Below are 109,007 nucleotides of genomic sequence, written 5' to 3' on the forward strand. Positions count from 1 at the left end.
AAAAGATGTTGAGACTGTAGAGAGAGTGCAGTGGGTGGAAACTAATCAAGGAGAGAAGCAACTTAGAACTAAGGAGAAACTGCCTGACAGTTAAAACAATTAATTAGTGGAAAAAACTTGCCTCCACAAGTTGTAAATGCTCCAACACTCGAAGTTTTAAACAAGAGATTGGATAACCATTTGTCTGAAGTGGTGTAGAGCAGGGGGCTGGACTAGAAGACCTCCAAGGTCCCTTCCAACTCTGTTATTCTGTTCTATTCTGTTTATCCAGAAAATCTGTGAATTTAATGCCAAGTAACCCTTTTTTTTGATGGATTCAAACCATCTCTTTTTTACAGTTTTTCATTGGACCAGCTGCAGACACCATGACTAATATAAAGAATTCTGCAAAACATTGTTTATTGAAAAGTTGGGAGAATAATTAGTGAAGAGTTTTGCTTTTAAAGTAGTAGTCTTAAAAAAAATCCTAACAATATCCAACCAAAAGCAAAAGGAAAAATGGCAGAAGACAGTACAGATAGTCCTCAACTTACAACAGTTTTTTGTGATTTACAACTGCAGTGACAAAAATGACTTATGCCCGTTTTTCATACCAAAGACTGTTGCAACTCCATTGCCACATAATGAAAATTCAGATGCTTTGCAACTGACTCATATTTATGCCGGGTCCTGGGGTCATGTGATCACCTTTTGTAAGCCTCTGACAAGCAAAGTCACTAGGGAAGACAGATTCCCTTAACAACCATATTACTAACTTAACAACTGCAGTGATTCACTTAACATCTGTGGCAGAAAAGGTCGCAAAATGGGGCAAAGTTCACTTAACAAATGTGATGCTTAGTAACAAAAATGTTGGGCTCAATTGTGGTCGTAAGTCAAGGATTACCTATAATACGTAAAACAGCTGATTTCTTGAGGGAAAGGAAAAAATAGAAATCTAGTAAATCAAAGTTCTTTTCTTACTTGAGTTGGAGGTTTAATCTTGGTTTCTACTCCCCCAAAACAAAGAGCCAACTTCCTTTTATTCTTCCCTGTGAGGGAGACAGAATTTCAAAAAGCATGATTAATAAAATGGGAAAAGGACACGTAGAAGATGAGAAAGTTTAGGATTTATCAGAGGAGTGGAAAGACCTTATATTACCTCCTGAGGTGTCCTGTTTTGGATCTTCCTGAGAGATCCCCCTGAAAAACAGTTCTTGCAGGAGATTTGATGGATGCTTCTTTCTCTCAGGATCTCTGATCTCCATTGCAAAGGACTTGAAATACGATCCAGGAAAAAAGAATTAATGGATATTACACATCATGAAGTGGTGTGTACTTCTACTTAACACCTGGTAAACTGCCAAAGATTTTTCAAATTTCAAATATATGTTGAAAATGTAAACGTAAACAAGGAACTTTTTACCATCTCTTCTGGACTTGTGATAAAGCAGAGAAGTTTATTTTGGGGAATAGACAAAGAGGTTGAAAAACAATCTCGAACTTTGCTGTTTATATATGTTGAGAGCAGCAAGGATTCTCATTGCACAAAAATGGAAAGATACTTTAATTGCCACAATGAAGAAGCCGTTGGAAAAACTGATGGAACTAGCAGAGATGGCAAAATTAACTGCTTTAGTTAAAGAAAAGATGACACCCAATGTTGTTTCTGCTTTGGAACCACTCCTGGATATTGTATTTGAGATGGAAAAAAATGAAACTTTGATTGAGTTTTGCTGATTACATAAGTTTGTTGTTATAGAATTTACTAGTACATATTAAGAATGTAAAAGTAAAACATTGAACCTGTAATGTTAACATTTTATTTGACTCTGCTAAAGATTTTCAGTGAGTTTCTTTTCCCCGCTTTACCCTACACTTCTTTCGCTTCCCTTCCCCACTTTCCTACTATTTTCATTCTTTTTGTATTTTATATCTTAACAAGCCTACAAAAATTTGATACAAAAATTTGATCGTATTGTTTTTTAGAGTCAACTCTTCCTGGAGGCCCAAAAGGAAACCCTCCCACCTGCAACTCAACCTGCTCCTTCTTCTCCTCCGCCTGGCTCAGCAGGAAGCCTTCCACCAGGGCCACCGCCTGGGAGCTGGTCTCTGCTCCACACTCTCGCACCCAGCTCTGCATCTGCAGGGGCAGAAGGGTCAGGAACTGCTCCAGAACAACCAGGTCCAGCATCTGCGCTTTCGTGTGCTTTTCTGGTCTAAACCATCGATTACAAAAGTAATGGAGTCGGCTGCAAAGTCCTCGGGGACCTTCATCCTCCTGATATTGGATGCTCCTAAAATTCCAGGCATGAGGTTGTGAAGCGATGGTTAAATCTTCCAGCATCTTCTGCCCAGTTCTTGCCCAGATCTCCCCATGGATTCCAGACTGAGCACCAGAAGGGCTTTTTCCGGTTCCCCCACTTGCTAAAGGAAGGCTTGCCATTCTTTCTCTGTCCTGTAACACAATTCCAAATGGGTGCAATGAAACCTGTGTATCTCCAAATGCTTTTTCATTCATAGCAATGTTCACCTAGCCATGGGAATACCAGAACAAGCCATTAAGCCCTCTTTGCCAAAGAAATAATGTTGTCTCTAAAGAAGATGCACAAATGACCTCCATTTTGTGACTCTCTTATAGAAAAAAAGAATATATTCAAATAAGCAGAATGTAGTGGATTGGACCATCCATAACACTCAACTCCTCAGAAGAAATATTTTTTGAGCTGGTCATGTGATGATTTCCATCAAGAACGTTCAGTGTATTTGGCATTTGGATCATTTCAATTTCTTTTCACTCAGAAAGAAAGACTTGCTTTTTTTAAAAAATGTAGATCTATATTTACCTATAAACAGGGTTTACCTGACATACGAAAAACCAGAACAGGTTAACAAAGCATGAAACTTCAATTCCCATAAAATGAAATGCCAGTCAGTTGACCCTGGTTTAAGATGCTGGTTTCACTATCTTCCTAAAACAAAATGAACTGCAGGGGATCCAAACCTAGTTTAGTGTCATCCAGCACACAGTGAGAATGTAGGCATAATCTTTTGCCTTTCTACCTTGCAAACACACTTCTTATTTCTTGCTTGAGATCTGCCATGCAAGCTCTCCCCCCTCCCCCTCCCGAACCAGGAATTTCCCAGGAAATGGGGTGTGAAGGACTATCCAGATCACCCCCTCTCCCCTCTGTGGAAGTGGACTTAGTCCTGAGGGCAACATGCGTGTTCTGGAACTCTGCGTTTCCCTGTGCCTGCTACAATCATGGAAAAGGGCATTTTTAAAAATATAGATGTACATTTACCTATAAGCAAGGTTCATGCAACATACACCGTACAAAAACCCAGAACAAGTTAACAAACCATGAAAATTCAGTTCACAAAAAATGAAATGACAGTCATTTGACCCTGCTCTTTCTTTCTTCACCCAGGTGGGCAGGTTCACACAAGGTGTCCTAAGCACAAACAGGTCAATCAAATCCAGGGGCTCAGTTCACACAAAACATATAGGGTTAAAAGCATTACAGCTTAACAGAAGGACCTGGTTCAGTACCTTCCAAGCACAAATTGAGTTGCAAGAGGCTCCAAACCTAGTTTAGTTTCATCCAGCACAAGGTGAGAATGTAGGCATAATCTTTTGCATCTGTTCCTTTCAAAATTGTTTTTGTTTCCTGCTTGAGTTTTGCCATGCAAGCTCCCCGTCTCCCCTACCCTGGAGCTTTCCCCACAAAATGGGGCCTTAAGGACTATCCCTTTCCTTTGGGGGATCTGGAATACTTCCTGAGGGCAGCATGCATCTTCTGGAGTTTTGCTTTGATCCCTGCCTGTTACAATCCTAGAAAAAGGTGACAGGGCAACATGGGATCTGGGATCTCCCACTCCTAAGATTGACTTGGTATATATCTTTTCCTTCTCTAGTGCGAGAACCCTCTGCCTTTCATTGCATAGGACACACACATACACACATACATACCCTTGCCACCTTCTCTTTCCTTCAAGACTTCCTTTCAGCCTTTTTAACTGCCTGTGAAGCTTAAAGGGTTAAAGAGAGAGAGTCCAGCATCCTAGAAAGGCAAGACGTAGTGATGTCACTGCCTTCCCAGCTTGCAACAGTGGCCCAGCACAGAAATGGGTGGTGTTCCTTTCTCTTTGCAGAGGGAGCCCCCTAATGGATTTTCTGTGCGCGGAAGAGGCTCATGGAAAAAAAAGAGATGGTGCATTTCCCATGCAGGGCCAGGAGGGGACTCCCAGGTTTCCCTTGATCAGGTAAAATAAAGTAGGAAGTAAAGTAGGAAGAATTGCTCTATAGAATACAGAGATGAAATCACAGGTGGTATTCAGCAGGTTCTGACCAGTTCTGGAGAACCGGTAACAGAAATTTTGAGTAGTTTGGAGAACTGGCAAATACCACCCCTGACTGGAGATTTTACAGCATCCTTCCCCTGCCATGCCCACCAAGCCCCGCCCAGAGAACCGGTAGTAGAAAAATTTGAATCCCACCACTGGATGAAATGGTTGCGATCTCTATGGGGAATAGGAGGATCTTATATTGCCTTCTGAATTGTCCTTACCTGGATCTCCCTGAGAAATCCCATTCAAAAAAACAGTTCTTGGGGGAGATTTGATGGAAGCCTCTGTAGAAAGTTAGCACCCACCCCTCTCCTAGAAGAATGAAGTATTCTAGAAAATATTAAAAAGGCAGAATATTGTGCCTACCTGGATGAGAAAAGGAGAAACATGCTCTTGGAAAGCAGCCCCCAACTTTGCTTAATAGCCTCAGAAAAACTGAACCATATTATCTACAACACAAAAGATCTTCATCTCCACGCAGGGGTGAGATTCAAATTTTTTAACAACCAGTTCTGTGGGCGTGGCTTAGTTGGTGGGTGTGGCTTGGTGGTCATGTGACTGGGTGGGCGTGGCTTGGTGGTCATGTTATTGGCTGGGCATGGCCAGCTCAACATCACTCACATCAAGGCACGCATCTCCTCGCCTGGCCTCTCATGACTGTGGGGATACTGCAACAGTCGTAAGTGTGAAAAATGGTCATAAGTCACTTTTTTCAGTGCCATTGTAACTTTGGTCACTCCACACAAGCAAAGTACCAGCAAAGGAGGGGGAAAAAACTCAAGAGATGCTCCTGAGACAGGAAGTCTAGTCCTGCCAAGAATGTAATAAGGATTAACGGAGAGGCAGTTTCTGTAAGCAACACCAGAATGTTTCCTTCCTGCCTTCCTTACAGGATTAGGCCAGTAATTTCTTCTAACAACCGGTTCTCTGAACTGCTTAGAATGTTAACAACCAGATCTAATGAATAGGTGCGAACTGGTAGAATCCCACCCCTGGATGTGACTATAACTAGGCGGGCATGGGGGAGGTTGCTCAGTAGTCACAACAGAAAATTGTTAGCAAGACAGGATTTGGAGCATCATTTAAATGATGGAATCTAAGCTACTTCTATAAAGGAGAATATTTGTATTTCAGGGTTGACATGAGGGGTCCTTGGTGCCCTCTGAGCTTGGCTGTTTTCTTGTCAATGTTTCATTACCCAAACTAGATAACATTATCAGTGTTAGCCAGGACTAGCACTGATGTTGTTACCTAGTTTGGGTAATAAAACGTCTGCAAGAAAACAACCAAGTTCAGAGAGCATCAAGGACCCCTTACTTCTATTTCAATACTGTCCACGGTTTTAAAAGGTTAACATTCTATAATATGTTAATAATTGCTATTGAAGAAGGAATTTCAGCTGGCGTAAATTGCAGAAGTCTATCCAGAAAAAGGCATTTTTCTTTGAGCACTATCCCATTTTTAAGTAGAATGGGAAATTCAGCACTCTAGGATGGAACCATGAACAGGAGAGAAAAAAATGAACATCAAACACTGTATCTAAATCATATTGGCAACTATGAATTTGCTGGTCCATGGAGGAAGCTGACATATTTGAGTCAAAGGATTCATGTACTGTTTGTTCCTTTATAACTCAGACCATCATCTAGCAACAACAATAGCACTTAGACTTATATACCACTTTACAGTGATTTACAGCCTTAAGTGGTTTACAGAGTCAGCCTATTGCCCCCAACAATCTCGGTCCTCATTTTACTGACCTCAGAAGGATGGAAGACTGAGGTTTTTACCAGAACTGTGCCAATATGATATATCCAATAAAACTAAAGCTTCACCCCTTTGGTCCAGAGCTGCTATTCAGCAGGTTCTGACCAGTTCTGGAGAACCGGTAGCGGAAATTGTGAGTAGTTCGGAGAGCCAGCAAATGGATCATTGAACAAGTCAACTAGGAGTTCTCATTCCAAACACAATGATCAGGTTCAAATAATCATACTTTGGACACATTACAGGTGAAACTCTATTCTTGTGATAATCATCACAATTATGACAAATCATTGCTTGAACTATCTTGCTTTTCATGTACTGAGTCTATCTCATATATTAGTTTCACCTTTTAAGTTGCATTACTGAAATAAATGAATTTTTGCACGATATTCTAATATTTTAAGTTTCACCTGTATATGAAAACATTGCTCTCTACAGAAGTTCGAAAGTTGGGAAAAGTGGAAGAACAGAGAAGAGGACAATCAACAACCAGGTGGATAGGCCCTTGATGCTGAAAGATGCACTATTGGAAGATCTGAAATCTTAGGTTGGAGACAAATCGTCTAGAAAAAATCTCTATGCGTATCAGGTGTCGGGAACCAGGAGGACTCCGTGACCAGGTCAAAGTAGCTGCTTTATTGTTATTCTCCTTTTATAAGAATCTCATCAAATTAACTAGGGGTGACGTGATAGCAGTGTTCCAATATTTAAGGGGCTTCCAAAAAGAAAAGGGGAGTCAACCTATTTTCCAAAGCATCAGAAAGCAAGTCAAGAAACAATGGAAATTAATCAAGGAGAGAAGCAACCTGGAATTAAGGAGAAATTTTCTAACAATGAGAATAATTAACTAGTGGTCCTTTACAGAAGCACAAAGATACTGGCAGAAAATTAAAACATGGCTGGAGGAAATGACGACAGAACAGACTGAATTCAAACACGAGTTCTTCCTATTGGGGATCTTTAATAAACAATTTCCAAAAAAATGAAGTATATAATATTGCATATATTGACAGCAGCTAGATTGGCCTTTGCACAATGTTGGAAACATCCTCATACTCCACCAGAGGAAATGATTATTCAAAAAATACTAAATTGTACAGAAATGGATAAATCAACTCTAACATCAAAAGAGAAAGAAACATCAATGTACTATGAGAGCTGGAACTGCTGATATGAATGGTTAGGTAACAGATGAGCTACATAATATTGCAAAAGAGGATAAGCTATAATTGTAGTGGTAATTATATATTTGCATTAAGGATTACTTGTAAATATGGCATAAAATAAGGATAGAAATAATGACCCACAAACTGTCAAAGATGAAATTGTTTTTAATCACTTTTTGACTTTTCCTCTACTCTTCTTTTTTCTTTTTCTCTCTTTCCTCTCTTACTTCTCAATTCTGTTCCTTTTCTTCTTTTCTACATTTGTGTATGTGTTGTTTATTTTAATTATAAAATTAATAAAGTTTTTTTTTTAAAAAAAGGAGAAATTTTCTAACAGTGAGAATAATTAACTAGTGGAACCGCTTGCCTTCAGAAGTTATGGGTGCTCCGTCACTAGAGGTTTTTAAGAAGAGACTGGACGGCCACTTGTCTGAAATGCATAGGGTCTCCTGTTTGAGCAGAGGGTTGGACTATAAGACCTCCAAGGTCCCTTTCTAAGTCTGTTATTCTGTTAAAAAAACCTTTTTACTTTCCTCTCGACTCCACTCTAGATTCCATCACAGTGTGGATGCTAATGACTTGGCAGCACATATTCAATCCCTCTAGTAAGAGGATCCCAAGGAAATTGTAAGAAACTTACTGGCTGAGATCCAAGACTCAGAATTCTGCAGGTTATTGTCCTGGAAGGCATACGATATTTCTTCTGACTTCACCATTTACATTTCTTTCTCCTTGCTTTGGGATACGGTGAATACCTTCCCAACATTTGCTTTTGTCTGCAACCAAATAAGTTGGAATATTATCCATGAAACTTGTAGCACAAAAATGTAAAAAAAATTTCTGGTGGCACAAGATACATTTATGCCAAAATGAGACAGATGTAGGATGCTTCCAATTGTTTTTTAAAAAATTATGCTTATTCTGGAATTCAGATCGTATTTTGGATTGGAGGCACATTTTACAAATATTCCCACACCTTTATCTCACCTGATCTGTGGTAATTTACAGCGTAGGATCTATGAGTAATATGAAGTATTGCATTATGAGATAGTTGATTTCTTAGATCAAACGTGTCAATTGGTAGAACTGTCTGGTTTTTGATTTACAATAGTATGGCACAATTCTAGCTCAGTTTTTTTTTCTTTTTCTGGAAAAGAAAAGAACAGAAAAATAAGGAAAGGAGAATGGAATTCATTCAAAGTTTACTAAGTGCCTACTTTCCCAATATGCTGACATTTTGTATAATTTCTATCCAATTTCTAAGAACTAATAACAGACCTCTTTAAAAAATACATCACACTGTTTTCATTCGTTGACATGAACATTTCCTTTGCAAAGTATAATTTCTCTCTATGCATGCTCTTTTACCAAATTACTCTTTGCAGACTGGTCATCCTTAGTGAAGTGTGCAAACCAGCACCTGCATTTCCTGCATCAAACTCAGATGAGGAGATCACATCGTTCTCCTTCTGTCCTGGTCACTTTTTACAGAGGCACGATTGAGAGCATTTTAACAAACTGCATCACTGTTTGGTTCGGGGGCAACAGTGCCTCCGATAGAAAGTCCATACAGAGAGTGGTAATGACAGCCGAGAAGATTATAGAAAGCTCGCTCCCAGTCATTCAGGATATTGCTTATAAGCGCTATGTGCTTAGAGCTCAAAGCATTGACAGAGACCCCACACACCCACTTCACGGTCTGTTTCTGTTGCTCCCCTCTGGGAGGAGGTTTTGAAGTTTTTCTAGCAGGACTACCAGATTCTGTACCGGCTTTGCCATCCATCTGGTAAACCCGCAAGATTCGTTTTTCTCGCCATGTACATGCATACATCCGAACTATGTCCTTGTTAACAAAACTCACTGGCCCTTGTCCCTTACTCCTATTCTGGGAACAAACATGGGAATCAAAAGGAGACATCACAAAGCATATTAGCATCATGTCACAGAAATATCAGTAAAAATGCTGGAGAGGAATACAAACAAAGTGACTTTCTAGGTAAACAATATTTTCCCCCCAAACATTTCTGCTGAATCCTTTCTCCTTTTACCAACAGAAAGACCTTTGATATGATAGCTTGTTTAACTGATTTATTTCCTATATTGCTTCTCCTGTCTTTTTCTTTGATTGCTAATGATTCATTGTTTCATTTTAATAAAATATAGAACTGCAAATTTAGCTACAAAGATAGCTAATGAGAAAGATAATGCGGTTAGATCAAGGGTCTTCAAGCTTGACAGCTTTAAGACTTGTGGACTTCAACTCCCAGAATTCCTCTTCCAGTCATGTTAGCTCAGGAATTCTGGGAGTTGAAGTCCACAAGTCTTAAACTTGCCAAGTTGGAAGATCCTTGGATTAGATAATACAACAAGGCCTTTTTTGTTTTTTACAAAAATGCTGTTTATTTTCTATTGTTTTTCAGGTTTGTTATTTGTTGTTAGAGATGGAGCAGTATACAAGTCCAAGTGCTATTGTTATTATTGAATAGGAAATCTGAGATAAATTTAGCTTGGTTAAAGTTTGTTTAATGCCAAATTTCTATGAATTGCCTAGCATTTTTGGATTTAGCTTTGACCAAGAGATTAAACCACCCTCCTGAACTGGTAGACTGAGGAGAGAAATGGTAAAACTACTGCAAAACTTTCTATGCAGATTCTTCTTGTTCTACTGTTTTCCCTTTCCTCAAGCATTTGAATGGATGAAAGAGTAGTTATGAGAGATAGAAGTTTGTGTCCCAATTATCCAACATACTTATCAGACTTGCCTCAGCTTCATCTCCTAAGTCCAAATGATCCTGAAGTCCATTTGTTGAGAAAGGTATAGTTTACTAGAAGTCAAGTGAATTACAGTAGTCCAATGCCAGAACTGAAAACCATGCACCAAAATCAACCAAGCCAAACTGTGTGTTCCCTTAGGATTCTTCTTGGCCCTCATCTCCGAGGGAATTCAAAGATGATGTTTTTTTTAAATGAACATTACAAGTAGAGGTTGGTATGTGGCTTTTTTCCATTCCCAGATGTCAGACCTTGAAAGTTGTTAGAAATTTCGTTTCGCTATTGTAATACTGCTTCTTCTTTCTTCTAACAGCTTCCTGAAACTTTGTTAAGTTCCTGAGAACTTTCAACTTAAAACTTGATAAAGAACTTACTTCAAAGTATACCTGCTCATACAAATTGAGAGTACCATTTTGCGTTGTTTGCCAGTGGCGTGCATATGTATGTGTGTGATTTATTAGGCCAACGTAATCAAAAACTATTGGAGGGGTGGAATTAGAGTGCTTGACTTGCAGACTCTTAGGGTTTGGAAATGTTGGCAAATAAACTTTCAGAAGAAGAAGGATTTAGATTAATGACTCATTGCTGTTGGCTGTTTCTTGAGAGCAGCTGATTGCTCATTGTGTCTGAGTGCATAGAAATTTGGTAGGGAGAATGTTCAGCTGCAAACAACATGGGAAGCAAAGTCCCAAAGGTGTTTTTTTCAAGAGGCATCTGGACTTTCTGGTCCTTGTCTCTTGAAAAAAGCATCTTTGGGACAATCATGACCTGGATGATTGAGAATCTCCATAGACATGGGGAAGAAGGCATGTGTTTGCTCTCCTGCCTAAAATAACCCTCAACTACATCTGCTGGAAGCACAAGTTTGTATGCATATTGGAGGTGAAGGTAAAAGTATCTTAGGAAAAAGTTTTTATCCTGCAATACACCAGGGAAGAAGCTATTCAAAGAAAAATCAAATTCCCAAAAAGATGCAGAGAAGAGAGATGAATGAGAGCAAACATGTGTCAGAAGGATCAAAACTCCTTTTCCTACGGTTCATGCCAAGCAAGGAGTCCCATAAAACACACCAGATGATCGGTGGAGAATCAGAATAGGTTTCTTCTTCACCTGTCAAGTTGTTTTGAGTGGGCGGCCTAATCCTAACTCAGTCATACGTTGAGGGCTAAACTATACTGCAGCCAGTGATCCTGTGGAGGTGCTTCCATCTGAGGAGTGAAAAATATTTGTCTGACTAAATGGAAGGATGGACACAAAAGACCGCTTTACATACGTGTGAAGACCAAAATGGCAGGTGTAGCTGTTCAATCACATTTCGATTTTGATGAGCATTGCTGTGAGGGACTTCTTTTGAGAAATGGTTCAGACCACCAAGAAAGAAAGATGCTTTACCTCAGGAGTGTCAAACCGGCGGCGCGTGGGCCAGATATGTCATGTGCAGGCCACACACAGGCCAGCTCTGTGAATGGGAAAAACATCGTGAAACATCATGTGATGGCAACATGATGCAGCAAGTTTGACACTCCTGCTTTACCTGCTGTTGACTGGCTGTGGTATCTCTGCTGGAGTGGTGTAGCTGCTGGGCTATGTTTCTCCTTTCCGTTAGTCTGCTGCTGGTTTGGTGAAGTCCAAGCCTGCTTCTACTTCACCATCAGTTGTGTCTTCTTCAAAACACATTTAAACACCCACTCTCTGGTTTCCCCCCCAATATTTTTTTTTTATCATTGGAAACCAAGTCTAGTCTACTGCTCTTCAGGCTACCTTAAATCCCAGGGAAGACCACAAAAAGAAGGAAAAACCCACACTGTCCACTCCAAGACTTTCCTTCCATAATTGCACACATATAAAAATAAATGGAGCTTCTATGATGCCTTCACAAGCACCTGTTCAACTTTTTAAAAATCTCTCCTATTGAATCCCTTGGGCCAAAAAAACAAAAAATAGGAAAAAAAAATAAGGTGCATTTAGCATTAAAAACCCTCAGAATTTTAGGGAAATATATTGGAGAGAAACAGTAACAACTAGAAGGAAACACATTTAACATAAGCACAAGGGATATTTCTGAGCCTTTAAAATAGCTCTCCATTTCAAAATAAGTTTTGGAATAATTGAGCATCTCGAGCAATGTGGCAAAAGGCAAAGTTTAAATGTAGAAATAATTGGTCCCTATGTCTTTTACATTAAAATTACCAGTTGTGAGGGTCAAACTAAAAGAGAAATTTTCCTCATTCAGTTTATGTAAATAGAAAATGCATAGACTTAACCAACTAGACCTAGAATTTAAATGGCTTCTCACCCAAATAGATGTTACGGGAAATTGGGTCATGGCTCCTTCTGAAGCTTTCCAGAATCTATGTTTGTATGGTTTCTCTTTTGTGTGGATCCTTTCATGCCAAGTAAAGGAACCACCATGACTGAGGTTCTTTACACACTCCATACATTTATATGGCTTCTCTGCTGTGTGCATTTTACTAATTTATAACATAACTAAAGAGAAAGAAAATTTAGTATGTTGGAAAAGTAACCACACCATTGATATTTAATTTTTATTTAAATCCAATTTAAATTTTTCTTAACTCTTGTCACACCATAGAAAGGCAAAATATAAATGCTGAAAAAAGTTTTTGTACATGCATTTTGGGAGCTTCCTGTCACCCTGGCTCCTTTCGTAAGAAGAATTTTACATCCTTTCAGCTCCTTTCACATGGATAGGTTCCCTCTCATAATGAGACCTTTGACTGAATAACTTTCCATATTTCATCATTTGTATCAGTTAACTCAGGTCTCTGTAGATGAGTCCAATTATTTTTTTAGTAGTAGTATATGCTTATTGGCAATACTGACTTTAGCATAATTCTATAAAATTACAACAATCCATATCAGTTCAATACATCCCCTCTAATTTTAACAGCACTCTTTGTCAACATGCACTTTTGTATCATGCATTGTGATTGTTTTATTACATGTTCATCTATATCAGTCAATAGTAAAAAAAGATTCTTCTAAACTAGACTGATTCAGTTGGACAGAGGCATAATTGATCTAGTTCTAGGTTCCTGATGCAATTTGCAATGCAATAATGGATCAAATTTTCCACCTTTATTACAAGTTACCACTCCTTTTTCAAGTTAATACTATCAACATGAGTACAATGTTGTCTGCATGTAATAAAAGGCCTTTTCTACTTTCAGTTGATAAGGCATAAAAAGGATTAACATTGTTAATTATAAACATTGTTGTTTATATAAAAATTAAAGAGGAGGGGAACCAGTATAAAGCCGTGATGGACATCTTTTGTAGTTTTAATGTTTTGTTAGGGAGACATTTTGGTTTATCCGTATTTGCATGTAAGTATTTTCATCCATTTATATATAGGTAATCTAGATCAGTAGCTATCTCCCATCGTTTTCCTGTATTTATTGTATCAAAAGCAAATGATAAGTCATTAAATGTTACATAGAGGCATTTTAAGGAACCATTCATTGACCTGTGAATCAGAGTTGTAAACACTGATTTATAAGCATATATCATTTTCAGAAGCCTGCCTTTTGTTATGCTAAAATCTGCCCAACTTCTATCCAATCAGTCTGTTTAAAATGCTTTTGTTGTTGTTATTCTGTTGTTAAATTGTGTCCAGCTCTTTACCGCCCCATGGACCACAGCACGCCAGTCTCCCATTTTCAACTTACACTTTTTTATGGTTTTGATGATTTTCCTTGGCTTTCCCAGGCGACTTATCAGCTCATTTCTGATTTTGTCAACCCAGCTTATACATAACAGCCGCCTGCAAATTCACATTCCAAATGCTTCTAGTCTCTCTTCAAGTGGCTTTCTGTAGAGCAGGATAGAAAACATGTAATATCTGACAAGCCTGATTTTCAATCTCAGGCTTACGTCATGACTGCAGAAAACCTTTTTCATTTTGAAGAATACTGTTCGAGCTTTCTCTATCCTTGTTTTTACTTCAGTGGTCATGTTCCATCTTTCATGTAAATTAGAACCAAGGTACGTGAACCTTTCCACTTTTTCTAGTGGTATTCCTTTTGAAGTTCTTGGTGACAAATTATTGGGTTATTTGCTGATGACCATGATCTTGGTTTTTGAGTTGTTAAGCTTCAAGCTGTATTTTTCAGATATTTCTGTGATTCTGTTGAGTAACTGAAGGTCTTCATGCTTACTGGCAAACAGAACTGTATCATCAGCATATATCTTTCACATCTACAGACACTATACACTGATAATATTTAATGATTCTCTCATATTCAGGTAGTCCTCAACTTACAACAGTTCGCTTAGTGACTGTTTGAAGTTACAACAGCGCTGAAAAAAGTGACATGGCCATTTTTCACACTTATGACCATTGCAGCATCCCCATCATTGCAGTGATTCACTTAACAACTGTTAAGAAAGAAAGGTGCTAAAATGGGCAAAACTCGCTTAACAAATTTCTCCGCAACATAAATTTTGGCTTCCATTGTGGTTGTAACTTGAGGACTACCTGTAATGAGATCTTTGACTGAAAAAGATTACAGACTTCTTGCATTCCTGCTGATGGATTCTACACTGTAGATGTGAGCCTGGTCACACTGGACATTTTTTTTCAAAATGTTTGCTTCCTTAAAACCTTTTGGTTATGAGGACAGACCCCTTCAAATTAAACAGAGATTTCAAGGTAACTTCATAGTCTTGTATGCTGTAACACATTCATCAGCTGAATGTAGTTTGGTGCTCAGAAGTTGCCAAGAAAATTCTCAAGGACATCTCTGAATGATTTCCAGGTGATTTTCTCTGGCCCCACTGATCTTCAAATGTCATTGATGATATATATGATTTGTGGACCAAAAAAAATACCTTCCTTAATCTTGACATCAATTATTCTTGGAAATATCTGCCTCAAATAACAAAAACTTTCACCTTCCTTGTTCATTGCTTTGACAAAACATTTAATCACTCTGAGGTTTATGTGAGGCAGAAGCAAAAATTTATTCATTGGGTCAACAGTGGTTCATGTCCATGATTTCCTGGTCTGGAACCAAATTCTTTCAGAGTGACCAATTCTCTTTAAAGTAATGCAACTCTCTTGCATGGCTTTTCCATCTGCATATGTAATAACAGTACTTGATACATCTGAGCTGCATTCCAAGCAACAAAGTCACTGCTTTTAAATCTCCACAGATATTCTAGATATTTGCTTGATGTACTGCATGTGCTTCAACAACAGTTCCATGTTTTCGACTTCTGGTTTGAAGGACTTCAGCAACAGACAGGAATCCGCAATCATGCACGGTTTCTGCCTGGGCTCGCCGCTGGAACGCCCCAAGCCAGCTGGTTTCGGGGCTAAGCCACCCCGTAGAGGTGGTGAAGAGGGGGGAGACTGCCAGCAGGGTCGAGGAGAGCCGCATCTCTCCTCCTCAGCTGGCCATTACTCTTTTTCCCGAAGGCGGTTGCAGCGGTGGTCAGAAATGGCCACCTCAAAGAAGAACTCAACCGGAAAAGAACATGCAGGAGGAAGATAAGAAGGGAAAGTTTTGGCTGACCGGCCTAAGTTGAAAAGCAACAACTAAGGTACCCTGGAATTTAAATTTTACAAGAAATAACATTGCTCCCAAAGAAGAGTCGGAAGCAGCGAAAAAAAGTGAAAAGGGAAAGGTTTGGCTTTTTTTCCCTTCTCCCTCCTTCCTTATATTGACAACTAAGAATAAGAAATTGGAAAAATCCACTTTGGCATCAATAGGCAATTAAGCTGAAAATATAACTAAATGCCAAACGGACAATAAAGATTTCTGGATATTAAAAACTTTTTCTTCTATAAGCAGAAAGGGAGAGAAAAAGAATAAGGGCAGGATCTGGAAGAGGGAGGAGACTTCCTAGTCTTTAAAAGAATCTAAAGTAAAATTTCAATAAGACTTCTAAAAGATACATTTTAACTGAAACTTTGCAACAAAATAGTAACCCCAGGAAGAGAAAGTGGAAAAAAAAAGAAAGAGCAAAAAGAAACAGTTTGTGTGTATTTGGATTACTCGGTGACTTTTGGATATTTGGTTATTATATTTGAATGACTAAAATCAATCGGGAGGTTGTTTAAAAATTTCTACAATGGCATCACTTTTGGATGAATTGAAAATGGAATTTAAAAAGTACAAAGAAGATGCACAAGTAGGGAAGGGTTCTTTTGGCTTCATTTTTCAATTCTTAGAAATGGAGATTTGGAACTATGAGAAACAACAAGAAAAGACTGCAAAACAAGAAGACTGGGACAAAGAAGAAGCCATCTTTAATGAACAAGTAACTATGTGGTGAAGAAAAAGGAAAGGGGGGAAAGAAGATGGAGAATTTAAGATTTAAAAAAATAACCAAAGAAAACTAATTTGAAAAATAAGTATAATACTGGAAAACAACAGAAAAGGGAATACAGAAGAGGGAAATAGAGGTAGAGAGACAAAGGGGTAAAAAGGGGAGAGAGAAGAAGAGAGGGAAGAAGGAAAGGAAAAGAAGTTACAAAGGTCCGGAGCAAGATATAAAAAAACAGGACCTCTTTAGAGATAATGGGTGAAAATTTAACTGAAAAAGGGATTCTGTAAAGGTACGTAAGATTGTATTGTTATATTTGTAATAGAAATAACTTTAGAAAATTGGAAACAACATATGATTAGATTGAGGGATAAAATAGTTAGTGTAATTTAGTGAAATGTTTGTGAATAAAGTAAATGAAATAAAATAAATGATAAAATTGAATTAGGAAGGAGTGGGAACATTTTCATTAGTCAATGTTTTATAAAATATAAGTGAAGGGGGGGAAATTAACTATGGAAAGTTTATAATTGTTCCCATAGAAGTACGATATTTAATTGAAAAGTAATCTGAAAAATGCTAAGACTTTAATGAATATTAATATTAATGATAGAATTGAATGGGATTGGAATGTTGTTTTAATTATATACATTTATAATTTCTTTCTCTTTTTTTTTCAAGAATACTGTGTGTAGTTTAAGAATGTACCAAGCAGACTCCAAATGGAAGTTATGTATTATATTGAGTGTTATAACTTTAGGGGAAAGATATAAAGGTGTCATACTCCAATCAGTAACTACAGGAGAAATTCTGTTTAATGAGAAAAGATAATAGACAATAGAAACAGGACAGACAAAAAATATAAATATAATGATTTGAATTGAGATGAAATAAAAAAAATAAAATTGAGGAAATTAAAAGAGTGGAGAAGCCATGTAGAAAATGTAAAATAGTAATAAGATATGGAATAGAATATAAAAATGAGCATGAACCTGAATTTGTGTCTGTACGAAGAAATGTAACCCGGGATTAAGCTGCTTTCAAAAAAGATGTTTTAATTGTATTTCTTTTCTTTTTGTGAAAAAACAGAACAAAATTTACAAAAAAACCCAACAAAAAACAGTTCCATGTTTTCATGGTTTTCATGTGTGCAATACAGGCAATAGATACTGTAGGGTGTACGCTGCTATTGTGTAAAAAAAAAAAGCAGATTTCTATAAAGCAGTACACGGCATGTTAAATTGCAAGCTATTTTTGTGATTAGCAGCCAGAAATCTGTAAGATACATCAAAGGTATTACAGGATGCAAAATCTTTGTTGCCTAGTATTGTTTTCTGGTATTTTCACAACTCACAGGCAGTTCCCCCTTCTCATTTTTCTGTGTGTATGGTCAGGAGGAACAAGTGGTTTTTCACAATTTCACATTATTTTCTTTTGGTCCCCACTGGTTTCCAAAGATCTCTCTTCTTGCTTGATAGTTCGCAATGTCAACACACTGCAGTCACTTTCATCCTCATCCTCATCCTCCTGAATACCTTTAATTAGGTACAAAAAGAAAGAGAAAGTCATGAAAAATTCAAAGTGCAATTTCTCTTATTTGTAATTTTTAATACCTATTATTTAATAGAGCAATTCAATATCACATTCCATCTCACTCTGTAAATTCCAATGGAACTTGAATTCCCTTTGAATTATAATATTCATTCAAATCCAATAAATTTGCCATTTCCAAACTGCTGCAAGAACAAAGAAGTGTAAAATCCACTGAGAAATTGTGTGTGTATTAAGGAATGAAAAAGGAAGGGAAAACAACTGTTAAGATTAGGGAAAAGAATAAAAATTTAAACTTTGAAAAGTTACTGTGAATCAGTTGAATTTTTATCTATATATCAGCTACAGCGGAACTAATAGCAATAAACCTTGAAAAAAATGCATCAGGGAAATACAGCTCTTGCTGCTGCTTGGGGAAGCTGTGGCTGTTTGTTCATATTCCTCCAAAAACCATGATCAAATGGGAAGAACAACTAATTGGGAGCAAGAAGCTCACATGTACAGTAAAGACAACATCTTCATAAAATAACAGCCCAGCAAGAGAGATGCTTAAAATCACAAATTTCTTGAAATTGACCACCAACAGGAATCTGGAACAAATTTAAATTTAAAACAAAAACTATTTTATGTGCAATAGAATTTGCCACCTCCAGATGACAATATTTGAAAAATTCATAATTAAAACAGTACCTACCTATTATTTTTATTTTCATCAGTAAATTCATCTCTCTAGGACTGCCAATTGTGAAGGTCACATTCAAAAAAACCCTTCCCCACCTATACATAAATAGGAAATGCGTAAATTTAACCAACTAAATCTAGAATTAACAAAGATTCTCACCTTAATGTATCTCTTTTAGGTCATTGTTCCTCTTCCTCTTTCCACATGCCCCAGATTTATATGGCTTCGGCCCTGTGTGGATCCTTTGATGGGAAGTAAGATTATTACGTTGGCTGAAAACCTTTCCACACTCCATGCATTTAAATGGCTTCTCCCCTGTGTGGGTCCTTTGATGGGAAGTAAGATGACTGCTATAAGTGAAGGTCTTTCCACATTCCATGCATTTAAATGGTTTCTCTCCTCTGTGGATCCAACTATGGGAAGTAAGGTGACTGCTATAAGTAAAGCCCTTGCCACATTCCATACATTTAAATGGCTTCTCCCCTGTGTGGATCCTTTGATGGGCAGTAAGATTACTGCATTGGCTGAATCCCTTTCCACACTCCATGCATTTAAATGGCTTCTCCCCTGTGTGGATCCTTTGATGGGAAGTAAGATGACTGCTATAAGTAAAGGTCTTTCCACATTCCATGCATTTATATGGCTTCTCCCCTGTGTGGATCCTATGATGGGAAGTAAGGACACTGCTACAAGTAAAGCCCTTTCCACATTCCATACATTTAAATGGCTTCTCCCCTGTGTGGATTCTTTTATGGGAAGTAAGACTACTATGTTGGCTGAAGCTCTTTCCACACTCCACACATTTATATGGTTTCTCCCCGGTATGGATCCTTTTATGAACAGTAAGACACCAGTTTTCACAGAAGCCTTTTCCACACTCCAAGCATTTATATGGCTTCTCCCCTGTATGGATCCTTTTATGGGAAGTAAGATGACTACTATAAACAAACATCTTTCCGCACTCCAAGCATTTATATGGTTTCTCGCCTGTGTGGATTCTTTTATGAGAAGTAAGACTACTATGTTGGCTGAAGCCCTTTCCACACTCCATACATTTATATGGTTTCTCCCCAGTATGGATCCTTTTATGGGAACTAAGTTGAATGCTATGAGCAAAGGTTTTTCCACAGTCCATACATTTATATGGCTTCTCCCCGGTATGGATCCTTTTATGGGGAATAAGTTGACTGCTATGAGTAAATGTCTTTCCACATTCCATACATTTAAATGGTTTCTCCCCAGTATGGATCCTTTTATGAGAAGTAAGATTGCCATGTTGACTGAAGCCCTTTCCACACTCCATACATTTATATGGCTTCTCCCCTGTGTGGATCCTTTTGTGGGAAGTAAGCTGAATGTTATGAGTAAAGGTCTTTCCACATTCCATACATTTATATGGCTTCTCCCCTGTGTGGATCCTTTTATGGGAAGTAAGATGATTACTATAAACAAACATCTTTCCGCACTCCAAGCATTTATATGGTTTCTCCCCGGTGTGGATCCTTTTATGGGAAGTAAGATTACTATGTTGGCTGAAGCTCTTTCCACACTCCATACATTTATATGGTTTCTCTCCTGTGTGGATTCTTTTATGAACAGTAAGAGACCAGTTTTCACAGAAGCCTTTTCCACACTCCAAGCATTTATATGGCTTCTCCCCTGTGTGGATCCTTTTATGGGAAGTAAGTTGAATGTTACGACTAAAGGTCTTTCCACACTCCAGGCATTTATATGGTCTCTCCCCTGTGTGGATTGTTTTATGGCAAGTAAGCTGAACACTCTGAGTAAAGCCCTTTCCACACTCCATACATTTATATGGCTTCTCCCCTGTGTGGATCCTTTTATGAGCTGTAAGAATCCCATTTTCTTGGGAAAGAGTAAATGTCCCATTGTAATGTTTTCCATTGTCTCTGCATATATAATCTTCTCCTTTGGATGGAGTTGGATAGTGTTCATTTACATTGGATGTGTTTTTGAATAGTCTTACACTTTTCCCAATATGTTTTTTCTTGTGTTTTCCTTGTTGGCTATGAACGTCTTGAATCTGTACATCAATGGAAGATGAGCTTTCTTTATTGCAGTTATATGACTGGTTTCTACCACAATTTTCTCGATCCATTTGAACTGCATGTTTCTCAATTCCTTTTCCATGTCTGATCAATTGTTCAACTAAATCTTTATTCTTCTGCCCATAAGTACCTTCAAAGGAAAAGAGAAATGAAACTGGTAATAAAGTTAGGAAAAAAGATCCAACTGTCAAAATCATGTGAATTCCCTTCTGAAATGTTGCCAAATTCTATTATTTTGCAGTTTTACGTGCTTGCAGTAGCACAAAATAGAAACATTAATGAGCCATTAAAGCTTTAAAAATATTGAAAGCATCCTTTTTACTTAGAATTATCCTTATAACAAGGAGACATTAGGAGAAAATCTAACTTTTATTGGAGAGGACAATTCCAACAGACACCTGTAAGAACTAAAAATAATTTTTAAATGTTTCTTTTACTTCTATTAAGATATTTAAATTTAGCAGCTAGAACAGTGGGGCTGTAGGATGAGCCAGAACACACAGTTATAGTTGATTGATTGGAGAGTGTTGGCTCCTGCATGAGGCAGTCTGTGCTGTGATTGGTTGCTGTAGGTGTGGAGAGGGAGTTTCCTTTTTTCCCGCCTTTTTCTTATGTGTGCTCTGTAATTTATCTCGTGATGCTCCTATTTATATCTTGCCTGCTGTAAATATAGATGTAAAATATATTTATTTATATAAAGCCACAAGTTTGTGTCAGCAGCTCTGATTTCATTTGGATACTTGCTTTGCAATTCCCTGATATCTACCCACCCAAACTCTTCTTTTGCTTTTCATTTTTCTCTTGCCAAAATCACATAGTTGCAGAGAGAGAAAAAACTAGAGTTCTTCTAATAACCCTACATAGCGTATTTGCAATAGAACTGTTTGGAATCTGTCCACCAATTAGTTGGGTTGGCAATATATAAACCAACAATGTATGTTTGTAGCTTTAAGACAAAATCACTGTATTGATTTACACTATATTTCGACTGGTTGATTATATTGCAAATTACTATAAGAGGGAGCTAGAGATCATAGCTTGCTCTCTCTGACATTCTGTCTCTCTGACATTTTGTTGCTAAGGTTCTCGGTTGTATTTATGTTGTGCTTATTCTTTGGACTGTTATACGTCTATGACTTGGACCGTTTATTGGACTGTGCTATTTCTTAAAGTAAACTTTAACTCAATTTAGTGTATCTGTGTGTGGTTGAAAAATATTCTTAACTACTCTCATAAACGTTTCCATGTGCATATCCTTGTTACTCAAGGGTTATTCTGTACATATCATAGCAAGAACCATGACACATTTTGCCCCTTTTTCAAGGCTCAGGATAGGACAGAAAATTAAGAAAAGTTGTTAAGTAAAAAACATCAAGTAATCCTTCACAAGACTAATATGGAAGCATCTAGCTTCAAAAAGCTGAAATGCATGATGGAAGTTTAAGCATCTTTTCAAGCCAAGGAGTTAATTTGTCTCTAATTTGATATATTTAAATAGAAGTATTCATCAAATGATAAATAGCACAGGATGTATCTAATCAGAGAACCATTTGATCTATTTCATTTCTCAGAGAAGAAGGACAGACCTTTTCTCCCTCCTACCCCAAAAATGACCATGTCATTGGAGATTTTTTAAATAAGAAATAGCTAATAGTATCAAAAGGACCAAGACATTAACCCAAAACAACCAGCCAATATCATTTTTTGAACACGATTACAACGTTTTTACAATGATTCTGGCTGGAAGGATGCAACTAGCTTTGCAAGAATTTATTCATGAAGACCAATATTGATTTTATCTAATAGAGAGTTTAGAGATAATATTAGAAAAATATTGCAAATCTTGGAATAATAGAATAGAATAGAATAGAATAGAATAGAATGGCAGAATTGGAAGAGACCTTGAGAGTTCTTCTAGTCTAACCCCCTGCTCAGGCAGGAAACCCTATACCATTTCAGACAAATGGTTGTCCAATCTCTTCTAAAACAACTTCCAGTGTTAGAGGATTCACCACTTCTGGAGGCAAGTTGTTGCACTGATTAATTGTTCTAACCGAACAATTGTTCTAACTTAGAACAACATAATAAAAAGCTGCACTGATCTTAATGTGGAGAAGGCCTTTGACAATCAGAATTGGATTTTCTTGTTTAACATTTTGAAAGATATGGACTTCAGACAGAATTGTATTATTTAAGTGAAATCAATCTATGCTAAAAACACAAATTGCTAATGGAGAATTAACAAAACTGTGAGATAGAAAAAGGGATAAGGATGCCCTTTGCAACTAACGACATTTCTAGCTGTGGCATCTAATTACAAAACATCTTCCTGACACTCTGATTGGAGAATAGCAAACCCTTACCAAGAGCGATCACGTTCTTATAATTTTCCATCATGACTTCCCAATACAGTGCTTTTTGGTCAGGATCAAGCTCACTCCATTCCTCCTCGGAGAAATACACAGCCACCTCCACGAAGGAGACAAGGCCCTCCTGACAGGGAAAAGAGTACACAAAAGGTCCAGGAGGAATTGTAAAAGAACGGTCTTATTGTTTATAAATCCCCAAAGCAAAGCTATGCACTAAAATAAATGGTTGTGCTTGGTAGGATGGTTTAGGTGAGAAAATGGACAAAGCAAAAACTTTTGATTGAAGAAATATTCCAGGCAAGTTTCATCAACTTGATTGATACTGCAGGACTTTCAGTGCTATTCAGTGAAAAGTAACTCCACTGGATGAATTGATCTACCTTTCTCTATCTGTCCATCTATTCATCAATCAAAAGACTCTCAGTGTCTGGAAAGAATCAACTGGCAGGTGGGCTTTGGAAACCTCACCCGTCAATGACTCCAATTCTCCCTGTGTTTGAAGAAGGAGTCACAGTGGCACAGTGGTTAGAACGCAGTACTGCAAACTACTTCTGTTCACTGCCAGCTTCCTGCAATTTGGCAGTTCAAATCTCACCAGGCTCAAAGTTGACTTAGCCTTTCATCCTTCCAAGGTGGGTAATAAAATGAGGTTCCAGAATGTTCCAGATTCCAGGCAATAGGCTGACTCTGTAAACCACTTAGAGAGGGCTGTAAAACACTGTGAAGCGATATATAAATCTAAATGCTATTGCTAAGTGCTATAGTCTGCCTTATCTTCTAACCCGATCTGCTTAATTGGTTCATACAATTATTATTGGCTGCAAAAAAGATTTTTAAAACTGGCAACGTTCCTGTATGAGCAGTTAATGTCGACATTCTTGCACAATTCCTAATCAACGAATTACAAACAATTAGTCCCTTGAGGATTTTATAAAGAAATTAGTTACTGAAAACTAGAAAGAATAATTATCACCAAGAGATTCAATACTGGTCTTTAACAAAAAAATGTTTCCTAATCTTGAATCTTCTATATTGCTTAGGTCCACAAAAACCCCCCCTCCCCCCCCCCCCCAAAAAAAAAAGAGAGACTAAAATGTAAGGAAACAATTCTATGAATACCAATTTGACTTCATGAAAGAAAGACAGAATAAAAATCCAATAATTTCCTCTTCCTACCTGAGTTGGAGGTTCAATCACTGATTCAGATCCACCATAAGGAAGAGTCAACTTCTTTCTATTCTTTCCTGGGAGAGAGACAGAATTTTAAAAGTGCATAATTAAAAAAGTAGGAAGAGGTGTTCTATAGAAGAGAAGACAATGAGAAGATGAGAAAGCTAGGAGTGGAAGGACCTCTGTTTTACCTCCTGAGGTGTCCTGATTTAGAACTTCCTGACAGATCCTCCTGAAAAACAGTTCTTGAGGGAGATTTGATGGATGCCTCTTTATCTCAGGATCTCTGATCTTCACTGCAAAGGACTTGAAATAATAGGCAGGGGGGGAGGAATTAACAAACATCACACATCATGAAGAGGATTCTTGTTCTATGGTCACCAATTCAAAGCCCCCAATGTCCATCAGTGAGGCTGGAAAGAAGAAACGGCTGTCCCATATCTTTCTTGGTGAATGGAGAATGAAATAATGTCCCAAATAATTAATGAAATCTCTCCACATATTATGCCTGCTATAGAATGCTGGTAGGGAAGGATTAAGAATTCAAATACATTATCTATTTACTAAGTTTATATACCGCCCCTCTCATTGATAAAGCAACATGACATTTAAATCTCTTCTAATCTCCTATGATGATGGTCTCTTACCTGCAGCTCAATCTGCACCTTCTTCTCCTCCGCCTGGCTCAGGAGGAAGCCTTCCACCAGGGCCACCGCCTGGGAGCTGGTCTCTGCTCCACACTCCCGCACCCAGCTCTCCATCTGCAGGGGCAGAAGTGCCAGGAACTGCTCCAAAACAACCAGGTCCAGCATCTGCGCTTTTGTGTACTTTTTTGATCTCAACCATCGACTACAAAAGAAATGGAGTCGGCTGCAAAGTCCTCGGGGATCTTCATCCTCCTGATATTGGATGCTCCTGAATTTCCAGGGCTGAACATCTGAGAGGGTGGTTTTTTCCTCCTGGATCTTCTGCCCAGTTCTTGCCCAGATCTTCCCTTGGCTCCCAGGCTGAATCCCAGAAGGGCCTTTTCCAGTTCCCTCACTTCCTAAAGGTTCAGTTTCCATTTTTTTTCTGTCCTGTAATGCAACTCCAAATGGGTCCAAGGGAATCTTACAGATCTCCAAACACCTTTTCATTCACAGGACCATTCCTCTAGCCACAATAATGACTAGAACAAATCATTCTGTTGTCTTTGTCCAAGGGACATTTTTGCCTCAACAAGAGAATGTACAAATGGCATCCAATTTGTGTATCTGAGATGAATTAGAAAGTAGTGGATTTAATCCCAGAAGAACACTTATCCCAGTGGAAGAAATTATTTTTCTAAGCTACTTTAGGATTACAGTGGCAATGAGAAGTTACTGCCTGTGCATTAATATCTAATATTTATTTGTATCCCACTTTTATTACAACCATTTATAGAATGACCGTTCAAAGTTACAACGGCTCCAAAAAAAGTGACTTATGAATGTTTTTCAAATTTATGACCCTGGTACATTTGAAGACTTGGCAACTGGCATGTATTTATGAGGGCTTCAGGGCCCATATGATCAAGATAGGTCTTGCTTTATTAAAAAACCCATATCTGCATTTACCTACAAGCAGGGTTCATGCAACATGCTAACTGCTTAACAGGTTAACCAATCACGAAAGTTCAGTTCATGTAAAATGAAATGATCTGGTTTAGGATGTTGCATTTCCCTTTCTTCAGGGTTTGCTTTTTAAGAGCCAAATCGCACAATTACATACACTTCACACAGCATACTCTAAAGTCACAAACACATTTCTAGGGGTGTCCAGGGAAATTGAACAAATAAGACAGAGTAACAAACTGCAGGGGCTGAGTTTACACAAAACACAGGGGTTGGTGATGTCCTTCACTAAGACAAATGGAACTGCTGAAATACCAACCCTATTTTAGTGTCCTCCACCACATGAGAAGGCAGCTGCAATCTCCTGCAGCTCCTCCCTTGCAATTTTTTTCTTATTTCCTGCTCGAGATTTGCCATGGAAGCAATCTCCCCACGAAGATATGAAGTGTGAAGGATTCCCCCAGAGCATCTCCTCCCCTCCGAGGATCTGGATTGAATCCTGGGGCAACGTGGCTGGTCTGGAGCAGGACTTTCCCTCTACCAGCTTCGTGCCTGGAAACGAGCCGCAAGGTAATACAGGACCCGGCCACTCCCTCTTCCGGGATTTAGAGGATTGAACCTGCACGAGGATTTCGCATCTGTTCCTTCCTTCGTTAGCACGAGAACTCTGTCCCCGCCCACCTCTGGATCTCTTCATTTTAAGACGTTTCTGCAGCCTTTTAAAGCCCCTGAGAAACTCAAGGGGTTAAAAAGAAAGAGCATGCAGCATCCTAGAGGGGCACGACTCATTGATGTCACTTCCTTCCCAACTCTCCTATGGTAACCCCACCTGTTAATACCTCCAGTGGCCCAATGCTGAAGCGCATAGGATTGTCTTTCTCTTTGCAGAGAGAGACCTCTGGTGGATTCTGTGTGCAAGACAGTAGCAAACAGAGGAGAAAGGGTGCATTTTCCATTAATAGGAATAGCCCAAAGCCCCTTCATTGCATCACCCAGCAAGATTCAACCAAGCCTGGGACTCAAGACAACCTACGAAGTTACCCCTGCATGGCCCCATGGGAGTCTGACAACCAATCAGGATACAGGAAGCAACAGGTGAAGCTAGGCAGAATCACATCTGATACCTGCTGAGTCGTGTCGTTCCCCCCACCCCCACCCCAGGCGGTGTGCTATCTCTGCTTCTCTTCTCCCTATATACCAGTGACTGCATCTCAAAGGAACCATCTGTTAAAATACTGAAGTTTGCAGATGACTCAACAGTGATTGGTCTCATTCGAGACAACATTCAAGACAACTCATTTGAGACAACTAATCCACATACAAATGGGAGGCTGTACAACTTGCCTCCATCAAGTTTCCCTGATCTGATCACCTTTTAATTTTTTGTCAAAACACTTTTGAAAAAAAAATAAAGATGAGGGATCGTTGGAAGTTAGATTCTCCTCTCTTCTAGGAAAACAGCCCCCACCCTTTGTCAAGTAGGGCTATTAAAATAGATGAAGCCAACTTACTTTTCACAACAAAGGAAGGAGAAAATTACAGGCACGGGATACAGAGAAAAAACCCTACAAACTAGCTAAGATCCTTTCCCATAGAAATCAAATAGATGGCAAGCTATAAAAAATTTTTGAAAAGCAAATCAAAAGGCATAAGAGGAAACTTGGGATATTGCAACCTAATGCAACAAAGAGCTACTATAAAACAATTACCAAGATCCCAGGAAGAGATGCCAATATCAAAAGACAGGAACTCATCACACACACACAAATCAAAGACTTCAAAGGTTCACACTTAAAAAAACCCAAAGGATCTGAAGGGTATAAAAAAGGAGTATCTCTACTCACAAGATTAGATTACTCCTAGGAACGCTGTGAGATTTCTTTTCACCTGCCTTCCTATTAATAAACTGATTCTGACTTTCAACGCAGCTGACCAAATCATTTTGCATTTCTCCCAGCTGGGAAAAATGAATCTACCACCTCTTACAATACCAGACAACACAGTATCAACAGTAGAGACCTTCAAATTTCTAGGTTCTATCATATCACAAGAACTAAAATGGGCACCTAACATAAAAAATGTCATCGAAAAAGCACAACAAAGAATGTTCTTTCTGCACCAACTCAGAAAGCTCAAACTGCCCAGGGAGCTGCTGATACAGTTCTACAGAGGAATTATTGAGTCTGTCATCTGCACCTCTATAACTGTCTGGTTTGGTTCTGCAACCCAACAAGACAGACACAGACTTCAGAGAGTAATTAGAACTGCAGAAAAAACAATTACTCCAATCTGCCTTCTATCAAGGACCTGTATACTGCATGAGTCAAAAAGAGGGCTGTGAAAATAATTACAAAACCCTCACATCATGGACATAAACTGTTTCAACTCCTTCCCTCAAAACGACGCTATAGAACACTGCACACCAGAACAACTACACACAAGGACAGTATTTATCCGAATGCCATCACTCTGCTAAACAAATAATTCCCTCAATACTATCCAACTATTTACAAAGTCTGCACTACTATTACTACTAATCTTCTTATCACTCCTTATCGCCCATCCCCCCCCACTTGTGACTGTATGACAGTAACTTTGTTGCTTGTATCCTTACGGTGTCTATTGACTGTTTCCTAGTATGATTTGATTGCTTATTGTACCCTATGACTATCATTAAGTGTTGTGCCTTATTATTCTTGACTCTTGACAAATATATCTTTTCTTTTATGTATGCTGAAAAAATTTGCACCAAGACAAATTCCTTATGTGTCCAATCACACTTAGCCAATAAAGAATTTTATTCTATCTATTCTATTCTATTTCTTGCCACAGGAACAGGAAGCAAATCCAAAGCCCAACAGAGGGTATAAATCTCACTCTCTCACCCATGTGCTCATTTTGCCCAGGACCTCAAATCATGTGGTCCTGCTGTCCACCATTAAACCATCTTTCCAAGCAGTCCCCATGTTTCCAGTGTCTTTTTTCCCATTTGGTACTGAACCCAGATGGACATTTCTTCCAACATCACCTTCCCTTAGAATCTCTGATCTCCACAGGAAAGGATTTGAAATGGTAGGCAGACGAAAAGAAAAAGAAATGGACATTGTACACCTCATCTCATGTTCCTCCTCAACTCCTCAAATTTGCAGATGACATTAAGCTGGCAGGAGCAGACAACACACCCTAGAAGTCCAGCTCAGGATCCAAAAAGATTTTGACAGACTTGAACAATGGGCCCTGTAAAAAGAACTGCAGGCACACCGGGCAGCAGTCTTTTGTTCAGAGCTAAATAAAGAAATCCTTTCCTTCTACCGTTGTCCTGCCTCTTCAATCTAGCCCATATCTAACAGGCCCTATACAACAAAATGAAATTTAATGTGGACAAAAGCAAGATTTTACACCTAGGCAGGAAAAACCAAAGGTACAAGTACAGATTAGGCAAAATCTGGCTCAAAAACAATAACTGTGAGAGGGACTTTGGAGTCCTAGTGGACAATCACTTAAATATGAGTTAGCAGTATGCAGCAGTGGCCAAAAAAGCTAATCCAATCCTTGGTTGTATAAATGGAGGCATAGAATCAAAATCACGAGAAGGCCACACCTGGAATACTGCAACCAGTTTCGATCACATTACAAAAAGGATGTTGAGACTTTGGAAAAAGTGCAAAAAAGAGCAACTGAGATGATTAAATGCCTGGAGACTAAAATATATGACGAATGGTTGCAGGATTTTGGTTTGGCTAGTGTAGAGAAAAAGGACTAGGGGGGATATGATAGCAGTATTCCAGTATTTGGGAGGCTGCCACAATGAGGAGGGGGTCAATTTATTTTGCAAAGCACCAGAGGGCAGGACAAGAAACAATGGAGAGAAGGGGACTTCCGGTTTGAGTTTCTTCGCTGACAGACTGAAACTGCGATTGTGCGTGGTTTTGATCCGTGCTCGCTGCCGGAGCGCCCCGAGCTGGCTGGCTTCGGGGCTAAGCCATCCCGTAGAGGTGGTGAAGAGGGGGGAGACTGCCAGCAGGATTGAGGAGAGCCTCATCTTTCCTCCTCAGCTGGCCATTGCTCTCTTTCCCAAAGGTGGTTGCAGCGGTGGTCAGAAATGGCCACCTCAAAGAAGAACTCGACTAGAAAAGAATGTGCAGGAGGAAGATAAGAAGTGGAAATCTTGGTTGACTGGGTTAAACTGCAAAAGCAACAATGCAAGGTACCCTGGTATTTAAACTATAAAAAATAACATTATTCCCAAAGATTTTGAAGCAGCGAAGGAGAGAGAAAAGGGAAAGGATTTGGTTTGTTTTTTCTCTTCCCCTCTATATACTGACAGCTAAGAGACTTAAGCAAGAAATTGAAAAAAAAAACCACTTTGACATCAACAGGCATTTAAGCTGAAAATAAAATGTCAAAGGGATAATAAAGATTTCTGGATACTTAAAAGCTTTTAAAAGCAGGAAAGGAGAGAAAAAGAATAAAATGGCAGGATCTGGAAAAATGGAGGCGACTGCCTGGAACTAAAACCTCAACAAGATTCCTAAAAGATACATTTTTAACTGAAACTTGGCAACAAAATAGTAGGACCCCAGGAAGAGATAATTGAAAAAAGAAGCAAGAAGAAACAGTTTGGGATTATTTGGATTACTTGATGATCTCTGGATTTTTGGTTACTGCATTTAAATGACTAAAATCAATCAGGTGGTTGTTTAAAAGTGTTTAAAATGGCACCACTTTTAGAAGAACTGAAAATGAAACTTAAAAAGTACAAAGAAGATGCACAAGAAGGGAGAGGTTCTTTTGGCTTCATATTTCAACTCTTAGAAATGGAGATCTGGAACTATGAAAAACAACAAGAAACGCTAGCAGAACAAGAAGATTGGGACAAAGAAGAAGCCATCTTTAATGATCAAGTAATTTTATATGGGGGAAAAAAAGGAAAGGGGGGAAAGAGAATGAAAAGTTTAAGATTTGAAAAAACAACCAAAAAAAGAAGAATAGTTTGAAAAATAAGTATAATATTAGAAAGCAACAGAAGAGGGGATTACAGAAGAGAGAATTAGAAGTAGAGAGACAAGGGGGTAAAAGGGGGAGGGAGAAGAAGAGACGGAAGAAGGAAGGGAAAAGAAGTTATAAAGGACAGAAACAAGATATAGAGAAACAGGGCAAAGGTATAAGAATTGAAAGTATAAGCCTGTTTAAAGATAATGGGTGAAAACTTAATTATAAAAGGGATTCTGCAAAGGTACATAAGATAGTATTGTTATATTACAAATAGAAATAATCTTTCAAAATATGCTGAAAATGATGGATAAAATATTTATTGTAATCTAGTGGAATGCTTGTTAATAAACAAATGAAATAAAGTGAATGAGAGAATTAAATTAGGAAAGGATGGGAACATTTTAATTATTATTAATGATTTATAAAATATAAGTGAAGAGAAATATGGAAAACAAATTAATTATGGAAAGTTTATAAGTGGTCCCAAGGAAGTATATTTAATTGAAAAGAAATGTTAAAGATGTTAAGATGTTAATGAATATTAATGATAGAACTGAATTGGAATGGAATGAGTGTTTTATTTACATATATATATAATCTTTTTTAAAGAATATAGTGTGTATTTTAAGAATGTACCAAGCAGAATTCGATTGGAAGTTATGTATTATATTGAATGTTATAATCTTAAAGGTATACATTGAAGCTTAAATAAGAGTTGAATGGATAAAATTAAAAGATATAAAGGCGTCATACTCCAGTTAGTAACTACAGGAGAAAATTTAATGAGAAAAAATAATATGAAATTGAAACAGGACAGACAAAAATATAAATATAATGATTTGAATTGAGATGAGATAATCAAAATAAAGTTGAGAAAATTAAAAGAGGGGAAAAACTATGTAGAAAATGTAAAACAGTAATAAGATATGGAATAGAACACAAGAATGAGCATGAAATTGAATTTGTGTCTGTATGAAGAAGTGTAACTCGGGACCACGCTATTTTTTTTTAAAAAAAAGATTTTTTATTTGTGTTATGGGAAAACCCAAATAAAATTTTCAAAAAAGAAACAATGGAGAGAAGCAACCTGGAATTAAGGAGAAACTTCATAAAACTGAGGACAATTAACCAGTTGAACAGCTTGCCTTCAGAAGTTGTGGGTGCGTCATCACTGGAGGTTTTTAAGAAGAGACTGGACAGTCACTTGTCTGTAATGGTTTAAGATCTCTTGCTTGAGCAGGGGGGTGGACTAGAAGATCTCCAAGGTCCCTTTTAGCTGCATTCTGATTGACTGATTGATGCTGACTATCCCACATTTTTCTAATTTACTAAAAAGCAGGTTGTGGTCTACTTTATCAAATGCCTTGCTGAAGTGTAGGTATACTATGTCCACAGTATTTTGCTGGTCTTCTAATTTAGTCACTTTGTCAAAGAATAAAATAAGATTGATTTGGCATGATGTTTTTAACAACCCTTTGCTAGCTACTAGTTATAACTTTATTGGTTTATAGATTTTCACAGTTCTGTTTTATTATTATTATTTCCAGGATTTTCCCAGATATTGATGTTAGACTGATTGGTCCATAGTTTCCTAAGTCTGTTTCCCCCCCTCTTTTTTTTTTTTTTTTTTTTGAAGATGGGAACCACATCAGCTCTTTTCCAATCCTCTGGCAGTTCCTAGTGTTCCAGATTTTTTAAAGATATGGTACAATAGTTCTGAGATCATATCTGCCAGCTCAGTGGTGGGGTTCAAAAATTTTACTACCGGTTCTATGGGCGTGGCTTGGTGGGCATGGCAGGGAAAGGATACTGCAAAATATCCATTCTCTCCCCACCCCACTAACCTGCTTTCCAGCTCTGTTTTCCTGGCCAGGGCAACCAAAGAAGACCCAGCCCATCAGCTGAGACTTGGGAGGCAGAGAATAGCTGGGGGCGGAGCCAGTCAGAGGTTGCATTTGCCGGTTCTCCGAATTACTCAAAATTTCCACTACCAGTTCTCCAGAATCTGTCAGAACCTGCTAAATACCGCCTCTGTACCAGCTCCTTCAGAACTCTGAGATGTAATCCATAAGGTCCTGGTGATTTATACCAGTATCTCTTTGATAAGTTTTCTTCCATTATTTCTTATGTTGCCATTAGTTCTTTGGAGAATAGGTTGACCTCTTATCCGTGGCAGCCCCTCAGTATTGAAAGACTTCTGTTATGCCATTCCTAATCCTTCTCTTCCTTTGATTAGACCTATCCTGTTCCTGCATCTGCTCTTCATGTTTTAGTCTCCTGCCCCCTCATCTTTGTTGTTCTTCTCTCTCTCTCTCCAAGTGTAGTCTTACCAGTGCAGTATAAAGGGGAACTAAATCTTCACATGATCTTGATACTGTCCCTCTGTTGATGCATCCTAGGGCTGCATTGGCTTTTTTGGTAGCTGCAACATACTGCTTGCTCATATTTAAGTGATGATCCCCCGAAGACTCTAGATCGCTCTCACAATTACTACTGTTGAACCAGATACAATATTTTCCATATAGTACATTTCTTTTTTTCTTGGCTAAGGTTTAAAATCTTACTTTTCTCATCAGATAGGGTTCAGTATTCAAGTCTGTCAAGATCCTTTTGGGTTATAAACTACATGTGTCAAACTTGATCGCGTCATGTGAGGTACTGTGATGTATCATGGCATTTTTTGCCTTTGTGGAACTGGGGTAGGTGTGGCCTGTGCATGATGCATCTGGCCCACCAGTTTTACACCCGTTATAAACCATTGGCTATTCCCTCTAGCTTGGTGGTTTTTCCACAAATTTTATAGTTCCATTCTATCCCCTCATCTAAATTGTTAATGAAGATGTTGAAGATTATTGTGTCTAAGGCAGAACCTTGAGGTACTCCAGTGTTTGCCTTCCTCCATAAATACGTAGATGTGATGTACATTTACCCTATAGATGTAATGTACATGCAGATGTTGTGACTGGCCCGGATGCTTCCCCAGATATTTCCCCAGATGTAAACTTGGAGGAAGATAAACCAGTTCCAGGCACGTCTGGAGGGGAGTTGGTCAATGACTCCAAGCAACTATCTGAGCAGGATTTGGCTGAAGCACAGATGCAGGAGGATAGCCCTGAGGCTTCAGGTGGGGAAGAGGAAGAACTGCTTTCTGCACTTGATCCAAGAACACATAGGGCAGAGAAAAGGCAGGAGTAACAAAGGTCATTGTGATCGGAAATGCCCAGTCCTGGTGCCAGAGAAATTTGATGGGACTTTGAAGTAGTTTCCTGGTTTGGGGGACAATGTCAGGTATTTTTGACATTGTCCCCACTTTTTGACGCTTTCGGGTGACTATTCTCAGAGGTGGTATTCTTCAGGTTCTGACCAGTTCTGGAGAACCAGTAGCACAAATACCACCTTTGACTGGAGAGTTTACAGTATCCTTCCCCTGCCTCACCCATCAAGCCACGCCCACAGAACTAGTAGTAAAAAAAAATTGAATCCACCGCTGGCAGGGTTCTCTACCCAATTCCAACTGATGACTATATTTGAGGACCCTGTGAAGGCCCAGAAGATGAACCAATGGCTGCTGAGCTAAAGCAGGTTTGAGTCAGTCACAGGATATACCAGCAACTTCCAATTGATGAGCCAGGACCTGAGGTGGAACCAGGAGGCCTTCATTCATCAGTTCCAGGAAGCCCTGTCATTGAAGCTTCTGAATGAACTGGCCCAGATGGACCATCCCAGCAATTTATAGGTCCTCATGCACCTCTGAGTGCCTATAGACAGATGGCTCCAGTAACAGCAGAACAGTGGAATCACCCCGACTGGCAAAGCTCCAGGAGAAACCGCTTCCCCAAAAGAACCTATGCAGGTGGGATGCCAACCACAGCTTACCACCAAGACGGATCATCAGTGTTGGGAGGGATTATGCCTCTACTGTTACTATATTGTTAATTCAACTACAGAGAAAAAGAGCTTGATACATGACTGGAAAGTAACCATACCATTGATATTTAATTGACTTTATTTAAATCAACTTTAGATGACTTAATTCTCATCACACTTTAGAAGAGTAAAATATGGCTGCAATGCTTGAAAAAAGATTTTGCACATGCATTTGGGGTGGCTTCCAATCATTGTAGTTCCTTTTGTGAGAGGAATCCTCCATCCCTTCAGTTCTTCTCATGCACTGTACATTGATGTGCATGTGACAATTCCCTCAGATCATGAGGCTTCTCCATACATAGTACCTGGCTCAGGTCATAGTTCTACACTGTGGATGCAACTTTGAGTCTTCTTTGGAATTCTTCACATCACACAGGTGGCTCCCCATCTCATTTTGGTCAGGAGGATCAGAAGTCGTTTTTCTGAAAGAGTTTTTCTTAATTCACATTATTTATTTTGGTCCCACTAATTTGCAATTATCACCTTTCTTGCTTGATCATTTGCAATGTCAGCACAGTGGCATCATTTTGTTATTTTAGTGAGTAGCCCTAACTTGGGACTAAAAGAGAGGGAAAAATTGAAAGTAGGAAACCTCTTACGTGTCACTTTTAAGGCAATATCACAACAGGACTTTATAATATCACATTTCATCTCACTCTAAACTTTGAAAGAACCTGAATTCTCTTTGAATTATAACTTTTTTTTCACAGCCTAGAATCTCTCTCCTCCATTACTTCCAACTTTTCTGAGGACAGAGAACAGTAACTCTAAGAAACTAAGTATGCAATGAGGAATAAGAAAAGGTGAAATAATTCTAAGATTAAGAAAAAGGAGAAAAATTTAAACTCTTTTAGTGTGATTAAGTGGGAAGAACAAACAACTACGGAATAGGAGGCTTCACTTTTTGTAGCTAAATGTAGATACATTCAAAAATCCGCAGTTCATAATTAAAATGGCATGTTCCCATTCTTTACATTTTCATCAATAAACTCATCTCCCTCAGGCTCCAGTCGGGAAGATCAAACTAAAAAAAATGTCTAAGCTCAGTCTCTGTAAATAGAAAAAAAACCATAAATTTAATTACCTTTCTAGAATTAACATATATTCTCACTCAAGTGTATCTCTGTATGGGAAATTAGGTAATTGCTCCTACTAAAGCTCTCTCCACACTCCATGCATTTAAATGGCTTCTCCCTTGTGTGGATCCTTTGATGGCGAGTAAGGTGATGGCTCTGACTAAAAGTTTTTCCACAATCTGTGCATTTAAATGGTTTCTCCCCTGTGTGGATCCTCTTATGGAGAGTAAGGGCACTGCTCTGACTAAAAGTCTTTCCACACTGTGTGCATTTATATGGTTTCTCTCCTGTGTGGATCCACTTATGGGAAGTAAGATTGCAGTTTACACTGAAGCTCTTTCCACATTCCATGCATTTAAATGGTTTCTCTCCTGTGTGGATCCTTTTATGGCAAGTAAGACCACTGTAGTGGCGAAAGCTCTTTCCGCATGCCATGCATTTGAATGGTTTCTCCCCTGTGTGGATCCTTTGATGAGTAGTAAGTTTACTGTGTTGGCCAAAGCCCTTTCCACACTCCATGCATCTATATGGTTTCTCCCCTGTGTGGATTAATTGATGGGAACTAAGTTGTTTCCTATAAGTAAAAGTCTTTCCACATTCCATGCATTTAAATGGCTTCTCCCCTGTGTGGATTCTTTTATGAGAAATAAGATTACTGAGTAGTCTGAAGCCCTTTCCACATTCTGTGCATATATGGGGCTTCTCTCCTGTGTGGATCAGTGGTGGGTTTCCAAATTGTTTCCTACCAGCTCTAAGCACGGTCCAATTGTAATTTTTTCCATTGTCTTTGCATATATTATCTTGTCCTTTGGTTTCATTTACATCTAATGTGTCTTTGGATAGTTTTACACCTTTCCCAATATATTTTTTCTCTATTTCTTCCAGTTGCTGAAGAAACTCCTGCATGTGAGCCTCAATGGAAGATGAGCTTTCCTTATTCCAATTATTTGAGGGGTTTCTCTCCTGCCTTTGGAATTCCGTTTGAATTGCAGGCTTCTCCTTTACGTCTCCATGTCTGAATCCTTGGAATGATTCCCTTGGCTCTTCATAGTCCTGCTCATTATCACCTTCAAGGGGAAAGAGAAATAAATATGATAGCAAGGTTAAAGAAAAGGATCAATCAGTGGTAAATAATCGTTATTGCCTTCTGAAACTTTTCAAATTCTAAGATTACATGTTTGATTCTTTACAATGGTATAAATGATAATTCCCACATGAATGAAGCATAAAAGATTTAAGGACAAGCAAACATTATTCTTGTTTATAATAGTCCATACATATTCAAATCTCAACAAGAGCCAGCTCTGAGTTAAAGAAAAATCAAAGGAAACATCTGAAGATGTATTAGGAGAAAACCTAACATGTATTGGAAGGGTGCCAATTCCAAGGGAGACCTGCGAGAACTAAATCCCCTTTGAAACTCATCTTTTTCTTCTTATACAAACGATATTCCACTTGCATTTTGTTTTTAATTTGCCAAAAATCACATGATTGAAGAGAAAAAAATAGTGTTCTTCTATTAAGCTTAAGCTGCATGTTTTCAATGGAAAAACAGCAGCATTTCATCCCCAATTCTAAGGCTCAGAATAGAAATCAAACAGAAGTAGTTAATCCACATACTTAAAGGACAATATTTCATAAGATTGATATGGAATTATCTGGGGCAAAAAAGCTGAAATCTGTGATAGAGCCAAAAAATTACTTTGTCATTGCCATGTTTAAATAGAAATAGAAAATACACCAGATGCAAAATGACACAGGATGCATCTAAGCAGAACGCCACGGATCTATTTCCTTCCTAGGAGGAATAGAACGGCGTATTTCTACCTGCTTCCTTTCCAGAGATAACATCTATTTGAAATTTTTAAAATAAGTGAGAGACTGGAGAATAGGAAATATCCTTACTAAGAAAAGACACGTTCCTGTAATTTTCCAGCATGACTTCCCAATGCAGAGCTTTTTGGTCAGGATCCAGTTCAGACCATTCCTCCTTGGAGAAATACACAGCCACATCCTCGAAAGAGACAAGGCCCTCCTGACAGGGAAAGAGAATACACAGAAGGTCCAGGAAGAATTGTAAAAATGGTTCTATTTTTTATAAATTTCCCAAGCAACTTTATGTAACTAAGGTAAATGGCGATGCTTGTTAGGATTCCAAGGTTTACATGAGAAAACAGGCAGGGCCAAAAGCTTTTGATGGAAGAAATAGTTTGTAAAGGTTTTATCGATTTTACTGATTTTGCAGGATATTCAATGCCATTCAGTGAAAGCAACAGCAGTTTCCTTCTGGTTCAATTGAACTACCATCATCCATCCATTCACCCACCCATCCAACCTCCAGCAACCATCAAAGATGTCTGGAATCAATTGGTATTTGGGGGTTCCAAAACTCCACCTATCAGTGCCTCCAATCCTTCCTGTATTTGCGGAAGGTATTTTTTCTGTGTTTCGGGGGGAGGATTTGTCAAGCTTGAAATTGTCAAAAGTGTAGCCATTTTAGTTTGTGGTAGTATATATTCTTTTTCTTATTTTCTCTGTGGTAGTCATGGGGGGAAGGGTTGTGGACTTCACACATTCCTAAGAGGGGAGGAGTGGAGATAAGAAGAGTGTTATGGCTAGGTGATTTTCTTTCCCATGGGAAACGAGCTGTATGGACTTGGGCCCCTGGAGGTGGAGATTTATGACATCAAGCAACGTTGTTTTACTTCTATTGGAGAATGTGACTTTTGGGAGTTGTTTCTAACTTCTAATATTGTGGGGTAATTCCGGGCTGGGTCAGATCCAGAATTACCATGGACTTTGCCAATTTGATGCTTTCCTAAATGAAAGAAATCTTCTGGAAGATGGACTTTGTAATTTTTCTTTTAACATGGATTTCATTACTTGGAAACCTGATAGGATTCCTTGCAGCATTTTAGTAAATGTCTCATGGTGTCCCAAGGAAGAGCAACCCTGTCTCTCCTCAACACCTTCATGAAAGTGCTGGGAAAGATCATCCAGGAAGTTGTTACTGGTCCTCCTCACATTGTAAGGAAGTGGCTTGTAGTCTGAGACATCGACTGAATGATAGGTAACAAAGCGGAAGAAATTTCCTGAGGAAGAGATTTCTTAGGGACCTATGACAAATTGACCGCAGCAAACTCACTATGGTTAACTTGCCATGGCCAAATCACCGCAGGACAACTCGCTGTGGCCAACTCGCTTATCTTATCCCAGATTGTAAATAAAACATTTTTTTAAAAATGTAATTTGCCAGTGTAAATATTTAATTATTTTTGAGCATCCTTGCACAAATGCAAGTCAAAGAATTACAAAAAGAAGAGTTATCACAAAGAATTATTTGAAAAGTAAATATAGTAGTTAGCGTAATTACAACTATTATAATAATTGGCAATAATTAGCATTTATTTAAAATGCTGATCTTAAAATAAGATTTCCTAATAACAGCCTCACCTTGCTTGGATGCCCAAAAATAAGCCAATTCAGACAAGAGGAAAAAATGAAAGGTGACTGTACTATGTATACCACCTTGACTTTCTGAAGGAAAAGGAGAATACAATTCTAATACAAAAATTTCCTCTTCTTACTTGAATTGGAGTTTCAACCCTTGATTCAGCTCCACCATCAAGAAGGCTCAACTTCCTACTATTCTTCCCTGTGAGGGAGACAGAATTTACACTGCATAATTCATAATGCCGGAGGTGGTGTTCTATAGAAGAGAAGTCATATAGAAGATGAGACAGCTGAGATCTCTCTGCAGAATGGGAGAGCCTTGTATTACCTCTGGTCGTGTCTTGATTTGGATCATCCTGAGAGATCTTCCTGAAAAACATTTCCAGAGATGAACTTGATGGATGTCTCTGTCTCTTAGGATCTCTGATCTCCATCGTGAAAGACTTGAAAGAGTAGGCAGGAAACAAGAAGAATGAATGGACAATACATATCAAGATTCTTCTTCTGTGAATGCCACTTTGAAGCTCCAGAATCCATCAATGTGGTTGGAAAATAGGAAAGGAACAACTATCACAAATAACAGAACAATGTCCTACAAGAATTAGAAGATTCTCTACATATAATGAATGCCAAAGAATTCTGGTAGGCAAGGGTCAAGAATTCGAACACACTGTTAGATTTAGACTATTAGATTTAATCAATTCTGAGCTCCCAAATGAAGATCTCTCACCTGCCACTCAGTCCACTCCTTCTCCTTCTCTGCCTGGCTCAGGAGGAAGCCTTCCACCAGGGCCACCGCCTGGGAGCTGGTCTCTGCTCCACACTCCCGCACCCAGCTCTCCATCTGCAGGGGCAGAAGCGCCAGGAACTGCTCCAAAACAACCAGGTCCAGCATCTGCGCTTTTGTGTACTTTTTTGATCTCAACCATCGACTACAAAAGGAATGAAGTTGACTGCAAAGTCCTCGGGGTCCTTCATCCTCCTGGTGTTGGAAGCTCCTAAAGTTCCAGGGCTGAACGTCTGAAAGGGTGGATTTCTCCTCCAGGATCTTCTGCCCAGTTCTTGCCCAGATCTCCCCACAGCTCCCAGGCTGGACACCAGAAAGGCCTTTTCCAGTTCCCTCACTTGATAAAGATTGACTTTTCATTTTTTGTCCAAACACCTTTTCAGTCATAGCCCCATTCCTGTAGCTACAGATTAGGCAAGACTTTCAGCAGAGGGAGCACAAATGGCTTCCAATATCTGTATTTTAATTAGAAAGTGGTAGATTATTTTAACCCCATTTTAACACTCATTCCAACAGAAAGTAGTAGTTTTCTGAGCTAGTACAGGATTACGGTTAGTCCCTGCATATGAATGTGTGTTTGGTCATGTCTCAAAGTTTGAACCAAACTTTTTGACTGACATCCATGAGTGACCTGGAACATTGAATAAATTTATTTTGGGTCATTTTCAATTTCGTTTTAGGGTTTGCTTCATAAAAATCTAGACCTACATTTACATACAAGCAGGGTTTATACAACATGGCAAACTGTAACAGGTTAACAAACCATAAAAGTTCATTTAAAAAAAATGAAATGCCAATAAATAACCTCAGTTCCACTTCCCTTTCTTCAGGGTTTCCTTTTAAAAAGCCAAATCACATAATTCCATGCAGGCAGATATCCAAAACATACCCCAAACACAAACATACTAAGCAACTGTTCACATGAGACACCGGGGTTGGTGAGGTCCTGGTTCACTCACGCTCCTAAAAGAAACTGAACTACTGGGGATCGAACCCTATTTTAGCGTCCTCCAGCACAGAAGGAGAAGGCGGGCACAATCTCCTGCAGTTCCTCCCTTGCAACCATGTTTTTCTTTCCTGCTCCAGATTTGCCCTCCAAGCTCTCCCCATCTCCCACCTCGGAGCTCTCTCCAGGCTATGAGGGGGTTGAAGGATTCTCCCAGGACCCTTCCTCCTCTCTGGGGATTTGTTCCCGGGGCAACGCGGCTCGTCCTGAGCACCGCTTCCCTCTGCCTGCCACTTGCATGGAGAGGGGCGGCAGGGGAACATGGGATCCGGGCTCTCCTACCCCCAGGACTCATGAGATTGAACCTGCATGGAGATTTGGCTTCTCTCCCTTCCTTCTCTAGCACGAGCACCCTCTGCACGCGCACACTCTCACACACACACTTTTTGCACACGGAGACACACGCACACTCCCTCCCGCCACTTACCCTGCCCACCTCTAGTTCTCCTCCCTTCAAGACTTTCCGACACCCATTTAAACCTCCTGCGGAGCTCAAAGGGTTAAATAGAGATGGGGAGCGATGCGTCAGATCCAGTGACGTCACTTCCCTCCCATTCTCCTATGGTAAATCACCTCTGGCGTTCGCCCTCCAGTGGCCGAATGGTGAATCGCACGGTGTTGGAGACCGTGAAGCTTTAAAATAAAGGGAGTGGACTGGAACTGGTAATAGCGTGAAAAGTGATTTAATTTGTGCATAATACTGTTGATTACTGGAAGAATCCGTACAAAGAAAGAGGAGCTTTTCTTTATTTTTATTTTCCCCCCGATCTTTCTTTTTGACGGCCAGCTGTTTCATTGTTGCTGTTTAATGTTGGATCTTAGAGCGGGGATGCCACCTACTAGTCAAAGAAGATATTATATATTAGTACATGGTGGGAATAACCTTGGAAAGTAAGAATTATTTGACAATACTGAACAACAGGGGTCTTCAAACTTGGCAAGTTTAAGACTTGTGGACTTCAACTCCCAGAATTCCTGAGCTAACATGGCTGGAAGAGGGATTCCGGGAGTTGAAGTCCACAAGTCTTAAAGCTGTCAAGTTTGAAGACCCCTGCTGTACAAGAATAACAAAGAATAAGAAAATAGTGAAAGGCAAACAACACCTGGAGGGCCTTTTTATTTTGGTTCCATATCTACTTGGCTGCTTGGAAGCTTGGAGCCTTTTGAAGATTTCTAAGGCAAGGTGGATTACAATTAAGGAGAAACATCCTTGAAATGGAATATCTGACTTTGTGGAATAAAGGCATTTGGGGAGAATCTGCCTGGTCTCAGGAGAGGGAAGCCAATGCGGGGAACGAACGAGCTGTGAGTTTGTGGCAACTGCCAGCAAGGACTGCAAGCTTAAAAGGGACCTTCCTTTCCAGAGATAACATCTATTTGAATTTTTTAAAATAAGTGAGAGACTGGAGAATAGGAAATATCCTTACTAAGAAAAGACACGTTCCTGTAATTTTCCAGCATGACTTCCCAATGCAGAGCTGTTTGGTCAGGATCCAGCTCAGACCATTCCTCCTTGGAGAAATACATAGCCACCTCCTTGAAGGAGACAAGGCCCTCCTGACAGGGAAAGAGAGCACACAAAAGGTCCAGGAGGAATTGTGAAAAAACAACAACAATGGTTCTATTGTTTATAAATTCCCAAGGCAACTTTATGTAACTAAGGTAAATGGCTATGCTTGCTATGATTCCAAGGTTTACATGAGAAAACAGGCAGAGCCCAAAGCCTTTAACTGAAGCAATAGTTTGGAACGGTTTTATCAATTTTACTGATTCTCCAGGACATTCAGTGCCATTCAGTGAAGTCAACAGCAATTTCCTTTTGGATCGATTGGGCTACCATCATCCATCCATCCATTCACCCACCCACCCTCCAGCAACCATTAATCTGGAATCAATTGGTATTTGGGGGTTCCAAAACTCCACCTATCAGTGACTCCAATCCTTCCTGCGTTTGGTGTTCTATAGAAGAGAAGACATACAGAAGATGAGACAGCTGAGATCTCTCTGCAGAATAGGAGAGCCTTGTATTACCTCTGGTTGTGTCTTGATTTGTATCATCCTGAGAGATCCTCCTGAAAAAACATTTCTGGAGATGAACTTGATGAATGCCTCCTTCCTTCAGGATCTCTGATCTCCACCATGAAGACAGGAAACAAGAAGAATGAATAGACAATATATATCAAGATTCTTCTTCTGTGAATGCCACTTTGAAGCTCCAGAATCCATCAGTGTGGTTGGAAAGTAGGAAAGGAACGACTATCACAAATAACAGAACATCCACATATAATGAATGCCAAAAAAACCACTGGTAGGCAAGGATTAAGAATTCAGATTTAGATGTTAGATTTAGACTATTCTCCCAAGAGAAATTGAACTCCTGAGGATCCAACCCTATTCTAGTGTCCTCCAGCACAGAAGGAGAAGGCGGGCACAATCTCCTGCAGTTCCTCCCTTGCAACCATGTTCTTTCCTGCTCCAGATTTGCCCTCCAAGCTCTCCACATCTTCTACCTCGGAGCTTCTCCAGGCTGTGTGTGTGTGTGTGTGTGTGTGTGAGAGAGAGAGAGAGAGAGAGAGAGAGAAGAATTCCCCCAGGACCCTTCCTCCTCTCTGGGGATTTGTTCTCAGGACAACACAGCTCATCCTGAGCACCGGTCCTCTCTGCCCAAGGAGGTGCTGATCCAGTTCTACAGATTTAATCTGTCATCTGCATTGGCCAATAACTGTCTGATTTGGTTCTGCAACCCAGCAGGACAGACAAAGACTTCAGAGAGTAACTAGGACTGCAGAAAAAACAATTACTACCAACCTGCCTTCAATCGAGGACCTGTATATCGCAGGAGTCAAAAAGAGGGCTGTGAAAATATTTACAGACCCCCTCACATCCCGCACATAGACTGATTCAATTCCTTCCCTCGAAACAACGCTATAGTATAGAGCATTGCACACCAGAACTAGACACAAGAACAGTTTTACCCCGAAAGCCATCACTCTGCTAAACTAATAATTCCCTCAACCCTGTTCAACTATTAAAAAGTCTCTACTACTATTACTGTTAAATCTTGTCATCACTCCTTATCACCCATCCCCTCCCTCTTATGACTGCATGACTGTAACTTTGTAGTTTGTATCCTTATGATTGATTGCTTATTGTACCCTATGACTATCATTAAGTGTCGTACCTTATGATTCTCGACTCCTGATGAATGTATCTTTTCTTTTATGTATACTGAGAGTATTTACACCAAGACAAATTCCTTGTGTGTCCAATCACACTTGGCCAATAAAGTATTCTATTCTATGAAGGATTCCCCCAGGACCCTTCCTCCTCTCTGGGGATTTGTTCCTTGGACAAGTCCTGAGCACCGCTCCTCTCTGCCTGCCACCTGTGTGGGTAGGGGTGGCAGGGGAACATGGGATCCGGGCTCTTCCACCCTCAGGACTCCGGAGATTGAACCTGCATTGGGACTTGGCTTCTCTCCCTCCCTTCTCTACACAACCACCCTCTGCCCCGCCTTTGCATGCAGACACACACACACACACACACACACACACACACCACCACTTACCCTGAGCACCTCTAGTTCTCCCCCCTTCAAGACTTTCTGGCACCCATTTAAACCTCCTCGGAGCTCAAAGAGTTAAATAGAGATGGAGTGATGCATCAAATCCAGTGAGGTCACTTCCCTCCCATTCTCCTATGGTAAATCACCTCTGACGTTCACCCTCCAGTGGCCGAATGGTGAATTGCACATTGTTAAAGACCATGATGTACAAAGTCCTGTTTTTGATAAAGACATTTATCAGTCATTAATTGGTAGCTTATCCTATTTTAGTAATTGGTCTAGGCCAGACATAGCATATAGTGTCAACCAATTAGCCAGGATTAACGCTGAGCCTACTGAAAGGCACTGACAAGCTGCGAAGCGTGTGTTGAGATATCTTAAACAAACGCTGCATTATGCATTATATTTGTAGCCTAAGGATGAACTAAGTTTAGCTGCATATGCCGAAGGAAGTTTCGCTACAGAAGTACCTACATGTAAATCAACGTCAGATACTGTAGTATTATTAGGAAAGGTGTTAATTGGATGGCAGTCTATTCAACAAAAACATCTACGCTTATCAACAATGGAGACTGAATCCTCATGTTTGTCTCTATTATGTATGGACTTAGTGTGTTATAAACAACTAATGATAGACATGGGAATTAATGTAAAGGATCCTATAGTTGTATATGAAGACAACCAATCAGCAATTCAGATGGATTCCAATCTTGCCGTAAAGACAAGATCAAAACACACAGACCTACGATATCTGAATGTGAGACAATGTGTTCAAAATAAAATGATTAAAATGGAGTACTGCATTTCAGAGAATAACATTGCAGATCATTTTATGAAAGCCCAAGGCACTGTAAAACATAAGGCTTGCTGTGAGGAATATGGACTTAAACTGTAAGGTGTTATATATTGTCCTACCCAAAGGGGAGAATGTTAGGAATGATAGTCACCTAACAGTTGGGTTGGCAATATACTGTATATATCAGGATAGTCATTTAATACTGTATCTTTAAGAGAATGCTGTAATTGTAATTGGGTGTGGTTCCTCCAACGGCCATAAGATGGAGCCAGAAACCTGGTTTGTTCTTCTTGTATTTCCCTACTGCCTTATGCCTGATTGTCATTCTGCTCGGATTGCTGTGAGTCTTGCAACTGTTAGCAAACTATGTTTACTGAACTTTGTTGATGTTACTGGACTTTGTTTTTGGATTATTTCTGGACTGAATACTGACTGCTTTAACCATGTATGACTTGGACTGTTTGTTGGACTTTGCTTACTCGTTTACTGGAAGTAAAACCTACATTTTACTATTCAGTTTATCTGTACTGTATTTTGTCTAATGCTGTATCTTGTCAACTAATCCCCCATTCTTTTTATCTTTTCCATACCTGGATAATATTTGAAGGTAAGCCCAGCATTCTAAAACTATTCCTTGGCAATTCAGGTAGTTTCTCTGTTTTAGTTGATGAATGCCCTTTTATCCCCTTATCTAAATTATTAAGTATTTTAAGATTTCTTTATTCCACAGGTCAATATATAACTGCAGCAACTAAGCTGTTTGAGCCAAGCCTTTGGCTCAATTACTATATGGCACCAACTTAGACCCAATCTCGTTATGTGCCATAGGAACTGCAAGTTTTTGGTCCAATCCAAATTTTTTAAGAGCAATTTTCCAAGTTCCTCATTGTGTTTCTAATGGTTCATTATATACTGATATGTTGAAGGTGAAAACTAGAATATGGGAAACCGTATTACTCTAGCGGTTGAATGTGACACTTGTCTCTCTAAATCCCTATAACTCTACTGAGATTAGAAAACAGAAACTGTTTACAAGGAGCTTTCTCCCAAAATTTACCCTTACTTGCTATTATCTTTTGGTGATCAGCAAGGAGAGTTACACTTAAGTAAAGCCGGTTTGAAATAGACCATCAAATGGACACTGGTAATAATACTCAGCTTCCCATGGCAGATAGCAGGACATACACACTGACATCCAATCGGGTGTCAATCCATTTTACCATCTCTTGGCTTACCTGTATTTCCCAGAAAATAAGCCCTAATGCGTCTTTTGGGCCCCCGTATATATAAGACCAGGCCTTATTTTCGGGGATACACAATAATTATTACTATTCTTCAACTGTAAACCTTTTTATGCTTTGCAAGAGTTTCCCTCATTTATCTTGATTGGAGCTTATATACCACCCCAGGTTTGCACGAGCAGCGCACTTTATTCTCTAGGTGACCAGATACATTACTTTTTAGAGAACCCTAACCCCCAAACCTCTGGTGATCTCAGAGAAAGACGTGTGAGGTCTACTTCATAGAAAAAAGATTGAAAAGGTACAGAGTGACTCCCACTTGCTTGAAAGTTTGGGCTGTGACCGCCATCTTCACACAGGTTTTTAATAAATCACTGGATATGCATTATGTCCCTTCTTGCTTTTAACACTCTACCAACATCCCATTCCTAAGAAATCCTCCATCAGCGTGCAAGCCAGTTGCTATGATATCTGTAGTCAGGAAGACATTTGAGAGGTTACCTGAAAGTCATCCCAGATCCACCGTTAAACCCCTTGAAGTTTGTCTATCAAGCAAATAGATCGGCAGATGATGCTATCAATGCAACATTGCATTACATCCTGCAACATCTTGAATCCCCCGGGACCTATGCAAGGGTCCTTTTTGTGGACTTCATCGCTTAATACCAACACTCCAGAAATTCTTCACTCTAAATTGATCCAGCTTGCTATGCCTGTTCATACTTGTAAGTGGATAATCAGCTTTTTGAAAGATAGGAAGCAATAGGTGTAGTTTGGAAAAACTACATCTAGTACCCCAGGTGCCCCTCAGGGCTGTGTGTTCTCTCCACCGCTCTTCTCCCTCTGTACCAATGCCTGCACCTCAGGGAAACCCTCTGTAAAAGTTCTGGAATTTGCAGATGATAAAATGGTCATTGGTCTCATTTAAGTTGGTGACAAAGCTTCAGGTTTCATTAATATTTATGTTTTGGATATTTTCTGCATAACTGTTATTATATTTATGCAATAGGATTTGTCATGTTTATAAGTCCATCTCGTGAGATAAAATGTACATTTCCAGGATTTGTTGGAAGTTCCATTACATATTCTTGCCAATCTATTTGGAATCAAATACTATCAATACATCATCTTATAAAAGTTTTCTTTCAAACTGTAATTCAAAGTAAACTTTAAACGGTTAGTCCACCTATTTTCCCATTGATCTAACATATTATAACCAAGATTTTTCTCCAATTTTACCACACTATCCTTAATATGTTCATCTTCCATGTTCATCCCAGGTAGTATTTTTTAAACTTAAGAAATCAAGTGGTCATATAATTATTTTATGTTAGTGCCTTTTGGCAAACCTGATTCTCAGATAAAATTATTTCTCCTTCAAATCCAAAAGTATTAAATTGGCTCCCATTGCTCCCGTTTGCTGTTTTTATATAAAAACTTTTATCATCTTCCTTCACTCCGTTTAACCCTGTTGCAAATTCTTCAGGTGTTTGGTGCAACCTTTCTGTTAGTGTTTGGGGATAAACCCCCAAGCAGAGTATGCAGCAGCAGTCAAGCCAGGCAGGCAAATGAGAGAGAGAGTGTGCCCAAGAGTATACACACACTGGAGACAAAAACACTGTTTGTGGTTTTAAAATAGTTATTTAATTCATACAGAGATTAAGAAGTGTCATTCAGTCCATATATCATTATCCAGTATATCCATCCAGTTATCAAGTCCATTAACAGTAAATACAATGTCCTTATCTGCTTGTAAATCTTCTCCTTCCGATACCTTTATCTCAAAGACAACGCTGAATCCTCAGCTCACCAAGCAAACAGTCCTTGTGTTCAGTTGAAATGGTATCTGGCACAGTAGCCTCCAAAAGCAAGCAGATAGACATTCCAGCAGGCAGCAGACCAGGAACAGAACCAGGTGCATCCAGAAGCCGGGTCTATTACGTTTCCCTTCCTACCTTTATTACTGCCTGCAACCACACCCACAATGACATTGCAGTTTCTTGTGCTTAAAGCTACAAAACACTTAAAACTAGGTTTACATATTTATTCAACCCAAACCTGGTTGGTGTATCCATATACCCAACATTCTCCCCTTTTGGGTGATATAAATATGTAATGCCTTTACATTCTAAACCCATATTTTTCACAACTCTCTAGATGCTTAATGGCACCTTGGGCTTTAGTAAAATGATCAGCTACATTGTCCTCCGACATGCAGTACTCCAGCTGTATCAATTTACTCTGTACAGACTGTCTTACATTAAGATACCTCAAATCTGTATGTTTACTTCTCGTTTTAACTGCAATATTAGTGGCCATTTGAATTGCTGCCTGATTATCTTCATGTACAACTATAGGGTAAGTTACAGTTATACCCATATCCTTCAACATTTGTTTGTACATAATCAACTCAGTACACAATAAAGATAAACAGGAGAATTCTGCCTCCATAGTAGACAAACTTATATGCTGTTGCCTTATAGACTTCCAGCCAATTAATGTCTTACCCAGCATTATGGCTGTTCCTGAAGTCGACTTTCTAGTATCTCTTTCTGCTGCAAAACTAGCATCTGCATAAGCACTCAATATAAGCACCTTTTGGTTCTAAATACAGTGCATGGTGTAATGTACCTTTAAGATATCTTAGGATTCTTTTCAATGCTATCCAGTGACATTGAAGCGGGTCATTATTGTGTCGTGCCAGCTGATTAATACTAAAAGCAATATCTGGCCTTAACCAATTGCTAATATATGATAAGCTACCAATCAAGGATTGATATAGTTCCTTATCACATTTGGGACTTTGAGTATCCATTTTGCAAATATCCTGACTCATTGGAGTCTTTGCAGGCTTACAAAGTTCCATCTTATAATCTATTAGCAATTTAGATATCTTATCTTCCTGAGATATCTTAAAACCTTTCTGTGTTTTCAATATATTCAATCCTAGATATCTCTTTATCTCCCCTAATTGCTTGATTTTTATTTTCTTGGCTAATGATGCAATTATTTCATTTGCTTCATCATTAGTTTTAGTTATCAGAGCAATATCATCAGTAAACAACAATAATAATGATATTTTCCCATTCTTTTCACTCTTAAATAGACATGGGTCGGCTAAACCAGCTTTAAACCCTATATTGGTCAGTTCCTTCACAATATACTGGTTCCATTCATAGCCCGATTGTTTAAGACCATAAATGCTCTTCTTTAATAACCAACAATCATTATTATTGTCTCCTTTAACTCCATTAGGCCTTTTCATATACACAGTATGTCTTAGTGGAGCGTGCAAGTAAGCAGTTTCCACATCTAAATGGTTAACTATATATTGCTTGCTTGCTGCCCACACTAATGCTGCCCTTAAAGTTGCTGCTTTCAGACTAGGTGCAAATACTTCATCATAGTCTGTTGCACTTTGTCTAAAGCCTTGGGCTACTAACCTTGCCTTATGGATTGTGTTTCCATCCTTATCTGTCTTTATTTTAAAAATCCATTTGCAGCCAATGGTTTTTTCATTACTAGGTAATCTCACGTTTTCATACACTTTCATATCCTTCAGAGACTTCAATTCTTTATTAATTGCTGCATACCAATTTTCTTTCTCTTTAGAAGGATACCTTTTAATCTCATCCACAGTATTTGGGATTCTATTTTCCTGACACACTGTGTTAGCCTGGTATCTTTCAGGCGGTCTAGAAATACGTGTAGTCCTTCTGGGAATTACTGGGCTTGGTTGAGTTACAACCTGTTCCTCATCCTCAGCTATTTCTTCCTCTAGGGGCTGTACTTCTTCCTGTACTTCTTCCTTTACATTATTTTTAAAGTTACAGGGATACTTAATGGGATTTCTATATGATTCAATAATCACCTCGTTATTATTATCCTGCTCTAACTTATCCCATCCTACGTGCTCTAGAAATTGGGCATTAGCACTACATAACACCTTAGATGCGCCTTTCTCCCAAAATCTATATGCCCTATGGTTAGCTTGGTAACCAACGAAGAATAATTGTTTAGCTCTATGTTGCCCTTTACGCCTGAGTTGTGTAGGGATATGCACCCATGCTGGTGCACCAAATGTGTGCAGGTAACTCAGATCAGGCTTCCTGCCATGCCACATGGTGAATGGTATTTCACCAGTGGTTGAGTTAACAACATTATTTAATAAATTATTAGCACACATTGTGGCCTCCCCCCACAAAGAATCAGGTAACCCAGAATCAGTTAACATAGTACGGGTCATCGCCTGCAATGTTTGGCCTCGCCTTTCAACAAATGCATTGTGCTGTGGTCTGTATGGTGCAGATGTCTTATGAGCTATTCCAGCTGCCTTTAATCTATTCTGGAATTTGCTGTTAACAAATTCCGTGCCATTATCTGTCACCAGGGTTATAAGTTGCCGTTTGGTTTTTCTTTCAGCAAACTTTAACCAATTGAAGAAATGTTGATATGTTTCAGTTTTGCTTTTCATTAGGTAGCAAAACCCATATCTAGAGTAATGGTCCATAATGCTCAGTATATATCGAGCACCCCCCATACTTGGTTTCTTTGGACCTATAATGTCTGCAAATACTACTTCTAAAGGTTCTTTAGTTTTGAAACCATTTAGCCTATTTGCAGGCATTATTTTACTCTTATCTTCACAACAGACATTACAACGCAAATACTTATCACAGGGTTTTAACCTTATTCCTTCAGATAACTCAACTGTACGTTTTAGCATTTTAAAATTTACATGCCCCAAACGCCTATGCAATAAATGGATACATTCATCATGAGGCTTGATATTATTAAATACAGTCTGTGCCTCCCCTTTCTTACTATCATGTAAGACATATAATGCTCCATTTAAAGCTGCAGTTACCTTTTTGCCATCTCTTTCCAGTATGCACATATTATTTTTAAATGTAACCACATATCCTAGTTTATCCAATACTCTTACAGAAAGTAAGTTCATTTTTAACTGTGGTACATACAACATTTTTATATTCTGGTTTAAACATGGACAATAAGCAATACCTTCACCCTTGGCCTTGAGGTGCCAACCATTGGCAAGTGATATACGTTGTGAGCTTGTAGACATTTTTATAAACTTTGTCTTATCTCTCGTGATGCAGTGGGATGCACCACTGTCCACCACCCATATATCATTCTTCATATCACAATTGCCAAACATGGCCAGTTCAAAGGATTTCTTTGGCTTCTTTACATTCTGGCTTTTTACTTTCCTGCAGAATCTTGCCAAATGTCCTCTGCCTCCACAATTAAAACACTTTTTAATTGTGTATGCCATGGAAGATAAATTCTCTTCCTCCGGGTGCTTTACTTTACACAGCTGGTTTCTTTCAGGCTTTGAAGATAATTTCTCTTCCTTATTCTTATCTTCCCTCAGCTGGTCACGTTCACTCCTTCTCCTGGCTTCTTCTAATAGCCTGCCAGTTATCTCAGTTACTGATAAACTGTCTTTTGGCAACATCTCTAATGCAGTCACAAAATCATCATAGCTTCGATCCAAAGAAGACAGTATGATGTATACTTGTTGCAACTCATTAAATATAAGCTCTTTTTCTTGCAGTTCTTGAAAAATGCTTTTCATACAGTTTAAATGAGTTAACATGTCTCCATTTATCTCAAGATGTGTTCTAAACAGCTTCCGTGTAAGATTGATATGAGCTCCTACACTGTCTCGAACATATATCTTTCTAAGATTCTCCCAGCAGTCTGCAGCACTTTCCACTCCACGGATATGAATGAGTTGCTGGTCAGACAGAGTGAGACCTATGATGCACAAAGCCTGTTCATTCTTTCGTTCATAGTCCTGTATCAGTTTATAATCCTCTTCATCGTTAGGATTTAAGTTAGATACATCTGGTGGGTTTGTTATTATGTTCCACAAACCTTCTCTTCATAGAAGTAAACTACATTTCATTGACCATGAAACATAGTTTGTTCCATCTAGTCTGGATATCATGGACAGACTTGGCAAATTTACTTGTGCCATTGCTCTTGTGAAAAATAACTATTTAACAAACAGTTTGTCTTTACAGTAATGTGCAACTCACCCCAAAAACTCTCACTGCTATAACCTGGTTAACTAGACTGTGCTCTCTGCTGGGCCCATAACCAATGTTAGTGTTTGGGGATAAACCCCCAAGCAGAGTATGCAGCAGCAGTCAAGCCAGGCAGGCAAATGAGAGAGAGAGTGTGCCCAAGAGTATACACACACTGGAGACAAAAACACTGTTTGTGGTTTTAAAATAGTTATTTAATTCATACAGAGATTAAGAAGTGTCATTCAGTCCATATATCATTATCCAGTATATCCATCCAGTTATCAAGTCCATTAACAGTAAATACAATGTCCTTATCTGCTTGTAAATCTTCTCCTTCCGATACCTTTATCTCAAAGACAACACTGAATCCTCAGCTCACCAAGCAAACAGTCCTTGTGTTCAGTTGAAATGGTATCTGGCACAGTAGCCTCCAAAAGCAAGCAGATAGACGTTCCAGCAGGCAGCAGACCAGGAACAGAACCAGGTGCATCCAGAAGCCGGGTCTATTACGTTTCCCTTCCTACCTTTATTACTGCCTGCAACCGCACTCACAATGACATTGCAGTTTCTTGTGCTTAAAGCTACAAAACACTTAAAACTAGGTTTACATATTTATTCAACCCAAACCTGGTTGGTGTATCCATATACCCAACATTTTCATTTAAATTTTTAGCCATTGCATCAAATTTATCAAACATTTTTTGTGGTTTGTAAATTCAAGAACATTTTCTACTCAAAACTTTCCAAAAAAACTTGGACATTAAAATCCTGTTTCTTATAGTCTTTCCTTTCCTTTTTCTTACTTTTTCTTCCTTCCCTCTTTCCTTCCTTCCTTTTCTTTCTTCTATTTTGCTTGATATGTAGTTCTAAAAATACTTGATTAGAGTTCTCTCATTCTTAATCAACTTTAGTGACTTCATGGCCAATATAAAACGTATCAAATAAATAATCTTTAAACAATCTTTAATACCAAAAAGATTTTAAAGTGTTCCCTAATAACACTGTTTCTTAGATCAAAATTGCTGTTCCCATAATGAAAGCAGGAGGAAAGGAAAAAAAGACAAAATTTTCCCCTTCTTGAATTAAGAAACAGTATGTATAAGGAAAATGGAATGAAATACTAAAGTTTTTTAAAATTTATATAGCAATTTCAAATAAATAATTTTAAAAAAATTATAATTACAATAAATAGCCAATAACTCATCTAACCTTTTCACTAAATGATCAAAAAGCTCAAAATGGCGAAAATCACTTCACTTCAAGAGACTGAACTTTGCCATTTCCATTCCATGCCATAAATCAGAGGAAGACTCATCTTGAAGGCAATAAAACTCTTTAATCATAGCTCAACAAGGGATGTATTAGATTTAGCAGCATTCAACCTGGCAATTAACATGTAATCAATCTACTCAAAGAAAAAGGCAAAATAGAAAGAAAAAAACTTAAATATATACATAGCTTCAAAATGCATCGTTCATAATTAAAAAGAACACATACATACTGTTTTAATTTTAATGAATATATCCCTCTCTCTCTGGGGCTGCCAGTTGGGAGGGCCTAACTCAAAAACACCTTCCTTTCTGAGTTTGGTCAATTAAATAGGAAAATCCATAGATTTAACCCACTAAATTAGCATAGATTCCCACCCAAATCTCTTTCTGTTTCAGAAATTGGCTCCACATCTCTATGGATCCTTTTATGGGAGGTAAGCATACTGGGTCGGCTGAAGCACTTTCCACAATCCATGCATTTAAATGGTTTCTCTCCTGTGTGTGTCCTTTTACGGGAAATAAGATTACTGTATTCACTAAAGCACCTTCCACATTCCGTACATTTATATGGTTTCTGGCCTGTATGGATCCATTTATGGGATGTAAGATTACCAAGTTCACTGAAGCCTTTTCCACATTCTATACATTTATATGGTTTCTCCCGTATGGATCCTTTTATGGGTTGTAAGATCACTGTGTTCACTGAAGCTCTTTCCACACTCCATGCATTTATACGGCCTCTCTCCTGTATGGATCCTTTTATGGGATGTAAGATTACCAATTTCACTGAAGCCTTTTCCACATTCCATACATTTGTATGGTTTATCCCCTGTGTGAATCCTCTTATGTCTTATAAGGGCTGAATTTACATGGAAGCCCTTTCCACACTCCATGCATTTATATGGCTTCTCCCCTCTATGGATCCATGTATGAGAAGCAAGGTGACTGCTATGAGTAAAAGTCTTTCCACATTCCATGCAATTGTAAGGCCTCTCCCCCGTGTGGATCCTTTATGGGAAGCAAGTTGACTGCTATGAGTAAAAGTCTTTCCACATTCTGTGCATTTATATGGTTTCTCCCCTGTGTGGATCCTTTTATGGGTTGTAAGATCACTGTGTATTCTGAAGTCCTTTCCACACTCTATGCATTTATATGGTTTCTCACCTGAGTGGATCCTTTTATGGGATGTAAGATCACTATGTACTCTGAAGCTCTTTCCGCACTCGATGCATTTATATGGCTTCTCCCCTGTGTGGATCCTTTTATGGGAAGTAAGATTACTGTTGCAACTAAACCCCTTTCCACACTCCATGCATTTAAATGGCTTCTCCCCCGTGTGGATCCTTTTATGGGAAGTAAGACTACTGGGTTTGCTGAAGCCCTTTCCACACTCCATGCATTTATATGGTTTTTCCTCTGTGTGGATCCTTTTATGAATCTTGTTTTCACCAAAGCTTTTTCCATGCTCAAGGAATTTATTCGGCTTCTCTCCCAGGTGAATACCTTTATGTGATGGAAGAGACCCATTTTCTTGAGAAAGTGTGAAAGTCCAATTGGATTCTTTTCCATTATCTTGGTATATACACTCTTGTCCTTTGGCTTGGGTCAGATAGTGTCCATTTACATCGAATGTGTCTTTGGACAGTCTTATACCTTCCCCAATATATTTTTTCTTCATTTTCCTTGGTTGCTCAAGAAACTGCATCGGAGCATCAATGGAAGATGAGCTTCCCTCATTCCAATTATTTGACTGATGTGTCTCCTGCCTTTGGAATTCCATTTGAATTTCAGGCTCCTCCATTACGTCTCCATGTCTGAACCCTTGGAATGATTCCCTTGACTCTTTATGGTCCTGCCCATTATCACCTTCAAAAGGGGACAGCAATAAAAATGATAGCAAGGTTAGGGGAAAAGATCAATCTGTCAGAATTTATAATAATTGCCTTCTGATATTTGCCAGATTCCAATACACTGCATGTTTCCATGCTTACAACAGAATGACATAATTTCTACATGCATGAATCATAACTCTGAAAATAGCAAAGCATTTTGGTAACAACAACAATAATAATAATAATAATCAGAAACAGCCTATAATTACAAAATGTCTTCCTGAACTGATTGGAGAATAGGAAAGACCCTTACCAAGAGAGGCCACGTTGCTGTAATTTTCCAGCATGACTTCCCAATGCAGAGCTTTTTGGTCAGGATCCAGCTGAGACCATTCCTCCTCGGAGAAATACACAGCCACCTCCTCAAAGGAGACAAGGCCCTCCTGACAGGGAAAGAGAGCACACTGAAGATCCAGGAAGAATTGTTAAAAAAAACGGTCTCATTGTTTATAAATTCCCAAAGCAAAGCTATGCACCAAGGTAAATGGCTCTGCTAAGTAGCATTCCAGGGTTTATGTGAAAAATTGGACAGAGAAAAGGTTTGGATTGAAGGAATGTTTTGGGTAGATTTGATCAAAAATCAGGCTTTATTGATTCTTTAGGACTGTCAGAGCCTTTCAGTGAAAATAACCCCAATTTTCTTTGGATCGACTGATCTGCCATTCATCCGTCCACCATTAGAAGACTTCTGGAGAGAATCAGCTGGCAGGTGGGCCTTGGAAACCCCACATATTAATGACTCCAATCCTCCCTATGTTTCCAGAAGGAAATGTGGGGATCTCTCTGCGGAGGGGCATTTTTTGCAGCATTTAGTGAATGGCCCATGGTATACCAAGAAGCTGCAGTCCTATCTATCCTCAACCCCTTCATGAAAGTGCTGGGAAAGCTCAGCTAGGGATTTGGCTTCTGCTTCTTCTCAGATTGTAAGGAAGTTGCTTCTAGTTGGAGGCATTAGCTGAATGGAAGATAACAAAGCGGAAGAAATTTCCTGAGGAGGACATTTTTGCCTTTTGCAAAGCTGGATTCTTTGGCCTCCAAATTCAGGCATAAATCAAAGCATTTGTTTTGCAAGCCAAAAGTGCTTTTTCAGAACAATTTTTACTCTGAGAATTTCTATGAACTTGCAAATTACAATTATTGTAATAATAATTGGCAACAAGTAGCAATTTTTTAAAGTACTAGTCTTAAAAAAGATTAATGGAAGGAGACAGTATTATGTACACCACCTTGACCTTCTGAAGGAAAAGGAGAATACAATACTAATAAACAAATTTCCTCTTCTTACCTGAATTGGTGTTTCAACCATTGTTTCAGCTCTGCATTCAGGAAGGTCCAACTTCCTACTATTCTCCCCTGTGAGGGAGACAGAATTTACACTGCATAATTCATAATGTAGGAGGTGGTGTTCTACAGAAGAGAAGATATATTGAAATGAGACAGCTGAGACCTCTCTGGGGAATGGGAGAGCCTTGTATTACCTCTGGTTGTGTCTTGATTTGGATCATCTGGAGAGATCCACCTGAAAAACATTTCCTGAGATGAACTTGATGGATGCCTCCTTCCCTCAGGATCTCTGATCTCCACCATGAAGGACTTGAAAAAGTAGGCAGGAAAAAAAGAAGAATAAATGGACAATACATATCAAGAAGTAGATTCTTCTTTTGTGAACACCATTCGGAAGACCCAGAAATCCATCAGTGAGGTTGCAAAGAAGGAAAGGAATGACTATCACAAATGAAACAAAAATGTTCTACAAGAATTATTTCCACATGTAATGAATGTCAAAGAACTCTGGTAGGCAAAGTTTAAGAGTTCAAAAATACTGTTTGTTATATTTAACCAGTCCTGAGCTCCCAAATGAAGGTGTCTCACCTGCAACTCAACCTGCTCCTTCTTCTCCTCCGCCTGGCTCAGGAGGAAGCCTTCCACCAGGGCCACCGCCTGGGAGCTGGTCTCTGCTCCACACTCCCGCACCCAGCTCTCCATCTGCAGGGGCAGAAGCGCCAGGAACTGCTCCAAAACAACCAGGTCCAGCATCTGCGCTTTTGTGTGCTTTTCTGGTCTCAACCATCGACTACAAAAGGAATGGAGTCGGCTGCAAAGTCCTCGGGGACCTTCATCCTCCTGATATTGGAAGCCCCTGAAGTTCCAGGGCTGAACTTCTGAAAGGTTGGATTTCTCCTCCGGGATCTTCTGCCCAGTTCTTGCCCAGATCTCCCCACAGCTCCCAGGCAGGACACCAGAAGGGCCTTTTCCAATTTCCTCACTTGGTAAAGATTGGCTTTTCATTTTTTTTCTGTCCTGTAGTGCAACTCCAAATGGGTCCAGGGCATCTTCTGGATCTCCAAACACCTTTCTATTCATAATACCATTCCTGTAGCTGTCTCTATCCAATTTTTTGCCTCCAGCAGAGGAAGTTACAAATGGCTTCCAATTTCTGTATCTGAGATTAATTAGAAAGTGGTGGATTTAATCCCCAATTAAAACATATCATTCTAATGGAAAGGTATGTTTTTCTGAGCTCCATTAGGGTGACATTGACCACTTAATCCCTGTGCATGAAGGTATGTTTGGTACAAATGTTTAGATTGGTGTCCATCATGGATTCAGAACACTGAACTAATATATTTTGGATCATTTTTAGTTTCTCTTTTTCTCAGAAACCTAAATCTGCATTTATCTGCAAGGGGGGGTTTAGGTAAACTCTAACAGGTGAACAAAACATAAAAGCTCACTTAAAAGAAAGAAATGCCCCAAAGTGACCTGCTTTGGATGTTCCCTTTCTTCAAGGTTTCCTTTTTAAGAGTCAAATCACACGATTACACACAGGCAGATATCTAGAACATATCCAAAGCAGAAAGAGGCTAATCAACTGTTCACGTGAGACACCGGGGTTGATGAGGTCCTGGTTCACTCACCCTCCTAAGAGAAATTGAACCAAATTCAGGCACAAATCAAAGCATTTACTTTGCAAGCCAAAAGTGCTTTCATTATGTGCTTTTTCAGAATTTCTATGAACTCGCATTGGCTTTTAATAGGGTTTTATTTTAATCTGCTCCACTAATTTTCTTACCAGCGACTGTAATCAAAGCTTTTTTTTAAAATGTTAATTTGCCAGTGTAAATATTCAATTATTTTTGAGCATCCTTACACAAATACAACTCAAAGAATTACAAAAAGAATTTGCATCATGAAGGATTAGAATAATAGTTAGAATAATTACATAATTACAGTTATTGTAATAATAATAATTGGCAAATTTCCTCTTCTTACCTGAATTGGAGTTTCAACCACTGTTTCAGCTCCACATTCAGGAAGGGCCAACTTCCTACTATTCTCCCCTGTGAGGGAGACAGAATTTACACTGCATAATTCATAATGCAGGAGGTGATGTTCTACAGAAGAGAAGATGTATTGAAATGAGACAGCTGAGACCTCTCTGGGGAATGAGAGAGCCTTGTATTACCTCTGGTTGTGTCTTGATTTGGATCATCTGGAGAGATCCACCTGAAAAACATTTCCTGAGATGAACTTGATGGATGCCTCCTTCCCTCAGGATCTCTGATCTCCACCATGAAGGACTTGAAAAAGTAGGCAGGAAAAAAAGAAGAATAAATGGACAATACATATCAAGAAGTGGATTCTTCTTTTGTGAACACCATTCGGAAGACCCAGAAACCCATTAGTGGGGTTGGAAAGAAGGAAATGACGGTCTATCACAAATAAAAGAACAATCTCCTACCAGAATTATTTCCACATATAATGAATGGTAAGAAACTCTGGTACGCAAAGTTTAAGAGTTCAAAAATACTGTTTGTTATATTTAACCAGTCCTGAGCTCCCAAATGAAGGTCTCTCACCTGCAACTCAACCTGCTCCTTCTTCTCCTCCGCCTGGCTCAGGAGGAAGCCTTCCACCAGGGCCACCGCCTGGGAGCTGGTCTCTGCTCCACACTCCCGCACCCAGCTCTGCATCTGCAGGGGCAGAAGCGCCAGGAACTGTTCCAGAACAACCAGGTCCAGCATCTGCGCTTTTGTGTGCTTTTCTGGTCTCAACCATCGACTACAAAAGGAATGGAGTCGGCTGCAAAGTCCTCGGGGACCTTCATCCTCCTTATATTGGAAGCTCCTGAATTTCGAGGGCTGAACTTCTGAAAGGGTGGATTTCTCCTCCGGGATCTTCTGCCCAGTTCTTGCCCAGATCTCCCCACAGCTCCCAGGCAGGACACCAGAAGGGCCTTTTCCAATTTCCTCACTTGCTAAAGATTGGCTTTTCATTTTTTTTCTGTCCTGTAGTGCAACTCCAAATGGATCCAGGGAATCTTGTGGATCTCCAACCACCTTTCTATTCATAGTACCATTCCTGTAGCTACAGGTAAAGCACCTCTCTCAGCCGTCTGTTCAATTTTTTTGCCTCCAGCAGAGGAGTTACAAATAGCTTCCAATTTCTGTATCTAAGATTAATTAGAAAGTGGTGGATTTAATCCCCAATTATAACATCATTCTAATGGAAAGGTATGTTTTTCTGAGCTCCATTACAGTGACATTGAGCACTTAATCCCTGTGCATGAATGTGTGTTTGGTACAAACTTTGGGATTGGTCTCCATCATGGACTCGGAACACTGAATAAATGTTTGGATTTTGGATCATTTTCAGTTGCTTTTTTCTCAGAAACCTAAATCTGCATTTACCTACAAGGGGGTTTACACAAACTCCAACAGGTGAACAAAACATAAAAGCTCAGTTTAAAAAAAAATGAAATGCCCAAAAGTGACCTGCTTTGGATGTTCCCTTTCTTCAGGGTTTCCTTTTTAAGAGCTAAATCACAGAATTACACACAGGCAGATTCCCAAATCACAAACAGGCTAAGCAACTGTTCACATGAGACACCGGGGTTGATGAGGTCCTGGTTCACTCACCCTCCTATGAGAAATTGAACTGCTGAGGATGCAACCCTCTTTTAGTGTCCTCCAGCACAGAAGGAGAAGGCGGGCACAATCTCCTGCAGTTCCTCCCTTGCAACCATGTTCTTCTTTCCTGCTCCAGATTTGCCCTCCAAGCTCTCCCCATCTCCCACCTCGGAGCTCTCTCCAGGCTATGACGGGGTGAAGGATTCCCCCAGGACCCTTCCTCCTCTCTGGGAATCTGTTCCCGGGGCAACGCGGCTCGCCCTGAGCACCTCTTCCAGCACCCGTTTAAACCTCTTGCGGTGCTCAAAGGGTGCAAAGGGGATAGAGTGCTGGGTCCTAGACGGACGCAGTAATGTCACTTCCCTCCTATTCTCCTATGGTAATTCACCTCTGGCGTTCGCCCTACAGTGGCCGAATGGTGAATCGCATGTGTTCTGTTCTTTTTCTGAGGGACTCATCTGGCGAATTCTTTTTTTTTTTTTTTGTAAATTTTATTTGAGTTTTCACAAAGAGGAAAAAAAAACAAATAAAACATCTTTTTTGAAAGTAGCGTAATCCCGGGTTACATTTCTTCGTACAGCTATTGTGTCCACTCTAGATCTTAAGTTGCATGTTTGCAATGGAAATTTCATCCCTAATTCCAAGGTGCAGGAGAGATCAAACAGAAGTAGTTAATCCTCATATGTGAACGCCAGGTTGTCATAGCATTTTGACTTATATACTGCTTCACAGTGCTTTACAGCCCTCTTTAAGTTGTTTACAGAGTCAGTCTATTGCCTCCAACAATCTGGGTCCTCATTTTACCAACCTCAGAAAGAGGGAAGGCTGAGTCAACCTTGAGCCGGTGAGACTTGACTTGCCAAAGTGCAGGTAGCCAGCAGGCAACTGAAGTAGCCTGCAGTACTGCATTCCAACTACTGTGCCATCATGGCTTCACAGCATTGATATGGAATTATCTGAGCTAAAAAGGCTGAAACCTGTGATGAAGTTTAGCATTACATCAAGCCAAGGAATTACTTTGTCACTGACATATTTAAACAGCAATAGAAAATACATCCCATGCGAAATGACACATGATGCATCTAAAGGGAATGGCACAGTTTTAATTTAGTTTAATTTAGTTTACTTTATTGTCATTGCACCTTGTACAATGAAATCAAACACCATCTTCAATGCACATCATAACCATGAAAATAAACACAAACACACATCCTTCATCCTCCACACATTGAACCAAAAAACCCCAACACCGCATCAATACTGCACTATACAGCAGAATTCAAAAGAGCTACTGCCCTGGGATAGAAGCTGTTTTTCAGCCTATTTGTCCTTGTTTTTATTATTCTGTACTGTCTGCCAGATGGTAATAGTTCAAAAAAAGGGTTCCCAGGATGAGATGGATCTTTGAGAATGTTTTGAACTTTCTTAAGGCAGCGGGAGCTATAAAGCTCTTCCAAAGAGGGGAGAGGGCAACCAATGATCTTCTGGGCAATGATGTTAACCCTCTGGAGTGCTTTCCTATCTGCCCCTGTGCAATTGGCAAACCATACAGAGGTGCAGTATATTAAAATGCTCTCTATGGTGCAGCGGTAGAAGCAGTTTTTCATTCAGTTGTTGTTTTCTGAGAAGTCTCAGGTAGCATAATCTCTGCTGGGCCCTTTTGACCAGGGCTGCAATGTGAGCACTCCAGGTCTGGTCCTCTTTTAGGGTAACACCCAGAAACTTAAAACTGGCCACTTGCTCCACTTGGTCTCCATTGATAAACAAGGGCTGGATGTCTGATCTGTTCCTTCTATAATTCACTAAAAGCTCCTTGGTCTTATTGGTGTTGAGGACCAAGTTATTGTCTCCACACCACAAAAGTAACCGGTCCACCTCATCTTGGTAGGCAGATTCATCCCTCCCCAGAGATAAGTCCCACAACTGCAAATTTAGCAATAGTATTACTAGTGTGAGTGGGAATGCAGTCATGCACATAAAGAGTATAGAGTAAGGGACTCAACACACAACCCTGTGGTCTACCAGTGTTAAGAATAAGGGCTGAAGAGGTGTTATTACCTTATCTGACCCTCTGTAAGCAGCTAGACAGGAAATTCATAATCCAAAGGCAGATTGAATTAGAAAGTCCAAAGTCTGGATGTTTAGACACTAATCTATGTGGAAGAATTGTGTTAAATGCAGAACTAAAATCCACAAAAAGCATCCTCACATAGCCCCACCACTGTTCTAGATGAGTCAGAGCAGTGTGAAGAGTGATGGCTATAGTGTCCTCTGTAGATCTATTTTTTCTGTATGCAAACTGGTGTTTATGATGTGCTGGCAGACCAATTTCTCAAAGCACTTCATGATGATAGGAGTGAGTGCCACTGGCCTGTAATCATTGAGGTTATTGATAGAGAACGTCTTTGGCAACGGAACAATGGTGGAAGCCTTCAAACAAGATGGAACAGTGAACTGGGATAAAGACTGATTGAAGATCTTGGTAAAGACTCCAACCAACTGATCATCACAGTCTTTAAGCACTAGGCCAGAGGTACCATCAGGACCAGCAGCCTTACTAGGGTCCACAGCCCTCAGAATGCTCCTCACCTCCTGTTCTTCCACAATGAGGTAGGGGCTACAATTGGCTGGTGGTTGTATTTTATCTGTCTCTGATGTCTCCACTTCAAAGCGAGCAAAGAAATGATTCAGTTCCTCTGCCAATGAAGCATCCCCCTCAGCAGGGATGACATTGGTCGGTTGATGGTTTGTAATTTGTTGAATCCCTCACCACATCTGCCTCATTGTTATCCTCAATCTTCCTCTTATAATCAGTCTTGGCCTTCCGAATACCTTTCTTCAGATTAGCTCTTTATTTATTTATTTCCTTCTTAGGAGCAGGAGAACGGCATATTTCTACCTGCTTCCTCTCCAGAGATAACATCTATTTGAGATTTTCTAAAATAAGAAACAGCCAGTGGTATCCAACTACAAAATGGCTTCTTGAAGTCTCTGACTGGAGAATAAGAAAGACCCTTACCAAGAGAGGCCACACTGCTGTAATTTTCTAGCATGACTTCCCAATGCAGAGCTTTCTGGTCAGGATCCAGCTGAGACCATTCCTCCTTGGAGAAATACACAGCCACCTCCTTGAAGGAGACAAGGCCCTCCTGACAGGGAAAGAGAGTACACAAAAGGTCCAGGAGGAATTGTGAAAAAAAAACCCGGTTCTATTGTTTATAAATTCCCAAGGCAACTTTATGTAACTACGGTAAATGGCTATGCTTGCTATGATTCCAAGGTTTACATGAGGAAACAGGCAGAGCCAAAAGCCTGTAACTGAAGCAATAGTTTGGAAAGGTTTTATCAATTTTACTGATTTTGCAGGACTTTCAGTGCCATTCAGTGAAGTCAACAGCAGTTTCCTTTTGGTTCGATTGAGTTACCATCATCCATCTATTCACCCACCCAATCACCCTCCAGCAACCATTAAAGATGTCTGGAATCAATTGGTATTTTGGGGTTCCAAAACTCCACCTATCAGTGACTCCAAGCCTTCCTGCATTTGTGGAAGGAAACGTTTCTATGTTTGGGGGGGGAGGATTTTTTGCAGCATTTTAGTAAATGTCTCATGGTGTCCAAGGAACAGCAACCCTGTCTCTCCTCAACACCTTCATGAAAGTGCTGGCAGAGCTCAGCCAAGAATTTGTTTCTGGTCCTCCACACATTGTAAGGAAGCGGCTTGTAGTCTGAGACACTGAATGAATGATAGTTAGCAAAGCAGAAGAAATTTCCCGAGGAGATTTTTTTGGCTTTTGCAAAACTGGACTGTTTGGCATCCAAATTCAGGCATAAATCAAGGTGTTAGAATTTATTTGCAAGCTAAAAGTGCCTTGATTAAAAAGCTTTTTTTAAAAAAATGGTAATTGTCAGTGTTAATATTTAGACAGCTTTCAGCATCCTTGCACAAATCTAAGTCAAAGAGCTACAAAAAAATAGACACCCTGAAGGATTATTTGAAAAGTGAGTAATTAGCATAAGTACAATTATAATAATAATTGGAAACAATTAGCAGTTATTTAAAGTCATGGTCTTTAAAAAAGATTTCCTAAAAAGAACCTACTTCAACTTTTAATCTTGTTCAGGAACACAAAAATAAGCCAACCCAAACAAGAAGGAAAAATGGAAGGAGACTGTCTATGTACATCAGCTTAACTTTCTGAAGGAAAGGGAGCATCCAAATATAATAAATTAATTTCCTCTTACTTGAATTGGAGTTTCAACCACTGTTTCAGTTCCACCATCAGGAATGGTGAACTTCCTTCTACTCTTCCCTGTGAAGGAGACATTTAAACGGAATAATTTAAACTGCATAATTCATAATGTAGGAGGTGGTGTTCTATAGAAGAGAAGACCTACAGAAGATGAGACAGCTGAGATCTGTCTGCAGAATGGGAGAGCCTTGTATTACCTCTGGTTGTGTCTTGATATGGATCATCCTGTGAGATCCCCCTGAAAAACATTTCTGGAGATGAACATGAAGCATGCTTCCTTCCCTCAGGATCTCTGGTCTCCATTGTGAAGGACTTGAAAAAGTAGGCAGGAAAGAAGAATGAATGAATGGTTAATACTCGTTAAAAAGTGGATTCTTCTTCTGTGAACACCCCTCCAAAGCCCCGGAAGTGAATCTGTGAGGTTGGAAATTAGGAAAGGAACGACTATCACAAAAAATAGAGCAATGTTCTACAAGAATTAGAAGTAACTCCACGTATAATGAATGCCAAAGAACTCTGGTAGGCAAGGGTTAAGAATTCAAACACCCTGTTAGATTTAGACCAGATAAGATAACTCCTTCTTGCTTAAAAGTCTGTGCTGACCAATTGGCCCCCATCTTCACCTGAACCTTCAATAGATCACTAGAGATGTGCTATGTTCCTTCCTGCTTCAAACACTCTACTATTATCCCAGTGCCAAAGAAGCCCTCCATCAAGGAACTGAATGACTACAGACCAGTTGCTCTAACATCTGTAGTTATGAAAATCTTTGAAAGGCTTGTGCTGTCTCACCTGAAAACCATCACTGATCCGCTGTTAGATCTCATGCAGTTTGCATACTGAGCAAATAGATCGACAGATGATGCTGTTAATGTGGCTCTGCATTACATCCTACACCTTGAATCTCCAAATTGCTATGCAAGGGTTCTCTTTGGAGACTTCAGTTCAGCATTCAATACCATCATTCCAGACACTCTCCTAAGTAAATTAAACCAACTAGCAGTACCTGAACACACTTGTAAGTGGATCATAAGCTTCCTAACAGACAGGAAGCAGCAGGTGAAGCGAGGCAGAATCACATCCGATACCTGTACAATCAGAACAGCCCGCAACCCCCAAGGCTGTGTGCTTTCTCCACTTCTCCCTATATAGCAATGACTGCATCTCAAACAATCCATCTGTTAAAATACTACAGTTTGCTGATGACACAACAGTGATTGGTCTCATTCAAGACAACAATGAATCCGTATTTAGACAGGAAGTTATATAACTTGCCTCATAGTTCCAGAGCTGAACTTCTGAAAGGGTGGTTTTCTCCTCCAGGATCTTCTGCCCAGTTCTTGCACAGATCTCCCCACAGCTCCCAGGCTGGACACCAGAAGGGACTTTTGAAATTTCCTCACTTGCTAAATATTGGATTTTCATTTTGATTCTGTCTTATAGTGCAACTCCAAATGGGTCCTGTGAATCTTGTGGATCTCCAAACACCTTTCTATTCATAGTACCATTCCTGTAGCTACAGGTCAGGCACCTCTTTCAGCTGTCTCTTTCCAATTTTTTGCCTCCAGCAGTGGGAGTTTTTATTTATTGTATTTTTATTTATTTGATTTGTCAAATAATAGGTATAAGTATATACATAGTTATGAATACATGAAATGAGTACATATAAGAAAAATAAAAGAAACAAAAGGACAGGGACGGTAGGCACGTTGGTGCACTTATGCACGCCCCCTACAGACCTCTTAGGAAAGGGGTGAGGTCAATAGTAGACAGTCTAAGGTTAAAGTTTTTGAGGTTTGGGGAAAAAACCACAGAGTCAGGTAGAGTATTCCAGACATTGACCACTCTGCTGCTGAAGTCGTATTTCCTGCAATCAAGTTAGGTGCAATTAACCTCGAGTTTGTATCTCTTGTGTGCTTTTGTATTGTTATGGTTGAAGCTGAAGTATTATTGACAGGTAGGACATTGCAATGTATGATTTTATATCGGACTGAAGGCGGGGTAGTTCTAGGTTTTCTAGGTCTAGAGTTTCAAGTCTGGTGGCATAAGATATTCTGCAACGAATAGAGGAGTGGAGAACGCCTCTTGTGAAATATTTCTGGATTTTCTCAAATGTGTTAATATCAGATATGTAATGTGGATTCCAGACTGATGAGCTGTATTCGAGTATTGGTCTAGCAAATGTTTTGTATGCTCTAGTTATTAGTGTAATATTATTAGAGAAAAAGCTACATAAGATTAGGTTAACAACTCTTAACGCCTTTTTGGCTATGTATGTTCAAGCCTGTCAAGATCCTTCTAGACTACGAGCCGTTTTCTAAAGTGCTGGCTGTTCCCTCTAGCTTGGTGTCATCCCAAAACCTGATGAGTTCCCTTCCTCATCTAAATCAGTGGTCCCTAACCGGTGGGCCAGGGGCCACTGGAGGTCCATGAGAAAATTTTGGTGGTCTGCACGAAATGTCCTGCCCCAAAGCACTCCCTCCCGCAAGTAATTAATCCAGGCTGCGCGGGAACACAAGGCTGCCCACCCACTAGCTCCCATCCTTCAGCCGAGCACAGACCTTACCTTGAGTAGAGCTACGCGAGCTGGAACTGGAAGGCAAGACCAACGGCGGGGGAGGGAAATTAGCCTTGGGGGTGGCTTGCTGATATTGGTAGGAAAGTTGGTCCCATATTCCAGAGCTGCAGTAGTCACAGGACTGGCCCTTTGGTCATCCTGGAGCAGCTCCTCCAGTCCATGGCAGGCAGGTACACCTGGGTGGAGGAGCAGCTGCTCCGGGATGACCAAAGGGCCAGTCCTGTGACTACTGCAGCTCTGGAATATGGGACCAATTTTCCCACCAACGTCAGCAAGCCACCGTCAGTCAAAATTCATATTAGTGGTCCATGGGATTTAAAGTTATGAGTTTAGTGGTCCCGGAGGTCCAAAAGGTTGGTGACCCCTGATCTAAATGGTTAACTAAGATTTTGAGCAGTACAGTATCTAAGGCAGAATCTTGGGGTACCCCACTGCATGCTTCTTACCACATAGATGTAGATGTAATCTTGTGAGATTGAGATTCATTAATAATGGAGCTTTTTCTTCTTCACTGGCTGGGCACACAGGAATTTTATTTTTTAATTACAAGGATTGAAAGGATAATTGAGGTGAAGGAAAAGGAATTTCTTTTTATGAAACCTGTACATAAACAATGACTGCCCCATTGCCCTCAACGAATGTGTTTGCTATGTATTGAATGTATATAGTGTTAACTGTGTTAAAGTGAAACTAACCTTTAGTTAACCTAACTGTGTTAAAGTGAACCTAACTCGGGTGGGATTCAATTCTTTTTTACAACCGGTTCTGTGGGTGTGGCTTAGTTGGTGGGCGTGGCTAGGTGGTCATGGCTAGGTGGTCGTATGATGGTTGGGTGTGACCAGGTGGCTGTGTGATTGGCAAACCAAATACAAGTGGTCCTCATTTAATAGCCAGTTGTTTAGCAAGTGTTCTCATTTACGACTGACTTCCCCAGAGCTACTTGACCTGTTTTTGGAGTTTTCACCCACCCACCCACACGCACGTGCACACACACATACTCACACTTTTCTAACCCTGCTATTCTGATTCTATAAGGATCTCCTGCTGGAGCAGGGGGTTGGACTAGATGACCTCCGAGATCCCTTTTAGCCCTAGATTGCTGTGCTGTTTCAAAGAGTCTTCTGAAGCCAGGGTTTGTGTCCTTCCTCCCTCTCCTTTTTTTCTCTCTCCCTCCCTCCCTCCCTCCCCGTATCTACTTCTTCATCCATGAATTCATATATCTCATTCACTTTTTCCTCCATCCCTTTCTTTCTTTTTCTTTCTTTGTGCTTTCCTTCCTTCCTTCCATCCCTGCCTCTTTCTTTGTCTATCCCTTTTCTTTCTTTCTCTCCCGCTCTCCCTTTTTCTTTCTTTTCTTTCTTTCTCTCCGTCTTTCTCTTTCTCTTTCTCAATCTTTCCCTCTTTCTCTCTCTCTCTTCCACTTCCTCTCTCTTCTCCCCCTTTTCTCTCCCTCCCCATTGCTTCACCATGTTCCCCCCACCCCCGCCACTGAGGCAGCCCTTTGAGCGCAGCAAACCTCCATGCATTTATATGGTTTCTCCCCGGTGTGGATTCTTTTATGAGCAGTAAGAGAACATGTTTGATTGCTTACAATGGTATAAATGATAATTCTTTTGTTGCCCTGCACACAGGAAAATGGGGCTGGAAAGCAGGTTAGTGAGGGAATGGTGGTTGCTCTGGGATGGGGTAGAAGCAGGGGTGGGATTCTATCGGTTCAGACCAGTTCGGGATAACCTAATGTTAAAGTTACAGCTGGTTCGCCGAACTGGCATTTCAACTGACCGGCTGGCCCCGTCTCTCCTGCCCCTCCCCTCCCCTGCCAGAAGTCTCCATGCAGCCCATTTTCCATGGAGGTAAGTGCAGGGTCCACACAGAGGCTCTGGGCGGGAGAAAAACGGGCCTTCTGGAAATCCGGAAACAGGCCTGTTTCTAACGTCCGGAGGGCTTCCAGAGCCCAGGCTAGGCTGTTTTTGCCCTCCCAGCAGCCTCTGGACCCTCGGGAGGGTGAAAAATGGCCTTCCCAGAAAAAACAAAAATGGCAAAATGGGCCTATTTCCAGCTTCCAGTAGGCCTCCAGAGGCTGGGGAAGGCTGTTTTTGCCCTCCCAGAGGCCCCGGGGAAGCCTCTGCACCCTTGGGAGGACAATAATGGCCTCCCCCAGGTTCTGGAGGCCCACCGGAAGCCGGAAACAGGAACTTCTGTAGGCCATGCCCACCATGGCCATGCTCACCCAGCAACTGGGCAGCGAACTGGTTGGTGTAAGTGTAAGTGAGGATTATACATTATGATTGCTTATAAATAAATAAGAACCAGTAAAAGAGGAATGGAAAAGTCCCTCTCTGTAAATCAGCATTTTTCAGTCTTGGCAAATTGAAGATGGGTGAACTACATGCTACCTTGGGAATTCTGGGAATTGAAGTCCATGGGTCAAGAGAGAGAGAGAGGGCGTGATTGAGAAGCAAACAGATGATGGAACTTCAAAGAGACCAAGAGATGATGGATAGCGATAAAACACATTAGCAAAATGGAAAAGTAGAAATATAAACAAGGAAGACAGTAGCATATATACTAATAGAAAAATAGAATTTACTCTATTTAAAAATAAGTTAAGGGTAGAAGTTTAGGATTAGGGAATTTAATGGTATTATTAACAGTGTGTTAAACTGTATTGTGAATTTTAAACTTTAAGGATTAGAAATTGTGGGGAGTGGGAAATGTAAACTTGGTATTTGTTACTGTTAATATTTGGATTGCTAATGCTGTTAATATTTGGATTGATTAGTAGTGTTGGATATTTGAAATATTGAAAGCAGGGTGGAAAAATGAGTATTTTTCAGAATATCAAAGGGATAATACATAATGTTGAAAAGAAATGTTATGTATGCTTAAACGAACCAATGGGAAAAATAAGAATAGAAATTGAATTAAGAGGGGAACAACAATATATATATTTGAATATAAGAAAATCTATGTAATAACAAGAGGGATGTCTAGAAATTGAATGGCAGTAGTATTAGACATGTTTAAATAATGTGAAACAATGAAAATGAAATGGAGTAACTCCAAGTTACAACATTCTTTATCTACACTAAATGTATGGTACCCAGATATCACACTGCTCATGCATTGATATGTATAAGTAATATAACATTAAAAACCTGATTTTCAAAAAAAACTCATGTTGAAGTACTTCTGATGGCAAGCTGTTCCACTGGTTAATTATCCTGTTAGGAAGTTTCTCCTTAATTCCAGGTTGCTTCTCTCCATTGTTTTTTGTTCTGCACTCAACTGCTTTTGAAAATAAATTTACCCCCGCTTCTTAGTGCCAGTCACTCAAATACTGGAATACTGCGATCATGTCGTCCTCCGTCTCCCCACTAGTCTACCCCACATTTTTATTCCACTTACTGTGTAGGAATCATTTGTAGTCTTTTGAATATTAAAGAAATTTCTGTGGAGGATCAAAACTCACTTTCCTCCAAAACAGCCACTCTGAAGGATCTGTATAGATTCAATGAGGCCTCAAAAATGAACAGTCCTGAATAAGCAAATGCAAACCATCATGAGCCTCTGAAATTCTGACTATGCCTGCATCCAAATACTTCCACATATTTGAATGTTACTATATGTTTAATACAACTAAAGAGAAAAAGAGCTTAATAGATGACTAGAAAGTAACTACACCATTGATATTTAATTTTATTTAAATAAAATTTAGACTTCTTAGTCTTCATCCCACTTTAGAAGAGTAAAATATGGTCGTAAAGCTTGAAAAAATATTTTACACATGCATTTGGGGGATGGGGTGGCTTCTGATCATTCTATGTCCTTTAGAGAAAGAGGAATCCTTCATCCCTTCAGCTCTTTTCACGCACTGTACATTGGTGCATGTGACAATTCCCTCAGATTATGAGGCCTTTCACTAAACAAGGCTCCATACAGTACCTGGCTCAGGTCACAGTTCAACATTGGGGATGCAACTTTGAGTCTTTTGGGGAAGTCTTCACATCACAGAGAAGGCTCCCCTTCTCATTTCTTTTTAGGAAGACCAGAAGTAGTTTTCTGAAATAGTTTTTTTTTAACCTCAAGCTTATTTATTTTGGTCCCACAGATTTGCAATTGGCACTTTTCTTGCTTGATCCATTTGTAATGTCAGCACAGTGGCATCACTTTGTTATTTTAGTGAGTATCCCAAACTTGGGACAAAAAGAGAGAGAGAGGGAATCATGAAAAATTCAAAGTAGAAAACCTCTTACTTTGCAATATCACAATTACATAATAGGACAATTCCATATCAAATTCCCTCTCTCTAAACTTTCATGGAACTTGAATTCTCTTCCCTTAATGCATCATTGATCAATTTAGTCATTGCGTGTGTAATAGGCCCATCCACCTGCCTCCCACCTATGATTAGCTCTATTGTTTTTACTTCAGACATGTCAATTGATGGAGGCTTAACTCCTGTTGTTTCCTCCGGATGATGCCCCACTTAGGCTGCTCACCCCCAGGAAATGGTGCTAAACTCTCAGCTGTTACTTTGACAGCATTCTCTCCGGCCCACTCCCTCACACCAATGGACCTCTGCCTCACAGGCACATTTGATATATCAACCAGATTGATTTGTTGTTTTGCCTGTGATTTGTAATCAGCCCGGCTCATTCCTCATTGTCCATATGTTGAGGTAGCTTTGCCAGGTTCTTCTGTATTTGGCCAGGACTGGCTATGCCTCTGCAAATTGAATCTACATATACAAAGGGGAGGGGGTGTCGTTAGTCCCCACTCCCCGATGGGAAGAAGTTTCTCCTCACCCTGCAGGATTTTTCTTGGTGCCTCAATGCTTGGTAAGCCGGTAGCAATTAGATGTGCCCATTGATGAAATTGTTGGAAAACCAGGTTTCTTTCCGTAGGTGTCCCCCGTTAGTTGCTTCACAGGCAACAACTTCAGTCTCTTGAAAATTAAACATATGGTTGTGCTCCTTCATGTATGTCCAGATATGTTGTTGTTGCGCCGGACAGCCAGTTCATGTTTGTGCACGCTAGTCTGTAACTGCTTAGTTGTTTCCCCTACGTAGTTGCTTGCACAGTTACTGCAGTTAATACGGTAAACCACTGAGGATGCCTCCTCTTTGGGTAATGTTTCTTTCAGGCGCATCACTCTCATTCTCAAAGTTTGATCTGGTGTACATCTCCTTGACTCCATGTGCCAAAAGGATGCATGCGGCAGTCTGTGTGTGTGTGTGTATCTAGAATCTCTCTGCTGCACCACTTCCAACTTTTCTGAGGAGAGAAAAGCACACTAATACATTGGGTGCCTATTAATGAATGAGAAAGGGGAACAATTGAAAGATTAGGGGAAAAAAGGAAATTTAAATCCTTTTGAATGTGCTCACGTGGAAAGAACAAGTGGGGAGTAAGACTCTTACTTTTGAGAAGAAAATAAATCTTACTTAAATATATAAACCTTCAATAATCCAGGTCATAATTAAAATGACACCTACCCATTGTTTTTAGTTTCACTAGTAAATTCATACTCCTTGGTCAGACAATAGGAAGGATCGAGCTAAGAAAAAAATCCTTTGCAAGGTCCATCTCTCTAAATACAAAAATTAATACATGTAACTAACTTTCTAGAATTAACATAAGTTCCCATCCAAGCTTATCTCTGTATGGGAAATTAGGTCATTTCTCCTCCTAAAGCTCTCTCCAAAGTCCATGCATTTATCTTGGCTTCTGCCCTGTGTGGATCCTTTGATGGCCAGTAAGGTGATTGCTCTGACTAAAAGACTTTCCACACTCCATGCAGTCATATGGTTTCTCCCTCGTGTGGATCCTTTGATGGTATGTAAGAGAACAGTTTAAAGTGAAGCCCTTTCCACACTCTGTGCATTTAAATGGCTTCTCCCCCGTGTGGATCATTTTATGGCCAGTAAGGTGAGTGCTCTGACTAAAAGACTTTCCACACTCCGTGCATTTAAATGGCTTCTCCCCTGTGTGGATCCTTTTATGAATAATGAGGCCACTGGGTTGGCTGAAGCTCTTCCCACACTCCATGCATTTGTATGGTTTCTCCCTTGTGTGGATCCTTTTATGAATAACGAGGCCACTGGATTGGCTGAAGCTCTTTCCACACTCCATGCATTTGTATGGTTTCTCCCCTGTGTGGATTCTTTTATGGGATTTAAGAGAACAGTTTACACTGAAGCTCTTTCCACATTCCATGCATTTATAGGGTTTCTCCCCTGTGTGGATCCTTTTATGGATAATGAGTGTTCTGGGTTGTCTGAAGCACTTTCCACACTCCATGCATTTATATGGCTTCTCCCCTGTGTGGATCCTTTTATGGGAAGTAAGATCACTGTGTTTGCTGAAGCTCTTTCCACACTCCATGCATTTATATGGCTTCTCCCCAGTATGGATCCTTTTATGGGAAGTAAGATTGCTGCTGCGTCTAAAGGTCTTTCCACACTCCATGCATTTATATGGCTTCTCTCCTGTGTGGACCCTTTCATGGGATGTAAGATTACTCTTTGTTGAAGCCCTTTCCACACTCTATGCATTTATATGGTGCATCACCTGTGTGAATTAGCTTATGTCTCACAAGGGATGCAACTTTATGGAATCCCGTTCCACAGTCAATGCATTTATATGGTTTCTCCTTCTGGTTCCTTTTCTCAGCAGTAAAAGTCTTCCTTTCACAGAAGCTCTTTCCATTCTCCATGCCTTTCTCTGGATTCTCCCCGATGGGAAGACTTTTATGCGATGTTAGAGACCCATTTTCCTGAGAAAATGGGAAATCCCAATTGTAGTTTTTTCCATTGTATTTGCATTTATTATCTTGTCCTTTGGATTTGGATGGATTATGTTCATTGATCTCTAATGTGTCTTTCGATAGTTTTACACCTTTCCCAATATATTTTTTCTGTATTTCCCCTCCTTTCTCAAGAAACTCTTGCATGTGAGCCTCAATGGAAGATGGGCTTTCCTTATTCCAATTATTTGAGGGGTTTCTCTCCTGCCTTTGGAATTCCGTTTGAATTGCAGGCTTCTCCATTACGGCTCCATGTATGAACCCTCGGAATGATTCCCTTGGCTCTTTATGGTCCTGCTCATTATCGCCTTCAAGGGGAAAGAGAAATAAATATGATAGCAAGGTTAAAGAAAAGGAAGTCATCATTATTGCTTTCTGAAACTTTTAAAATTCTAAGATTACATGTTTGATTGCTTACAATGGTATAAATGATAATTCCCACATTAATGAAGCATGAAAGATTTAAGGACAGCAAACATTCTTTTTGTTTATAATTATCCATACATATTCAGAGTTAGCTCTGAATTAAAGCAAAATCAGAGGAAACATCCAAAGATGTATTAGGAGAAAACCTAACATGTATTGCCAACTCCAACAGAGAGCTGTGAGAACTAAATCCGCTTTGAAACTCATCTTTTTCTTCTCACACAAAATATGTTCCCTTTGCATTTTGTTTTTTCCTTGACCAAAATCACATAATTGAAGGGGGTGAGGGAACCTAGTATTCTTTATTTACTTTAAATTTCATGTTTGTAATGCAAAACTGGCCCCATTTCATCCCTAATTCCAAGGTGCAGGAGAGAAATCAAATAGAAGTAGTTAACCCACATACCTGAACAACAAGGCGTCATAGCAACAGCACTTTGACTTATACTGCTTCACAGTGCTTTACAGTCCTAAGCAGTTTACAGAATCAGCCTATTGCCCCCAACAATCTGGGTCCTCATTTTACCAACCTCAGAAAGAAGGAAGGCTGAGTCAACGTTGAGCCAGTGAGACTTGAACTGCCAAAGTGCAGGCAGCCAGAAGGCAGCAGAAGTAGCCTGCAGTACTGCATTCTAACTACTCCGCCATCATGGCTACCCATGACTGATATGGAATTATCTGGGCCAAAAAAGCTGAAATCTTTGGTGGAGTTTAGCATTACACCAAGCCAAAAAAATTACTTTGCCACTGACATGTTTAAACAGAAATAGAAAATACATCAGATGTGAAACGGCCCACAATGCATCTAAAAAGAATGCTGCAGATCTATTTCCTATTTAGGAGCAGGAGAACGGCATATTTCTACCTGCTTCCTCTCCAGAGATAACATCTATTTGAGATTCTCTAAGATAAGAAACATCCAGTGGTATCCAATTACAAAATGTCTTCCTGAAGTCTGACTGGAGAATAGGAAAAACCCTTACCAAGAGAGGCCACGTTCCAGTAATTTTCCAGCATGACTTCCCAATGCAGAGCTTTTTGGTCAGGATCCAGCTGAGACCATTCCTCCTCGGAGAAATACACAGCCACCTCCTCGAAGGAGACAAGGCCCTCCTGACAGGGAAAGAGAGTACACAGAAGGTCCAGGAGGGATTGTTTAAAAAACACAAAATGGTTCTATTGTTTATAAACTCCCAAAGCAAAGAAATGCACTTCACTAAGTAGCATTCCAGAGTTTTTGTGAAAAATCGGGCAGATAAAAGGTTTGGATTGTAGAAATGTAATGTCATGCCACAACATATAACCAGTGGTGTGATTCAACCAGCGTAACAATCGGTTTGGTGAGCGCACGCCTTGCACAAAGATGTGCACCTCTTGTTAAAAAAAGCCCATTTTCAACTCAATATCTTACCTTCTACTGCAGCTCCAGTGACTAAAACAGCTGAGGTGCATCAAACCGCTTTACTGAGCGAATCAGCTGTGCTAAAAAACTATGAAATAAAGCACAGGAAATAACAGGGGCGGGACCAAATGCTCAGCAGATCTACCGGTTCGCCTGAAGCGGTCCGAGCTGGTAGAATCCCACCACTGCATATAATGTTGTAGTGTTGTTGCTCTTTAGCCCCCAAGTGTATATTGTTTGGAGTTGACTCCATCCATTTACCAATAAGCCCGCACTCTCAAACCAAGTGCATGCTGGGAAGCCAGACTCCATTTCCTTTAGCATTTGGAGAAGGCAGAAGCAGCCATTTTAATCTGTGGCACATGGTCACCCAAGGACAAACTCACATCCCACACACAGACGATCACTTATATTTATTCATTGTTATGTTCAGCAGTAACTCAATGCTGTCCATCTTATATTTGATTCTCACTGTATTGCTATATCCCTAAGTTTCACCATACCCTGTTCTTCCAAAAAAGCATTCAGATCTATGCACACGGTCTCTTTTATTGGAGGACAAGTTGACTTTGCTGCATGTTGAGCAGCACACGGACAAAACAGGTAAGTTTTAACAATTTTATGACAGGACTTTCAATGCCATTCAGAGAAATCAACACCAGTTTCCTTTTGGATCGATTGAGCTACCATCATCCATCCATTCACCTATCCAATCACCCTCCAGCAACCATCAAAGATGTCTGGAATCAATTGGTATTTTGGGGTTCCAAAACTCCACCTATCAGTGACTCCAAACTTTCCTGCGTTTGCAGAAGGAAACGTTTCTGTGTTTGTGGGGGAGGATTCCTTGCAGCATTTTAGTAAATGTCTCATGGTGTCCCAAGGAAGAGCAATCCTGTCTCTCCTTAACACCTTCATGAAAGTGCTGGCAGAGCTCAGCCAAGAATTTGTTTCTGGTCCTCACACTGTAAGGAAGCTGCTTACAATCTGAGACATCGACCGAATGATAAGTAACAAAGCAGAAGAAATTTCACGAGGAGGAGATTTTCAGCTTTTGCAAAGCTGAACTGTTTGGCCTCCAAATTCAGGCAGCAATCAAGGTATTAGAATTGCCAATGTGAATATTTAGACAGTTTTCAGCATCCTTGCACAAATCGAAGTCAAAGAGTTACAAAAAGAAATGGACACCCTGAAGGATTATTTGAAAAGTGAGTAATTAGCATAAGTACAAGTATAATAACAATTGGAAACAATTAGCAGTTATTTAAAGTCATGGTCTTTAAAAAAGATTTCCTAAAAAGAACCTACTTCAACTTTTAATCTTGTTCAGGAACACATAAATAAGCCAACCCAAACAAGAAGGAAAAATGGAAGAAGACTGTCTATGTACATCAGCTTAACTTTCTGAAGGAAAGGAAGCATCCAAATATAATCAATTAATTTCCTCTTACTTGAATTGGAGTTTCAACCACTGTTTCAGTTCCACCTTCAGGAAGGGTAAACTTCCTACTATTCTTTCCTGTGAGGAAGACAAACATTTAAACTGCATAATTCATAATGTAGGGAAGCGGTGTTCTATAGAAGAGAAGATATACAGAAGATGCAACAATTGAGCTCTCTCTGGGAAATGGGAGAGCCTTGTATTACCTTTGGTTGTGTCTTTTTTTGGATCATTCTGGGTGATCTTCCGGAAAAACATTTCTGAAGATGAACTTGAAGCATGCCTCCTTCCCTCAGGATCTCTGGTCTCCATCATGAAGGACTTAAAAAAGTACACAGGAAAGAATGAATGAATGGTTAATACTCGTTAAAAAGTGGATTCTTCTTCTGTGAACACCCCTCCAAAGCCCCGGAAGTGAATCTGTGAGGTTGGAAATTAGGAAAGGAATGACTATCACAAAAAATAGAGCAATGTTCTAGAAGAATTAGAAGTAACTCCATGCATAGTGAATGCCAAAGAACTCTGGTAGGCAAGGGTTAAGAATTCAAACACACAGTTAGATTTAAACTATTAGATTTAATAAATTCTGGGCTCCCAAATGAAGGTCTCTCACCTGCCAGTCAATCCTCTTCTTCTGCTCTTCTGCCTGGCTCAGGAGGAAGCCTTCCACCAGGGCCACTGCCTGGGAGCTGGTCTCTGCTCCACACTCCCGCACCCAGCTCTCCATCTGCAGGGGCAGAAGCGCCAGGAACTGCTCCAAAACAACCAGGTCCAGTATCTGTGCTTTTGTGTACTTTTCTGATCTCAACCATCGACTACAAAAGGAATGGAGTTGGCTACAAAGTCCTCGGGGACCTTCATCCTCCTGGTGTTGGAAGCTCCTGAAGTTCCAGGGCTGAACTTCTAAAAGGGTGGTTTTGTCCTCCAGGATCTTCTGCCCAATTCTTGCCCAGATCTCCCCACAGCTCCCACACTGGACATCAGAAGGGTCTTTTCCAATTTTCTCATTTGATAAAATTTGGCTTTTCATTCTTTCTCTGTCCTGCAACTCCAAATAAGTTTTAGAAAATGTTTTGGATCTCCAAACACCTTTGTATTCATAGTACTATTCTTGTAGCAACAGGTCAGGCATGTCTTTAAGCCATTTTTCTTCAATTTCTTGCCTCCAAGAGAAGTAGTACAAATGGTGTCCAATTTCTGTATGTGAGATTAAACACAGAATGATGAATTTAACAGCTGACAGACACTTATTTCAGTGGAAAGATATATTTTTCTGAGCGAGTACAGAATTGCAGAAGCATTGAGCAGCACTTGTGCAGGAATGTGTGTTTGCACAAAATTTGGGATTTATTTCCATCAATAAGAATAGTACTTAAATACTGCTTTATAGTGCTTTCTATGTGGTTTTACAGAGTCAGCATATTGTCCCAACAATCTGGGTTCTCATTTTATTGACCTTGGAAGGATGAAAGGCTGAGTCAACCTTGGTGGGATTTGAACTCCCAAATTACAGGCAGCAAGTAGTCAGCAGAAGTGGCCTGCAGTACTGCTCAAGGATTTGGGAGCACTGAATAAATGCATTTTGGATCAATTTTTCAATTTCTTTCTTTCACACAAAGTAGGACTTGCTTTATAAAAACCTAGATCTGCATTTATCTATAAAAAAGGTATTACCCAACATGCCAAACTCTAACACGTAAACAAACTGTGAAAGTTCCCTTAAAAAAAAAAAAAGAAATGCCCCAAAGTGACCTGCTTTGGATGTTCCCTTTCTTCAGGGTTTCCTTTTTAACAGTCAAATCACAATTACACACAGGCTAAAACATACCCCAAACACAAAGACGCTAAGCAACTGTTTACGTGAGACACCGGGGTTGGTGAGGTCATGGTTCACTCACCCTCCAAAGACAAAATGAAGTGCTGAGGATCCAACCCTATTTTAGTGTCCTCCAGCACAGGATATTCTCCTGCATTTCCTCCCTTGCAACCATGTTCTTCTTTCCTGCTCCAGATATGCCCTCCAAGCTCTCCCCATCTCCCACCTCGGAGCTCTCTCCAGGCTATGGGAGGGGTGGGGTTGAAAGTTTCCCCCAGGACCCTTCCTCCTCTCTGGGGATTTGTTCCAGGGGCAACCCGGCTCGTCCTGAGCATCGCTTCCCTCTGCCTGCCACTTGCGTGGAGAGGGGCGGCAGGGGAACATGGGATCCGGGCTCTCCCAACCCCAGGACTCCGGAGATTGAACCTGCATGGGGACTTGGCTTCTCTCCCTTCCTTTTCTAGCACGAGCACCCTCTGCCCCCCCACTTTGCACGCGGAGACACACTCACACTCCCTCCCGCCACTTACCCTGCCCACCTCTAGTTCTCCCTTCAAGACTTTCCGGCACCCATTTAAAACTCCTGCGGAACTCAAAGGGTTAAATAGAGACGGGGAGCGATGCGTCAGATCCAGTGAGGTCACTTCCCCCCCATTCTCCTATGGTAAGTCACCTGTGGCGTTCGCCCTCCAGTGGCCGAATGGTGAATCGCACGGTGTCTCGTTCTCTTCTGAGGGACTCACCTGCTGGATTCCCCCAAATCATTATCCAGTTTGACCCAGAACCGTATATTACCAGAATTTGAATTTTGTTCGTAATTCATGACAGTTCTGGCCATCGCAGAAGTAACCGTTGGTGTTGTTGGACAAAGGAAAAGATCCGCCTGGCAAAAGAGGGCAGGCAGCACCTATCTGTATACAGAACGGAATTCATTTCTCCAGTCCAAAATAGCATTTTCATTTCACATACACACACACAAATAGAAGGGGAACCAGTGTGCTAGGCAGAAGTGCATGGGTTTCCCTCCACTCTGTGCATTAGCTTTTTTTAGCCTTTAGAAACATTGCACTTCTTAGCTTACCATCTGGCAAATACAATTTTTGAACCATAAGAGCATCTTTTCCAGCCTTTCTACCTTCAGAAACTGTTTGCTGGCTTTCCAGCTGGGATGGAAAGGCCTTTTCCAGTTAGTGGTCTTTGATAGTGGAATAGCTGCAAGTGACTCTGCCCCAGGCGGACAGAAATCAAACTAACAGGCAGTCCTTTTGCTCTCAAAGAGGTTGGTCAGAAAAGATTTATTGATTTGATTTGTCAATTTCTTACAAGATAACAGGTATAAGTAAAAACAGTTATGAATTCATGGATACATATAAGAAAAATAAAAGAAACAATAGGACAGGGACTGTAGGTTCGTTGGTGCACTTATGCATGCCCCCTACAGACCTCTTAGGAAAGGGGTGAGGTCAGTAGTAGAAAGTCTAAGGTTAAAAGTTTTTGGGGTTTGGAGAAGAAGCCACAGAGTCAGGTAGAGTATTCCAGGCATTGACCACTCTGTTGCTGAAGTTGTATTTCCTGCAATCAAGTTTGGTGCAATTAACCTTGAGTTTGTATCTATTGTTTGCTCTTGTATTGTTATAGTTGAAGTTGAAGTATTCATTGACAGGTAGGACATTGCAATGTATGATTTTATATACTATATTTAGATTGGACCGAAGGCGACGCAGTTCTAGTTTTCTAGGTCTAGAATTTCAAGTCTGGTGGCATAAGGTATTCTGCAATGAGTAGAGGAGTGGAGAACTCTTCTTGTGAAATATTTTTGAACTTTCTCAACTGTTAATATCAGATACGTAATGTCGGTTCCAGACTGATGAGCTGTATTCAAGTATTGGTCTAGCAAATATTTTGTATGCTCTAGTTAGTAGTGTAATATTACCAGAGAAAAAGCTACGTAAGATTAGGTTAACAACTCTTAATGCCTTTTTGGCTATGTAGTTACAGTGGGCTCTAGCACTTAGATCATTAGAGATGAGTACTCCAAGATCCTTGACAGAGTTTGGATCATCAACAAGGTCTTGACTATTCAGCCTGTATTTTATTTTCTGATTTTTTTTGCCTATATGTAAGACAGAGCATTTATTTGTTGAGATTTGAAGTTGCCATTTGTTTGACCATTCCGATGCATAGTCAAGGTCTTTTTGAAGGGTAGCAGTATTGTCTGTGGTGTTGAATAGCTTTACATCGTCAGCGAACAGAACACAGTTGCTCTTAATATGATCGCAGAGATCATTTATGTAGAGTATGAAGAGAGTTGGTCCAGTTTAGAGTTAATAGTTAGGTAGCAATTGTGAGCTGTCCCCTTAAGGGAATGCATCATGGTAAATGTAGTTAAGGTATCCTGGGAAATGTAGTCCATGTCACGTGACCTGTAATCCTGATTGGTCACTAAATTGACCCTCAATGGGTAGGAGGAGTTTTCCTCACATTTGGCTGAACTCACGGACTCATGGTAACTGTTCTATGTCTATCGCCACAAGATGAGAGAAAAAGGATAGAAGATAATCATTTTTTTACCTACAAGGCAGATATACAAAGGAATGGTCATTAAAGAAGAACTTCTTCATAAATGTGAATTATGAGGATACCTGATGAACCAATAAATGTACTTTGTTATGGATGTTTAGTTGAGTTTATCTATCTGCATCTGTACAGCTTACAAATCCACCACTGTACAGAATACAGAACAGTAAAAAGATAATTAATTTGAAGTCCTGAAGCCCATCAGTATAAAGACAGTTAATTTGGATTTGTGATAAAGCAAAGTAATATTGAAGCCAGGAGTGAATATGCAATGTTAATCTAAGCCTGCATTTCTCATGTCTCTCTCTGTGTGTATGTGAGCATAGAAACTCTTTAATGCTGTTTGGATGGTGGGAGGGGTTGGAAATCCCCACATGCTAGAAACAAAGAGAACTTTCTAACTGCAGAGTTGAAAACCAGTAAACCCCCCCTACTCAATTTGTCTTCCTGCTATCTCAGTCTCCATTTGCATAACAAGGAGAGCCAGAAATTTCCCAGCTCTCAAAGGAAAATCAAACCTCTGTCTTAAAACCCTTTACAAACGCAGTAGGAAAGTTTGAGAAATCTTGTTTGTATTCTTAAACGGAAATGAAAGCTGTTTCTGCTCTGCTCATCTGGAAGGGGAATAAAGCCATAAAAGAGACCCTCTCCAGCCAATTTACAACCTGATAATGACACATCATCGTTGCAGGAAGAGGCAAATTCACCCCCCTTTTTCTCTTCAGTGAAAGAAGTCCTGTGTCTCAAATTACAACTCCTAACTCAGGAAGAACCAATTTATAAAACAAAGGAAAAGGCCAAGTATCTCTCATCCATCCCTGTATTCATCCAATTACAAACCCTTTCCAAATGCAATGAGAAAGTTTCAGAAATCTTGCTGCCATTTCTAGAAAGGAAAACTAACTTTGCCCTGCTCATTCCAGCTGAAAGGCTTTGCATTTTTCCAGCTCAGAGGCAATAAGAGAAGCCTCTTGAGCTATTTTTACAACTACTCTGGCCATTTTATTGGGGGTTATAATTCATTTACTGACAGACCATCTTCAAAGCAAAGAAGGCTTATCCTAGCAACATTTTTAAAAAAGAACAATTTCTCTTTCTGCTCAAAACCTTAAAATTTCTTCATGTTCCCCTATCTTTATTAAACAATTAAAAAAAATCATATAACACTGCAAGCAAATCCTTGGAGTGTTGTATTCGATTGATTGGTTTTTCTTCCAGTAAGGAAACAAATTCTGGGGTTTTCCCCAATAATATCAAAAAATAAATTCCTCGTGGCAAGGAGATTCATTTCCAATGGTTTCCCATACAATCCTGAAACTATGGGGTTACTTCAAATGTTCCACGATTTAGCAAGACTCAAGCAGCACCATCTGGTGGTCAAGGAGAAATTTCCCATATTTTTCCAATACGTGCTTGCAATGATAATCTCTTTTTGCACTTATTGTGGACAATTTAATCAATTTAATTCAAGGTTCCAAGATTAACTGCAACCTAACATGGGCATAGCAACAGCGTCTTCCAGACCCTCTACTATGACAGTGGCTTGTGACCTTCCCTGCTGTCTTTGCTGTTCATTTTCTGAGGAAGCCAGAAGAGAAGATAGCAAATGGCAAACACAATGGGGGGGGGGGCAAATCCATTGTAAGTACAAACCAGATGCCAATAGCTGAGATCACAGTCATGTCACTGCAAGGGTATTGCAAGGCCCTAACTGTGGGCACTGGTCATAAATCCCTTTGCTCAGTCTGTTGCAAATCCAAGAGGTCACTGAATGAATGGTCATTGAGCAAGGACTGCCTGTCAACAGCTTCAAACCAGCATGAATCTCTGAAACCTGAAATATGCTCTCCCACCGAAATCCTACCAAATTTTTGGATAACTGGAAATGCAACTGAAGATAAAGAAAATATGTCAGAAAAGTAACCACAAATTGATGTTTTTACTTAAATGAAATGTTTTTTCTTAGCCTCAAGACATCATACAAAGCAAAATATGGCCCTAATGTCTGAAAGTCTTCGGCATTGTGCATTTTGGAGGTTTCTTGTCATTTTGGCTCCTTTTGTTGAGACAGGAATTCTTGATCCTTTCAGCTGTTCCCACACACTGTACATTCATCTGCAATTCTCTCATGAGGACTTTGACTGAATCTTTATACTGGTTCACTCAGGTCTCAGTTCTACACCATGGATATAAGTCTGATTATTTGTATTATATTCACATTCCATGTTCCATTTCTGTTTGTTTGGTCAGGAGAAACTGAAGTAGTTTTCTGAAGTAGTTGTTCTTAATGTCATGTTATGTTATGTAGATCCCCACTGATTTCCAAAAGTCTTCCTTCTTGGTTGATCATTTTTAACTTTAGCACACTGGAATCACTTTCATTCTTATTCTTCTTTCTATCCCTAACTTTGTACAAAAGAGACAGGGAGGGAGGGAGAATGGGAGAGAGAGGGAGGGAATTTAAAGCACAAAATCACTTACTACTTTTAATATATTACTATTATACAGAAGGGCAATTCAATATAATATTCTACCTCACACTGTGAGCGTTGATGGAATTTGAATTCCCTTTAATTATAATATCGATTCAGACTCCAGAATCTCCCTGCTACATCATTTCAAACTGTGACTCAGGGGGAAAGTTTTACACTTTTGGTTTCATTGGGTATAATTCCAGATCTGGTTTAGAGTCGGAATTACACCAAGTCCTTGCCAATTTAATGTGTTCCTAATAAATGGATTTGAAATGGAAAATGGATGCCTTGGACTTTATTTTTTGGACATGCTTGTAAGGGCAGAGAAGTTTAGCATACTCTGATAAATGGTGAATATATTAAGGAATGAGGAAGATGGGGGAAGGAGCATTTGGAAGATTAGGCTATAGAAGGAAAATGTAAAGTCTTTAAACTGACTGTGAATATGTTGAATTTCTACCTGTATGTCTGCTACAATGGAAGAAACTTTAATAAAGTTTTGCCTTATGGAAATGCAGCTCCTTATTTGCTGGGGGAAGCAGCATTTGTGAAATGTATTCACATCCATCCCAGAACTATGATCTCACGGGAAGAGCAAACAATTAGGGAGCAAGAAATTCACTTCTTAAAAAAAAACTTCATAAAACCACATAGCTCAGAATCCCAAGTGGTCAATTGCTTGGAATTGGCTCCCAGGTGGAATAATTATAAACTTTAAAAAACAAGATTTTTCTCTTTTTGGTGTGCAACAGCATTGGCTACCTTCAAAAATCTGCAATTCATAATTAAAATGGCACACAACCATTCTTTTTCTTCTCATTGGTAAATTCATCTCTCTGGAGCTGCCAGCTGTTAGGGTCAGACTCAAGGAAATTTTTCCTTTCCTCCTATACATGAATAAAAAAATGGATAGATTTAGCCCACTAAATGTAGAATGTACATGGATCCTCACCCAAATGGACCCTGGTATGAGAGGTTAGGTTATTGCTCCTCCTGAAGCCCATTCCACAATCCATGCATTTGTATGGCTTCTCCCCTGTAATGGATCCTTTTGTGGGAGGTAAGATGACTGTGTTGGCTGAATCCCTTTCCACACTCCATGCACTTGTATGGTTTCTCCCTGGTGTGGATCCTTTTATGCCTCACAAGGGATGCATTATCACGAAAGCCCTTTCCACACACCTTACATTTATAGGGTTTCTCCCCTGTGTGGATCCTTTTATGAATAATGAGGGTTCTGGGTTGTCTGAAGCTTTTTCCACACTCCATGCATTTAAATGGCTTCTCCCCTGTGTGGATCCTTTTATGGGATGTAAGTTTACTCTGTTGGCTGAAGCCCTTTCCACACTCCATGCATTTATATGGTTTCTCCCTGGTGTGGATCATTTTATGTCTCACAAGAGATGTATTATCACGAAACTCCTTTCCACACTCTGTGCATTTATAGGGTTTTTCCCCCGTGTGGATCCTTTTATGGGAAGTGAAGGAACTACTTTGACTGAAGCACTTTCCACATTCCAAACATTTGTATGGCTTCTCCCCTGTATGGATCCAGTTATGGGAAGTTAATTGGCTGTTTTGAATGAAGGTCTTTCCACACACCATGCATTTATATGGCTTGTCTCCAGTGTGGATTTTTTTATGGCGAGTAAGTTGACTGCTCCGAGTAAAAGTCATCCCGCATTCCATGCACTTATATGGCTTCTCCCCTTTATGAATCCTTTTATGGCAATTAAGGTAACTGCTATAAGTAAAGGTCTTTCCACACTCTGTGCATTTATAGGGCTTCTCCCCTGCATGGATCCTTTTATGAGAATTAAGATGACCACTTTGGGTGAAGTGTTTTCCACACTCCATGCATTTAAATGGCTTCTCCCCTGTGTGGATCCTTTTATGAATAACGAGGCCACTGGATTGGCTGAAGCTCTTTCCACACTCCATGCATTTGTATGGCTTCTCCCCTGTGTGGTTCCTTTCCTGAGCAGTAAAAGTCTTCCTTTCGCAGAAGCTCTTTCCATTCTCTATGCTTTTCTCCAGTTTCTCCCCGATGGGAAGACTTTTATGCAACGACCAATTGTAATTTTTCCCATTGTCTTTGCATTTATTATCATGTCCTTTGGATTTGGATGGATTATGTTCATTGATCTCTAATGTGTCTTTGGATAGTTTTACACCTTTCCCAATATATTTTTTCTGTATTTCCCCTCCTTTCTCAAGAAACCCTTGCATGTGAGCCTCAATGGAAGATGGGCTTTCCTTATTCCAATTATTTGAGGGGTTTCTCTCCTGCCTTTGGAATTCCGTTTGAATTGCAGGCTTCTCCATTACGTCTCCATTACGTCTGAATCCTTGGAATGATTCCCTTGGCTCTTCATAGTCCTGCTCATTATCACCTTCAAGGGGAAAGAGAAATAAATACGATAGCAAGGTTAAAGAAATGACCAATCAATCAGAAGTCATCATTATTGCTTTCTGAAACTTTTAAAATTCTAATATTGCATGTTTGATTGCTTACAATGGTATAAATGATAATTCCCACATCAATGAAGCATAAAAGATTTCAGGACAGCAAACATTCTTTTTGTTTATAATTATCCATACATATTCAAATCTCAAGAAGAGTCAGCTCTGAGTTAAAGCAAAATCAGAGGAGAAAAGCTAACATGTAGTGGAAGGGTGCCAATTCCAACAGAGACCTGCAAGAATTAAATTCCTTTTGAAACTCATTTTTTTTTTTCTAATACAAAATATATTCCATTTGCATTTTGTTTTCTCCTTGACCAAAATTGCATAATTGAAGAGGGATAAAAGCCTAGTGTTTTTTTTATTAACCTTAAGTTGCATGTTTGCAATGGAAAACTGGCCCCATTTCATCCCTAATTCCAAGGTGCAGGAGAGAAATCAAACAGAAGCAGTTAGCATATTGCCCCCAACAATCTGGGTCCTCATTTTACTAACCTCAGAAAGAGGGAAGGCTGAGTCAAGCTTGAGCCTGCTGAGACTTGAACTGCCAAAGTGCAGGCAGCCAGCAGAAGTAGTCTGCAGTACTGCATTCTAACTACTGCACCATCATGGTGGCACAGGTCTGATATGGAATTATCTGAGCCAAAAAAGGTGAAATCTGTGATGGAGTTTAGCATTACAGCAACCCAAGCAAGCATTACAGCAAGCAAGTCAGTTACTTTGTCACTGACATATTTAAATAGAAATTGAAAATACATCAGATGCTAAATGACACATGATGCATCTAAAGAGAACGTCACAGATTTATTTCCTTTTTAGGAGCAGGAGAATGGCGTATTTCTACCTGCTTCCTCTCAAGAGATAACATCTATTTTAGATTTTCTAAAATAAGAAACAGCCAGCAGTATCCTACAAAATGTCTTCCTGAAGTCTCTGACTAGAGAATAAGAAAGACCCTTACCAAGAGAGGCCACGTTCCTGTAATTTTCTAGCATGACTTCCCAATGCAGAGCTTTTTGGTCAGGATCCAGCTGAGACCATTCCTCCTCGGAGAAATACACAGCCACCTCCTCGAAGGAGACAAGGCCCTCCTGACAGGGAAAGAGAATACACAAAAGATACAGGAGGAATTATAAAAAAAACGGTCTCATTGTTTATAAATTCCCAAAGCAAAGCTATGCACCAAAGTAAATGGCTCTGCTAAATAGCATTCCAGGGTTTATATGAAAAATTGGACAGAGAAAAGGTTTGGATTGAAGGAATGTTTTGGATACGTTTTATCAATTTGATTGATTCTGCAGGACTTTCAGTACAAATCAGTGAAAGGAACACCAGTTTCCTTCTAGATCGATTGATATCATCACTGAGCTCACCCCTTTCCTAAGAGGTCTGTAGGGGGCGTGCATAAACACACCAAAGTGCCTACCGTCCTTGTCCTATTGTTTCTTTTATTTTTCTTATTATTTTTCTTATGTGTACTCATTTCTTATATTCATAACTGTGTTTATCCTTATACCTATTATCTTGTAAGCGATTGACAAATAAAATAAATAAATAAAATAAATCATCCATCCATTCACCCATCCACCTTCCAGCAACCATCAAAGATGTCTGGAATCAATTGATATCTGGGGTTCTAAAACTCCATTTACCAGTGATTCCAATCCTTCCTGTGTTTGCAAAAGGAAACGTTTCTGTGTTTGGGGAGGAGGATTCATTGCAGCATTTTAGTAAATGTCCCAAGGAAGAGCAACCCTGTCTCTCCTCAACACCTTCATGAAAGTGCTGGGAAAGATCATCCAGGAATTTGTTTCTGGTCCTCCTCAAATTGTAAGGAAGCTGCTTGTAATCTGAAACATCGACTAAATGGAAGATAACGAAGCAGAAGGAATTTCCCGAGGGGATTTTTTAGCTTTTGCAAAGCTGGACTGTTTAGCCTCCAAATTCAGGCATCAATCAAGTCATTAGAATTGCCAATGTGAATATTTAGGCAGTTTTCTGTACCCTTGACCAAACCAAGGCAAAGAGTTACCAAAAAATGGGCATTCTGAAGGATTATTTGAAAAGTGAGTAATTAGCATAAGTTGTGGCCAGGAGGGCCTTTGCGCAACTGCGGGTTCTGCACCAGTTACGCCCTTTCCTGGACAAACGGTCACTACTCACAGTGATTCATGCCCTAGTCACTTCCTGTCTTGATTATTGCAATGTGCTCTACATGGGGCTGCCCTTGAAGAACATCTGGAAGCTCCAGTTGGTGCAAAATGCAGCGGCCCACATGGTTTTGTGCAGAACCCAGTGTACATAAGTTTCATCTCTCCTGTAGGAGCTGCATCGGTTGCCGATTTGCTTCCAGGTGCAATTCAAGATGCTGTTTGTCACCTTTAAAGCCCTTCATGGCTTGGGACCAGGTTATCTGAGGGAATGTCTCTTGTCGGTCATATCTACCCGACTCATGAGAGCAGGGAGGCAGGAAATGCTGTGGGTCCTATCCCTGAGGGAGATACATCTGATGGGACCCAGAAGAAGGGCCTTCTCTGTGGTGGCTCCCTCTCTCTGGAACATCATTTCCCCCAGAGATTAGAATGCCCCCCTCTCTAATAGTCTTCCAGAAGGCACTAAAGACCTGGTTCTGCCAACGGGCCTGGGGAACCCAGAACGGGATGGAGCCCATCAAATGGCTCGTGAGATCTGCTGTTGTTGGGGCGTGGGGTTGATTTTTTATTTATTTTTTTCCAGATTTTGCTCTATTGTACTTTATTATTTGATTCTTTTTGTTATTTTCTTTAAATTTTATTTTAAATATGGTTTCACATTCTGTAAACTACCTCAAGTCTCCATGGGCGAATAGGTAGCAATATAAATTCAATAAATAAATAAATAAATGAGTATAATTATAATAATTGGAAATTTAAAGTACTAATGTTAAAAAAAATATTTTATAAAAAGAATCAACTTCAACTTTTGATCCAAGAAAGAAAAATGGAAGGAGACCGTCTATGTACATCAGCTTGACTTTCTGATGGAAAGGAAGCATACAAATTTAATAAATTAATTTCCTCTTACTTGAACTGGAGTTTTAACCAGTGTGTCAATTCCACCATCAGGAAGGGCCAACTTTCCTCTATTCCCTGTGAGGAAGATAAAATTTAAACTGCATAATTCATAATGTAGGAGGTGGTGTTCTATAGAAGACTTACAGAAGATGAGAGAGCTGAGACCTCTCTGGGGAATGGGAGAGCCTTGTATTACCTTTGGTTGTGTCTTGATTTGGATCATCCTGAGAGATCCTCCTGAAAAACATTTCTGGAGATGAACTTGATGGATACCTCCTTCCCTCAGGATTTCTGATCTCCATCATGAAGGACTTGAAAAAGTAGGCAGGAAACAAGAAGAATGAATGGACAATACACATCAAAAAGTGGATACTTCTTCTGTGAACACCCCTCCAAAGTCCCAGAAGTCTATCAGTGAGGTTGGAAATTAGGAAAGGAACGACTATAGCAAATAAACAGAACAATGTCTGACAAGAATTAGAAATATTTCCATGTATACTGAATGCCAAAGAATTTTGGTAGGCAAGGGTTAAGAATTCAAACACAGATTTAGACTATTAGATTTAATCAATTCTAAGCTCCCAAATGAAGATCTCTCACCTGCCACTCAGTCCACTCCTTCTCCTTCTCCGCCTGGCTCAGGAGGAAGCCTTCCACCAGGGCCACCGCCTGGGAGCTGGTCTCTGCTCCACACTCCCGCACCCAGCTCTCCATCTGCAGGGGCAGAAGCGCCAGGAACTGCTCCAAAACAACCAGGTCCAGCATCTGTGCTTTTGTGTACTTTTCTGATCTCAACCATCGACTACAAAAAGAATGGAGTTGGCTACAAAGTCCTCGGGGACCTTCATCCTCCTGATATTGGAAGCTCCTGAAGTTCGAGGGGTGAACTTCTGAAAGGTTGGATTTCTCCTCCAGGATCTTCTGCCCAGTTCTTGCCCAGATCTCCCCACAGCTCCCAGGCTGAACACCAGAAGGGCCTTTTCCAATTTCCTCACTTGCTAAAGGTTGGCTTTTCATTCTTTCTCTGTCCTGCAACTCCAAATGGGTCTAAGGGAATGTTCTGAATCTCCAAACACCTTTGTATTCATAGTACTATTCTTGTAGCAACAGGTCAGGCATGTCTTTAAGCCATCTTTCTTCAATTTTTTTCCTCCAAGAGAAGTAGTACAAATGGTGTCCAATTTCTGTATGTGAGATTAAACACAGAATGATGAATTTAACAGTTGACAGACACTCATTCCAGTGGAAAGATATATTTTTCTGAGTGAGTACAGGATTGCAGAGGCATTGAGCAGCACTTGTGCAGGAATGTGTGTTTGCACAAAATTTGGGATTTATTTCGATCAATAAGAATAGTACTTAAATACTGCTTTATAGTGCTTTCTATGTGGTTTTACAGAGTCAGCATATTGTCCCAACAATTTGGGTTCTCATTTTATTGACCTTGGAAGGATGAAAGGCTGAGTCAACCTTGGTGGGATTTGAACTCCCAAATTACAGGCAGCAAGTAGTCAGCAGAAGTGGCGTGCAGTACTACACTCTAACCACTCCGCCACCAAGGCTCAAGGATTTGGAGCACTGAATAAATGCATTTTGGATCAATTTTTCAATTTCTTTCTTTTGCACAAAGTAGGACTTGCTTTATAAAAACCTAGATCTGCATTTATCTATAAAGAAGGTTTTACCCAACATGCCAAACTCTAACACGTAAACAAACTGTGAAAGTTCCCTTAAAAAAAAAAGAAATGCCCAAAAGTGACCTGCTTTGGATGTTCCCTTTCTTCAGGGTTTCCTTTTTAAGAGTCAAATCACACAATTACACACAGGCAGATTCCCAAAACATACCCCAAACACAAAGAGGCTAAGCAACTGTTCACGTGAGACACCGGGGTTGGTGAGGTCCTGGTTCACTCACCCTCCTAAGAGAAATTGAACTCCTGAGGATCCAATCCTATTTTAGTGTCCTCCAGCACAGAAGGAGCAGGCGGGCACAATCTCCCGCAGTTCCTCCCTTGCAACCATGTTCTTTCCTCCTCCAGATTTGCCCTCCAAGCTCTCCCCATCTCCCACCTCAGATCTCTCTCCAGGCTACGGGGGGTTGGTGAAGGACCCTTCCTCCTCTCTGGGGATTTGTTCCCGGGACAACGCGGCTCGCCCTGAGCACCGCTTCCCTCTGCCTGCCACTTGCATGGAGAGGGGCGGCAGGGGAACATGGGATCCGAGCTCTCCCACCCCCAGGACTCCGGAGATTGAACCTGCATGGGGACTTGGCTTCTCTCCCTTCCTTCTCTAGCACGAGCACCCTCTGCCCCCTCCCCTTTGCACGCGGAGACACACGCACACTCCCTCCCGCCACTTACCCTGCCCACCTCTAGTTCTCCCCCTTCAAGACTTTCCGGCACCCATTTAAACCTCCCGCGGAGCTCAAAGGGTTAAATAGAGACGGGGAGCGATGCATCAGACCCAGTGAGGTCACTTCCCTCCTATTCTCCTATGGTAAATCACCTCTAGCGTTCGCCCTCCAGTGGCCGAATGGTGAATCGCACGGTGTCCGGTTCTTTTTTCTGAGAGACTCACCTGCAGATTCTTGTGTGCACGGAAGGTGCTTATGCAAATGGTGCAAACTGCATTTTCCATCAGGGCCCTGAAAGGAGGAGGTTGTTTTTTCCTCTGATCAATAACCCTTCTTTATCCAATTTTTTCTGACAGTGTTACACCCATGTGCACTCTTTCACGTTTAAGAAGGGTTACATCCTTTTATACAGGGAGCGAAGGGACAGAGAAGAAATAGGATTCAGCCTTCTTCTTTGGACCAAGAAACCCTGTACCATCTCAGAGAAATGCCTAATGTCTTCTTGAAAAGCTGCAGTGATAGAGCACCCAAAACCTCTGGAGACCAGCTGTTTCACTAGTTAATTGTTCTGTCGGGAAGTTTCTCCTTGGTTCTAGTCTGGATATCTCTGATAAGTTTTCATCTATTACTTATCTTACCATTGGTGCTTTGGAAAACAGGTTAACATCTTCTCTGTGACAGCCCCTAATGTATTGGAAGGCTCCTCCTGTTACATCATTCCTGGCTCTTCTCTTCGTTTCCGTAGAACCCAGTTCCTGTAAATGTTCCTCATGTTTTACTCTCCTGTCCCCAATCATCTTAGTTGTCCTTCTTTGCACTCTTTCTATAGTTACTGCTGTTGAGCCAGATACCACCTCTTCCGTATTAGTACATTAATTATTTTCTTGCCTAAGTTTAAAACCTGAACTGCATTTTATTGGGTAAGACCCAGTGTTTAAATCTGTCCAGATCCTTCTGGACCATGAGCCTATCTTCTAAAGTGTTAGCAATTCCATCTAGCTGTGTATTGTCCCCAAATTTGATAAGTTTCCTTCTATTCCCATCTAAATTGTTAATGAAGATTTTGATTTTGAAGAGTACTGCGTCTCAGACAGAGGTAAGCCCCTTCTTGTTTCCCTCCGTATAGATGTAGATGTACATCTACATTACAGATTTACATATGTACTGTACACATAGATATAATGTAGATGCTTCCCTCCATGTAGATGTAATCTTTTGAGATTGGGATTCATTAATAATAGAGTTTTTACTTCTTCGCTGCCTGTGCATGCAGGAAAACTTTTTTAAATTACAAGGATTAAAAGGATAATTGAGGTGGAGGAAAAGGATTTCTTTTTGAGGAAACTTGTACATAAACAATGACTGATCAATTGCCCTTAACAAATGTCTTTATTTTATCTCAAGGCTTTGTAAAATAAGAACCAGTGAAATTAAATAAACACAATATTGCAAAAACAGCCTACTTAAGAAAGCCAGTGGTGTCTCTAGCACATTGAAGTTTCTAGATGGAATCAGAATAGGGCTGAAAGGGACCTTGGAGGTCTTCTAGTCCATCCCCCTGCTCAAGCATGAGATCCTATACCGTGTCAGACAAGTGACTGTCCAGTCTCTTCTTAAAAACCTCCAGTGTTGAAGCACCTACAACTTCTGAAGGCAAGCTGTTCAACTGGTTAATTGTCCTCAGTTTTACGAAGTTTCTCCTTAATTCCAGGTTGCTTCTCTCCACTGTTTCTTGTTCTGTCCTCTGGTGCTTTTGAAAATAAATTGATCCCCACCTCTTAGTTCCAGTCACTCAAATACTGGGACACTGCTATCATGTCATCCTCCGTCTCCCCGCTCTCCACTAGTCTAGATTTTTATTCCACTGACTGTATAGGAATCTGTTAAAATAGTGGGTGAAGTGAAGATGCAGGACAGCAGTAGCAAGAACACAGTTCTTTATTAAAGCTCTGGTAACAAAACTCTGTGGCGGTGCATCTCGACAGCTCCTTTTAACACGGAGATGTCCGATACTTCTAGCCACTGACAGCTGTTCATTTTCCCACCTGGAAAATGAACCAATGAGTGAAGTCTACATCAGCCTTCGCTCTCATGGCATATTCAACACCCCTCCCCTCCTAGAACGGGGTTACCCAATCAGGTTTGTGTTATTGTACGTAGTCACGCAAGTAGCCAGGCCTTTGCGGGGCACGACTTGACCTGCACAGTTCATTTGGTTCGGCAGCATCGACCTGTGTAGACTGGTCTGCTGCTGCTCCAGAGTCAGCTTGTAGAAATGCCTTGAAGGGCATGGTTGGCTCTGTCGGTCCAGGATCCTCAGAACTGCTTTGCTGGACACTCAGTTCTTCAGCTAAGTGGTTGCATGTACACTCTGGGTTTGAGGATAGTGTTGGTATTGGCCTAAACTGATTTTCAGTGGTTTTAGTTGTCAGGGCCAGTTCGGTTCCCGTTTGTTTTTTTTGCTATTATTGTTTAGACATCCCCAGAGTTGGTCTATGTGCCTTCTCCAGATCTTACCGTCCTCTCACTCTACTCGGTAAAATCAGGGACTTGTAATCTGGACTATTTTGGCCAGTACCCAAGTAGCACCTCCTGTGTAATTATCAGCATAGATTAGATTGCCCACATTAAATGACTGGCATTTGCTGGTCGAGTCCTTGGGTGTTTCCGTACTATAGTTTGGATCAGTGGTGGGATTCAAAAAATTCTACTACCGGTTCTGTGGGCATGGCTTGGTGGGTGTGGCCATGTGACTGGGTGGGTGTGGCTTTTTTTGTTTTTGTTTTGCCCCCCACCCATTTTTGGGAGCTTTCTAGCCTCAGAGGAGCCGTTTTTGCTCCCCTGAGTCTCCTCTGAGGCTCAGGAAGGAAAAAAACAGAGCATAGGAGGGGCGCGCAGCACCCCTCCAAGCTCTGTTTTGGGAGCTTCCTAGCCTCAAAGAGCCTCTGGGGGGCGTTTTTGCTCCCCTAAGGCTCCTCTGGGGCTGAGCTCTTCCCTCCATTTTTTGCCTTCCTGAGCCTCAGCAAGGGGAATCCCGGCACAGTTGATCTATGCACAGCTGATTGTCAGGAGGGGGAAAAAAAGAAATACCTTAGGCGAATGTCAGGCAGGTGGGTAAGTGAGCGTCGGGCGACCAAATTGGGGGCGTGGCCAGCCAGAACTTACTACCAGTTCGGCAACCCACGCCAAATTCTTGCTACCAGTTTGCCTGATCTGGTGCGAACCGGCTGAATACCACCACTGGTTGGGGTTCAGCCTGTCCAGTTGGGATCTTATTTTCCGGCCCATTAAAAATTCCTCTGGACTTCTATGTGTGGTAGCACTAGGGGTGATATGTTGAACTAGTAATAGTTTATCTATTTTTTCCTGGCAATCTCTGGGGCTCATTCTGGCCAATGTCTCCTTGACTGATCACACCATCCTATCAGCTTGATCATTACTCGAGGGGTGTGCCAGTGCTGAGAGGGCATGGTGGATTCCTTGTCCCACTAAGAAACTAATTGATTTGCTGTCAATTGGGGCCCATTGTCTGATACCACAACGTTGGGTAGGCCATGTGTGGAAATGAGTTTCAATACTTAATGATTGCTTCTGCTGTGGTAGTGGTTATGATAGCTACCTCAAGCCACTTGGAATAGGCATCTACCACTATTAAGAATGTCTGTCCCTGCACTGGCCCTGCCAAGTCTACATGTATATGGAACCATGGTGCCTTAGGGGTTTCCCATTTGTGTATGGGTGCTGTGGGTGGTGCTGGTCTGGATTCCTGGCTTGGCCAGCATATTGCAACCCATTCCTTTAATTTCCTTATCCATTCCCGGACACTAAACTTAACTCCTGGCCAATGCCTTCATTCTAACAATTCCCGGGTCACCCATATGCAATGTTACCAATACTGAGTCCTTTAATAGTCGGGGTATTACAACTCTGTCCCCCCATAGCAAACACCCCTTTAGTACAGACAATTCCATTTTTTGAATGGTTTGAATTCACTCTCCACAGTTCCCTCCTGCCTCCCACTCCACACCAAGTTTAAAATCTTAAATTTAAAATCACACCAAGTCAAAAAGAGGTCTGTGAAAATATTTACAGACCCCTCACATCCCAGACATAAACTGTTTCAACTTCTTCCCTCAGAACGACGCTCCTTCCCTCAGAACTAGACACAAGAAGTTTTTTCCCAAATGCCATCACTCTGCTAAACAAATAATTCCCTCAACACTGTCCAACTATTTACAAAGTCTGCACTACTATTAATCTTCTCATCACTCCTTATTGCCCATCCCCTTCCACCTGTGACTGGATGACTGTAACTTTGTCGCTTGTATCCTTACGATCTGTATCGACTGTTTTCTAGTATGATTTGATTGCTTATTGTACCCTATGACAATTAAGTGTTGTACCTTATGATTCTTGATGAATGTATCTTTTCTTTTATGCACACTGAGAGCATTTGCACCAAGACAAATTCCTTATGTGTCCAATCACACTTAGCCAATAAAGAATTCTAATCTAATATAAAGTTGTTGCCAAAGTTCTGTCATTGTCTGTCCATCTTGCAATCTTATCTGCTGTAATAGGGCCGCTCGCAAAGTCCTCAGAGTTTTTGATTAGCAGAATGGATGTGGCTGGTATAGGATCCTCAACAAGGTCTGGAAGTGGGCAGTGGCTGAGTGCGTCTTCATTGTCAATGGTTTTGCCTGGATAATAGATGAGGTGCTACTGATAAGCAGCTAAGAACACAGTCCATCTTGTCATTCTTGGGGATAAAATGTTTGGGGTTGGTCGGTCCCTGGCTATGATACCAAGGAGAGGCTTATAGCCTGCAATTAATTCAAAGTCCCATCCATAAAAGTACTCATGGAATCCCTTGACCCCTACCACTGCAGCCAGCGCTTCCTTATCCAGCTGGCTGTAGTTCCGTTCGGCTTTGGAAAATGTTTTGGAACAGAATGCAATTGGGGCTTCATTACCATTTGGTATCCGGTGGCTAAGGACCACCCCATTCCAAAAGGGGAGGCTTTGCAGATTAACACGAGGGGCAAAGTCTCAAGTCTCATTGTATTGTACAAGGATGCTATTTGAAGTTAAAAATTATTTTATGGCAGTGAATATGGATGTTTCGTTTCATCCCCATTTCTAGTCTGCCTTTTTATCAAGTAGTCTGTATAAGGGTTCAGCAATGGTCACTTTCTATGGCAGAAAAATATTGTAAAAGTTTAATAAGCCGAGGAATGCCTGAAGTTCTGTCTTAATTGTTGGAGTGGGGGCCTCCTTTATAGCTTTTAATTTGCTGCTGGTAGGGTGTATGCCCATCCCATCAATTAGATAGCCCAGAAATTCGACTTGGGGCACGGCTATCTGGCATTTTTTTTTTTAACTTTTAAGTCCGGCTTCCTGAAATCTATCAATACTATTCATAACCAATGACTTAATTGCTCTTTGTTGCTGGCAGACACAAGGACATTAAAGTAAGGTACCACCCCTAGAATGCCCTTTAGGAGCCGTTCCATTATCTTTTGGAAAAGTCCTGGAGCCATGCTCACCGCGAATTGCAACCAGTGGCACTTAAATGCTCCTCTGTGAGTTACAATAGTCTATGCTTCTGCGGTGGCATCATCTACTGGTAACTGCTGATATGCTTGGGCTAGATCAAGTTTTGCAAGTTTTTCCTTTTCCCAGGGAATGTAACAGGTTGCTGTACAACCTGCATGGGGTAGGCGTTTTGTTGTAATGCTCAATCTATGGTGCATTTGTAGTCGGCGCATATGCAGACCGAGCCATCTGGCTTGATTGGGGTAACTATAGGTGTCTCTCACCTAGTGTGGTCAACTGGCTCCAAGCCCCCCTGGGCAATTAGTTTGTCTAATTGCTCAGCAAAAGGAACCCTATGTGGCTTCATTCTGACAGAGGCATAAGTGGGGTCTAGGCTGAAAGAAATAGGGGTCACCTTATTCTTGCCCAGACTCCCATTGAAGACGTCCTGGAACTCCTGCAGCAGTTTCTCCTAGATGTCATCTTCTTGGATAATATTGATGCCAGTCACTTCCAAACCCAGGGCATCAAACCACTCCATCCCAAGCAGGCTGGGAAAATCCTTGACCATGATGGTCAATTTGATGATGCACAAAGTCCTTGAATGCAATTTTGAAAATTCCGCTTCCCAGCACTGGAATGCAGTTTCCTTGGTAGTCTTTTAAAAGTATCTTTCGAGGTTTTAGTTGCTGCCTGGTTATTTATGGGACTGCTTTTTTATGTTCTTCCAGGGTATCATGGATAAGTAAGATCCTGTGTCCACCTCTATATCGCATGGAGTGCTTCAATCTGGACTGATACATGGATCTTTTTTGAACAATATGCATCAGAATGTCCAACAATTGTGTGATGTTCTTCTCCCATAACAGCGCTTGGTCATTCCCTCGTTTGTGCTTAATGAATCGGGATCTGCGGGCTCCCGGTTGTGAGACATATGGTTGCATAGGGGAATTAGGTTGTCTCTGCCGGCGTGAAGCTGACTGAGATGCCCGGCAGGCCCTTGCTATGTGCCCTTTTCGCTCACATCCTTGGCATATAGCTACTTTGAACCTGCACTGTGATCTAGGGTGATTTCTCTTACACCTGGCACACCAGAAAGTTTTTTTCCCTTTAACTCAGGGTCCTACCTTTCTATCAGAGCAGATGCGGTGGATTTCATCATCCTCTTCAGACAATGAAATTGTGCAACTTATTGTGAGAATAGAGAAGCATAGGTTTAATAAAATGAGCAAGTATTAAGGAATAAGAAGGAAGAGGGAAACAATTCTAAGAAGATTAGTCAAAAGAAGGATGTTTTAAACACTTTAAGGGTGATCAAGGGGGAAGAAACAACCGAGGAGCTGGAAACTCACTTCTGAAAAGAAAATCCATGGATTTAACTAATTAAATCTAGAATTAACAGATTCTCACCCAAATGTATCTCTGTAGGAGAAATTACATCATTCCTCTTCCTATAGCTCTCTCTCCACAGTCCATGCACTTACATGGCTTCTCTCTTGTATGGATCTTCTTAAGGGAAGTAAGATTATTAGTTTGACTGGAACCCTTTCTGCACTCCCAAGGATTTGTATGGCTTTTCCCCTGTATAGATCCTTTTATTACCTGCAAGTTGATTCCTGTAAATAAAGGTCTTGCCACATGCTCTACCGTTATATAACTACTCTCCCGTGTGGATCCTTCTATGGGAAGTAAGATAACTGTTGTAATGAAAGGTATTTCCATACTCCATGCATTTATATGGCTTCTCCCTTGTATGGATCTTTCTATGGGAAGTAAGATGACTGTATTGTCTAAAGCCCTTTCCACAATCCAAACATTTATATGGCTTCTCCCCTGTGTGCATCCTTTTATGAGGAGCAAGTTGACTGCTATAAGTAAAGGTCTTTCCACACTCCGTGCATTTATATGGCTTTTCTCCTGTGTGGACCCTTTTATGGGAAGTAAGACTACTCTGTTGGCTGAAGCTCTTTCCACACTCCATACATTTATATGACTTTTCCCCTGTGTGGATCCTTCTATGAGAAGTAAGATGACTGCTGGAAGTAAAGGTCTTTCCACATTCCATGCATTTAAATGGCTTCTCCCCTGTGTGGATCCTATTATGGTAAGTAAGATGACCACGTTGGGTGAAGGACTTTCCACACTCCATGCATTTAAATGGCTTCTCCCCTGTGTGGATCCTTTCATGGGACAGAAGATTACTGTGTTGGGTGAAGGACTTTCCACACTCCATGCATTTATATAGCTTCTTCCCGATGTGTCTTCTGTTATGGGAAGTAAGATGACCACGTTGGGTGAAGGACTTTCCACACTCCATGCATTTAAATGGTTTCTCCCCTGTGTGGATCCTTTCATGGGACAGAAGATTACTGTGTTGGCTGAAGGACTTTCCACACTCCATGCATTTATATAGCTTCTTCCCGATGTGTCTTCTGTTATGGGAAGTAAGATGACCACGTTGGGTGAAGGACTTTCCACACTCCATGCATTTAAATGGTTTCTCCCCTGTGTGGATCCTTTCATGGGACAGGAGATTACTGCGTTGGCTGAAGCCCTTTCCACACTCAATGCATTTATATAGCTTCTCCCCGATGTGTCTTCTGTTATGGGAAGTAAGATGACCACCTTGGGTGAAGGACTTTCCACACTCCATGCATTTAAATGGCTTCTCCCCTGTGTGGATCCTTTCATGGGACAGAAGATTACTGTGTTGGCTGAAGCCCTTTCCACACTCCATGCATTTATATAGCTTCTTCCTGATGTGTCTTCTGTTATGGGAAGTAAGATGACCACGTTGGGTGAAGGACTTTCCACACTCCATGCATTTAAATGGTTTCTCCCCTGTGTGGATCCTTTCATGGGACAGAAGATTACTGCGTTGGCTGAAGCCCTTTCCACACACCATGCATTTATATAGCTTCTCCCCGATGTGTCTTCTGTTATGGGAAGTAAGATGACCACGTTGGGTGAAGGACTTTCCACACTCCATGCATTTAAATGGCTTCTCCCCTGTGTGGATCCTTTCATGGGACAGAAGATTACTGCGTTGGCTGAAGCCCTTTCCACACTCCATGCATTTATATAGCTTCTTCCCGATGTGTCTCCTGTTATGGGAAGTAAGATGACCATGTTGGTGCTTTCCACACTCAATGTATTTAAATGGCTTCTCTCCTACGTGAATCCTTTTATGAGATGTCGTTCTTTCTCTAGAAAAAGTGAAAATCCCATTGTAATTTTTTCCATTGTCATTGCATATATAGTCTTCTGGTTTGGGTTGGGTTGGATAACATTCATTTACGTCTATTATGTCTTTGAATGGTCCTAAACCTGTCCCAATATTTTTTATTTTTATTTTTCCTAGTTGGTCAAGAAAGCCTTGCAACTGAGTATCAACTGAAGATAAGCTTTCCTTATTCCAATTATTTGACAGGTTGCTCTCCTGCCTTTGTTGATCCATTTGATTTGCAGGCTTCTCTGTTCTGTTCCCAAGTCTGAACTTTTGAAATGGTTCAATTGACTCTTTATTCTCCTGCCCATTGTTACCTTCAAAGGAAAAGAGAAATAAAAATGTTAGCAAGATTAAGAAAAAGGGTCAATCTTCCAAAAGTCATACCAATTTCCCTCTGATATTGTGCCAAATTCCAATCTATTGCATATTTGTATACTTATAATGCCATGGTATATAAATTATAATATCTCTATTCATGAGACATAAAAGCTTTCAAACATCTGAAACAAAATTTTAATTTAAAAACTAAGAGGAACATCCAAGAAAGCATTTGTAGAAAATCTAACATTTATTGGAGGCAGGCCAATTCCAGAAGAGCCCTGTGAGAATTAATTTTGAAACGTTATTTTTTTTCTTCCTATACAAACCTACCTTCCATTTGTGTTTTTAATTTTTTTTTCCTGCCAAAGATCATGACTGCAGAGAGAAAAAACTTAAAGAGTTCTTGTATTAACCCTAAGCAGCATGTTTGCAACAGAAAAATGGCACTAGTTTGTCCTAATTCCAGGACTCAGGATAGAAAGGAAATGGAAGCAAAGCCCATTAAGCCCCCAAATTAATTGAATTGCAGTCCTTCATAGTACTGATACAGAAACACCTGGGCCAGAAAGTATGAAATCTGTGTAACAGAGTTTAGCATTACCTCAAACCAAGGAATTATTTAACACTGGTTTAAATAGAAATAGAAATACAGATGACAAATACCATGAGGCATCTAAGCAGAACGCCATTGATCTATTTCCATACTAGGAGCTGTAGAACAGCATATTTTTTCCTTCTCCTTCTCAAGAGATGACCTTTATTTGGAGATTTTTAAATAAGAAACAGCCAATGGCATCAACTCTGACCGGAGAATAGGAAACCTTACCTAAAGAAGCTGCATTCCTATAATTTTCCAGCATGACTTCCCGATGCAGAGCTTTTTGGTGAGGATCCAGCTGAGACCATTCCTCATCAGAGAAATAAACAGCCACCTCCTCAAAGGGCACAATACCCTCCTGAAAAAAAAAGAAGTACAGAATAGACCTGGGAGGGACTGTAAGATCTGCCCTATTCTTTAGAAATTCCCAAACCAAAGTTATGCACTAAGGTCTATGCCGAGTAGGATTCCAGAATTGAGATGAGAAAATGGACAAAAGCATTTGACTGAAAAAATATTTTAAGTGGCTTTTATCAACTTGATTGATACTACAGGACTTTTAGTGCCATTCAGTGAAAGTAACCCCAGTTTCCTTCTGGATTGATTCATCTACCATCTACCCTCAAAACACTCTTCTCAACCCATTAATCAATCCACCATCAAAAGACCCTCAGCATTTGGACAGAATCAACTGGCAGGTGGGCCTTAGAAATACCACCTATCAGTGACTCTAATCCTCCCTATGTTTGCAGAAGGAAACGCGTGTATTGGAAGATTTGGTAAGGTGCCATCAATATCCAGAGATACAAAACTCTTCATATAGAAAGGAAGCTGCTAATAGTCTGAACCATTGGCTGAATGGGAGACAAAGAAACAGAACATTGCCTAAGGAGAACATTTCTTAACCTTTATAGCCAAAGGGGACTTTTAGAACAATTTTTATACTGAGCCTTTTCTATACGGCCACTTTCAGTCAATTTTAACAGTCTTATCTTTTAATCTGATGAACTGTGTTTTCTTATGTCTTTGTAATGTAAACATTGTATTTGTAAAATACAATATGAACTTTGTAACAAAGCTTTTAAAAATGATAATGTGCCATTATGAATATTATGTCATTTTTTAAAGCAGTCTTGCATAAATCAAGTCAAAGAATGACAAAAAGAATGGGCATTGTGAAGGATTTTGTAAAAAAAAAATTATTGAAATGTATGCATTATAATTAGCATAAAGAGTACTTTTTAGAAGTATTGATATTTTAAAATTTTTAAATAAGGATCTCAGTTGAATTTTTGTTGCTTGGGAGCATTAAAATAAGGCATCCCAAACGAGGGAAAAATGGAAGGAGACAGTACAATGTAAAGAAAGAAAAAGGAAGAAGGGAGAATACAAATCTAATAAATAATTTTTCTTCTCTTACTTGAGTTGGGGGTTCAACCATTGTTTCATCTTCATCATAAGGAAGTGTCAGCTTCAGCCTATTATTCCCTGTGAGGGAGACAGAATTTTAAAATGCAAAATTAATGAAATGGGAGGAGGTGTACTATAATAGCAAAGTCATAGAGAAGATGAGACAGCTGAGATCTCTGTGGGGAATGGGAGAGTCTTGAATTACCTCTGGATGTTTCTTGATTTGTGTCGTCCTGAGGAGTCCTCAAGAAAAATAGTTCCTGAGGGGTATCGGATAGATGCCTCTTTCCCTCAGGATCTCTGATCTCCACAGTGAAGGACTTGAAATATAAGCCAGAGAAAAGAAGAATGAAAGGAAAACACACACCATGACATGGAATCTTGTTCTGTTCTTTCAACACCACTGGAAAGCACCCAATATCCATCAGTTAGGTTGGAAAGAAAAGGCTGTCCCAAATCTTTCTTCTAAAAATGGATAATGGAACAATGTCCTCCAAGAATTAGTGAAATCTTATGAATACCAGAGCACTGGTAATGAGGAGCATAGAATTCAAACACATTGTTTATGACATTTAAACCCCTTCTAGGGTCCTGATATGAAATTATCTCACCTGCAACTCAACTTGCTCCTTCTTCTCTTCCGCCTGGCTCAGGAGGAAGCCTTCCACCAGGGCCACCGCCTGGGAGCTGGTCTCTGCTCCACACTCCCGCACCCAGCTCTGCATCTGCAGGGGCAGAAGGCTCAGGAACTGCTCCAAAACAACCAGGTCCAGCATCTGCGCTTTTGTGTGCTTTTCTGGTCTCAACCATCGACTACAAAAGGAATGGAGTCGGGTGCAAAGTCCTCGGGGACCCTCATCCCCCTGATATTGGATACTCCTGAAGTTCCAGGCATGAACTTGTGAAACGATGGTTTCCTCCTCCAGGTTCTTCTGCCCAGTTCTTGCCCAGATCTCCGCACAGTTCCCAGACTGAGCACCAGAAGGGTTTTTTCCAGTTCTCTCATTTGCTAAAGGATGGCTTGCCATCTTTCTCTCTCCTATGATATAATTCCAAATAGGTTGAAGGAATCTTGAGGATCTCCAAATGCTTTTCCATTCATTGGAGCATTCATCTAGCCTCAGGACTAACCAGAACAAACCATTCAGCCCTCTTCGTTGAAGAGAACTTTGTCTCTATGAAAGGCTGTACAAATCGCTTCCAGTTGACGTATCTGAGACTGAAAACCAAATAAATGCCAAGAATTAGAAAGTGGTGCATTTAACCATTCAGGAATAATCCTACTCCTGGAAGGGTGTTTCTGAGCTAGTGTAGGATTACAGTGGCACTGAGCAGTTAGTTTTTGTGTGTGATTGTGTGTGTGTTGCAAACTATGGCATTGACCCTCGGCAAAAATTGGGATGAAATGCACTGAATAAATTCATTTCAGTACATTTTTTCCCTATTTCTTTCTCCCCCAAAGAAGGGCTTGCTTTTTAAAACCAAGAAATATATATACACTAGAAAGAGCGCAGAAAAGAGCAACAATGAAGTTTTAAGGGACTGGAGGCTAAAACATATAAAGAACGGTTGCTAGAACTGGGTATGTCTTGTTTGATGAAAAGAAGGACTATGATAGCAGTGTTCCAATATCTCAGAGGCTGCCACAAAGAAGAGAGAATCAAGCTATTTTCCAAGGCACCCAAGGGCAGGACAAGAAGCAATGGGTGGAAACTAATCAAGGAGAGAAGCAACTTAGAACTAAGGAGAAATTTCCTGACAGTTAGAACAATTAATCAGTGGAACAACTTGCCTCCAGGAGTTGTAAATGCTCCAAGACTGGAAGTTGTCAAGAAGAGACTGGATAACCATTTGTCTGAAATGGTACAGGGCATCAGGCCTGAGAAGGGGTTGGACTAGAAGACCTCCAAGGTCCCTTCCAACTCTGTTATTCTACATCTATATACCTGCAGGCAGGGTTCACACAACATGCCAATCCCCGAACACATTAACAAACCATGAAAGTTCACATAAAATGAAATCCAGCTAAGTGAGTCTTGCTTAGAATGTTACATTTCCCTTTCTTCAGGGTTTGCTTTTTAAGAGTCAGATTACATTATTATAGGCAGGCAGGTTCACAAAATGTGCCTTAAGCCCAAACAGTAACTGCAGGTGGTGAGTTTGTGTGAAACACAAGGGTTGAAGGAACGTAGATTGAGATGATTTCCTGGGTTCCCTTACCTTCCTATGACAAAATGAGTTGCAGAGGATCCAAACCCTATTTCAGTGTCATCCAGCACATAGTAAGAATGCAGTCACAATCTTCTGCACCTCCTTCCTTGTAAAGCTTTTCTTCTTTCCTGATGTTCCTGATTCCTGTGATTTGCCATGCAATTCCACCCTCTCCTCCTACCAAGCTTTTCCCAGGAAATGAGGCGTGATTGCCTCCCCCGGGATACCCCCCTCCTTCCTGGGAATCTAGATTTGTTTCTGGGGACAACACAGTGGTGGTATTCAAATAAAGTTGCCACCGGTCCGGTGGGCGTGGCTTAGTGGCCACGTTTTGCGCACACGCACACACTTTGCGTGCATGCATGCGCCAAACACGCACTTTGCGCAGCTGCAGAGGCGTTCTAACTTGCCTCCTGCAAGCCTTCACGATGGTGGTCGCTGCAGCAGCTGCCGTGCGGCACTGTTCTGCACCGCGCAAAGCAGCTGCGCTTTGAATTCTGGCCATAAAAGTAAGTATGGGAACCCGGGAGGACAGGTGGGGCAACCGTAGGGTAGCGAAGAGAACTGGTTCAGTCTCCACTGCTCATCACCGCTACCGGCTCTCCAGAACTGGTCGAATACCACTACTGGGACAACACAACTGGAAGCAAACAGCTTGTCCGGAGGTCTGCTCCCTCCTTCCCACCCCTTACAAGCATAGAAAGCGGGGCCAGGGGAGCATGGGATCTGGGCTCTCCCCATCCCTGGGACTCAGAGGATTGAACCTGCATGAGGGCATATATCTCTTACTTCTACAGTGTGAGAACCTCCTACCTCCCTTTGAATGGGAAAACATCCATCAGTCACCCAGGACCACAGCCGGATCTCTTCCCTTCAAGGCTTTCCTCCAGTTTTACTTCCTACGAAACTCAAAGGGTTAAAGAGAGAGAGTGCAGTGTCCTAGAGTGGCAAGATTAAGCACATTACTACCTTCTCATCCTCCTCTGGAATCCACCTGTGGCCCTCCAGTGGTTCAGTACTGAAACGCATGGATGTTGCTTTCTCTTTGCAGAGGAGGCTCCTGGTGGATTGTATGTACATTGCAGGTACTAATTCAATGGGGACCAGGTGTTTGTCATGTCCACCCTGATCAGGAAGCCTTCTCAACCCAAGTGCTTTTAACAATGTTAGACCTATCCTCAACCTTCCATATTTAAGAGTACTTTCTCCAGAGAAAGTTGTATCTCTGCATAGAACGTGGCCAAGGAAAAGACAAGAAACGGAACTCTGCCTTCCTTTTCACTCAAGAGACTTAAAATAATCCTATCTTGACTCTGCACCCCATAAAAGAGGACACTGAACAAATCCAAATTGTTGTCCCCAATTTGGGTCTGAGCCTGGTTCCGAGGCCGATGAAGAACACCAGACTTGAGGTGCTGGTTTTGTTTGCTTTTATTGAAGCATTGCAAAAATGCCAAGGAACCTTGAGCAATAGAATTAAGAAAGCCCAACAACCAGCCACGCACCGTCAATGTAACACAGACCCACCAACTGAATCCAATAGTTGCCAGAAACAAGCCCCCAAACAGGAAAGGCGAAGTCCACAAACCTGATGCAGAAATTGAAAAAATAAGATCTATAAGCCACAAGCCAGAGTCAGAGTCCATAAAGCAAGATATGCAAATCCAGAGATCTGTTGTCACTCATTTCCATTGCCTGTCTGTGGCCCATCCTCCTGTGCTTGTGAAGGCAGGCAGTTCCCTGTCCAGTTGACCACTTCCCCCAATGCCAGAGGGGCCAGGGACAAAAATGTCCTCCAGCTCTGGACTCCCCAGATGTTGTAGAGGAGACTTGCCATCCTTCATCAGATGGTTCCAATACCAACTCCCCACTCCTAACTGGGATCCAACAGGGCCATGATATCTATATGGAACTGCTGGGGGAGATCATCCATTCTCCTATAGTCATGCTTTGCCTAATAACATTGTAAAAATAAGAGTTACCTTTGCAAGCAAATAAAATATACCGACAGGTGCAGAGGAAGGAACAGTTACAAAAGTCCAAATTGGTGTTTCTTAAACGTTTTGCTTGCAGGCTCCGTTCCCTTTTTAAAAAAGGCCCAAATAACTTTTGTTTGTACATTTATCACTGTTTAAACATTTAAAAAATACCATTTAAAATTAAAACTGATGCATTTGTAGATTTCATTCATGTAAAAACAATATTGAACTCATTAAATATTTCATGAAAATTCTAAATAAAAATGACTTTTTTGCAATTGTCTTAAATAACTGGAAAATAATTTGTATTTTGCAGACTCTTGAGAGCCTCTAATTACCATACCACACTAAGGAATGTTGATCTAAATGAACACACTGTCAAAATTAGTTTATGCAGCCCAACACCATTGGAACCCAACATTAGGTTCCAATGAGGCAGTAAACCACAAAGCTACTGGAGTACGTTGCAAGCTGGTAGCTGAATTTAGGAGACATCGTTGCAATTCGCTACTTAGCCACTGCAGTACGTTGCAGACTAAGCTTGGAGTAAACTAGGCTTTTGGCATTTTCCCTTTGATAGGGCTTGCAGAGCTGACTTCCAGTTCTGGGGTTCCCAGCTTGGATTGAATGCCTGCAAACTCCGAAGGCCTGACTCTTTCAGATGTTTTTATTTTCCAAACAAGAGTCAAAGAAGAGAGCCTCAACAATGACTCTCTAATTTGGCTGGGGTTTCTCAGGTTGGCTTGTCCATGCAGAGTTAGATAACTCAGCCAGAGGTATTTATGGCTGGTTGCTATGGGGACCCGTGTCATAAATTCCAATGCAACCAGGGAGAGGTTCCTTTCATGCCCCCCTCCATTCTCTCTCTCTCTCTCTTTTTGTTTTAAGCCAATGGAATGGATCAGTGTAACTTCAAACTGAATGGTTCTGCAAAGAGCTGAGGACAATTGCTTAGACCTACCACATTTAAACGGTCACAGGGACAGCCAGAAAAGATGCAGTCATCTGTTTGCTAAACTAACCCTCTTCCTGCCTTGTTCCATAGACGGAGATAGTGGCCCCTCCCTGTATCTTCCAAGCAGATTCAAAAGGATTGAATCAGCTTCTTTCACTTGTAAATATAGTTTCTCAAGGTAATTAACATGCTTGTTCTTGGTTCAAGGCAGCAAATTCAAGCATACTGAGAGAGAGAAGGGTGGGTAAGAACTGTCACTATTTGCTTCACCCAAACGGATCCCTCCTTTCTTTTCTTGCGATTAGAGGGATTTATTGCAATCTTTTTTTACTATTCTGCTCCCAAGTTTCTGCTTCTGCTTGCGTACTTCTCCTTACAGACAGTTTAACTCAACA

General features: G+C 40.4%; 5 protein-coding genes and 1 pseudogene across 11 annotated transcripts; all 6 read right to left on the bottom strand.

Annotated features, from left to right (window-relative positions):
• Positions 1 to 39: 39 nt before the first annotated feature.
• On the bottom strand, positions 40 to 4,039 carry LOC148123788 (zinc finger and SCAN domain-containing protein 23-like). Of its 2 annotated transcripts, none has more exons than XM_087918764.1 (4): positions 3,953 to 4,039; positions 2,009 to 2,437; positions 1,142 to 1,256; positions 40 to 1,031 (listed from the first exon to the last, which is right to left on the bottom strand). In XM_087918764.1, exons 2-4 carry the CDS (start codon positions 2,423 to 2,425, stop codon positions 946 to 948), a joined length of 618 nt encoding a protein of 205 aa, XP_087774890.1. In that variant the 5' UTR covers positions 2,426 to 2,437; positions 3,953 to 4,039; the 3' UTR covers positions 40 to 945. The 2 variants fall into 2 exon arrangements, with proteins under 2 accessions (XP_087774890.1, XP_087774891.1); XM_087918765.1 differs by lacking the exon at positions 3,953 to 4,039 and adding an exon at positions 3,533 to 3,922.
• Positions 4,040 to 12,563: 8,524 nt separating this feature from the next.
• LOC113454721 (uncharacterized) lies at positions 12,564 to 26,490 on the bottom strand. Of its 3 annotated transcripts, XM_087918759.1 has the most exons (7): positions 26,075 to 26,490; positions 24,811 to 25,416; positions 24,355 to 24,469; positions 24,170 to 24,237; positions 22,988 to 23,117; positions 18,715 to 20,754; positions 12,564 to 17,857 (listed from the first exon to the last, which is right to left on the bottom strand). In XM_087918759.1, the coding sequence occupies exons 2-6, from the start codon at positions 25,297 to 25,299 to the stop codon at positions 18,716 to 18,718; spliced, it is 2,841 nt and encodes a 946-aa protein (XP_087774885.1). In that variant the 5' UTR covers positions 25,300 to 25,416; positions 26,075 to 26,490; the 3' UTR covers positions 12,564 to 17,857; position 18,715. The 3 variants fall into 3 exon arrangements, with proteins under 3 accessions (XP_087774885.1, XP_087774884.1, XP_087774883.1); XM_087918758.1 differs by lacking the exon at positions 26,075 to 26,490 and having other exon boundaries at positions 12,564 to 14,862; positions 24,811 to 25,276; XM_087918757.1 differs by lacking the exon at positions 26,075 to 26,490 and having other exon boundaries at positions 24,811 to 25,276.
• An 8,248-nt stretch (positions 26,491 to 34,738) lies between these two features.
• LOC113453188 (zinc finger protein 202-like) lies at positions 34,739 to 41,342 on the bottom strand. The gene is made up of 5 exons (XM_026724702.2): positions 39,937 to 41,342; positions 39,535 to 39,649; positions 39,341 to 39,408; positions 37,659 to 37,788; positions 34,739 to 36,820 (listed from the first exon to the last, which is right to left on the bottom strand). The coding sequence occupies exons 1-5, from the start codon at positions 40,378 to 40,380 to the stop codon at positions 35,772 to 35,774; spliced, it is 1,806 nt and encodes a 601-aa protein (XP_026580487.2). The 5' UTR covers positions 40,381 to 41,342; the 3' UTR covers positions 34,739 to 35,771.
• Positions 41,343 to 53,973: 12,631 nt separating this feature from the next.
• On the bottom strand, positions 53,974 to 104,495 carry LOC113453809 (zinc finger protein with KRAB and SCAN domains 7-like; annotated as a pseudogene). The gene is made up of 5 exons (XR_015740527.1): positions 104,079 to 104,495; positions 90,218 to 90,332; positions 59,093 to 59,161; positions 56,074 to 56,232; positions 53,974 to 55,794 (listed from the first exon to the last, which is right to left on the bottom strand). The product of XR_015740527.1 is annotated as a zinc finger protein with KRAB and SCAN domains 7-like (transcript).
• On the bottom strand, positions 71,248 to 90,315 carry LOC113454604 (zinc finger protein 287-like). Of its 3 annotated transcripts, none has more exons than XM_087918761.1 (6): positions 79,985 to 80,074; positions 78,252 to 78,835; positions 77,845 to 77,959; positions 77,649 to 77,716; positions 75,779 to 75,908; positions 71,248 to 74,677 (listed from the first exon to the last, which is right to left on the bottom strand). In XM_087918761.1, the coding sequence occupies exons 2-6, from the start codon at positions 78,666 to 78,668 to the stop codon at positions 74,082 to 74,084; spliced, it is 1,326 nt and encodes a 441-aa protein (XP_087774887.1). In that variant the 5' UTR covers positions 78,669 to 78,835; positions 79,985 to 80,074; the 3' UTR covers positions 71,248 to 74,081. The 3 variants fall into 3 exon arrangements, with proteins under 3 accessions (XP_087774887.1, XP_087774888.1, XP_087774886.1); XM_087918762.1 differs by having other exon boundaries at positions 79,994 to 80,055; XM_087918760.1 differs by lacking the exons at positions 77,845 to 77,959; positions 78,252 to 78,835; positions 79,985 to 80,074 and adding an exon at positions 90,218 to 90,315.
• Positions 99,438 to 100,465, bottom strand: LOC113450437 (uncharacterized). The gene has a single exon (XM_087918763.1). The coding sequence runs from the start codon at positions 100,392 to 100,394 to the stop codon at positions 99,567 to 99,569; it is 828 nt and encodes a 275-aa protein (XP_087774889.1). The 5' UTR covers positions 100,395 to 100,465; the 3' UTR covers positions 99,438 to 99,566.
• Positions 104,496 to 109,007: the final 4,512 nt, after the last annotated feature.

This window comes from Pseudonaja textilis, unplaced genomic scaffold (assembly GCF_049901715.1).
Source record: "Pseudonaja textilis isolate UNSWEBS1 unplaced genomic scaffold, rPseTex1.2 PTEXCTG44, whole genome shotgun sequence".
In the NCBI taxonomy this organism is placed as follows: Eukaryota; Metazoa; Chordata; class Lepidosauria; order Squamata; family Elapidae; genus Pseudonaja; species Pseudonaja textilis.

Excerpts from the sequence above, each read along its gene's own strand:
- LOC148123788 (XM_087918764.1), bottom strand. The coding sequence starts at position 2,425 with ATGGCAAGCCTTCCTTTAGCAAGTGGGGGAACCGGAAAAAGCCCTTCT. Across the intron at positions 1,257-2,008 it reads AGGAGCAGGTTGAGTTGCAG|TCCTTTGCAATGGAGATCAG; the intron begins GTGGGAGGGTTT and ends TCGTATTTCAAG. Across the intron at positions 1,032-1,141 it reads AAAACAGGACACCTCAGGAG|GGAAGAATAAAAGGAAGTTG; the intron begins GTAATATAAGGT and ends TCTCCCTCACAG.
- LOC113454721 (XM_087918759.1), bottom strand. The coding sequence starts at position 25,299 with ATGAAAAGGTGTTTGGAGATCTGTAAGATTCCCTTGGACCCATTTGGA. Across the intron at positions 24,470-24,810 it reads AGGTGCAGATTGAGCTGCAG|TCCTTTGCAGTGAAGATCAG; the intron begins GTAAGAGACCAT and ends TATTATTTCAAG. Across the intron at positions 23,118-24,169 it reads TGATTGAACCTCCAACTCAG|GAGGGCCTTGTCTCCTTCGT; the intron begins GTAGGAAGAGGA and ends TTTCCCTGTCAG.
- LOC113453188 (XM_026724702.2), bottom strand. The coding sequence starts at position 40,380 with ATGACTGAAAAGGTGTTTGGACAAAAAATGAAAAGTCAATCTTTATCA. Across the intron at positions 39,409-39,534 it reads AAATCAAGACACGACCAGAG|GGAAGAATAGTAGGAAGTTG; the intron begins GTAATACAAGGC and ends TCTCCCTCACAG. Across the intron at positions 37,789-39,340 it reads GGGTTGAAACTCCAATTCAA|GAGGGCCTTGTCTCTTTCGA; the intron begins GTAAGAAGAGGA and ends TTTCCCTGTCAG.
- LOC113454604 (XM_087918761.1), bottom strand. The coding sequence starts at position 78,668 with ATGAAAAGCCAAATTTTATCAAATGAGAAAATTGGAAAAGACCCTTCT. Across the intron at positions 77,717-77,844 it reads AAAAAAAGACACAACCAAAG|GAAAGAATAGTAGGAAGTTT; the intron begins GTAATACAAGGC and ends TCTTCCTCACAG. Across the intron at positions 75,909-77,648 it reads TGGTTGAAACTCCAATTCAA|GAGGGCCTTGTCTCCTTCGA; the intron begins GTAAGAGGAAAT and ends TTTCCCTGTCAG.
- LOC113450437 (XM_087918763.1), bottom strand. The coding sequence starts at position 100,394 with ATGGAGTGTGGAAAGTCCTTCACCCAACGTGGTCATCTTACTTCCCAT.